Genomic DNA, 122723 nt, shown 5'->3' on the forward strand with positions numbered 1-122723 from the left:
ATTAAGCACAACTTTCACGACGAACCTCAATATGATTCACCACTATGCTTAGCGCGAAACTCTGGGTCAAACGGTGCGCCAGTTTTCTTACTTTTTTGTTCACCATATTCTAATCGTTTGTTTGACTCGAAATTTTGATAGACTAATCATACTGTAGAACCGATGTGTTTCACCGCAGGAATAAGCAATTGAATGAGTACTACACGTACAGAAAAACAATTTATGTTGTGGGAAGTCTCCTAAAGGCACCGGTTACTGGATAGCCGGAATGCCGGTGTCAGTTTCGGACACTCAAAGATTTTGGCCATTTCAGCGTTCAGATGGGACAACCAGCCTTGTATTGGTCGTAATACTATTGAGAAGACACATAAATTATTTAAGCTAGACCTGGATAACCGGTGGTACACACCCAATGAGGGCGCATGCTTTAAACACAAAACGTATAAACAAGATACAAAAAAAAACAGATAACGTCGGGTCCTTCAAGATGGTTCACCTCATGGAGAGGAATAGCACGAGTAAAAACAATCCACAATTCCTCAAAATGATCACATCGAAGACGATGAAAGGGTTGAGAAAGAATACGGTGAGTTGTTGTCTGTGAAGTCACTGTGTGGATATGAACGCCTCCAACCGCACTTGATGGCAGCCTTAATATCTTAAAAAAAATTCTGGATTGTCAGAGGCAATGGTTAAAAAGCTGAGAGGCAGGTAGAAGGACTTTTTGACACGCACACCTGAAGCCACGAATGTAATCCATCTTAAAGTGGCAGGGCGCATTCAAACCCTCAGCGCAACCGTCGAAAAAATCTTGAAGATTCTTAGAACAGTTGCAGATTGGAAGGAAGATGTATTCATCTACGTACCTAAGGGTATAGCATCTCGAGTTCCTGGATCTGGTGGTTTCCGTGGCGCATGATGCTGCAAGTGGCTTAGCTTGTATCTTCCAGGCTGTAAAAGTGCTGGTGAACGCCGAGTTCAAAGGATAGAGGGAAATTAAGAATTGAGTGAGTGGCAGTGAGGAGGAACAGATAGGTGCACATACCACTGGGGATGTGTAATTTCAGGTATTCAGCGTGTGGCTCCGCAGTACTTGGCATCGTGGGAGGTAAAGTTTGCATCTTCCATCCCATATAAATCGTGGAGGATGCGAACGATCGAGGAGAACAAGAACGACCGAGTGAAAAAAGTGCGAGTAGCTGTAGTATTTACAACCTAGAATTTCGGGATACGTCAGGTGGTTTCCGCAGTGTTGAGACACCGCAGGAGGCTTGATTAGCGTCGTCTTGTCCCAAATGACGGCAGAGGACGCAAGAGACAGAGCGGAATGAAAATCAAGGGAGGGACGAAGCAGATTAGGCGCAAGTCGTAGCAGCGGGTAGAGCCGTATAACGCGGTGCCTTGGAAACTTTGACAGCGTAGAAGGCCTTTGAGGCTCCTTTCTCACGGCTTTTTTGGGGGCCTATCAGGCCGTTACGTAGCTGTCAAACTCCTGCCTGAGGTGAGTTTCACCGATTCGAGGGCATGAGTGGAAAGATAGGACCGGATGCGCGACGTACGTCAAGGACTCGGAGTTTGCTCCGGTTTGGATTTATTTGGTCTGAGCGTATGCCGAGGACTGCCGACTGATGGGCAGCCTCCCGAGAGATCCGCGGTGGTCAAATACCTACAACTCTTACCGGCGTGAGCTCCCGATTGCGTGTTCTTCAGCTGCACAGAGATGTGTAGGAAAAATGGTTGATTTGTTAGAGCCGTACGGTGTTTATCAATGCCTGTTGTGTATTTTATGAATTATTCTTCAATGTTCAAAAGTGATGAGTCGGAGAGGCCTCGAATGGCGGATCGAGAGAAGTCATGCGTGCATCATCCGTGTCCTAAATTACCAAAAGAGACGGCGAAATTGATTACGACTCAATTGATACGATCATGCACGATGTGACTGTGTAGAATTAGCGACCTCTCGCTTCCCGCCCGAAATTAGTGAAGTAAGATTGTGAAAGCTTGAAAGTGACCATAATCGGATGGAAGTCGAGTAGCCCATAGCATAACCCACTCGTTCTCCGCATTGCTCTGAATAGTTGACGCTGTGTACAAGACCGGTCCAGCTGAGCCTGGTTCTTATGAAAACTTGAGGGAAATGAAACTTCCATGAACTGCCTTACCTTTAGGTAACCGGACCGTTATGCGCGTGGCATTGATTTAGTAGCGCTGTCCACGGGGATTTTTTTGAAGACGAAGGACAACGTCAAAGACAACGTTGCCCTTATTAGAACGCCGAAGAGAATAGGCGCCCCGAGCGCTCGCCGTTCAATACAGTATTATGTCCGTTAACGAGTAGGCTGCCTAGCAGAACAGTATAGGGCTATACCTTCGCTCCGCAAGAAGATATCACATGTCCTCACCACGAAAGATACCGTTTTCAGAGGTGCTTGGGGCGCCATCGTCCGTACCATTCATCCTCGCCACAGCTTCGCAAGGCTCCCACGTTGTCAACTTCAAACTCGGCTCCAGGGACTCATTGAGATTGAACAGTACCCATTCACATCGGACTGGCTCTTCTATTTGAAGAATTCCACGGAAATTAAAATTGCTGTATCCGAATACAAGGTAGGTGATCGTGTTCTGCGAAGTCTAAAACGAAATGATGGGCCTGCACTGCCTTAGACGAATCTGGAGAACATTCACACTGTCAATATCCAAGCCGTTTTTGAATTGCATTAACTTCGACATCGTAAATGCTGGGCTATTCCTTATGATATTCGGTTCTAAACAATCCCCGCGAGCCTTCCATAATCGGCTACCCTTAAAGATGGTTCTCTTATATATACGACAACCCACCCACTTCTTTTCCCCAAACGAGATGTCGGACGCAACTCATGCCAGAAGTGTAACAGGTGCTACGCTCATTGATTCGAGTCCTTTACAATCCCCTTCAGCCTCTACTTTCGTGGATGCCCCCAAGGCTACGACAGAAAGGATTGTCCCACCGGAACACCCATACCGGACTCTAGTGCTCTGTTTTGACGGTACTGGCGATCAGTAAGTCCTGTTTTGTTTCGCCTTGACGCAACTTTTCATTCATTCTGAACTATAGATTCGACGCGGATGTTCGTTTTCTGCACTACTCTCACTCAGTTTCTAAAGCCTGATATTCACCCCAGAACTCGAACATTGTCGAATTTTTCACTCTACTAAAGAAGGATGATCGGTCAAAGCAGATGGTTTACTACCAAGTATGTTCCCCTCCAGCTCATTGCGTCTGAGATGAAGCGCTGACGCCATGCACAGGCAGGGATTGGAACATACACAACGCCACAAGTCGCTACCCCTCTCATGGCAAAAATATCCAAGGTTATATTACCTTCTCAGATGACTTCGGAATCACAAGGCTAACGGATGCTACCCGTTTCTCAGGCACTCGACGAAGCTATTGCTTGGAACCTTGACGCCCATGTCATGGGTAAGTCATATCACACACCAACTGTTGTTCTAGCCTGACTTAATTGATTTCTCCTGCTCAGGTGGATACGAGTTCTTGATGCAGAATTGTATGTCACTATATTCCGCCCTTCCCGCTTTTCAGAGTCTTATTTTCTCATCCACCGCTTTACTTCCTTTCTCCCACGAACAGACACAGCAGGCGACAGGATTTGCATATTCGGTTTCTCGAGGGGGTCTTATACTGCTCGAAGGTGAGTAAATCTTCCCCTTTCAGAGAAATAAAAATCGAATATCAGTGCTAACATGCGCCGTACCTCAGTCTAGCGGGTATGATTCACAAAGTGAGTACTACTTTTTATTGTGACGGTCTTTATCTGAACTACGACTACCTCAGGTCGGAATCTTGCCCGCATGCAACCACCAACAAGTTCCATTTGCGTACAAGATGTACACTCGTGCCGACGAAATCGGTTGGGAGCAATCTAACGCTTTCAAAAAAGCTTTCTCTATCGATGCCGACATCGAGTTTATCGGCGTATGGTACGTTACTCACACTTATAAGGTTTAATCGCGACATTTAACCCCGCCTCACCGAATAGGGACACCGTTAACTCCGTGGGGCTCATCCCGAAGCGCCTTCCATTCACCACATCCAATACCAACGTCCGAACATTCCGTCATGCAGTTGCCCTCGACGAACGACGTGCCAAGTTCAAAGCAAACCTATGGAACCGTCCATCACAAAAGGAGGCTGAGCTGGGGCTGGACGGTAAACCCAAAGATCGCCGTCATCACTGCGATGAACCCAGTCTGATGAATATGATTGCTGATGCGGCGGGGAAACAGTCGGACCACTCGAAGCATGCACATACGTTAAGGGCCCTGGAGAGGAAGTATTCCAAGGATCGGAATTCTCCGACGGATATTGAAGAGGTAAGTAGAAATTTATATTTCTTATCCACTTTCTCATCATTTCCGATCCGATCTTTCCCTAGGTTTGGTTTGCGGGATGTCATTGTGGTACGTCTTCTGAATTCCGAAATATTTTACATCTCTCTCATCTCCCTAAACAGATGTTGGCGGTGGCTCCGTCTCAAATGACACCAAACCCAACCTCGCCCGTATCCCTCTCAGATGGATGATTCGTGAATGTTTCAGAACCAACACCGGTATCATGTTCCACGCTGACCTTCTCGAAGACGTCATGGGCGTGGATTCCTCAGCACTCTACCCGACTGTTCTTCCTCGTTCTCCCCCATTGAAAATCACCGCAGAGCATTATATCAGGCGACCTACCTCCAAAGCAACAGCTTCAGTCACTACTTCCTCCCAGGTTATCAAACGACCAACAGAGGAAGAACTCGAGTTAGCTGATGCACTTTCCCCAATTTACGACCAACTCTCTCTAAAATGGTTCTGGTGGATTCTCGAATTCTGGCCAGTTCGGATGCGATACCAACAGGGGGATGGATCATGGAAGTCGTTCTTGGGGTGGAATTTGGGGCGAGGGAGGATCATTCCAAAGCAAAAGACGAGAGGGGTTAAGGTTCATAGGAGTGTGAAGATGAGATTGGAGGCTCAGCATGAGGATGGGGGAAGGTATGTACCAAAGGCGAAGTTCGATGAGCAGTATGTTACATGGGTGGATTGATATTTACTGTACCTTTTTTCTTTGGCACTGTATCCTTATTACTTACGAACCTGCCTAAATAATCAGTGGCAATATCAAGATGTGCTGCAGGTCAAAAATACGAACCAATCCATACGTGAGTCGGGCACGGTGGAGTTCAAGGAGTGAAGATGGGTCATGTTTGTAAATTGTTGACCCCCCATGTATTCAGTTCCGGAATGACGTATTGACGATCTTCCTTCTCAGATGAGGTTGACAGCCTGGGAATAGCAAAGCCAGTAAAGTTGTCTGTTGGTGTATATCGACGACAAGCGAGGGGAAGGCATGGTGACGTGGCGGCGTGATGGAGGTAGTCGCAGTGGTCCCTGGACCTCTTTCCCAAAAAGAAATAATTTCAGCTGGGCCGTATTCGGCTCGCTGGGATCCATTTGCCTTCACATGAAAAGTGGATTGATCTAGAGAGCTCGAGTAGGTTACAGACGACAAGCTGGCTCGGGTTGGGCTCGAATATCCTGCAGTAGTGCGCCGAGATAACTGAATCCCACCGATATCTTACCAATATCCGACGCCGCTTTAAGCTTTACTTACCCTTCGTTCCTGATGGTACAAAGGTATATGATCCCTGGTTACGTTCATACCTTTTACGGCTACAGGCATGTTTTGTGGCTTGCGACAGGCTTGGTTCAGCCACTGGAGTCATCAACATGCCAGTTATATAGATATCAAATAATGTTCGGTGTACCATAGATCAGAGAAGGGGAAGCGTCTCAGTAAAAAAAGATGAGGGAGTTAATGGGAGATTGATGGGAGATTTCAACATTGTGCGTTTTCGAATTGCTTTATATGTGTGGCAGCCTTAAATCGATGACAATTCTTTCTATTGGTATTTCTAGTTTGCACCATGACAGCGGGTACGGCGAGCCAAAGATTCAAATTCACGTCCGCCGTTTATGTATATGAGCGCTTGAGCCTTGACTGCCACGAGAAAACTTTGTGGCAGAACAACGACAGGAAGAGCCAATATGGGGAGGTTTTGAGGCGGCCTCGTCAAGCGTCGTGGACTGAGGACGAGTGCCCGGACTCGGAGTCGGAAAGGTCTGCGGCAAACTCCGAATTTTTCTGTTCCTGACATCCATCCCGGGCGCCTATTTATGATGTGGTGTTATGTGCGCTGAATGACTTCCTGAATGATAACAAGTAGGGATGTTGATGTCTTTACCCCTACTGAGCTGCATCAACATTCCAGTGATCCCGTTGAGAAAGCTCAGAAGAACCTCAGGCGTAACCAAGCCTTTCGAAACACAAGCAGCACTTGGACTACTTCAAATCGCCGTCGGCGTTATCAGGAAACCGAATGTACGGTGACGAGACCCCTTAGGGACCTCTATAAAGAGGGGGGTGCAACCCACAAACCAAGGGCCAAGTCGACCCAAGGAGTCTATCCAAGGTCTTCGTGGATCGTCAGAAATCCCGTAAGAAGCAAACAGGAGGTATCCCTAAAACACAAGCGCGATCCATTGACTGTCAGCATCGGGCAATGGAACGCGCTTGTTTTTGCGCTGACGGGCAGATCATTACAGCCAGGCACAAAGTGCCGGTGATACGTACATAAAACGTGGAATAGCAACCTTGGTCCCCTACTTTCCTTTTCCCCTTACGCCCATCCATTTACTTTTAATTTGCCGCTCCTTCATTTGGAATTTCAAACTTCTCAGAGAAGGTGAGTTATTCTCGCTTCAAGCGAGTGATAGTGGGTCGTTATTCACAGACTTTTTGTACTACACAGTTTCAACACAATGTCACCGTCTTTAACCCCCACCAAACTACGATCCTTCCTCTTTGCCGCCCTCTCAACCCTCTCCACCATATCCGCTGTCGTAATACCAACAGCTCCAGATCCAGGTGCCGTTTTCAACGAAGGTTTACAATGTAGCACTTCGTGGGTTGGAGACAGAGGGAAAATAGAATGATATGACGATTGAGTTGATGACGGGTGATAACTTCAAGATGATACATTTATCTAGTGAGTGTCTATCTTGTTTTTTCACTCCATTCCTTCTTTTTCTACTACGGTTTCTTCCTTTCTCCCCCTCCTTACTGAATTCCCATTTTACTACAGCCGTTGGATCAGGTCTAGACGGTAACAAAGACGCCACCCTCGACTTCACTTGTCCAGAAGTATCCCCATACTCTGCGATCTACTTCCTTTAATACTCTTCTTCATCCTCTCCTGGAGTCTTCCAGTGGGCAACACGGTTCACTATCGCGGATTCGAACGGTAACTCTGTACCTCCACCTGAAACAACGCAACCGGATGGAGCAAATATTCCATGGGTGTTGGGTCGCTCGGTGGGGGTGGAGGGACTTCGGGTTCTTCTTCCTCAAATGGTGGTAGCACGGATACCTCCCTCATCGTCACCTCCAGTACAAGCACGCTTGGCAATGGCGCTTTGGATTCTACTTCCTCCACTAGCACATCCAACCCAGTAACCACCACACCTAGTACGGCTATTTGCTCACTCCACCACCCCTTCATCCGTCGTTGGTACGCCAATCACGAATGTCGTCGGTACTGGTACAGGTATGACTACCCTACGGAACATAAACACAGAAGCTACAACCGGTGTTGGCCGCGCTACTACTACGCTAGGTGTTTCCGGAACTGGATCAGCCGGCAGTGGAAATGGAAGCGGACTCGGAGCTAATAATACTAGTAATACTCAGAACTCGAACCGTGGAAGTTTATTACGGTTTGACTCTTACGAGTTCGCCGGAGTCAAAGGCTCCCTTCCGGTCTCTTTTGTGACTGTGTGCCTTTTTTCAGTACTTGGTGTGTTCTTATAGGAGAGTCATCATTTTTTATTATTCTTGGGTTGAGATTCGGCAATGGCTTTCGGACTGTTTATCTTAAGCAATGATATCCTTACTGATATTGATACCACTAGTGCATGGAGGTGTATCGTATTCTCAACCTACTAGTACACCTCATGCTTAATTGAAAAACACCAGGTTTTGATACAATTCAGAAATACCAAGGACAACATCTCCGAACTTGACGTTGGATATAATTTAAATATTAGGAGACCTCAGACGGTTCATGCACACTTCTATCGCGAATGAAACAGAAACTCGAAGCAATAGGTATCACATTCTTACTCTCCCCAGGGAACATCACCACTGGAGCTCCGAACAGCTTCTCTGACAACGGTATAATCTTTCAGACCCGACGCCAATTGCAAGCTGCAACAAGACTCTCAGACATCCGAAATCATCGACATCCTTCGTCCCATCTCCATCTCAAGAAGCCGAAGACCCGAAACCGTAGAAAGGGATCGTACTACCACTGGCAACTGCGCCGAAGCCGAACCACCATTTGGAGTATGCGACTCCGTCATCAACCCCAGCTTCCACACTTCCGAATCCGCCCGCTTCTCCACAAACCTAAACCCACACATCGTATCACGATGTTTCCTCAAAAACCCATCCACCGAATCCCAATATGGGAGATGCGATTCAGCACACGTGAAAGAAAATGTTTGGAATGAAGGGAGGAAGAGGGTATCGAGAACGGTGGATACCTGGTCCCGGAGGTGAGAAATGATGAGTGGGTCGCCTCGAACTGCTACATCAAGTGAAAGATGTCTCAGTTCTGGGTGATGGACGATAGGGGATTCGGGGGAAGTCCGAGAAGAAAAAGGTCCAATATCCAGCGCCACCCTCAACTCTTCAACATTTGGTAAATGACCCAACACCCGAAACACTTCTTCCGCCGAATACAAAGTATGCAAACTCACAGATCTAAGCTGCGACAGCGGCCCTAGATCTGCAAGAGGGGGGAATATCGTACTGTCAACATTCCGCAGATGGAATGAATAAAGCGACGTGGCATCCTTAAATAAAGAGATGAATGATACAATGTCCTCATTATCTCCAAAAACCGGCCCAATATTGACTTCCACCTTTCTCAAACACCGAAGCCCACCACCCCCACCCCCACCATAGGAGAGAGTAGGCAAAAGGCATTTCCACACCGTACGAACACAATCCGCTTTCACGCAAAGACTCTCCCACCTCCACGACTCCGAAATAATCTCTCTCAACGCCAGATCACACCCCGGAACAGATCGTGAAACCAGCGTCAACGATATCGACAGCGGACAGTGTTCTCCCGAACGCTTTAACCACGTTCGAATTCTATCCGAGTGGTTCTGGAGATGTCTAGGACGGAAGGAAATGGAGGGTGCGTAGTTGATGTGATTCCAGAATATGGGTGTGGAGAGGGTGATATTGCGCCAGTGGCTGCAGATTGAGGAGAGAAGCAGGATGTTTTGGATGTAATTTTCATCCTCCCGGGGATTGCCGAGGTAGTGAGAGAAAATGGATGACCAGAGTTCGGCTAGCTGTGGAAGGTGGCAAGTGGAGGTTGAGCAAAGGTTCTGTCGGGTAGTAAGCATAGGTAAAGTAGCTCGAGTGGGGTTCTGGTGGGGGGGAAACGCCAATACTGTTGGTTTTGGATATTACGGGTGGAAAGTGGGCGTTGGGAGTTAGGGTCACTGACCGACTATTTATGCTCGTTACCATGTCAGAAACTGCAGGATGAAGTTCGAGCCCGCAGTCACTCCGTTGGGACGCCTTAAATGGGATCATCAACGCCCAGAATGCCGCTCGGCGCTCATAACAACCGCCGATCTCGTTCCTTGCGTATTGAATATTGAATGAGCAAATCTGTTCTGTCTCAACGTCATCATATCAGTTTTTCCACTGTTAGAGTGGCTGGCGGGGGTTCTGATCAGTTGCGCTTTCTGGAACGTCGCCAGCGCCCATCCCGCGCATACAACATCCAGCTGTACCACCCTACGGAGTCGATCTATTCGGTGATGCAGTCCTTTTCCCCAAAAAAGGCGGAAGAAAGAAGCGTGATGGCCGCCTCTGTCTGGCTGTCTTGCCGTTGTTTGGCTCAACCAAACACGTTCCCTTTCCGTGCTTGTATCCCGTCGTTCGCCGTTGTCGGAAACGACGGCGAACCAGCGAATGCATCCCTTTTTATTCCACCATCACGGCTCCCAATTCAATAATAAATAGAGCGTCTGCCGATCTAGACTGCATCCGAGCGGCACGATAAAGATTTATCGGAATCCTCATCGGCATCGCAGATCCGAATAACATTTTCCGTACTACAATCATCGACATTTGACCGACATGTTACAGAACCAATTGGTGAAGTATCTGCGACATTATTGGACAATGCGTTCGGGAGCCGGGTAGCATTCAATTCCATTCAAAGTTCAAATTGATTGTACATGTCTCTGATTAACCCTCCTTTCAACCGAGCTCAACGGTCCCTTCCCAATTACCATCCAGTTAGAAGGCCGCCTGTGCTGCCGCGATCGCAGCGTTGGCTTCGTCGGAAAGATCTTGGACTTGTGACTTCAAATCGTCCTATAGATTGGACGTTAGAATGGCCAGAAGCCTTTGAGCAGAGACGGTAAAATACTTACCGGTGCCAGCCCTACGATCGCTTGCTCAAGAGCCGCGACGGAAGCGGCCAGATCCCTCAGATCTTCCTTCAGTTGCGTGACGGCATTTGGGAAGGCCCCGAATACTGCTTTCTTGGAGACAAAGTCCTGACAAACCTCCTTTAACGCTTCAACAACAGCACGGAAACCATCGACTAGGCCGGGGAAATCGGATGCAGGGATTGATCGGCAAACCTGGAGTTACGGATCAGTTGCCTATGAATGTGGAAAGGGGAGAATACTCCTGGACGTACGCTCAAGTCCCTGGTCGTAACATCAACATTATTCGTGACGCTGACTAGATCAGTATGGACTTTCTGTTTACGAGCAGATTTGCTATAAACAGACAGACATCCGAATGACAGTAGTAACATACGAGAACTTGTGCGAGCGTAGCCCCGGTATCAGGAAGGGCAAGGATATCGTGATCAACGATGGCCAAGCTCCTTCCAACCTGCACGAAGTCGGCTTTGATCGTATCGACTGAACATGTGGCCTGAGCACAGACAGAGGTAGCAAAGAAGTTGAGTAGAGTCAAAGCGAAAATAAAAAGACGAGCCATGAGTACTTGAGGAATGGATGTCTGACATTCCTCGATTTTGAAGGGACTCTTTTATGGTGAGTGTACTGAATATAGCAACTGGTTCATTATTCATGTCCTCGTGAGGTATAAGCACCTGCACCTGGCTATTAATAGAGGTAATAATATCAAAATAGGTCAACTCCAGGTTGGAGAAGACTGTAAAAACGAAGAATTAAATTAATACAATGCCCACGCCACTTTTTGTCCTCCCGCTAACGAATGGGTTAATTCCTCGGTTTTAGTTGGTCTTCTAGGCACGATAGAAAGTTCCCTCAAACATTAATTGAAGTCAGCAGCGTGTAAGAAGAGTTGGTTGCCGACCACAATCAGTTGATTAAAAGGTACAGTAAGCAGCAAGAAATACACTTCGAGTAATATATTTTAACTGTCAAGTCCGATTAGGTCCTTTAAACGACGTTGACATATATCGTATCGTAGGATGTAGAGGGGATAAGCGACGCCTAAACGTGTGCTCATTAGTCGGCATTTCCCAAATTTGAAAAGGGAATGACTCACCCCAACCAAATCAAACTGCGTCAAAGAGATCTGGGCCATACCCTTCGCCAAATCACCTGGGATGCTAACCGTGAAGTTCTGGTGGGGAGGAAGGCGAGGGTAGTCGAGCTTATATTGAGGATTGAAAGGCCCGCTATACAAGATTCTCCCGACTCCTCTCTCAGAGGGTGCACCACAGGGATAGGACGCACAGCTAGTGAGGCCGAGCACTATCGCGACTTCGACTGCGCTAGACAGGAAGTTCTGAAAAATTCTCAAGGTCAGTTGGGCAGATAGAAAAGAGTAAGTACTACACTCACGGGACGGTCAACTTCGATCAAGAGGTCCTTTCCCGCGATAACGTCAGTGCCGTTGGTAGGGAAACCAATGTTTGCTCTCTGGGCAGCTACAGCAGTAGCAACAGCAACAGCGATAAGAGTAGAGTTGAAGAATTTCATTTTGAAGGGACCGTAAAGAGAGTTGGGCGAGGGGATGGGAGGGAGGTTCTGTTTAGCGCACCCTTTTTTATACTTCCTTCCCGGCTGAAAAATAATTTTCCGTTGCGTAAATTTAGAATTTAAGTTACTTACTTGTGTACAGCATTCAGGGAACGGCCATTAACCTCCTTCATGAACAACGGCCATGAAGACCGCGAGTGCCTAGCCTCGGGCCGATGCCTACTCTACAATATGCCCGCTACCTCATCGAGAGAGGGGTGTTTTCTCCGTGTCGTGAATAAACTTGGAATTGAGTGGATCGCAGAGGTAAAGATTCATCATAGCCTCGAGGCGCTGGATCCACTCCTGAAAGGAGTTGCGGTCTCAACATGCCGTCCTTTCCTAGGCGCCATTAAAAGCCTCGTGTCGGGAATTCGGATGTCCGATCATACCGAAGTTATATCTGTCGCAATCGTAAAAGTGGAACTGGCGACGACAAGCGTATTCATATTGACTACGTGCACTCTGAAACGATAGCATAAGGGACTCCTTGCATGTACGAAGGTCACTGAGAGCCTTCGGGGAAACACCAGAGTTAAATAAAGGGACCAACTAAAGGAGAAGGCAACGCACTAATTGCTCAAGCTCAATTCTCGCGTACGCATTGTCAACCTCCAACTTCTTGCAAATATCACAAGCGGATTTGCCACGCGGCTGCCGAACAATCATCGAGGGAATAAGTAGTAAGTTCTGCTTCCTTAACTGACAGGGACAGTAGTAACCTTAGGCTGGCTCTCATGTGTTCCGAAATTCCGATTTCGTAAATATTCTCCGAGGGGTGAATGGATGACTAGCAAATACTAAGCATCAAGTTGAATCGCAGTTGAATGGTGGAAGAAAGATACGCACTAGAGCGCTATATGATTAGGACCGCTCTGATGTTGCTTTGATGTGGCGACACCATCATCCCTCGTCATCCGCGACGACCCCTTCGTTCATGGCCTACCTCTAAAGTTTAGCTTGGAAACATGGAGTTCCTATGACTTTCGAGGAAAAGGACGAACGCACAGGGGTTCGATGGTCATGGTTTTGTGGGAGTGAAAGGGTTAGGTAACGTGCTGATCATCTGACTTAGGCAGCGGCTGTGCCTTACGGCGTATTGTTTGTGCCGTGAGGGCGATACCAAACAAAGAGATGAAGCCGCTTAGATCTTTCTACTCCTACCCACATTACTCAACACAGCGGCGCAGACGACAAAAACGACGCTCAGAGCCTACCAGGACGTCTAGGAGACTTAGTAGGGTTGTTTGGCTCTAGGTTAGGCCTCCTTCATTCCCTATTTCACCCTAGTATTGACCGAAGATGGACCCTTTCAGATTCCTTTCAAACTCGGCAACGAAGACGACGGTTTAGGACAACCGACGGATTTTTCCAAAGCTGAGAGAAACCTTCACATATCTACGACAAGAACGGCAACGACAACGACGCAGCTACTCTCGTCTTTAGCGGGAGATCTCGAGTTCAATGCGGCTGGAATGACCGACGATGTTACCCATGGAAAAACCCAGCGAGACCTTCCACCATCACCTACCGTTCCTCTCAAGCGCAAATTGCTGCATGTAATGGAACCGTCAACAACGACGCCGGTCGCCTCCACATCTAACTCCACGTTACCCTCTATCTCGACTCCCACTCCGATCCCACCCACTACTCAAGCTGGCAACGACGAACCGATTCATTGTATCTGCGGGATCACCGTCGATACCGGATTCTCAATATGGTGTGATGGGTGTTCTAAATGGGTTCATGGCGAATGTATGGGGGTGGATTTGAAGGACAAGGAGAATCTTCCGGATAGGTGGTGGTGCTGGGAGTGCGACCCTCGTCCTATTGATAAGGAGCGTGCTCAGAGGATTCAAAGGGCAAAGTTGGCTGGGATAGAGTGGAATGAAGCAGAGTTCAATAGAGGAGCAGGAGCAGGAGGAAACAGCCAAAGCCATACAAATGGGAAGAGACGAAGTAGTCCAGGCGTCGAACGAAAACCTCGGAAGCCGATATCTACAGCCGCCGAGGGTGGGTTTGACGCCAAACGCAGACGGAGGATCTCCAGTGCTGTTACCGTTACAGCCTCACCAACTATATCCACGACCACAAACTCGTTCCCAGCTCATGCCCAGACAGCGCCAGAAGACGAGCAGGTTGACGTCGACGACGACGCATCCCAAAACACTTTTATTGACATTTCCACCGACATCATTCCGAACCATGAAACTCGCGACAACCTTCGTCGACATGCACACACTTGGCGTGGTGTCACGGCTATTAACGACGACTCGAACCCACACCCTTCAACTACTCCTAGGCACTTACACCCCTTTCCACCCACTCACCATCCGATTGCGCTCCATCGTTTTCCAAATTCTTCGCCATTCATACCACCTTCGTATACCGTCCATGCCAGTCAACCTATACCTTCATCACAGTTCATAACGACCTATCCTTCCCTCATCACACCTACCTCTCAATACCTGAAGGACCCTCTTAATGCCTATGCTCTCTTGGGAATGCCGAAGCCTTACGTGCATCTCATAGGGCCGCCTTTGGACCTAGCGTTAGACGCGAGGTGGTATGGGGGGAAAGGAAGATGGGTGAGGAATGGGTGTAAACCTAATGCAGTGATCCGGCCAATCATCTGTCGGAGGAAGGAAACCGAGAACGGGAAGCCGAAAGAGGGAGAGAAAGGGGAAGAGAAGGAGAAAGAGAAGGAAGGAGAGAATGGCGAAGCGGAAGGTGACGATGAGACCCTTTCGTTCGCGTTATTCGCCCTGAAGGACTTGAAAGCGAACGACGAGATTGTGTTGGGTGAGTTTATCCCGCTGGTTCGTTTCGATTTATCATCCTTATCCTGACCTGTTTTCGGCTTTCAGGATGGGAATGGGACGATGGCAATGTGGTGCATCAATTACCTGCATTGATTGGTAGTGACACGGTCAGGATTGGGGGGAAAGACACTGCCAACGGGTGCGTACAGAACACATGTTTTTGACTTGTCAGCTCTCCTTCTTTGCGTACTGTTATGGGCTCCTTTCCGCCGCTGTTTTCTCTCATTCACACCTGCGTTTCTGTCTTAGTGCTGACAGCTCCTTCAGACCTCGCAACGTCTCACACCTCAAAGTTCAATTGTCTAATATTCTCCATTCCCTACAATCCACCTTTACGACTTGCGCATGCGGTAACTCGTCCAGAACTTGCGTTCTGCGTCGGATGAAGGAATTTGTTGGTAGTCCAGGCGACGAGTTTTCCTCCACACGGCAAGCCCCTACCAACGTTCCTCGTACGCCAGCTGTACCTGGATCTCCACCACCTCCCACTCTCAGCTACGTTCCTCCGTTTCTACACCCATCACCTTCAACCCCATTTCCATACCCAATATTCCCTCCAATGCTCGGTATACCTACTCCTTCCAGTACGGCTATGGACGAAGACACTGAAGGGAGCGATGTAGGCCCGTCTAGACTACGCGAGCCTTTATTCATGGCTCCAACGTTGTCGTTACTTCCTCGTCTCCATGCTCCCGTTCAACCCCATTCACCTGTGCCCCAAGAAGACAAACAGATATGGGGTCCCAAGACTCGTCTCTCAGCACGTCAAAAACACCCTACGCTCAATCTAAACCTCGATTTGGGGCCGTTGATAGGTACGAAACGCGGGTTTCGTGCTCGTGAACGGGCACCTGGTTCTGGTGGATTAGCTGGGTGTGAGATGTGGCCTGGTGAAGATCCGTTGGAGGACTTTAGGAAAGCGAAGGAGAGTACGCCTCCTACAGAGGATGAGGCTGAAATGGGCAGTAGGCAAAAACGGGATTTGAGAGGGTTACGACTGGATACTTTGGATGGTGGTTATTGGGGAAGGAGCAAGGGGAAAGGAAAAGAGAGGGCTTTTGAAGAGGACATGGAGGTGGATGACGAGATGAACGGTATGGTTTTTTCTACCTTTCGTCGTCAACCTTCTCCTTTTCTTCTCGTTACTCTTCCTATTGTGCTTCGTCTTTCCCCGTATTCTCTCCATATCTTAATCCCTAGCACACCCTTGCCACTTCACTGTCACTTTCGCCTATGTATAACACTAACATACTTGAATGTTCTTACCTTCAGGAAATTTTCGCGTTCGAAGGCGAACTCGGTCACAACAGCAGCAGCATCAACGGCAGAAGGACATGGATACCGATATGGATACTTCGCTGTCACGTACGTGTTACATTCCTTCCGTCTGGCTTTCTTCCCGCTCATCCTTCCATTCCGCTAGGCCCTCCGCCAAAGCCCAAATCGCCATCACCATCACCACCACCCCCACTACTCGAGGATCAGATGCCCCCGAAAATGCGCAAAGCGAGGATTCAGAGGGAGGCGAGGGCTTTGGTTGAAGCTGAGACGGTAAAGGAAAGGACTGAAGGGTCTCTCGGTATCAGCGCTGGAGATGCTATGGCTGTCGACGAAGACAAGCGTCAGGGTGCGTTCCTTTTTGTTTTCTATATACGCTTTCTCGATAACTAAATCTCGCTTTCTGACAGGTGATCTCTCTGCCGACCAGGTTCGCGAACTTCCTACAAGAACACTGTCTCAAATGGAAATGCCTCCACCGCCTGTACCCATCAGAGAAGAACCAAATAACATCCTCTCGACGCCACCTACACCGCCACGTTCAGAGACAGAAACACATAAGTCAAGAACCGCTTCGCCTCCATCACCACCTCCGATACCTTCTGGTTCATCTCGTCGTGCGCCTTCCCCTTCACCAGCTACGACATTTGCGCAATTGTCTTTGGTATCACCTGCGCCTCGCAGCCCAATCCTTGTTGAACCTTTCACAATCTCAGCTTCGACTAGTGTAAAGGACGTTTCATCGGAAGACAAAGAATCTTCATCAGTCGAACCTCCTGCATCCCCGCAGTCACCTGAACCTACTAGGACCGTTTCCAGATCACCTGAGGAAGCCAAAGAGCAACCGCACTTGGTCCAGTCGCCGAAGCCCCTCGAGATCACTCACCATGGAGGCGAATCTTCAGGGGTAAGGGAGACGAGGGATGTGGAGATGGTTTCTGATCTGGAGTACTTGGATCCGTCACCAGCAACAATACCCTCGCACTCGCCACTACATGTATGGGAGCCGATGAGTCGAGTCCGACCTTCGTCTACGACGGAAACGCAACCAGAAGAGACAACGAAGGAGATAAAGCAAGAGATGGTGGATAAGGCTGAGATGGTGATGGACACAGCGGTGGTGGACCCAATAAGTCAAGGTTCTGGTTCTGGTTCTGGTGCTGAAGACGTTGAGATGAACGGTGTCGAGAATGAGTCCATTGCAAGTACACCGGCTTCACCACCTCCGTTATGCACTGGCTCTTCGCCTCTTTCTTCGCCTCCGCCAGAGTTAAACAACGATGAAGATGCCGATATGGATGTTGATCTGCCACCACCGGTATCCCAACCTCTGCAGTCATCTCGTCAATCTCCTTCACCTTCGACTACTGTTGGTCGTTTGTCAACGGAACCTCCTGTCGTTAGTGATGACGACGAGGATCCGCCAACACTGGTGCCAAAACAACCTTTCAAGTCGCCTCCTCATCAATCATCTTCACCTTCGATTACTACCAGTCGTCAATCAAGGGAACCTCTTGTCGTCGTGGACGATGACGATGATGAAAAGGATCCTATCACGCTCAATTCTTTGGAGGTTGCTCTGAATGGGCACAAGTTACCGTCCTCGACAACCCTCCGGCCACAGGGAAGCGCTACGCCAGTTTTATCCCCTCAAAGCTCGTCTTCAGTACTACCTGGTTCGCCGGACGCACCGATGAAGAAACAGAAGCTGTCACTGAAAGACTTCGCATTACGGAAGAAACGGATGAGAGAAGCTCAGGAGGCTGCCAAAGGTGATTCGCGTGGGGAGGGGAAAAGTCAGTTGAGTGTAGTCGAGGGTGAGATGCAGGAAAAGGTTTATGGCCAGATGGATGAAGTAACGAAACCAGAAGAGATCACGCCTGCCAAGATGGGTCTACGGTGGTTGCTACAACCATCACAGCCTGGCGGGATGGACCTTAATAGTCGTATGCCCTTAACATCTACCAACGCTAGTCCACAAGAGAATTCCAATGGCGCTAACAAGTTCTTAAATCCGACCGTTTCCGACATCGAACCTACGAAAGTCACTGCCTCATATGAACCGGCGGCAGTCTCCTCGTTAATGTCCTCAACGAATGTAGAGCAACCCAAGAAACCGAGGATCACTATCAAAGAAGCTCTTGCCACTATCAAGGCTTCTGCCGGTCCGCATACTCCATCTACGCCTACTCCCACGTCCTCTCTCCCCAATCCACCCCCAAACCTGATGCACAAACTCCCTCCCAAGCCGAACGTTGCACCACCCCTCAGTACTGGTTCCACCTCCGCTGGCGATGTCATTAAGAGCATCGCCCATCCTAGCATTCTTCCCGGTGTCAAAGCTCACCTACATTCGCCAATCGAACGACCTGTAACCCCCGAAACTCCACCTTGGGAGCGAAGTGAGGATGATTCCCGAGGTCGAGAACGTAATCTTGACCCGAACAATAACGACCGTTCTTTTTCGCGTCAACATACACCAAATCCTCATTGGGATGCCTGGTTGAAGAGGAAGCGGAAGGAAGAAGGGGAGAAAATGAGGAAGCAGAGGGAACTTGAGAGACAAAGGGAGGTTGATGATGAGATTGATAGGCAGAGGATCGACGACGACAATCGGTATTTGAGGCAGATGGAGAGAGTGCGGGAACGGGAACGTACTCGAGAACGGGAAAGAGAGAGAGACGACGGCTATGTGGACGATGGACAGGTTTTACACTACGACGATGATCAGGGGTATTCACGAAGTCGTAGTCGGGATTTGGTTGATCGTCGAAGAGATGACCATCGGAGGAGCAATGAGCGCGAACCGTTCCCGAGAAGACGTTCCTTATTCGACAATGCACAGGAAAGCACTGTTTCAAGCTCCAAGTCACCATCCCCTCTACCTACCCAGCGCTCCATCAGTCCTGCGAAGAAACCGAGCTCAACGGCGGTCTTCTTTTCTCCTCCTCCTCCACCTGATGAACTTAAGCCGTCTGCTCTAGCACATACACCAGTAGTTGCAGCACCTAACCTTTCCTCCAACCCTAAATGGTCACCTACGATGGTTTCTGCTGCAATGAGTTCGAACGGCGATACCTTTACTTCGCTCGCCGGTCATGCGCCTTCCAGTACTCCTGTTCCCTCTGCATTAATCTCTACCTCGATGTCTGCCTCCCCCGTACCTCAACCGACTGCCGTATTTGTCGCTGCTTCTCCGGCTCTCGCCATACCATCGTCAGCACCACGTCCTAAAAGTCCGCCCACTCAACCCAGATCGTTTGCCAATAGTGGGCGCGAGCCACCAAAAGCTCCTAGAGCACTCATAGCTGGCGGTGCTCTCAACCGTACAGGCGTGTTTCCCTCGACCGCAGTGGGACGAATACGTGAACGGGATCGAGAGAGGTATCACAACTCTGGGACAGATGGGAACTGGAATGAGGGCTGGAGGAGGGGTTAGTAATGTTCAGATGAGGATGTCCGTGCTCTTTTTTTGTCTTCATTTTTTTTCGGTTTCGATAATATCTGAATCACTTTTTTACTCTCTATATCTTGGTTTATGTCCTTTTTCCTCGATTTATTAGCCCTATCATTATTCGTTCCTGTGTTTCAAAGTGCTGTGCTCTGAACGTAGTTTATCCTTATTATTTTCTCTGCTGTACGATAAGGAAATTAGTCGTAGTGTATATATAAATGAATCATTCGGTACTAATCGGCCCAACTCCACTAGAAACACCTTTCAAAGTTCTACACTTGATACGAAAACTACTTTACAAACCTAAGTATTCGGGCGGGTCAAAAAGCTTATTGTGGAGCCCAAAGGTCTGCCGACAGGTTCTGTAAGTTGACATTTACTCTCACCCAGCTCTTACCTGCACGAATTATTTTCTTCGTTCTTCATTCAAGTTTACTCAAACGCCTCCTTCAGGCTTGTTGTCAAATCCCATGGACCACGCTTCTGTTGACCCACTGGTCATAGAAACTGTCAACTGTCCTCAATTGGTCCTCAATCCGTAACTTTCTTTCTTCCCTCCACACATGTGAGTTCTGCGGCTTCGGCACCCCCTTGCATCTCCGGTCTAGACTCTAGACTGGTTCCTCTACGTTTACTACTCGACTGGCCTGCCCTTCTCGCTCACCCACCCATTTTTTCAGAACCGCGCCGCAACTTGCGTCTCGAAAAGCTCGGCATCCAGCGGTCTAACCCCTCAGAGATTGCGGTTTCCACAGGCGAATTGTGTGCGACCTTGCGTAAACACGTCTCCTGTCCAAAAGCCAGTACTAAGGCCGTAAGGACCGAGTTACCCGAGTTATTACTTGTTAGGGAATCGAGAAGAAAGAAAGAACTCATTCGCCGTTTACTCGACTGGAAATCTTGCGCAGTCACAATTTGAAACGCCGTTCAAACACTCGGACATTATGAGCAAGCGCCATGCATATGAGTACCATCTCGATTGTATTGGAGTGGTAGTTATTTTGTGACTCCTACTTTCATTCAGTCAAGGCAAGTAACGTCATATTTCTTTTAACAAACGTCGATAGTACAAAACTACAAAGGTGGGGGGGGGGCATAGTTGGAACGATTTCAGGGTGAAGTGCATTGTTCGCAATTCAACATTTTTTCTTCGTGCATTCAAAAATTCATTTGTCGTTTTCTTGTTGAAAGCCCTCCAGAAACATGTTAGGCAGACCTCCATCCAGTCTTTCCCAGATCAGGACGGAACACCTCCCCATGATTCGTCCAACCATCCCATTTCACCGGCCCTTTCGGTTCCCCATCCCTATCCCTGCCCCCTCCGACCCTAGCAACGTAAGCCGAAGCTACCGTTATCACCGGCGTAACATATGGTTCAAGCGCCTCCGGACTGTCCCAGCCAATCTGGTGCCCAGAGCCTTTCGCATGCCCCACAGGAATCTTATGCCGATCCAAAATCGTCGCGGATAGACGACTTTTAAGTTCATCAATGAGAGCTTCGGGAGCAGCGGGTTCGACGTCTTGGCCGAGGGCCTCCACTAGGTCCTGAACGATGTTGTTAGGTACAGGGAGAATACCGTGGATAGTCGATCCCAATTGACGTTTCGCTTTGCAGGCTGCACAGTTGGAATCGGGTTGACGGGCGAAGACACTAATGGTGCCAACGTGTTCCTTGTGCTGAAAGAAAAGGATCATAAATTAGGGCCGGGGATGACAACAGGTTGTGACTCACATCGTTTCTATCCGTATAGCCGACTTCAATCGAGTAGGGACCATTAAACGCGGATTCGGGCGTTTGAACGCCAATTACGATCCGTACGGTATCCCGTAGTTGAACACCAGTGTCAGAGTCACTATCTTGAACGGCAGGCTTGACGAACGAAGCCAATTTAGGCGGCAACATGGTGAAAGATTTATCTAAATAGTTCGTGGTGAGTTTGTGGTGGAAGTCGGGTAGAATGGACGTATTTATCATCTCACCAACACCATAGTAGTCCTGAAGAAGTTTACGATATTTTTCACGATCGGAAGCCGTAGCAGGCTTGGAAACGTCAACTTCGCCAGCAACAACAGGGTAGGTGTAGTCTTTCCACGCCGGCAGATGAGATTTAAATTTACAACAATATCATAATCAATCCGTGAAGCTCGCAGGGAAGAGTTGGAACTTACATTTGGGTACTTTACTGTCGACAAAGTATCTGACATCATCAGAGGTCCAATATCCTTCGTCTTTACGTCGGAAAGGTGCAAGTTCGGTTTGTCCCAAGAGTTCAGAGTTCTAGAAGCGGAGGTTTAGCGGGTGGCATCGAGCTGAAGAGGCTACATACATAAACCAGCGCATAAGTCCCCTGGCTTTGTGTAAATGGGTACACGGCTCCATTGTCCTCCCATTTTCCGATCTGCATGAGAACATAGCCTCAAACAACGGCCTTTTTCTGACAGCGAGAAAGGAGATGTACGTAGCATTCTTTTGGATATACATATTCCCAGAGCGCGTAGAGTCGATCGACGTTGCAATGATGGATATAGAATCTGAATAACAAGCAAAATGTGAAACGAGGACGCGCGTAGTGTAAGGATAGCTTACATAGGATCGAACCCAGCCTTGAAGCAAGGAGAAGAGTCAAACGTTAAAAAAGGAAGTTGATACAAGAACCCACATAGTCCGGATACGACATGTGGCCATTTCCACCGAAAATGTCGTGGATTGAATCGTGAACTCCTTCGAGGGAGTCTTAAGTTCGTTATAATCAGCAAACGAGTGGCACCACAAAACGGGAAGAGGGCATACCAGCGGTGTAGTAGTGCAACCGATTTGTGGACTGAACGGTGTGGTTCGAAAATTCATCATAGCTAGAGAACCAATCAGCGGTCGTTGGATTAAACAGAACATTACTAAACGTACATGCGAGAGGCGGTCGTTGGAGGAGTTGTAGTCGGCGGCAAAGTAAAGAGCGAAGATACACGGTCTCTAAGACTCTGCGCGTTCTTTTTCAAAGCCCTTGAATGTCCGAGTCAGATTCAGTTATTTTTGAAGATTCTAATCGCAACCGCAACTTACGCGTTCAACGCAGGGATATCGCTGTCTGGAGGATTGGGGTCACTCTTAGCGTAGCGAAAGGTCCGCTTCCATTTTGCGAAGTAGGCAGTCACCTATTAGGAAAATTCCGAATTGAGCTGCTATGCAAACGGTAAAAATCCGAGGGCTATGCAGAACTTACTTTGCTCTCAGGCTGAAATCAATTATCAGTCGATTACTAAGAGAATAGAGGAAGAAAAAGCGCCCAGCTTACATCCGTAATATCTTGAAATCCATCGGGTATAGACTTGAACGGAAAGTAACTCAACGGATTTGAGCAAGTTGCCGTCACAGTTGTGCCTTTCAAGACCAGAGAAACCCGATCGTCGGTTAGTACAACTGGCAATCCGTCCTTGGCATTTTTGGCCCAATCCCACCAGCTAGGGTCCTTTCGTCTGAGAAAGATAGCTTTCTTTGAGACAACAGACGTACGGAAATCGCAACTCATTTGCGGCTTGAGTCCATATACCCTGTGGAAAGACTTTGCTGTCTTCAAGGATTTTGGCAAGGGCTTCCGCAATTAGTCCTATGGATTGCTAAGTGGGAAATGGCTAGTTAGGGAGGGACCTGCAATGGTATTAGGGAGCACAGCTACGAACTTCGATGGCCAAAACGTAGGGACGATGCCTATAGGCAAATTTCGAGTTAGAGGGAAAATCTTGGAAAGATGATATAATACGGCTCACCAACTCGGAAAGAGGACACTTCCGTGGTTACAATACTATAAGGCAAGGAACGCTGAGCTTGTGACAGTGCAAGAGGGAAGGTGACTCACCCCACCGAAACGCGAGGGCATCGGCCCTATATCTTTCGGATCGGTCTTGTCATAGTCCGCTTTCTTAACATGATCTGGATCGCCCGACCAAGCCTAAAAAGAAGGAAAAGATGAAGTCAAAGTATTAGAAACATTCGACATGCAGATGAACTGGCCCGACCTGGTACGGAAGACCATGGATACCTGCAACTGTGGAAAAAATCAAAGCAGCAGATTCGGGTGGTTTGCTGAGGACCTCATAGTAGGCCTTGAAGATAGCTTCGAATTCCGAGGCACTCCCCTGTCCAGGTTGAGCTTCGGGTTCACGTTCTTGGATGATAAGGTAGCTCATGATGAATAGAGCAAATTGGAAGGGTTTGTTGACTTGAAGGTCATCGATAGACAGACGAGGATGGGTTCCCGTGCCTTCGCGGCCGACGATAGGAACAGGGAAGTCAGGCATCGTGGAGAGTGCGACGAAAGGATGCTGAGGTATAGATTGGGCTCGACGGTATACTTATAAGCTCTACTCGAAGTACACGTGGCGAACAGTCCTGTTCGTATTTTTTCCGGAGCTTGAAAACGCCGTAAACAAAATGTGTTGAGGTACAGATCGAGAAGTACACTGTTTGTATTTTCCGGAGGTTGGGAATCCCCTAGCTTGAGCTTGACGAACCATCTGATAAAAGCGTCAATGATCAAGCACAAACCTAACTCCGGTAAACCGTATTAGATCGAAGCAGCACTCAATCAGGGCGTCCTGTGGGGCTTAAGATTTTGTGATATTGTTAGAAGGGCCCCAAAGAAAACAAGGTCAAGTAGAGAAAGCATAAATGTTCCCACTTGCAGAACACCGTCGGAGAAAAGAACGACATCTTGAATGTGGCTGAGCTACCATTGGATTGGAATTAGAATTAGATCAGAGTATAGCAGGGTTAATAAGTAGGAGTCTTTCAGAGCTTTTGAAGAAGACAAGCTCCTAGCTGAAGCTGATTGACGATTGACAAAGGGTAACGCCGACCTCAAGAACGGTTAGTCTTTTTTAAGTCCGATTGAAGTCCGCTGGTTGGGCAACCAGCGGTCCGATGGGCCGGACCTACCCGGTTGCGGGTTACTGATTTAACCATGCCGAAATCTTCAACCCGTTACTTGCCCATACTCTCATCCACTCTGAATCCATCCCCTTCCGAAAAGGCCATTCGTTCATATCGATAACAATTGGGGTGCCCACGAGACTCGTAGTGGCTCCCTTGAACGTCATTGTCCATTCCCTGATCGACTCAAAGCTGCTCGCGCACAATCAATCGCTCAATCACCATCTTAATTGCTTAGAAGACTTCAGCCACAAAAGTGACCCCATTAATCTTAAGTTTTGATCCACCCATGGAAAGCCCAAATGTTGAAGCTGATTGTACTTTGTCGCCCCCTCCAATCTGTAAGAGGTGTCGAAGCGCGTACGGCCACACGAGCTGAAGACATCTGTTAGACTACATGGCGAAAGTAAAGACGATGTCCGGTGAATAGAGGAAGGAGTGATGTCAGTACGCTTGCCAAGCGATGTCCGGGTCTTTCCGACGGAAAGTCCATTGTTCTGCTATTCAAATACCGATAGCCTTTGCATAGTAATCCCTGACTCAATTACAGAAGTAGGAAAAGGTTATTTAACCTGTGAAAGATATGGCACTTTATGTTACGGGCGGGGAAGAAATAGTGGGGCCTTCTATATAGGGGCGATGAGACTCTTACTTCAAGTAGACTACGACTCGCGAGCGATATTCTCCCTGCTTCCAGCTGACTTTCCGGTGATATTTACATGCTGCTGCTACACTACTAGGTTCTCAAGGTGCAACACAAACACTTAAAGTTCAGAGATAACATTAACGCTGGATAGTGCAACCCGCTTTCAATTGTCCGTTCAAACTGCTGATCGGACATTGGTATTATAGGTACCGTTGCGCCTATTCACTGGTAGCGATTACTAAATAGAATTCGGAAGTAATGACAGTTGAAATTCAAAATTGGGAATGAAAGAAGAATTATGGGCTCCGGAGAATTGTAAGTGTCAATCCACTTGTTGGGAAACTAATTCAATTCTTTAGATTGATAGCATGTGCTCACTTACTACTCGGGTAGTAGGCCTTTTCTCCTCCGTCAATGTAGCCAAAAATGGCCTACATTACGTTCGATGGTGAGCTTTATAGCTAGGAAGAAGAATCAATTTCACCAGACCAACGAACCGGCTTGTCCGCTGACCTGTGTTTGATTTTGGAACCGATTAGGGGATTTAAACTTCTGCGTTCCATTGAGGTGAAAGCAGGATTTCTCCACATGAACAGAAAGTCAAATCGACACATTGACAATAGAGTCAGTGTCAGTAGCTAAGCAAAAGGATAGTTTTAGATTGGTCATGGGCACTGAGAAAGATTCAGTATGGTGCAAGTCAGAAGGGGCCCCCTAATTAACGCCAACAAAGCGAGTTTCCTATCGAGATGAGGCCACGGGTCCCCTTGAATTCTTTCACAACAGGTATCGATTTTTTAAAGTTGGATGTAGACGCGTTCCGTGACTCTGGGGTAAGATTCAAATCAAACCTCCAGTTGAGTCAAGTACAGATCTTGCTTGTGCGCCCTCTGTGTGGTAGGATAACGACGCGGGACTGAGACCTATATTCATTCAAGGCGCATGCTGGTGCTCAAGTAATCCGAAGAGAGGCTTCAATTTACATATTCCCAACTTCGATTGTGTTTTCTCCGTGTGTAAAACAGCGCAGGATCTCAAGCTTCAACCTCGGTGTGTTTGTTCAAATCGCTGATGAGCGGGTACTTGCTGAAGTTGTGATCTCTTCTCTAAGCGGACCCGTGTACGTCTCATCCCAACAGGTCTTAGTAACCGGCGCGGGTCGATGTCGTTCCCATCAGACTTTCCATGGTTTATTCGCAGTACCCTCCAACGCGACAGACTTTCGTTAGCGTTATCACAAGAAGAAAGTTTTGGAATGGCAAAAGACAGAACCCTACGATAATTCCGTTACAGGGAATCGAACCCTGGGCTATCGCGACATCGGGTACTCGGTGACAACTGAGAGGCGATAATGTTAGCCACTACACCATAACGGAAGATGACAAAAGTTAACTACCCACCTACATAACACAAATTTCGCAACCTCAATCAATTTCGAAGGCAGGAGTGAGTAAAGTGGACTGTGGAGATGGGAAGAGTCCTGGGGGCTCAACGTTCAGCGTTCAAGTCGAGTTGCAAGACCTCGTTACGCAACACACGATATGTAGGATTATGCAGAAGGTTCCATAAAAGATATATGAATGGCTACCTCCTTTACCTGTTACGGTGAAACCGGTAGCTAAGTAAGAACGCGAAAAATGGATTCAAACTGCCGACGAAATTAGATTTGGTCTCCGGATACCCATGCGTGTTACTCTAATTCGCTCCAATAGCCGTACCGGCATCAAGGGACCCATTTTGTGTCTACAAAGCCAAGAAGCGGCGGTCTGCTGAGAATGACTATTGTAATCAGTTGGATTGTATACTTGAGAGGGAGATCGAGCGTGGGTTTATGACTTGGGCGGTATACTCATCGAGGTGGAGTCGAGAGCAGCCGTAGAGGTCCTGTACATAAATGATTTTCTATAAAGCTGGCCTCTCACCTGGACGAGCTTACCTGTGCCTATTCGTTTCGACCATGACATCACGTAATGCCGACAGCTGAGGGAGGCATTTCCAAAACAAACCAAAACCCGATTTTTATCCTTGACGCCCACAGTTGTCTATATCCACTACCTCCTTTACCATTTTGTGCAAGGAAAGCTCAAACAACCTGTTTTCTTAATGGTAAGTTTACCAGTGCCTAACCTGCTTATCTGACATGACAGATAAAGAGGAAATAGCTGGCTGGACATTCATAATACATAAAAATAGCTTTGATGAGACTAACATTAACATTCATTTTCTTTGTGGAATAGAGTGTGAATCTGAAAACTTACGGTAGCACAGAGGATGTTACGTTGACTCTGGGAGATGGAAAGAGGCTGAGAGAATGATGCTGCATCGTGACTCATTCCTTTGCCTTGATATTAACCCCCTTGCTGAATAAACTAAGCTTTATGAGACGGAAATGCGCCTGTGATTCAAATCGAAATCCATGGGTGCTCGGTACTGGTGGTGGGAGTTGGTTGATATTATACCTTGACTTTGAGTGAAAGTTTTGTCTAATCTGGGGAGGTTAGAATAGTGAGAGTGGTAGGGTGGATGGCTAGCTGTAACAGGCCCTTGTCGATTGTCGAAAGCAACTCCTATAGCTGCAGACTTCAGCAGACTTCGGCAGACACCATGCATTCCTGCATATTATATAATTTGAAGGATGCAGTATGCTAATATTTCTTGTATGCTTGATATGTATGCTAAAATATACATGCCCCTCATTTGAGGTACTGCTTATGAATGGTCATAAAGTCCCCCAATTCTTCCTGCCATGCTTTGATCTTCTCCTTCCCTTCCTTCAACAGGTCATCAAACTTGGACCAATACTTGAATTGGTTTTGCTTTTACGCCATCAACAACTCCTTCACACTGTCCCACACCAGAGTCCAAGTTCAGGTGAGCGAAGACCTCTTTAATCACCTTTCCATAAGTTACCATGAGATCTACAGCATCTTCGGTCAGCACATATGATTTGGCATGGGCAGATTTTGTCAATGAGATGCATGGATGGAGAGTGTCAGGGGGGTGAACCGCCTATGCATATGCTGGGCCTCGAGCCCTGACGCTGAGGATAGCATATGCCTAAAACAACCCAACACCCATGTAGGGCGTACTCTGAGGGGTACCCGGTACTCCGACCTACTATGAGATTGTACTCCAGACTAATGCTGGCGGACCATCCTACAGGCCTATCGGCAATAGAGGATGACAAGAGCTGGTGACCAAGGAGAATGAATAATAATGATGTCCAGTATCGTGAATATCTGTGAATCGTGTGGTGAGCCTTATATGACGAACCGTACTCCTATAATGAGGGTGGTCCTTCGGCAATGAGAGTGTCCTACAATGAGGACCGTACCCTCACAAGTCGGTACTCCAATGACAACGAGAACATACAATAGACGGTACCCCATGTACACCAGTGTAGTGTACCACATACCTGTAACCTAATCCATGTGTACCCCATCCTGTACTCTATCACCGGAAGAGGGACTCTAGGACGAGTCCGGACTGCGATTAGACGGCAAGTCCCCTAATAAAGGTGACCTGGGCGATGTCGAGTGACAGAGTGAATGGGGTAGAGGCAAGGGATAAAGAATGAGGGACAAAGAAGATCAAATTCTAGGGAAATACTACCACTAAGTACTCCTTATATACCTATCTAGTAGAAAGGGTTGTATTCCTATACCGATGACCCCTTCTCTAAGCTTAGGAGTACTCTCCTATGAATCGACCTCTTTCATATGAAATCTCCCTTGATCGTATGCCGAGTTCAACTGCAGTTGACTGTATAGAAGGAAAAAGTCGGCGGCAGATACTACTCCTGGTTCAGTTCATGACAGAGAGTGAATGGTGGCATCGTGAATGAAGAGCCGTATTCCTCCAAAACAAATGCCTCCCCTCCCTCCAATACCCCTAACCAGTACTCCAGATTGTGGACAGTGCAGTCATTTCGCTCCTTCCAACACTTGGTCAAGTTATCAACTGTTGGGGGCCAGGTGAACCAGAGTTCCTTCCTGTGGAGGTGGAGTATGACGTTCATGGCTGAAAAAGGATCTTCATATGGATATGTGATATGACCTTTTGGGTCCAGGTTGTACTTGACTCCCTTCTGAGAATGAAGCTTGGTCCTTCAAATTGTTCCCCCCAGTCCAACTGTAACTGACCTAATCCTGCTGGCATATGGTAAATATTGAGGGTTGCCAGTGGGGGGCCTTCATCCTCCCAGGATATTTGCATCATGACATCCTGTAGCATATAGTCCTGGTCGTTGTATCCCTTCACGGAGTTTATTATTCTGATTTCAGATCCTCACTGTGGTTGATCCAGTCAAGGATATCACCAGTGATGAGGCTGAGCCTGAACACTATTGCGGTTGTGAATGGCTTTAGGACAGTAACATTTTGAGTGGTGGGTCCACCAACAGTGAGGTTGAGGAACTTGAGCGGTGTTTCTGGTTGGGAAAGGGCTGGTTGGTTATATGAATTAGAACAGGTGAGGTGGCGAGGGAGGGCACCCACCTGATGGTTGTTCAGTGATGTCAAGAAGGGTGGGATCTTATAAATAAAGAAAGTTACAAAAGGTTTTTCAAAGATAAATGAAAGAGATATTCACCAACGGTCTCGTTTGGTGCCTGTGAACCTTCTCTATGGGTTTCAGGGGTGCTTTCGTTACTAGAAGATGAAATTCAGCATTAGAATCAGCACAGTGGTCGCCAATTTAAACAAGAAAAATTCACACCTGTCAATCCTGGGTCGCTTTCTCTTTCCATGCTTCTTCTCAAAAATGAAGGCTCCTTTCTTTCTCCAATGTAATGCTTCATGGTTGAGGATATGGCTGCCCAGTCCTGTTATTGGACAGTATATTAGCTCGCCTTCATTGTACTCCATCCATTTTTGCTCTGCCGGAGCTCCATTGTATACCAAATTTTTCCTTTGTCTGTGTTTTTGAATACGTCCCCCACCCCTCTATCCATGTCAATATCTACATCTTGAGCAGGTTTGCGGGCCAGGTAACGGTACTCCACTCTGGTGATGTAACACCAGAGGCACTGACTGTGGAACATAGGCCTGATGTTCCACTGTGGAACATTGCCGTGGAACACAATTAGGCATAAAGGTCCACAAAGAACCTTGAGCGCTTGTGGGACTTAGTGTCAGGAGTTGATCCTTGAGTGAGGCGAGCTGACAATCAAAGGGAAAAAGAATGACTCCCAGGTAGAATTGACCAGACAAGAGTGAAGTTCTACAGTACACTTGGAGTACTTATATAATACACTACTTAAGGAGTAAGGGGTCAAGGAGGTAGGAGCCTCCCTATCTATGATGGTCTATGGCGATCACGAGTAGAACAGAGTGGTCGACGGTCGATGGTGAGGAGCCAAAGGGATAGAAGGGATGGCAATTGCAGAGATCAAGATGATCAAGTGTGAAAACAGAAGGGGTTGCAATAACATGTGAAGCACTATGGAGGAGTACGATGAGTACGATGAGTTCGTGCCACTTAGCAAGACTTAGCAGGACTTGTAATTTTGAAACGAACGATACACTCTAGAACCACTCAACAAGGTGAGGTTTTAAGGCTTACGCAGCGAGCGGGGACAAACTAACACAATACTAAAGGAAGATTGATAAGCAAAATGTATACTACAGAACTTACAACTAAGTAGAACTTATTAGAACTACTCTGGGCAGTGCTAGGTTGCAAAGACTAAAGACTAGAATATAGAGTATATTCAGGGACTTAGGAAAAATGCTAGAAGCTTGCAAAGGGCTGGCAATTGCTAATGAAGCAAGAAAATATGCTTGAGGCACACAGGAAAAAGCAGAGATAGCTGAGTAGAGCAGACTACAATTGCTGGGAGAGAGAGAGAAGTACAACAAGGTACAAAAGGATACAAAATAATAAGGCTATCGAGTTGAGACAACTTGAGCTGCCTTTTATACAAACTAAAGGGTTCTATAGAATATTTTATGTATTGTATTAATATAGTAGGTAAAACAGCTGACTAGGCACATGACACAAGGTTATGTGCTAACGAATATTTCTGTGGAAGCTTTGGGACCCATTATAGTATGCTATATTAACTAGTTAGTGGGTTTTTCTAAATGGAAGTGCCGAAATGACGAAAACAGGTCATGTGTCATGGTCATGGGGTATTATCCATGGAGTAGATAGTCGTACTAGGACAATTTGAGTGTAATTTAGAATATTCAAAAGAAAATTTATGGCAGGTGACCTTTTTGGGATGAGGTGGGACTGTGTAGCAACACGGACACGTGAGCGTGACAGAGGAGATAATTGACACGCGTCAAACGATTCGTGACAAATTTACGGAAAAAAAAAAAAAAAAAACAGCCAGTTAACTACCTAGCAGTATCCTGGGACAAAATTCTGGAAATGGTGCCGAAATCCCAGTACCTAATATGTGTGAAACATGTGCCCTTGAGGATTTAATATTTAAAGGATTTCACATCTAAAATAATTATTTACAAATAAAGTCCTTTGTGCCCATGTTCCCAAGCACGTTTTTGGCATGTTCCCTGGTAATGTTCCACAGTGGAACATTGGGCCTATATTCACCTTTTCATAATCAAGCATACAGCTGGAGTTTATGTTTGAGAATTAAATAGTGTGCTATAATATAAAAACTTACTGTGAAGAGGTTGAGAGTCAGGCATGGTGGCGGTACAAGTTGAAGGATAAGATGGGGAAAAGTGCTGGGGCATGGGGATTTTGCAGACCAGATTGAAAGACAAGGTGAATTAAAGAACATAAGGCCAGGTAAAGAACATGTAAGACCAGGTAAAGAGCATGTAAGACCAGGGAAAGAACAGGTAAGACCAGGGAAAGAACAGGTAAATAAGAGAAAGACCAGGTGAGACAAGGAAAAACTGGGAGAAAACAACTGGGAATTTACATGCAGTTAAGGACTGGAGGTCAGTGTAAGTGTGTGTAGATAAAATTGTGGGAAAACTGGACCACATTGCACTGCCACTAATCCTTCATCCTTTCATACATCGATTGCTAGAGCATTGAGTTTGCTGGGCATTACCTCAAGTTCAGTGACAAGTCAGTGAAGGTAAGTGACGAGGCAGTGAAGATAGGTTGACAGGGGCAGTGAAGGCAGGTGGCAGAGACAAATGATGGCCATGAGGCAACAGTGCACTATCAGCGGTGACTATGAAGCCACTGCCCATCAATCGACTGTCTGGATGGAGTTGAGTCAAGTAGAAGATGAGTACATAGTGAGAACAACCAAGTATAGTTGGAGAACAGGTAAGCATGGAGTAAGAACAGGTGAGAATTACCAAGAATTGTTTGAGAACAGGTAAGTACAGTGTAAGAACAGTTTGAGAATAGGTAAGAATACAGTTAGAACAGGTAAGAATACAGTAAGAGCATGTAATAACAGTGTAAGACCAGTGAAAGACCAGTTTGAGAACAGGTGAGAACAGTGTAAGAACAGTTTAAGTCCAGGTAAGAACAGTTCAAGACCAGGTGAGAACAGGTAAATATAACATAAGAACAGTTTAAAACCAGGTGAGAACAGGTATCTATCTGACCTCAATATTCCATAGAGATAAATAAATAATACCAGGACTGTGAGTAATTTTTATGCCTCTGTATTCAATGAATTAAAACAGCTAAATAAATATTGAATCAGGGGGATTTTAAGAGAAAAATATAGATATAGAGGCCAGTATACCCACCAGTTTTTGGACCTTAGATGTGGTAGCTGCATTGTGTAGCTGGCCATCAAGGAAGGTAACATCAGTGGTGTACCGGTGACATTGTGGATATGCCTGAGCTGGTCATCATTGCCAGACTGTTGCCACCTAGCAGCAGATATTCCGCTGGCGCTTACCTGACAATAGCTGGCAAAGTACCAGTAATAGTATCGATTTTCACTGGGCATCAGTACTTGGTGGCACTGCCAGACACAGCCACCAATGCAGGTGACAACATTGAAAGTACAGACAACACAGCCACTAACATGATGTGAGACCAGATTAAAGCACAAGTAAGTACAGAGTAGGTGAGGAATATCAGTACTTTTCTGACCTCAAAATCTGGTCTTTAAAATCTCGTGGCCCAAAGCGCTGCAGTTTTCCATAATATTCCGCAACTTTGTTCTGCCAGCTGCCAAGGTTATTACGAGAATATTCACACAATCAAGTTGTATACCCTAAGGTGCGCGTCAACAGACCAGGATTTATATAGGACTCACCAGGGTTCTCCATACTGCCTATATGTATTAAGGTTGGCTGGAAATAGGATACATGTATTGCCAGTATGTGTCCTATAGTGATGTGCGGGCTCGGGCTTGGCCTGAAGCCCAGGCTTGGGCTCGGCTTGAGAGGGCTTGGGCCTGTAAATTCTCAAGCCCGAGCCCTGAGCCCCAGTAAAAATTGACAATATTATGGGCCATTACCAGCTATTGTCAGCTATTTGGGTAAGTATAAGTGAGCGGCAAGCAATAATATCCGCCAATAGCTAGCAATGGTCTGGCAATAGCAAAAATGGGCTTTGGTACCCTAACTACTTGAGTACATTTTGCTACAACATCACTATTTTGGCAATTCTCAAATTAAATAAACTGCTTGGTTTATCCCTTCTCTTGCTGTCCCTTGACGTTGCTCCCAAGAAGGTAAAATTCTTGATTTGGTTGCATTTTCGATGTGGGAGTGCCATGCTAATCAAGAGTTTTCAGTTTTCAGTTTTCAGTTTTCATTACGGCATCGCTCACATACATCTTGACATGTTTGTAGTGACATACGTACAGCACTACCCATTTTTGCTATTGCCAGACAATTGCCACCTATTGGCAGATATTTCACTTACGCTTACCCGATAATAGCTGGCAAAGTACCAGTAATAGTGTCAATTTTCACTGGGCCTGAGCCCAAGCTCCGGGCACTAAGCCCACGGCTTGGGCCTGGGCCCAGGCTTACTGTACAAAATTTTAAAAGAAGTATGGCTGTAAAAATATCAAATTTTTAGTACATTCTATGAACCCAGAGCCACCTTCCTTTGTGTCTGTTGAACTTAGTGCCAGAATTTGGCAAAGAAAGCCGTTTGGAAGTAATCGGCAACAGTGGGGGCCAGCAGCCGGCATATATTTACGGCAAATTTACGGTCATGTGAATTATTTATATTAAATTCAGAGCCGGCCATTAATACTTCGGTGTAATGGACCATTTTGGTAACCTGCCAGTCCCGAAAAAGATGTACATTGATTACATATTAGAAGCCCGGGCTCAGGCCCAAGGCTTGGGGCTTTCCAAACTGCAAGCCCGAGCCTTGAGCCCTTCAAAGCCTTATCCCGGGCTCGGCTCGGGCCGGCCTAGGGCCTGAGCCCGAGCCCGCACAACACTAGTGTCCTATAAGCCTCCAAGGCGAAAACATCCCCTTATATAGCTGCATAGCGCAACGAATTCGACACAGTTGTTTGGTGTAGTGGTTTGTTGTGTCGCAAGGTAACGATAGTGAGTTCGAGTCCTGAGGCAGACTTTCCTAGTAATCATTTTTTTCTCAATTTGACATAATACCGCCGTATGTATAAAGTATACCTATTTCTCATCTGATATGTCTCCCGTTTGAAGTATAATCCTCCCTAAACTCACAATTTGGTTTATGTTTTCCAAGAAGGATAATTTGGCTTATCATCGCAACCCCGACGGCAGGCCGCCCGCCCACCTGGCCAACATGCATCTTCCTGGTCGACCGGTGGTGTTTCGGTAGTACTCGGGTAGATATCCATTACGCCTGTTTAGTTAGCAGGTTCCCCACCTGCGCCTGCACCTGCACCCACTATATCTTCTACTGATACTCTGGCATCTGTCCATCCCTCATAGCCTTTCGTCTTTACCCACTACCCAATCCAGCTCGTCCTTGTGGCAAATAGGATCCTGAATAAGGTTTCTGAAGTAAATGGATAGGAATCCTCTGTCGATCCAAACCAAGGTGATTCAGGAATACAGTATCGGTCCGCTGTTGGCCTATTTTTCTCACCTCTTCCCACTTCCACATTCTATAACGAACGTTCTCCGGCCCCACCGCGCCCAGATTCAAACTTGTACGATGTTGTCATTTTGGCGTCGAGTTTCCATGTGCATCGCCATCAGTTCTTTCTCATTTCATACCTGATTTCACCTGATTTTGTGCGGGCTGCGAAATATTTATTTAATTCGTTATTCCGCTGTTTATCTCTGGGTGAGTACAGTACTATGGCCGTAGGATAGAACAGACTGAGAATAGCCACGTTTGGGTTAGTTACTTGCCAGTGGTAAAATCGTGTACATGCTTAACGCGAAAATGCGCCAGTCTCATCGGTGGCTTCTGAGAGGGCGAGAGTATCGAAGTTGCAACCAACTGTTAATGCGTAGGTCGTGCAAATGCCCTCATGCTGTTCGTCCCGTCCAGGTCGCAATGAGTACTTCGTGACCTGATGACTGTTTCTGTGTGCAGAACTTCGGCCAACTGTGTTTATTTCGAGGATTGATACCAATCGTTAGTTACGGAGTTCATACCTAGTACCGTCAGAGTTAAAACAACGTTGTTACCTCGAATACGGGTGTGATGGGTTTGTGACCTTGAATTACATATTCATTTTCGTCGAAAAATCACATATATAACATTGCTTCATTATACTTACGTCGGAAGAAAATTTCCTACAAGCACCCACAACCGTTGGTTGGATGTGGCAGTGTTGCGCAACCGTCGGTCATTCGCCGTCAGGATGTAGCCGGGCTCCCTTTTCATCCCTGACGTCCTCATGCTCTTCATTCCTATCAGAATACCTGCAAGTGACAAACCATCCCATGATTCACCATCATCCCTCTCTCCCTGTTTTCTCCGCTTTCGTTCACCCTTCAATTTCTACTTCCGGACGTAAAATTTGAATTAACCCTGTCCGGCCTCCGCACCATCAGATAATGGATTGCACATCGTCTCATCGGTCGGAGACTACATGTGTCATTTCGTTCTTGACCCTATCTGAATGGACCAGCTGCATGAACTGACGTTCCGGAAGTTCAGATCAAGGTATGCTGGACTCAGCAGGCCAGTCACGGGCCAAGCGTTGTCCGAAAACATACCCCCGCCACCGTCCGTGGTTGAAGGAACTGAAAGCGTTGACAAGCTCAAGAGTGGTCCACGTTGCTTGGCGGCTGCTCAAGCGCTCAGGCCTTGGCATTTCTGCTCAGTGCTGCTGGCGAGACCATTCCAAATGGGGCCTTTGACTAGGAAGAAAAGCTAGCGCAGTTGTACACATGTTTCTACCATACGGGTGTTTCGGAATCATCGCCAGGTGCTACAGAGTTAGTAATTTTCTATTTATTTGATTTTGGTGAGCCGAATATACACCCATTCTTTCTCGACAATGCGAGATCTCTGGGTAACCAGATGCAAATCGGGTGTACCTTGTGGTGGGTCCTGGGCCTTACCCCTGAGCCGGTTGCTTGGCGATCGGTTCGTATGCCGGTACCTGCTGGTACTGGACACGTGTGAATGACATCGATGGTTTTATTTTTACCTACAATATAAAAAACCACTATAAAATGCGAACCCATCATATCGTTCTTCCCTCAACCTCCCAATGTTGCTCAAAACCTACATCGCACTTTTTGTTACTTTATTTGTTGCATCATCGGTCGCTCTCCCGGTGAGTAGCCCCCCACATTCAAAGGTTTCTCACATACTAACTTCGATCCTCACCTTCTAGACTCCCGACGTCGATCTTGCCAAACGATCGGACGTTGAGGACAAGCGTCAGATTACCGGTTCCAGGGACTGGCGTAGAGAAGACAAGAGGCAAATTACCGGTTCCAGGGACTGGCGTCGAGAGGAAGACAAGAGACAAATCACCGGTTCCAGGGACTGGCGCAGAGAGGAAGACAAGAGGCAAATCACCGGTTCTAGGGACTGGCGTCGAGAGGAAGACAAGAGACAAATCACCGGTTCCAGGGACTGGCGCAGAGAGGAAGACAAGAGGCAAATCACCGGTTCCAGGGACTGGCGCCGAGAAAACGAGGAGTAATTTCTTTCTTTTGTGCGATTACCGGTCAGTAGATGTTTCATGCGTCGTTCGACTTTCTAGGAAACTTAACTTAACCCTCTGTAGTTGATGGCATCGTTCCCTCGAACGGTACACGGGATGTACCACCTCTGCTGCTGCCAGACTGGGACTGGTCTAGCAACATAACTCTTTGTTCGTCTATTCGGTCCTAAACAGGCCTTTTGTTTGAATACCTTTCCTTTGATTGTTGTGTTACCATTGCGCTCTTCATTGTGTCTTAACAGACACCTTCGTCATATAATCTTCTGATAGTATTTCGTTAGTTGACAGTGTTTCGTTAGTCTTTTCGTAATATTCGGGTAATCGTGTACCTAACCAAACGTTCATCATATTCAAGTGATGTATGTAACTCTGAATTTGACTCGAGGTGAAGCGATCTGATTTGCCCGGAAGCGTCGCAAATATCAATATCATGATGATCATCAGACAATGTTCCAAGTTCCCGATGTGGATTATGGATGCTCCCGCCGCCTCACAAAACAGCGAATTCTGCGGTTGAGGAAGTGTTCTCCGTTGTACAGTCAAGATGAAGCTTCATGTGCAATTTGGGTCACTGGGTGCGAGGTGGGGTGTGAGTGTGGGTTTGGTAATGGAGTGGATTCGGCCAATTCTCACAACCTTCCCTACAATGCTGATCGGACATATCATTCTAATCGATGACGACCACTTCTGATACGTACTTGGCCATGGACCCACACAGACTAAAAAACCCCACCGCCACATGTCGGAAATTTTGATCCGGGTGAGGGCGTGATTTATCACCCGGGGGTGAGCGTGGGAGGCCCACTCGCTGTAGCCTGTGTTATTTCATTAGAATATACCAGATTTGTACCAGATTATAGTTGTCGAATTTAAACTACTATTACATGAAGTCAGTTGCAAACTAAGTACTAAATGGGTAATGACGTGCAAAGTCCTGTAAGCGTTCTGTAAGGCCAGTGCCACTTGAGTGCCACCGAGTTTTGAACTCGACTACAGTCGACCGGCTCAACGAGCATGATATTACTCGATTCTTTTACTCACGACAACACAACGAAGGTCAGTCCAACCAGTGTTGCTGAGGACACTGTCGGCCAGTGTCCGACACCAGGTGTAGCCGACAGGTCAGTGGCGGACACATTTTGTAGTTTTGACCTTCACACGCCCACGATCATGGGGCACCAGGACATCACGGCAACGAACAGATTTGATAATTGATTATCGTTATCTACGAACGACGTCGGGTAGGCGGATCAAGACCGGCCCACTGTTTTTCCTGTGTCCGCTACAGGGACAACAAATGTGTCCGCCACTGATTTGTCGGCCACGCTGTCCACGGGACACACATTTTGTCCATGGACATTGTGTCCGAGCAACACTGAGTCCAACACATGGACCCTAATTACTGGAATCTCACATATTTCTTTCCCTTTTCTTCAGGCTAGCCGCGAACCTCTGAATGATCCGAGTGATCGGGTTCTGCACTTTCGGCCCGATAACTCCCTTCAATCCCCCGGACTGTAATATCTTACATGACCAAAATCGGCAAGCCGAATTACAATTTACACATTACACAACGCACAACACACATGTTTGGCAACCCAAACACCAAGCTTCTGGCAGCTACCATCATAGCTCCAAGTCGCATGCTCATGCTATTTGTCGTCAATAACGCAAAAAGAATTCCCAGCTCGTGCTCTTCTAACCCCTTCCAAGTGGTCTCTTTCCACGCCATCGACTGCGTTCTCGCGACATCACAAATTGGGTGCACACGCACGCGCAAGACTCCGAGTCTCAGTATCAGCATCATTCTCGGCTTCCTATGATCCAGTCAAAATTCCACCGAACTTTGAAACATTCGTAACTAACGGAGGATTCCATCAGCCATTCAATATCGTTTCAAGCTGGATAGGCATTGACTGTGAACTTGAATTTACTCTACAGCGTTAGCTAAGCGGGGGAAAGTTCACTGGAGCACGCAGGACTACTTAAGGATTTGGAAATGATCCCGGTGAGGTCTTTGTTTTTCTTTGCGGTTCTCGTCATAAATATGGTCTAGGCAGCGCATAGCTCTATAAAACGGTACAATAACTTTCGAAGCCGCACCCGCAACTCGTCTCGCTTTCTTCACCGGACTCCAAGATAACTGCCCTCGAACTTGGACAATTCCATCGCCTCTTTTTGTGTACTCTCCATCCTAACTTCACCTTCGATCTTCTCCACGAGCTTAAGAATGCCGCCCTTTGTTAAACCATCGAGCTCCGTAGTCTCTTCCCCATTCCACTCCTCTGTAACTATGGAAGGTCGGGGTGTTAGGCGTTGCTATTTCTTCGGATTCATTTGACACGCCTTATACTCAGCGATTCGAGTAAGGGTGTTCAAAGTGTCAATGTACAGATCAGCCGAACGACCAATCCAGTGGGTTTTCCTTGACTTCCGGTCGGAACTCGAAGCGCCACCGGAAAAGGGGGGAAGGTCCCTAGTACCCTTGAGAGGGGTTCTTTCGTCTCCGTTGCACGACGTATCCCTGGTTTTGTGGGTTGGGATATCGAGTCTTCCAACCTGCTACCGCTGTGAAGATAACCCTCAGGCGAATGTACGAAACGCAGATCTCCGTACCAGTGTAAACCATCCAAATCGTGCCATTCGAATCCTATACAGCTGAACGTGGTATGAAGGGTTTCGTTGAACTGGAGAGGTGGGAGGGCAAAGGGAGGTTAACAAATGGTGGATAGATAATATAGTACAAAACACAGTACGTCTGCTACTTATCGATGGCATAACACCCTGAGATCTTGTAAGAAGAGCTTACTTTGTTCCTTCCCTGACAGTTGTTCGCGTTTAGCAAAGTCCAGGTGCGAGTTCTTCGATTAAATATCGGTAGTGGGTTGGTATACAGAAGTGAAAAAAAATATCTTAAGTAGCACGCACGACGCCCGATCCCAAATCTTGATAACCTTTTTGTCGGCACTCAAAATCATACCGTCCCCTGCCATCTTACTTCCGCCTTCAATCCAAGTTAAACTCGTGACGGGTAGCCCATATCCTTGATCCTTCTCCGCAAACGGTTTCGTGGCACGGATATCGTATAAGAGTGTATGTCCCGTTGATGTACCAATAGCGTATGTGCGGTTCAAAGGCTCGTTATCTCGGTTGTTCAAGCTGAGGCGCCCATCAGATCTGAGTAGATACGGTGGGCTTGAGCGAGTTGGAGGTCTTAGTGGGCGTGGTAGAAAACACCCGGACTTGCTTGGAAGTGAGCGGCGACCGTCAACATTGTTTTGTTCTGTTTCACCCGCAACGCCCCTGACGACCCTAATCAGGTCAGCAAAATTCTTGACAGATTTGAAGAGTACCATCCTGTCAGAAGACCGACGTTTGACAGTTGAAATTTTGAAAGGCGCCGTACAACTCAGCGCTCAGGGCGGGCGACCTGTGCAGGAGGCCTTATAAGTCCCCTGCCTTCCTCATTCGACCCTTCCAGCTTGACCCCTTCCCTTTTCCCCCGTTTCTGTCTGTTCGGTCTCCGTTCCTCTTTCATCCCTTTCTTAGACTTAAGAACACGAGCGAACATGGTGTCGCCAATAATCTCCATCGCAAGGATGGCCGTGCTAGGTACGTTGAAGGCTCACATAATACCCAACGATGTTCACGACTCCAACTAGGCATCGCGACCCTATTCAGTTTCGTCACCATTGCTCTCGCTGGGCATATGCGCAGTGTTACTGGGGAATTCATCGTATATGACTTTCAGAACTTGTCCATCGCCGTTGCTGTCCTCACCATCATTTCGGTTCCCGTGTTGTATGTCGCTTCCATTCTGCGTCTTTTCCCCGTCATTAACTAGTTCCTGGTTTCAGTTTCGTTATCGGATTCCTGAGGAAAGGTTCTTGGTTCACGATGAACGTCGTCGAAGTCCCCGTGTTGGGTTTCCTAAGCATCCTCTGGTTGGCCAACGCAATTCTTTACAGTGAATGGGACAGTGTTTTCTATGCAAGCCTCCAGTGCTCCTCCAGCGGGCTTAGCGGTACGTTCTTTGAAAACTTGTTTTACCCATCCATGACTTGCTAAATCTACCCGTTCCCTCACTTCTGCCATCCTAGCCGCCGACCAAACGTTCTGCGGAGAATTCAGAGCTGTTGAAGCCCTCTCGTTTATCACTTGGATCGCTCTCTTCGGATACGCCGCTGCAACTATCGTCTTCTGCCTCATCGGAAAGTCTCGAGGGAATAACGTTTGGTTGGTCGACATCAGCGCCGTAGATTACTTCACCTACAACAAAAATCCTGGTGGTTCGTTCACTGGTCAACCTCAGTATACCGGGAACTCGGTACCTACGCATACTACCGGACAGACTATGGGTACGCAGTATACGGGTCAGCAGCCCCAGATGGGTTACGTGCAGCCGGTCGGACAACCCCAGTTCCAGCAAGCCCCGGCTCAGGGACAAATGTATCCTCCTCAGCACAGTTCGAGCCCTCCGGTTCATGCTCAGGTTTAGTTGTTGGAGTTCTTTTACAAGATTTACGCTGTTTTTTGTCGTTGTCGAATTTATTCTCTTCATCTGCTCTTGGGATTTGTGTATTGTCCTTGCTCGCGTTGACCTATTATTTATGTATATATTCTATGCTCAAACGGAGATCAATAAAAGCCTCGAATACCTTCCATTTCTTGTCCGAAACATGTCGTTCTTACTCCCAATACATCTTTCACCGAGACATCTGACAGGTACATGAATATATTCATCTCCACCCTCGTTTTTGCGTTTTCGATGATTGATTCCCGTGTCAAGGACCATACAGAGCCTGAGGATGAAGTATCTTTTATGATCCGAGCCTGGACTGAACGGTGGATGACAGGTAGGCACTAACCTAAACTGGCGACATCCGAGAACCTGTCATTCTTCCGACAGGCGATATTGGCTGATTCTAGGCTCCAAGTCGGTAGCGGCTAATATCCCTCGTCTAGTAATACATTCTCACGCGAGCCGTGTACAACACGCCCCGCAGACGCGTCTTTTTTTTTTCTTCAGTCCAACCACAATGATCTGGGGAACTGATAACAAAAGGTACCCGTTAGCCTACTTTACTTCCTAAGTCTTATCTGGTCGAACTTAAATATCATATTCCTCCACAGACCCCCCGAAGTTCAGCGGTCTATCATTTCTCACCTTTCACCACTCGATATCGTGAACTACGGAACTCTCAACAAGGAAACCCACGCTATCGTCAACGACTTCCAACGTGCCGCATTCAAAGTGGAAAACGTTTTACGGCCATTCTTTTCTGTAGATGAAATACGAAGGTTCCGTCAAGTTCAATATGCGTACAAGTTTTTGATCTCGGGGTCGACAGCTTTATCCTTTTTCACGCGGGAAGTCTACGACAACGCGGACCTAGACGTTTACATCACTCCCAAATCTCTCATGGTCCTGATCTTACTCTTAGAGTCTATGGGTTACGCCTTTTGCCCGATCATAAATCCTTCCAGAACTCAAGCGGGCCAAGTAGAGAATGCTGTAGAGGAGTTGCTCGTTAGGATACGTGAAGGGACTCAACGTGAACGACAGGTAATCGGTCGTGGTACAGAGGACTGGTCGCTCGAATATTCCTTCGCGAAAGAACTTGTCGACGTTTTCAACTTTGAGAGGAATGGGAGAAGGATCCAGGTCATAGCAGCGCTTTCTCCGCTAGCCGTAGTCTTGACATTTCATTCCAGTGCGCTTTCGGTTTCTTCCTTCGTTTCTAGTTCTGATATACCGCCAATACCTTCTTATAGCCGTCGTCATGAACATCATAAGCCACTCCCACGCCATCTCTTTCTACCCTCGACTCACATTCCACGACCGAATCGCCGTCCGTAATTTCTTGAGCAGAGAATGTCCAGAAGATACTATCACGAAATATCAAACACGAGGATACACATTCCATTACCAAGTCGACGCAGCGACCGCATTCGCAGGCCGGTACTCTTCGTTGGAGACCCACGTCGTGCGTCGTCCTGCTGACGTCTACTGTTGGACTGTCCCACTTGGGCCCATTCCAGGCGTGAAGGGGTTGGATTTTAAACCGGAACTGCTTCTTCAGGAGTCGTGGCAGATCAAGTATGACACAAACAGACACTTCGTACTCGTTGTCGACTTCGATGTCATACTGAACCGCTTTGAGGATCCGAGAACCACAGGATATTGTTTCGCTGACAGGGTGGTTCGACATATTCCAGATTGGTGGGTAGATGATGAGGATTTGAACATAGATAGGTACGTGGATCGGATCCTCCCGGTGGTATTCCATAAATGTGTTTTTATCTGATTTTATTCCGCGCTCCCAGCTGGCCCAGGAACTTACTTCGTCAACTTACTTTTGCCAACTCGAGAGCCGAAGAAGATGAGATGTCAACAGAAGACTTCGTTACCATCGAATTCAAGAAGGCAATGGCTACCATCAGCGCTCCGCGGGAGAAGTTCCCGTACATCAGTCATGTGCAACAAATCCCCTGGCTTCTCAGATGGCTTAACGAAAGAATCGTCCTTCGAGACTCCGTGAAGGTCAGGAATCGTCTTTTTCTATACGCCGTTATTAAACGTTTCTTCTCTTGATAGGTTACCTTTCACTTCGAACAAAGCGGGGAGAACGGAGATGTATACCTCAAAATCAAGCTAACAGTTCCAGACGACACGGCCTTCATGTCCCGATTTTGTACAGCCATTTCTGTGAAGCCTCAAGTCCGGAAATGCCTGAAAGCGATGGCTAGTGGCCGGATATCCGTAGAGTTTCGGACTGATGGGTTTTCACTTTTTTATCCGGGTCTAGAACATGTTGGTGAACTTTCCTCTGGAAGACGGTCAATTCGTACCGTAGACGCAGAGCTATCTGCTATGTTGTACACGATAATGCAGTAAACCAGGCAATTTCCCAAGGTTATACTTCAATTCTCGTCGTGAGTAGATAAAGTGGTTGTGCAAGGGTAATATCACATTCGAAACACGCTTTCTGTTCGTTCCCGTCGCTTTATTGCTCAACTTGCGACTACACAATCTTAGTTAGCCAGTCGGGAGATAAGATAAATGTCGTTCTCCAGAAGGATCCGGTGAGCCGGGTACCGGCATTTGCCTGCGTGCCTGGGGAAACTGTACCGGGCCGAAGTGCGGAAGCCGTTCAATCACTCGGAAGCCCTCTGGAGAGCCTAAAGACAAGGAAAAAGGGAAAGAAAAATGTGAGTTGATTCAACTAGAGAATCAATGAATACGTGGCATCTATGAACTTATATACTGAATAACTAAGGAGTCCGTAAACCATATCTAGGAGGTTCAAGAACTAAAAGGAGGAAGTCAGAGGAGAATCGGGGGAACTGGGGTGCGGCGTGACCCTGTTCGTGACAATCAGGTGGACAGATGTCCACGAAAAAAATGTGCAGGAAGCCCTGGGACGAACCAAGAGTTGTAAAAAACGAACGGAGTGGTGCTCGTACTGATCCCGACCTCAAAACCGTGGATTTTATTTTTTTCTTTTGCAGACATCGTCTCGGCTGTTACTCGTAAGCGAAGATACTACGGTTTCTAACAGTAGTACGTTGGCAGTACTGGCTTGTATTTTCTGTACGATTCAATATTCTTTCTTCCTACTTAATTAAATGTCAGATGTTTTTTCCCGGGCAGAAGTGGACTACATGTCGTTCTTTACGAACGAAGATGTTGTGGAAAACTTGGTATGAAAGAATACAGCCCTAAAGCACGGCTCTTGCAATAAATCGAGAGAAACCGGCGAGAACTCGCCGAGTTATCCTGTCCGGAATAACCTTCACCTCGAAAAACGAGTATTTTGGTTAATTATTACTACAACGTGAGTAAAAAGAATGTTATATGCAGGCCTTATCGTACTAGTACGAGACGGACTTGGAACTGCGCTCCCCGACGCGGGGGGCTGCACCGAATGTGTGCTTGTGGAATTGCGTCGGAACTACCTCCAGTGGTGATGAGACCATGTCTACATTTGTCGGACGAAACAAGCGGATGTCATATTTTGCAGTACACGAAACATATAGCTAGGGGACTGTTCTTCAAACGATAGATTTTTGCACACTGAACTTGTTACCTTTATAATTAGTTACGGTTACCATAATATTCCCGCGGTCATCGGAGGGGCCGAGCCGACGCGTGGCGCTTTGGTTCGCTTCTTGCTTTCATCTCTCGACTAGACTCGACGCCTTCAACTTTGGAGAAAACTGAAGGTTATTTTTCGGTCATCCATGGCTACGTTGATAAATTTAAACTGCCCGCGCCCTTGAACCAAAAACAGCCATGAACGGTATCTATGCGTTCGTCTGTGTTTTTTTCTCAGATGAAAATTTTAACGCACCCAGTTTTCGATTCGTTAATAACTTACGACCCAGAGGACTCTATCTATGCACAAGCGCTACCTAAGCCAAGAAGCAGGTTTCGACTCAAAAGCAATCCACTGTGCCATCTCTGGTTTGAGCGAGAAACGCCAAACTCATGGGTACAACCGTGGGCCAGATGTGCCTTCCTCAGGACTCCAAGTCACGAAGTTTATGTGGACTGAGTTGTCAGAGTCGACGCAGGCGACGTGGTAGCGGGGAACATTCGGAGCTCGGTACAATTCCTTCTATGCTCTCTGTTCTTGTCGTCATCTTCCATACGAATAATATAACAGGGCTGAATGCAACGCTCTCGAACAATCCTCGCATACACAAGCTACTGGAATCATCATCCAATTGCTGTTCCACCTCAATTCACCGTCTTTGTCTTCAGATCCGACATCAACGGTTCGTCCCTTTCGCTCAATGGAATGTTGTTCCGAATCAGGCTGTTCTTTCCATTTGCTTTTCACCTTAGGAACGAAAGAGGCGCACATGAGGGACATGGTTCTAAATCTGTAACCGACCACGACAAGAACTCCAATTGATGCACGGTACGTGTTACGTTCCTCTTACGTTCTTACTGACACCGAACACAAGCATCACCTTATTAGTGCAAAGGATACACACCCAAAAGATCTACCTTAGCATTTGAAGGCCCAAATCACCCGTATCCCGGGTACACCAAAGCTTTCAAAGCATTCAAAGACAATGGCTTCAATAAATCATACATCACGAATCACGATCATCGCGAACTCGCACTGGATCCCGTATCTTGGTTAATACCGGGAAGGATATTACCGTGCCTAGATCATTCGTCGGCAGAGACATGCTGATTGAAAATGACCTCATCGAGCCCTCATCTGCCTACTTGAGGTGGGCGACTGAGCCGCAAAAGAACCACGTTCACTGACGTTTAGTGATACAAGAAACCGGGCTTAATGACGGATATGTCAGTATGTCTATTTTCCGCTGATTGATCATCTTTGTTGTAATATCTGCACTTGCCGTGACCAAGCACCTTTTTAGTCCAGCGCTGGACACGTATCAACGTTCGGGAATCGAAAACATACCAGTCATTCAGTCCATCCCACTAACAGGTGGCGGTCCGTCAACGTATTGCCTTCGGCGGTTCGCCTATAATCATTCAAGGGCTAACAATCTTCCCTTTTTTCTGTACGACTTCCATCAGCACATCCACAACTCGGGTACAACTTTAGCTGTCCTTCGAGTAATGTTCTAATACGAACCAAGCAAGAGGCAATAGTCAACACAGCTACTACAGCTTTCTTCACGCCACATACGGTTATTTCTGTCCGTGTAGACAGCAGATGTTGGTGGGCGCCATCGGGCGGGGAAGTCAAAGCTACGGTACCGTAAGTAACTTCGGATTTAAGAAGGTTAGCCTCGGTCCGAATTAGGCACAATGGATTGTGCCTGTGTTAGGCTTCCTGTTGTTCCTTTTTTGTTTTTTTGTTTTCTTCCGGCTAATTACGTCTTCGTGTCTAAATTTGCAGCTAACGGGGCGCTGGAAACTTTCATGAGGGCGTCGCTTGGAATCAAGTAGACCGTCTACTATTGGGAGTGCATGAAGCGCAAGTTCGAATACCTCTCTCCGTTTTTAAGTTGACCCTTGCCATATCACAGCTCCTAAGCCAGCCCCTGGGACTTTACGTCGTCCCGCTGATAATGGAGTTTAACAGTTGTTGTTCTTCTTCCCGCCTTGAGCGGTGAAATATCCCGGTTCCTGTAGGAGCGGCGAGAACTCCTCCTCTTTCAACGTCACTCTTTGAGTACGTGTCATTTTCTTCATGGTAAACATAAGGAATAACACCTTTATGCATCAAGGAATTTGACTCGCCCGGCTCCATCACTAATTGCCGTAGCAGATGAGTGAGAATTCGATCCTCTTTACGGTACCAACTTACTTCGTCAGGCACAACAATTACCGTTCTCGACTGCTGTTTTCCGTAAACCCGCGTAAGCCTATAGAAATACTAGAATTCTAATTCATTTCGAATCATTTTGACTTCGCCTCCGGAGCTTGAACACAGCCGGGAGAACCGTATAAAAGCCGCAGCTCGCTCACCCCAGAACCACCACCACCACCCAATACACAATCAGGAAAAAATGGCATTCGCAGCTCGCTTTGTGACCTTCTTCCTCGCCTTCTCCAACCTTGTCTCTCTTTCCCTCGCAGCACCAGCACCCGCCGTAGTGTGTTCACTCGACCAGATTGCTGCAGACGTTCAACAAATCTCAACTCAAACTCTCGCCCTCGATAACCACGTTCTTGCTTTTCCGGATTCCGGAGGACTAGCCTCTGATGCCATGGTATGTATGCTTATGCTAATTCGTTCAAAAATAGAAGGGGTTAACGTTACTTTCTGGCTTGGTTTCAGCTCGTTCACACCGACTTACAAGGCGTGATCAGCGCGATTGACACAACCGCCGCTGATATGGAGGTACGTATATGTATATATATACACTACACACCCACCCTCACCATCAATCTTCTCTTCAGCCTTGCCCTGCTCCATTCAACGACGACCTTTTCCAAAACCTCCTCTCATCCGTCCAAACGATCATTAGTCAGGAAAGCCAAGCGATGAACGACCTCGTCGCTAAGAAACCTGCGTTCGACGCAGTTGGAGGTGTATCCCCCATTTTCAAGCAGGACCTCGATAACCTTCGAGCTTCGTCTGTGGTTTTGGAGAATGTGTGGCTTGCGAGAGCGCCTGTAAGGATTCTTGTTTTTTTACGGGTTTTTGAAAGGGCTTCCTTCTGAATGTTTTGAATTTTACCCCTTAGGCTGATCTTGTGGGCCAAGCACAAACTCTCGCGGATGAGATTAATAATGTTCTTGCTTCTGCTCAAGCTGCGTATGCTTGATAGATGGGCCTATGTATTTCTTAGATGGGGATGTAGAGGACCGTCGATCGAGGTTCAACTTGCTCTAGAGGAATAGTTCTGTCTTTTTCTCTGAATTTTTATTTTACCTTCTTGTATATACGGTTCCATGAAGATAGCGAATAACATTCACGTTTCTTAATCTCAGAATTCCTGGATACAGCCGCCTTACGGACCGGATACCGGCCCGACCGGTGTTCTACATGTGTGACAAGATTTTAGTCACGACCGTGCCTTGAAAGTAAACCACCATCCTGCTCTGGACTCGACACGCCGCACGCTCGCATGTTCTCTCTTTCTCGGTTCGCAAACTCGACCCCGGATTCTGTTGCAAGTATTGTCGCCACAAAACTCAAGAAGCCTAGTAAGTCGAGTCGTCCTGTAAAACCTGATCCAGACCGCTTATGCTTTTCGCTTTTGACCCAGTACTTCACTAGATAGGGCTTGCTCCGGATTTTTACATCCATAGGCGAAGGTTATGAGGGTTCCGATGTGTTTTTATCCCTGTTCAAGCGGGGAATCTCTGCGTTTTGTCTCATGTACATCTCGTTCTGCTCAGTTCAAAAACGTACAGACTTGGCACGTACAAGACATTGTGACTTCAAAAGTCTGTATCGCGTTCGCGTTTTGGGTTCTTTTACTGTCTGTACTTACTTACGCCATCGTGGTTAGGATCAACACGGAGCTCTATCTTGGTGGAATAAGAATAAGGAATCGTAGGATGAGTAGTTATATCTTGGTGCGTTCTTCCACCCCTGTACTACGTTATCCTCCTCTCAATTTAGTTCATTCTAGCACATTCTCTTTCCGGTCTTTGGGATCCAGCTCGATGAAGGACAATATTCCAACCTCGAATAGATATACTATTATCAAAAAACAACACGCGCTCATTGAACTGTATAACAAGTGTGATCCTCGCAATGAATTCATGAAGTCACAGTACATGTGGTATATCTATATCTTCCATGCCGCCAATCAAATCCTAGATCTCTTCCCCCGGGGCCTCCAGCGTGTCGTCATTCAAGACCGAGAACCCTTCAATAGATATCGGCAGAAGTCGGTAGAAGCATCAGGGTATAAAATCCATAAAGCTTATTTCATCGTCGTCATCGTTGTCATCAATGACCTTCCTGAAGAACCATCATCTGCGTCGGATTTCGGTTACTTCACCTGCGTGTCTATTCGAGTTTTCGGTGGCGTTTATGAGATTTGTCATTCCGTAAACAAGGAGTTTGATGGAACTTACATTTCAATACCGAGGTGGCGATATTTCCTGGTCAATCTGTCAGATCGTCTTGATCTCGACCCAGAGGCAACGAGGATCGCTGAAAGAGAAAGACGAGGATAAGCAACCGAATTGAGGTATCGTTAAGAAATCTAAAGCGTACCATCCTCCGGAGCCTCTGTAGGATGGTAAAAGTCGCGCCTCTGTTGAACAGTGGGAGCTAGAAAAAAGAAACACGTGTGGTCAGGACTTTGTTCGGACTCCAAGGCCGACGGAGGGAAGCGCACCAAAGTTATCCACAAGGAGTTTCCTGTCGAATGCTTTGTTGAATACAGCACGACTGTGTTCGTTGGTCATCGTTTGTTAAAGTAGGTAGGTAAGAAGAGTGAAGTTTCTGAAGAGCTCGAGAGGACGGAGAAGGTCTCTTTTATACGTTTTGGCGTTATCAATGAGATCGAGGGTCACAGAGGTGCGGTCCGAAGGGAAGGTTAGGGAAAAGGGCATTTTTAAGGACTGTCACTGGACAGGTAAGGGAGGAAAAAAGTGCCAACTGGGAACGGAATTGACGGAAAATCGCAAATGATTGTCGGTTATGCGCGTGCGAGCTTGGTTAGATGCTCAGAAGTTGAGAAATGAGTGATTTGCGCCCACCTCGCCCTCGTACGAGCGGGTGTTTCGCGATCTAGACGGGCAGGTCGTGTACCACAACGAGGTCGGTCATTTGAGGGTATTGAAGAAGGGTTCGAAATGTTCACAGGGCACGAGTTCCGTTCGTACGAGTACGAGAGTGACTTGAAGGGAAACCATGTGTTCGCTTTAGCTGTTTGATACGCTTCATTCACTTGAATTATCCGAGACCCGGGCTCGGTGTAACCCTGGGTCCGGAACTGGAAGCTCGTCATGGACAGGTAAAACGGTAAATCCACCATAGTCACAGTACTGTTCCGAAGGGGAATAGTACTCGTGTCGAAATCTGAGGCCTTGAGGTGCCAGGGAAAGCTGGATGGCGAATAGCAAGTACGCAACCTCCGTTTGTTGCAAGTTGTTTGTTGCCGCGACCGAGCCAAGACCGAGCCGACCGAGCATCGGCGCCAAATAAGTGCAATCACGATTCACACGTTTTCCTCTGACGCCCACCATTGGCACTTCCGAGTCGTTCTAAGAGCGAGCGAACGATGATCGTATGACTTGTAACCATCTGATGGGCTAATTCTTACAGTCTGGAGTCGGAGTACCTCTCTTCTATCGCGCGTCGCTGTTATGTTCATCACTAACATGTCTAGTGAACGTATGACTGACGGTAAACTTTCAAGATTATAAACCCTCGCTGAACTAGTCGGAAATTTCACCTACAGCAAGCTCGGACCTATCGCCTACGCTGCGACTCGGTCATTCTTGTCCAGACAATAATATGGAGGAGAAGGAATTTCAAGACCCATATTCCCTCCACCTTACCTTGCTTCCGTCATTCACCGACCTGCGTCGGGCTATCAACTGTAAAGCGGCAAGGAATTACGAAAACCAGGAGATGGGCTGTCTCAGGATTTGAAGATGGTCTCTAAAGTGCGATCTTGTTTTTATCTTATCAAATTCGTGTTTCTCATTCATAAAATACATGATTCATGATGCATAATGTCCAAGGGTCTATGTAGGGCATAATCTCGATAAAATGTTACCATAAGTTCGCTCAATCACATCAGCAACTCGTCTGAATTTCCTTACTGGAACCCAAAATAACTCTCCTCGAACTTGACCGATAACTCCATCGCCTCTTTTTTCGCACTCTCATATTCCTCCATCCTAGCCTCACGTTCGATCTTTTTCACGAGCTCAAGAATGTCATCCTCTGTTAGACCTTCGATGTCCGTAGTCTCTTCCTCGTTCCACCTCTCTCCAACTACGGAAGGTCGAGGTTTAGGCGTTGCTATTTCTCCGTATTCATCCGACGAAGAGGGGTTGATATTTACCCACCGGCCTTCTCCGTCATCTTTGTCTTCAACATAACTGGGAAACGGGATTCGATTCTCAGTGACTCGACTGACAGCGTGCAAAGTGTCAATGTGCAGATCTGAAGCCGAACGACCCATCCGGTGGGGTTTCTTTGACTTCCGATTGGAACTTGAAGCGCTGCCGGAAGAATGGGCAAGGTCCCTAGGGCCCTTGAGATGGTTTCTTTCGTCTCGGTTGTACGACTTTATCCCGGTTTTGATTTCCGGTCGAGATATCGAGTCTCCCAACTTGCTACCGCTGTGAATATGTCCCTCAGGTCCACGTGCGAACCCTGGATCCCGGTGCCAGTGTAACCCATCCAAATCGTGCCATTCGAATCCTATACAACTAAACGTGTTATGAAGGGTTTCATTAAGCTGTAGATATGAGAGAGGAAAGGGAGGTTAGCAATAGTATGACGAGATACAGTATGTCCGCAACTTACCGATGGCGTAGCGGCCTGAGAGCCCTTTCGGACCTCGAGATCTTGTAAGAAGCCCTTTGTTTGTTCCTTTCCTGATAGTTTTGCGTGTTCAGAAGAGTAGATAGACATGATCGATACAGTAGTGGGATCTCGAAATTCAGAGGTTGAGGTACGAGTTCCGGGCGATGGCTTAGGTGTTAAATACCCATGGTGGGTTGTGGCTCCATGTACAACTCATGTGGCATGGAGAATGTGTATGGGGTGAGGAAGATGTGGCCGTCGTCTGGGTGGTGGTGGTTCAAGCTGAGATGACCACCGGATCTAGGCACGATGGTCGGAGCAAAGGTCCAAGCGGGCCCGTTCCGGTTACGTTGAGCGAAAAAAAAAGAAAAGAAAAGAAAAGAAATAAAGCTGGATAAAACACTCGGACTTTGCGAATTGACTTGAAATTTTTTCTTCCGTGAGCGGCGCGCCTCTGCCTTACCAAAATATCATTCCAGGTGGCGACAATAAAGTCAAAACACGTTTGGCAAGGGATTTACATTCAGAACAAAATTCACGGTGCATAGGTGTATTTTATATAGTACATTCTTTACTTACGGTTCAACATCACTTCGTCATATGCTCAATTTTCCAACTCGAGCCTCCAGCCAGTCTTCTCCGGGTCCAGATCAGGATGGAACACCTCCCCATGATTCTTCCAACCAAACCATCTCACTGGCCCCTCATACCTATCTTTGCCACCTCCATCCCTATCAACATGAGCTGAAGCCACTGTTATAACTGGTGTAAGATGTGGTTCAAGCACATGAGAACCGTCCTCATCCTCCACAAACCCTTGTCCAGAGCCAGGCTTGGCATGAGCCACTGGTTTCTTATGCTGATCCAAAATTGTTGCAGATAGACGACCTTTAAGTGTATCAATGAGAATTTCTGGAGCAGCACCTTCAGTGTCTTCTGTTTCAATGGCAGCTACCAAGTCCTGAATGATGTTGTCAGGTACAGGGAGGAGACCATGGATGGTTGACCCTAGTTGAAGTTTCACTTTACAGGCTGCACAGTTGGAATCAGGTTGATGGGTAAAGACACTAATGGTGCCAACATGTTCCTCTTCCTGAAAGATAAGATTGCAAGTTAGAGTCAGGAATAACAATAAGCAATAACTTACCTTGTCGGTATGTGTATAACTGACCTCAATTGAGTAGGGACCATTAAATGCAAACTCAGATGTTTGAACACCTATCACAATCTGAGCAGGTGTATTGGTTTGAGTTTCCAAGTTCTGTTGAGGGAGAGGCTGCAGGAATGAAGCAAACTTGGGTGGCAAAGTAGTGTAAGATTTTTCTAAACAGTTTGTGATGAATTTGTGGAAAGGAATAAGAAGGAGGCCCAATCAGCTCACCAATACCATAGTAACACTGAAGGATTTTTCGATATTTTTCACGCTCTGCAGCAGTAGGAAGCTTGGAAATGTCAATTTCACCCTCAACAACAGGGTAGGTATAGTCTGTCCATGTCAGGAAATCAAGTTAGAGTTTTGAGTTTTTGACAAATTGACAGCATAAGATATCTGTGAGACTGACAAGAAGATTGGCAACCTACATTTGGGAATTTTCTTGTCAAAAGAATAGAAATATCTGACATCATCTGTGGTCCAGTATTCTCCATCCTCACGTCTAAAAGGGGCAAGTTCAGTTTGTCCCAAGAGCTCAGAATTCTAAAAATAGAGGCTTAGCTGTGGGCATTGAGATGAAGATGGAAATCATGGGCTACATACATAAACTAGTGCATAAGTCCCTTGGCCTTGTGTAAATGAATACACACGTCCTTTTGTCTCCCATGGTCCAATCTGAATGATATCATAGCATCAATAGACGAGGTCATTTTTTGAAGGGTGAAAAACAATAACATATGTAAATTTTTTCGGGATATACATATTCCCACAGTGCATAGAGCCGATCAACATTGCAATGATGGATATAGAATCTGAAAGCAACAAGGAAATTCTTGGAAAGAGAATGTGCAACCATGTGATGAAGACTTACATAGGATCAAATCCAGCCTTGAAGGGAGGAAAAGAGTCAACTGCTTCATATGGAGGAGTTTATACAGACAGGCAACAAACCCACATAATCTGGATGCCCCATGTGGCCATTTCCTCCCAAGATGTCATGTACCGTATCGTGAACTCCTTCGAGGGATTCTTAGTATCATCAATGTCAGAAAATGAGTGGCAGGTCAAAAAAGGCAACAGGGCATACCACCGGTGTAATGGTGCAACTCATTTGTGGACTGCACGGTATGATTTGAGAATTCATCATAGCTGGAAATCGAATCGGCAGTGTTTCTTCCCGCAGAGTGTGAAAAACCTACATCCGAGAGGCATCTGTTGGAGTATCTGTATTGGGATCCAAACTAAACATTGAAGCTACACGGCTTGTAAGACACTTCGCGTTCTTTATCAATTCCCTTGAATGTCCGAATCAGATCAGATTATAATCGAAGATTTTAATTTTCAACGACTGCTTACTTATTCAATGCTTCGGTATTGCTCTCGTTAGCATTCGGGCTACTCGGAGCGTGGCGAAGAGTTCGCATCCATTTTGAGAAGTAGGCAGTCACCTGTCGGACAAACTAAATGAAAGCTTGAGAGTTGCGTAGATCTAGAACGTACTCCGGCCTTGGGCTAAAAATCGATTTTTTTACGTGAGGTGATTACTAAACAGATAGTAGGAAGAAGAGCAAAAGCCCAACTTACATCCGTGATATCTCGAAATCCATCGGGTATAGATTTGAACAGATAGTAACTCAACGGATTGGAGCAAGTCACAGTTGCTGCTGCAGTTTTGTCATCCAATTGTAAAACCAAAGGAACCCGGTCGTCGGTCAGTACATGTGGCAAGCCTTTCTTGGCATCTTTGGCCCAGTCCCACCAGCTAGGTTTTATCAAGGTTTTATTTTGTCAAAAACAATATTTTTCTTGGAAAAAACGAACGTACGGGAATCGCAAACGATCGGCGGCTTGAGCCCACGTATGTGGCGGAAAGACTCTACTGTCTTCGAGAATTTTAGCAAGGGCTTCCGCGACTAGTCCTATCGCTTGCTAAGGTGGATAGTAGTAGTTAGACCTAAACGGCTCAGAGAACACAGATACAAACTTCGATGGCCAAAACGTAGGGACGATGCCTATAGGTAAGTTCCAAGTTAGAGGAAAGAGGAAAGGAATTGGGAAGATAATATAACACAGCTCACCAGCTTGGAAAGAGGACGCTTCCATGGTTACAATACTATAGGATAAGATACGCTGAGCTTGTGACAGTGCAAGAGGGATCATGACTCACCCCACCAAAACGCGAGGGCTTCGGTCCAGTATCTTTCGGATCGTTCTTGTCATAGCCCACTTTCTTCTCATGAGTGGGATCGCCCGACCAAGCCTAAAAAAGGGGACACAAGGTGAAGACAACGTGTTAGAGATATTCGACATGCAGAGGGAATAGCCGGACCTGATGCGGAAGACCATGAATACCTGCCACGAGACTCATACTCCTCCTGTTGATTCTTTTCCGGTTAAAACCAAAACTCCACTAAATGACAGCCCTTTCGTAACGAATGAAGGCATACATCAATCGTTCAATTCGTCCCTTTAATCGCTTAGAAGGCTTTAGGCATGATTTATGAATTTACAAAATTATCACAGGTCTTCCGACGGAAAGCTCCAACAAAAATGTAGGCGGGTTCTGGTGCTACAGAACATGTGCAAGTGGATACTTCTGGATACTCCGCACTTCGAGACTTGATAGCGAGGGTGAATGTTCCTCCAAATCTAAGTTTATATTGAATTCCAAGACTTCTCTTAAACTGAGTGTTTTTATTTCAACGGAGTCTATGCGCTGAAAGGGAGACTATTTGGAGCCTCATTTTTATTATCCAAAAGCAGTCCCTTCCCAGGTTGGAGGCTCTCACGTTCACGTTTCCGAACGTGGAATTTGAGTCGACCGGACATAAAACACAGGCTCCTTCCCATCTGCCAAACAAAGAGCCAATCACAACCCGTCCTATTAGCACCTCAGGCTGGAGTTTGACAGCCACGTAAAGGCCTGTCAGGCCCCCAAAAAAGCCGTGAGAAAGGGGCCTCAGAGGCCTTCTACGCCGCTCAAGTTTACAAGCACCGTGCGTACACGGTTCTACTCCCTCCTACTAACTTACATCTGTTCCTACCCGCCGCACCTCAATCTTGTAGATCCCTCTATTCCTCACATCGGACGGTCATGCCATGAGCCAGAAAACCTGACTCGAGCTTCTTGTAATGTCCAGATGGGTATTCTGAAAATCGCCAGAGCGCCCGTTCTACCAAAATTCCTGGCACTATTAGTCCGGCCTTAAATAGGTGTGTGTGGGTCACTTCTCATTATTTCCATGATCTGAGTGTTTCCGCTTTGAAGCCTTCAACGTGAAGCCGCATCAAGTTTTGAATTGACGACGTGGCATGAAATTACTTTTCGCTTTGGACAGTAAAAATGGGGACAGTAATAGGACTTGTTAGGTGCGTGTGCTGGAATGTCTTTCGCTTATCTGCCTATAACCTCACTCTTTTACTAGAATTATTAGCTTGCGTATGGGGATTATGGTTATATGGAATATATACGGCCGGCCCTCTCTGCGTCCTCTACGTCCTAGACGTAGTACAAGTATACAATGGCTCCAACCACTTCCTCTCAAAACAGACTATTCAAACTCGAGAATGTGTTTGCCGTACGCCCCAAGAAGGACTTTCACCTGAATAACGCGCTATTCATCAGCGAATCACATTACTGTCCTCTTCTACCATTTCTCCTCCTGTCACCTCTCAACAGTTCCTCATATTCCCTCTCCCATCACACTACCCAATGTCTTCAATTATAGCCTCACTCGTTTACTTGAGCAAGGCGATGCCACCTATCGTACGCAACACTCAAGCTTTTTCTGGTGTGTATATAATTTATGCCCTATCGTGACCATTACAGCTCATCTTGCTTCTCTCCCTCCTTGATTGTTGAACATTTCAAGGACCTGCAGACTCCACTAAGGAGTACTTTGCGTTATTCAAAGTTGACGTTCAGCGGTAGCAGCAAAACGTTTGGGCCATGAAGTTGTTAGGCTTCGCCGGGAACGGTAATGGTTTAGTCATGGTATGATATAGTATGTGGCCTTGATTTGATCGAACGCTAGTCTCCCATGTTATATGTATCTACTGAACACAAAGCAAAGTAACTGAAGGCGACGTGGCGGCAAAAAATGTCAGTGAGGGACGTCTGAACTTGTTACCGGTACACCGGCTATTGATTAACCGGAAGTCTGAGGAGATTTCCGAAACATAAATTTCTTTCCTGTTGGCGAAATATTCATGCCCTCCCTTATACCTGAAGTGATGTTTGTCAATAGCATATTATAAGAAGCCCACTAACTTTTGGGGATGAACAGGCGCTCACAATACAGAAAACGAAAAGGTAAGAAAATTGGGCATGTGATTTGACCCATATCTTCGCATTAGTGGAGAGCGCAAACCATAGTCGCCTTCATCTTAAGAGTTGTGCTGAACATTCCTCTGTAGATCTTAAACAAACTTCGAGGAATATTGATTTGGCACGTTTACTTGATATTTGACGGCCAATGGAAAAGTCTGGAGTGCACGTCCAACAGCTTAGTAGTTATGTCGGAATACTCGTGGTGCACCGGTTTCTTACTTTTTCGTGAGCTATTATCTGAGTGTCCAGTTGTCCTCAAAAATTGATAGATTAATTATACTATAATACCAATGAATTTCAGCCCAGGAAGAAGTGATTGAGTGAGTGTTATATTATACATTAACGATTTTTGTTGCGGCAAGTCTCCTAAAAGTGCCGGTTACTGAATAGCTGGCATGCCGGCGCCAGTGACAACCAGTTTGGTTCTTTTCTTTTCTCCTTTCATTATTTCAATTGGACTGCTGTAGCCATAGTCTGAACCACGTTGCGGGAGTATATATATTCTTGAAATGTAAAGTACATACAATATCGGATATCATACTACCTACCAACCATTCTTCGATAGCGCCCTCACACTCGTCTGGTAAAGCATCCTTGCCAATGGCGGGAACTGATTTGAGCATATACCATGAATCCTAGTGCACTTAATTGTACGCACTGGCGAGTCCTCAGGATGCACGGCCCGATGGTGGAGATTCTGGGTTGACCAAGGTGTAGATGCTGCCTCAAACCTAGTGTAGGCTGTGGCAGGGGCGGGCTTTACTCACGTTCTAAGTAGCTCTATTCTGAATAGAGATATTGATTAGAATGTAACGGAGTGGAAGGTCAATCCTGGTGGACACACCTGTTGACCGTCATTGATGATGGGGATATTGAAAGTAGGGCTGCACGCCGTAACTGTATAGACGGTCTCGCCAGTTACGGTTATACAGTGCCATATCTGTATCCAATTGTCGAAACCTACAATACAAGGCGGGTTTGAGATAGTTCATATAAATCAGGTTAAATTATTAAAAAAAACTGGTAAGGTCGGGAGGCAGAATTAGGAAAATTATTTCGGTGTTCGCACCTGTAACACCACCCAGACCGTGTCAACCTAAAACACGACACCCTATGATCCTGAATGTAATTTGGCCTTCAGATATCAAGTAAAATGAATTTCCTGAAGTTTATAGATGTCAGATAACGACAGGGACAAGATGTATACCTACCTACCACACAGTAGCACCTCACTAGGCGGTTTCCTGGCACCAAGGTTCCGAGAGAGTTGAGCTGTACACTGTGGCCTAGACTGCTGGCTAATGCGAGGGATAGAGGGAGTAGAAATTCAGGGCGTGGCGGGGAGGAATAGGTGAGTCGTAGAAGAGGATGTGAAGTAGTTCGACGAGTCTAAGCACCATATCATTTGGTATTGTCATAGCTTAGCGATACTAAAAAATCCTAGATATTATAGAGAACAAGGTCAAATAATGAAGGGAAGAAGAGGTATGTGCACATACTACCAGCAGGCCGAACAACCTCAAATTCCGAGATTTGGTGTATGGTTTCCACAATTTCCAGGCGCCGTTGAAGGTGGAATTTGTGTATTCTGACCCATATTGGTAGTAGAAGATGCGAGGGATAGAGGGGAACAGGAGAAAAAGCAGCAGCGAAGCAGGATACGTGCGAGTCATAGGAGCAGGTAGACAACACGTAGAGTCGTAACATGCGGCGCCTTGGAAACTTTGGCGGCGTAGAAGGCCTCTAAGGCCCCTTTCTCACGGCGTTTTTGGGGGCTTGACAGGCCTTTATGTGGCTGTCAAACTCCAGCCTGAGGTGCCTACAGTGGCAGTGTTTTAAAAATCCGATCAATCACATGATTGAAAAATGTAGTGTAGCTTAGGAAGTATCCATTGTCTTTGTAGACTTTCAGTGAGAGAAATGTAGGAAATCATTAGTAGATGGTGTGGGTTTAAAAACTTTGAAGAAAAAATCTTATCAACAGTAAAAAATCTCGAATATGCGTTGAGACGCGATACCACGTGACATTGTGACAACTTTTGTTCGACTTTCATCAACGTGTATCTCAACGAAAAGTGAGTCTATCGTTCTGTTTCTTTACACAATTATTTCTTATAATGTATAGATTCTCTGTGCATGGTCAAACTCACTCCAACAAAGCGGGCTTGTGTTGTTCGAATGCGAGACAATGAAGGCCTCAAGTTTCCAGACATTGCTCGTGAATTTGGGGTTACTGTCGAAGCTGCACGTCGAAATTACAAGGAAGTGAAGAGAACAGGCAACCCTTACCACCAACCCCGAAAACGAGCCAAAAAACCAGCTTTCTCAGCTCGAGATCGGCGTGCCGCTGTCAAAATGATCAATTCTGGGCGTGGGCGTGATGGTGCTGATGTCCAACGTGCTTTGTTTCCAGACAGAAGCCCAAGGAGAGTGAGGGAAATGCTTGTGGAGGAAGGGCTGCCGGGGCGGGTTCGGAGATCCAAGCCATTGCTGAGGGAAATCCACAAGAAAAAGCGAAGAATTTGGGCAGAGGATATGGCAGAACTGGATGCAGATGACTGGAGGGATGTCATCTTTACAGATGAGTCCAAATTCAACCTATTTGGGTCAGATGGGAAGGTTTACTGTCGTCGTCGTCCACATGAAGAGTTTGAAGAAAGAAATGTTAAGAAAACAGTCAAACACGGAGGAGGGAATTTGATGGTCTGGGGATGCATCACAGAGCATGGTGTTGGCCGCCTTCATCATGTCAAGGGTAGAATGGATGCTGCTCAATATGTCGAAATCCTTGAAGAATCATATCTAGGCACCCTTCGAGATTACAAACTCGAGCCGACAGACGTTGTTTTCCAGCAAGACGGGGACCCAAAACACACATCTGCACGTGCAGGTGTTTGGTTCAACAAACACGATGTCAAGATCTTACGGTGGGCTCCTTCCTCTCCTGACATGAACATCATTGAGCATGTATGGGACTATCTTGACAAGAAACTACGCAAACGGGACCCTCTACCAACCAATCTTGAGCAGTTATGGCAGGCATTGCAGGAGGAATGGGCAGGCATTGATGTTGGCTACATCAGCAACCTGTACGACTCTCTCCCGAGGCGTGTGCAGGCCCTGAGGGAGGCAAAGGGTGGCTACACCCGTTATTAGTATCATTTTGTGGTACGTGTTCTTTGTTTCATCAGAATCAACGACGCAGCTAAAAAAATTTAACATTGTTACATAAGCATTTTTGCGGTCTAACACGACGTAATGGTTTTTTGGACCACATGTTTTTTGTAACCTCCCCTTGTTTTGCATACGTCCTCTGGATACTTCTAGCTACATTTTTGCAACTTACACTTTGTAATGAAGCTCAGTGGTTTACGAGATATAAGAGTTATAGCATTGTGGGAAAACCTCGGATTTTTAAAACGCCGCCACTGTATTAGCCATGCAACGAGGTTGTTGTGGGATTAGTCATGCTGTGATTGGCTCTTCGTTTGGCGCCGTGGGAGCCTGCGTAAAATACTTTTATTCCAGGCAGATATCAACGTCAATAACAGAGCGTCGGCGGGCGGAGCTACTGAAAGGTTTCCATCCACAAGTCTTTCCTACGTTAGCTCAGATCAGGTGCTACATAAGTACCGGTTTTTGAATTGTGAATGCTAACGGTAAGCCTTTTCAAAAGTTCAGAAATAAAAACCGTCCTGTCTTCATAACCGTAGGTCACCCAAAAGATCTTGATGAGGAGATGTACTCATGACACTTGCCGCAAACTGCCCGTGTAGCTCCTCCTCCATCAATGTAACCACAAAGGGCCTATAATACTCGAAAAACCCAAGCACATGGTGAGCTTTGGAGCTTACAAACGTGTCTACTTTCTTAGACCGCCGAATCCACTGCTCGTATTGATTTTTGGAACAGATCGCACAAGTTACCTGTCCGAAAGTGACATTGACAGATTGACTAAGTGATTGGAATTTTGGAGAACTTTGGAGTATCCTTACTGCGTCGCTTCGGGTTCTACTGATTAAGGATCAGAACGGTGGAAGTCGTGTTTCACTGCGACAGTCGTTGAAGAAGATCTCAAAATACCCCATTCATGGGACGAAAAAAGTGAGTTTCCGAATCAGCGTGTGAGTATTGGCCGAGAGAGATGACGTCCCACCATTCCTCGGACTCTCGTCGTGCCCCAAAACAACTTCAACGACGCGAAGGTTGCCTAGTATTTCACAACAGTAGTTTCAGTGATTATTGACTTGGATATAAACATCTTACTCTGGGAAAAGATTGAGATTCAAATCAAAGCATCACTAGTCACTGTCCACCCGACTATCATGAGGAAGACGATAACAACGGCGTGGCTGAGAAGGGCTGGGTGAGAGTACGTGGACAGCAAATGGTCGCTTTCCGCACCTCTGACTCCGTCACCCCCATCGTCGATATCAAGAAAAAAGTCAACGTAGAATTGGATATTTGTTCACGGATGGTATGGCGGTAATCAAAATACTCAAAGAACTTAGAACCGCTTTTATCCTACACGGTCGTCTCGAGTACTCCCCAACTTTGATTTTGTTTTCTCCGATGCTAAAGGGCCTACTGAACTTATAAAACCACGCAGTAAAGCTCACAGACCCGTTAAGTTTTATTTTAATTTCCGTGTATTCGTTCGAATTGTTGATCTTGGCTCGTTGGGACCATCGCGTACTTACTGCTTAGTGCTCGTGTACCCAACGTGTACCTCTCCACATAGTTTATTTCCTGGATTCAAATGTGTAATACTTGCCGGCATTGTGCGGTTGCTACACTAAGACACAGGGTTTTTGTTTTCCGCCCGCCGGGACTGTATTATGAGTTCGAGATCACACTGGCTGCGTTGAGGAGAAAGGACGGTGGTTTGGAGTGACATCCAAAACTGTAGCGCAATTCTGGACTTAGGGCGTTTGTGGCCGATTGAAATATGTTGTACACGTTCTGAGATGTCGTTCCTTTAATATACCCTCACGGCTCGGTACCCATCTAGTTGCTATACGGTTAGGAGGAGAACAGCGTTTTGGGACAAGACAAAAGCTTGCGGCTCGGCTCGGCTCGGCTGAAGCCTGAGGGCCGCGATCGAGGCGACCCGAATTCAAAAGGGTACGGAGAAACTTCCTGTCGAGCGCAGTCGAAGTCGCGATAGTACTCGGCCTCAATAGCTGTGCGTCCTATCCCTGTGGTGCACCCTCTGAGGAGTCGGGAGAATCTTGTATAGCGGGCCGTTCTCCCCACCAAAACTTCACGGTTAGCATCCCTGGTGATTTGGCGAAGGGTACGGCCCAGATTTCTTTGACGTAGTTTGATTTGGTTGGGATGAGTCATTCCCTCTTCAGATTTGGGAAATACCGACTAACGAGCACACGTTCAAGTTTAGGCGTCGCTTATCCCCACTACGATGCGATATATGTCAACGTCGTTTAAGAAACCTAACCGGACTTGATAAGTAGTTATGTAAAACGGACGCGTATGTTCCTACTACCATTCAACGAATATCTGTCTGTTTATACCAAATCTGCTCGTAAACAGAAAGTCCATACTGATTTAGTCAGCGTCACAAACAATGTCGATGTTACGACCACGGACTTGAGCGTACGTCCCGCAGCATCTCCCCTTAAGCTTTCCACATTCATAGGCAACTGATCCGTAACTCCAGGTTTGCCGATCAATCCCTGCATCCGATTTCCCCGGCCTAGTCGATGGTTTCCGTGCTGTTGTTGAAGCGTTAAAGGAGGTTTGTCAGGACTTTGTCTCCAAGAAAGCAGTATTCGGGGCCTTCCCGAATGCCGTCACGCAACTGAAGGAAGATCTGAGGGATCTGGCCGCTTCCCTCGTGGCTCTTGAGCAAGCGATCGTAGGGCTGGCACCGGTAAGTATTTTCCCGTCTCTGGTCAAAGGCTTCTGGCCATTCTAATGTCCAATCTATAGGACAATTTGAAGTCACAAGTCCAAGATCTTTCCGACGAAGCCAACGCTGCGATCGCTGCAGCACAGGCGGCATTCTAACTGGATGGTAATAAGAAGGGACTGAGCTCGATTGAAAGGAGGTGAATCAGAGACATGTACAATCAATTTGAACTTTGGATGGAATCGAATAACGCGTTGTCCAATAATAATACTTCACCAATTGGATCTGTAACATGATATGTACTTGATACGGAAAATGCTATTCGGATACGCAATGCCGATGACAATTCCGGAAAAACTTTATCGTGCCGCTCAGATGCCGTGTAAATCGGCAGACGTTCTATTTAAACATGCGTAGAGCCGTAATGGTGGAATTGATGGAGACTACAATAAAGACTTGGGGTTATAATGATCTACGACACCCTTCGTTAGGATATTCTATACCAAGTCTGCGACGCTTAGAACATAACGCCTGCAGGCGGCACCGGTACCGGTCTCTCACGTCCAAATTGACCCCGATACTTCCTCAAATCTTGAGGCATCCATCGACAATCGAATTCCTTGATGTTGTGGATAAACACGTTTGTCATACATGTCTTTCGGGGTCTTGTTCAAATTGGAAGGTGGTCTGGGTGCCTTAAAAGGGCGAGTGAGGGAAGTATCGTGAGGGTATACGTTTCACGAATGAGATCCGAATCAGACCTCGGGAAGTTTCCAGATTCCTCGTGGGCGACTAGCGTTCCCAAGTCCCTCCGCACTTCCTCTGCAGTAAAACGGTGTGAGGAGGTCCTGTGAAAGGGTAGGAAACTTTGGGTGTGCTTCTGGAAAGGCAGAGAACATTAAATAACGAATTTCGATCTGCATCTTGTCGTCATAGTGCAACGGCTTCGAGAGAGTCAAGTTGAACTGTCCAGCAATGGCGGTCTGGGTTCCGGAGCGTGGACAATAGAGCAGACTTTTCAGTATCAAAAGCTGCGATGGCCTCGAGTATATTTATTGACGGCTGAACGGTGGTTGATGCGGCTTTCAGTGTTGGAACACCGCAACGAGATGTTGTCGATGAAGGTTGCTTGAGGGTAGAAGGAGATGGCTGGATCGTGAGTGATATTGTTATTCGCGACAGCTTTGACCAGCGGGGAAGAGGTGAGTCGATGGATGGAAACAAGTCGAGTCACTGGAATGAAATTGCGAAATAACACTCAGTGGGCGGCCGTCACACGCACTGGAAAGGATCCCTATCCTTCTCCCTTTCTTCCAAAAGACCATAACACAGGCAATTGCACTCCACACGCCTCCCTCGAATGGATTCCTTGTCAACACTTCCTCCCTCACCTGTCTCAGCCCCTGACCCTTTTGCCAACATCATATTGTTGAAGGCCTTTTCAACCGTGCAAGGGTCTTGTTCTGCGAGGCCGATAAGCGTACCCATATTCTGAATGAAATCGACAACTTCTCTCGCGAATGAGCTTGCACGTAGATCGTCAGAATCACTTCGACGGTATGTTTCTTGCGTGAAGAATGATATAGTCGAATATGCTGTACGGTTGACCCTCGGATAGCTGTTTAGATCCTTGACAGTGGTGCGTAGTGGTTCAATCGCTTTTATACAAAATTCACTTACAAAATCTCCAGGGGAAATAAGAATCGGATGGAGTCTACTCTGTAAGGTAGACAAAGGCAAAGAAGAGGAATAGCAAAACACGCTTCATTGACATTGTGGCCACGTGGTAGTTATGGAACAAAGGAGCCGCCCGGTACCGAGCTTCCGCTTATGCCATTGGTATCTTTTATCTTCTATATTTACTTCCCTCGTCAACGTCGATGTACTTTCTCTCATGGACGTGCCATCATTAGCTTTTCACCTTTGCTTCCCTCGACTTTCACTCGGTATGGGGATTATGATTATCTCCTTCGAAGGCCAAATTCTGACGTTAAATGTGGTGTACTACATCGTTAACGTTAATCATTCCATGCACGACGTACTTCGAGGTTCAATGTCGTGGCTGCTTCAACTATAGAATCTAGATCAACCTGAGGTATGTTGTTAGCCTTTTCTCGTTTTTCCTTGTGCGCAAGAATGACACCAAGAACCTTCTCGACGGCATCCTTTCTACTGCGTTGTTTTTTCGCTTCCTTTGTCTCCCCATTTTTTTCTTCAGGGTTATCTCACGTAGCCTTTGTTGATGCTTTCCGTGTAGATTCCTCGTCTCTCCAGGTTGTGGGAAGGCTGGCTCGAGTCCTTCGAAAGAGACATTAATTGGGTTCGTGGGGTTTACAGTGCGTTGTTTGTCCATACTTCGAGTGACGATGTACTGGTCCTTCAAGCTTCATCGACCTCTCCGATTGAATCCCATCTTCACAGGATACTTTATTGGGCCAGAAGACTCGCCACCTCTCTGTCCCACTGGGGCTCGCGATTGAACCAAGGTCACGTGAATCCAGTTTAAGCAAGATTAAATACTCTATCATCGTGATTGTTGGACGAATCAGTCAAGAATTGAAGCGGATTCAAAGATCAGTCGAGGAAGAGATCCGACAAGTTCGTGTATATCAAATCCTACACTACTAATGAAGCTGTTCGAGCATACCATATCCAGAGTCCAATCCGTCGTTCCCTAACATCGGTGATTTGGAGTGGATTACCCCGAGTCTTAAACCAGTCCAATGTTGGAGTATTGTTTCTATTTTTTCTTATTCCGCATTCATCACGTCCTCTAATCTACTTATAGCTTTCGATTATTAGTATGTCATCCCGAGTATTTCGATGCTACCCCAATCCACGTCAATTCCCGGTTGTGAAGCTAGAAATGCGTTCGTTCAGCGCGGGTTTTGATATTAAAACCGGTTCGTACATCTGATTCATGCCACTTTACGCCCGGCTTATCGAAGGAATTAGTAACAACCGATAGATACGAGCCAATCGACTCAAGCGTCGCTTTTGTTGAACGGTTCTTGGTTGGTTCCCAGAATGAGCTAATAAACACCGATTTCGACATAAATTTGGCGGATCGTCTTGTACCTGTTGTTCATAAGTAAGACTCAACCCAACTGTACATTGTATTCCTTGTCGAAAGCTCTGAATCGTGATTATAGACCCATACCAATTTGCTGTTTGGTTGATGTTTGTGGGCATAAAGATTACACACAGGTTTCTCGGTATCCGAAGTCAACCCGCACCCATTCGGTCAACGCGGTGTGACGTTCTGGTCTTGATGCGCGGAGATCAATAACAAGGGCGCCCTTAGTACTAATTTCCTTCGGGTATAGGCAGTTGAGACAACTGTATAAGTAGGGCGTCCCTGCTCAAATGTCAGTGAGACCCAGATGAACACCTTGATCACTCTTGATGAACAAAAGGACTATCTTGTCTCCTCCGCTGTCGATATTGCGGTGAGTAGTCATAAAATCTCACCTTTTATTTGGTTAGTTTGATGCCTCAGTCCAGATTCCGGTTTTTCTCTATGGTCAATTTTCTCGTTCTACTGCATAGTACATGTTCGCTTCACAACTCCCTCAGGCGTGTACAGTGTCCTGTATGGCACATGTATCATAATCCTCAGAAGGAACGGAACTCCCAATGGTTTTCGATATGTCATTGCAATGACGCTTCTGTTCATTCTTGCCACCGCTTCGGTCTTCGTCAACTCTGTACTAGTTGTTCTCGATGCCTTCTACATGTATGAGTTCATCGGGACAGGAAAGACTCCTCCACTTCCTATTTTCGAACTCACGTATGTCCCTTTACCTTCAGTGGTCAAGCGTTTCACTGATGTGTGGTGCAGACGTGGCTCCCTTTCGCTCTACATAACTTCCAAGTACGTTTCCCGGGATTTTTATTGGGAAAAGCTATTTTCACTGTGCTTCAGCGTCGTGGCGGATGTTATTTTAGTAGGTTCTTTAGGTCCTTCCTCCTGGTCTTAATGAGATTCCTGTTCTCAGGTATCACGTTGTTATCTTATCTGGAACCAAAGTCTCTTGGTGGTAATATTCCCAACGTTGCTTTGTCTAGCAAGTAACGGTGAGCCCGTTTCCTATTCAATTGTGGTCAAGTCCTTTGCTGCTAACCAAGTGAACAGCGGTTGGTATGGTATACATATGGTCCCATATGACTGATTTTACTGCAATCTTTTTGGGAGATAATAGTATGTCCTTATTTTGCTTTTCTCCCCCGCATGAATTCTGATGGATGGCTCAGGTTCATTAATCAAGTTCGCCTTACCATTCATTCTTCTCGACCTTTGCAGTAACCTCTTACTCACTCTCTTAATTGGTAGGCAGCATCCTTGGCAAAATATCGAAGACTGATAGCTCTATCATCACAGCCGGTAAAATCTTCCTCGTGGTCCGAGAAACCAGGAATATCACGGGCATCCATGGACCGAACACGTATAGTTCTCTCATCGCTATCATGTACGTCACCAATGTCAAGGGCGGGTTATGGATTTTGAACCCATCCGTTCGCAGCGTTGAGTCCGGAGTCTTGTACCCCGTCGCTCTTATCATCCTCCTCTTTTTTCATCGGAACTCCGTCATTTTCTCGTTGGTCCAGATAGTCGTGAGCTGCTGATTATAAAATATTGCATTACTCTTTCTCATTCCCGATTCATTCTTACAGGGAATCGCCCCTACCCTTATCATAGTACGAGTCGGACTAGGGACTGCGCTCCCCGACGTGAAAGGCTGCATCGAAACCGTGCATGTCGCATCGAGGGTCCGGAAAGTGCTTGATGCTACCTCGAGTGGCGATGAGATCATGGTCGAGATTTGTCGAACGAAAGAAGCAAATGATACTCCCTGTTAGTTGCTCACCACCTAAGGGACTGTTCTTCATATGTTGGACTTAGATCCATATGTCAATACAAGGCACTGAAATTCTCGCTCCAGCCGCAACTCATTGAACGATAGATTTTTGGGTGGTCACGCTGAACTTGGTGCCACTACGTATATAAGTACTTCCACAAACGAATCGACGAAAGCCTGGGAAAAGCGCACCATAACGGTGTTACCACGGCCGCACCGCTACCTCTCACCTTCATCCTTTGACCCTCATGTCCGCAATAAACTCCACCATCACCGCACAGCGTTTTCCCTCCCTACGGTCCCCTCCACCAAGAGGGCGACCTCTTCGGAAAGGACTCGCCCTTCAAAAGTCACAGAGGAACCGCCTCTCACGTAGGCTCGGTACTTCTTCCCGAAGACGATATTGTCCTGACCCTTTGCCAGACCATCCGCTACAATCAAACTAATAGAAGACAAGTGGAAGGAAAGAAAAAACAGCGACCCAGACCATAGCTTCAGCTTCCGCCTGCGAGCAGAGGACCTATCAATATTCCTCGACGTCTTCGATGAGAAACTTGCTGGGAGGCCAAGGTAGTAGGTACGTAAGCTCACCACCACGAGGTCATTGAAATCACATTGACCGTGGGCTGTCAGGCTACAATATACCTCATCGCCTCCAACAGTGGACGTACAGATCAATATGGTTGGAACGTGGCACGAACACGCGGCGTGCGCAGCGTGGTTTTTGCTGCGTGCATGCTTTAATCGCAGAATCAGCGGTGTGGTTGAGGTAGCGGATAGCCAAACGTCGGCCGACCTCCATGGGAAAATTGAAAGATGGTTCGAAAATCATCCTCTGGTAAGCAATATTCACCTCATTCTTCAAATTTAAATTTGGCCCTAACCTGTTGAACAGGTTTTAACAGCCATCTCCCTCAACCTCGACGAGATGACGAGAATCATGTTGTGGAAGCTGGACCCAATATCCGAAACAGCAAGGGTCCGCTTTTGCATTGACTTCTCGCCAGAGGACAAGGATTGGGAAATTGTCAGCCAGGCATGGTCACTTGATTTCTTCATTGACATCTGCAGGGAGGAAACATCAAAATGGATTAGTAGGCTAGAAAAGACAGGGGGAACAGCCAGGTTGGTGGGTAATGAGTTGCCACTACCTTTCTTTGAAGAGGATGGTATGGACTTGAGTACCATGTTTCCCCTCAACAAATAGAAATTTGTCTTCCTTGTTGAGAGGAAACATAGTGCTCATGTCGATGCCATTCTCTTCAAAGAAAGATAATGGCAGTTTTTCACCCACCAACTTGGCTGTTCCCCCTGTCTTTTCTAGCCTACTAATCTGTTTTGATGTTTTGTCCCTGTGAATGTTGATGAAGAAATCAACCATCCATAGTGACCCAGGCCTGGCTGACAGTTTCCCCATCCTCGTCATCTGGTGAGAAGTCAATGCAAAAGCAGACCCTTGCTGTTTCAGATTTCGGGTCCAGTTTCCACAACATGAATCTCACAATTCTTGTCACGTTGTCAAAGGCACAGAGGCTTTGATCTCATCATGCCCATCCTTCATCGATGTCGGAAACCCTAGGCAAGGGCAGATTTTCTTGTATTTTTGTTCTTTTTGTATTTTTAATATAGTGGTACTCTCTTTGTAGAGTAGAATCTGTATTTCTTTCTGTACCATTGAATCAAGAGTTCTGGTACTCCACAATCAATACCCTGCTGTGTGATTCTTGTAAGGCACTGAGGAGATGCATTCTTGTAGTGGTACTCCTAGCTTCAAAACCGTACTCTGGATGATTCTGCAGTAAACCAAATACCAGGTAATCTTCTTTCTTCTTCCAAACTTGCGGGCAGTCTGTCATTTCATGCATTTTATTTAAATACAAGATGTCGTGACATCTGTCTCAAAGTCAAAAATTGAGTTTGAGATCTCAAAATCTCAATCTCAATTCCAGTATCTGAGTCTCCATAGTAGTTGAGGTGAGGCATACAGTAGTCCATAAAATAATGTTATAACTTATTCTCAAAATATCAACACATCTCAATATATTTAATCTCAATTGTTCAAATCTCAAAAACTCAACTCAGGCTCAAATTTGAACAAGTTGAATTTACAATTTTGAGAAGTATATCAGTTTAAATATCTAGAGAGAAGAGATGGGACAGGTATATCTATGTATGTATGTATGTATGTACAGTATATAACTTACCAATCTGAAGGGTTAGAACTGTTGTTATTTCCTTAGGAAGGGACAAAGAGTAGTGTTAGCAATTGTGATTGTGTTGCATTATGTGCACGCACACACTATATCATGGACTTAAAATTTTTACTTCCATGCATGTGCATGTAACGCAATCACAATTGCTAACACTACTCTTTGTCCCTTCCTAAGGAAATAACAACAGTTCTAACCCTTCAGATTGGTAAGTTATATACTGTACATACATACATACATACATAGATATACCTGTCCCATCTCTTCTCTCTAGATATTTAAACTGATATACTTCTCAAAATTGTAAATTCAACTTGTTCAAATTTGAGCCTGAGTTGAGTTTTTGAGATTTGAACAATTGAGATTAAATATATTGAGATGTGTTGATATTTTGAGAATAAGTTATAACATTATTTTATGGACTACTGTATGCCTCACCTCAACTACTATGGAGACTCAGATACTGGAATTGAGATTGAGATTTTGAGATCTCAAACTCAATTTTTGACTTTGAGACAGACGTCACGACAACAAGGTACATGGGACTAGGTGGAACTTGGTTCTATGAAAGATGTCGATGAACCTTTGAACATTTGAACCATAAGCCTTCTGTACCTCCTACGATGAACGGACGGCAGCTAAGAACACGAAAAATTCTGAAGCCATTCTGAAGCCCGATTGACCGCCTGACGTTTCATGCATTCTGCTTAAGCCACAGACATTGTGACGTCTCTCTCAAGTCAGAAATTGTCATTCATTTGTCCATTTCTCAATCTCAATTCCAATCTCCGACTCTCGATGATACTGTAGGTGAGGCAAAGCATGGTTGAAGCATGGCCATTAAGTAAAGTAAGTTTCATACTTATTCTTAATTCAATTTTTTCTTCACACTCAAGTGCCCTCTGAGACCATCAAGGAATCTAAGTAATTGGTGTTGAAACCCACCCCCCAAATTGAGCATGTGCCATGACATGATATTAACTGCGTCCTCGACTTGTCCTCGACAGCCAGCTAGACAGGACAGCTGTCACTTGTAAGCTAGGAAAATTGGTGAGGCTATTTGTTCAATATTCTAAAATGTACTGACAAATTTCCTGTGATTCAATCTTTGTCTAGCCTTGTCAATCGAAGTTTTTTTGCTTATGAAGGCTAAATACAGGTCAATTAAGTTACAACGACAGTTACAGTAGCAACAAATTATGTTATTTTATATGATACCTCACGACGAGATTTTTTCTGCTTTCCAAGTGGTGCAAGTATTTGAAATGTGCGGTCATCAAAAGAAAGTCCAGATGAGGAGTCTGATCTCGAAGAATTGAGTTCCACTGATTGGAGAAACGGAAGGTTCACGATAAGATGAGAAATCAATGGGGATTGGTATAGGAATTGATTTGGTTGTAGTGTCCTCACTTGTTCTGAATGCTAGTGCTATGTTATCAATAGTTTTGAGGACGGTGCTAGAATCACCACTGAGTTTGAGAAACCTCTTACCAGCCTGTATGAATGAATCTTGTGCCTGGTACATCTCCATCAGAGCTGTTGCCTGTCGGCTGCTATGACCAGCTTCGGCTCTAATGGGTAATGGGCTGATGACCTTGGGTGAGCAAGAAGGATTGACATGGAGACTTGATGTGAATGATGACGCAAGAACTAAATCTGCGAGTTCCGACTGATTATCCGAAGATCGGGAAGGGCCTGCAGGTGTTGAAAACAGATCACGGAAAAATGATGTGTTTGAATCGAAGAGGTGCGTTTCAGATATGTGAGAGGGTAGAGGAGAAGATGGTAGATCTTGAAAAGAGAAAGAAGAGTCAAGAAAGCGAGTTTCGGACACATGTGAAGGTGAGGGTGGTGAGGGCAGAGGCGGCGGTGTCTCCTGACACAAAATGATTGACCCAGGTACGTTGTCGGTGGCCTCGGAGAAGATGATTGCTTGATTTTCTGACTCCCTTTCATGGAGCCCTGTGTGCATTCAGAATTTAGGGAAATTACGGATGACTCTTGAATGACATACCACTTAGAATTGAAGTTTCCACCTCCAGCTTTTGTAACTCTGCTTTGTTGACTTCATGTGAGCTATCATACACAATGTCAGGCTCCTTCTCTAGTCCAACCATTTTCAGCTTCTCGTCCGTTGCCTCGCCTTCTATTTCCAGTTCCTCACATGTGAATTCTGGTGTTAGGATTTTGGATGGGTTCGCAAAGACTGCTGCTGGTTGAGGGATAGACTCATGAGAAGTGGCAGAGGATGCGGATACTGCAGAACGAATATTTCTGCAGTATTCGTGTTGGGTGTCCTTTTGCTGAAAGGACTGGAAAAGATGAGGAATAACGGATGTGATGAAAACATACACCCATACATCAACCTGCGGTGACCGTAACCGTCCACCACGTGTGTAGGGGGCAATGTACTGGCCTTTGATGCGCCCATTAAATCCTTCGAGAGAATTGTTTGTTAGCGGAATCTGTTCAGGTGGGATGTTGAGACGATGTGAGGCTTCGGAAATGCCAGCAGGAGACCATGAGAGCCAATAGTCTTCACTTTTGAGGTGATACTGTAGGAGGTAGTTGAGAAATAGCAGCCCGCCTTTGGCCTGTTTCTTCGCAAGTGAAGAGCGGCGCTTTCCAAGAGATACAAAATGCTGGTGCTCGAATTCAAAAGCTTGCTTTGCTTCATTGTAAGTTTTGATGACTCGGATTACACCACCAATTGTTGAACAGATAGCTGACATATGTGCTACTTTATATAATCACCATCTGTCTCCACATATGTTCACGATATGTAGAGTCACATGACAATGCCATAAATACTCAGCACAAATGTTTCCAATGGTCCTCCTGCCCTACTCCTGCATACATTGACCTTTGGTAGGTAAAATATGCCATTTGGACCCATTTCCATCATGGGAGGAGCAAGGGACACCAGAATTTCCTTTGCTGGACTGTGTTATGGCATTATTACAGCATAGTCAACATATGTTCACGATATATTGAGTTTATGGGATATATATAAAGTAGCACATATCTATACGACATGGGCCGGTTTTGGTGGTGTAATTGATGAAGAAGCTTGGTGAGGCGGCAACGAACATCTTGACGATCTTGACCAACAGGAACACAACGAAGAAACCGGTTGAGTGCATTCTTCCAAGACTGCCACACATGGAAAATACATAGTAGCAGAAAGATTGCTGGCCAGTGATGTGAGAGGGCATTCCTTTCCCTTGGGTCTTGGTCTGTTGTCGCAACTGAGATATTGATCTCCTCATCAGCATTGTTCCTGCCAAGCCCTTTTTTCCACACTCCCAGAAGTTTTGTTAGAATACTTGTGTCATAATCTGCATGTTTAGCCTTGGCATCTTTTCGAGCAGAAAACAAGAGTACCCTGACCGGAACACCGTGATGGCCAGGGCCTAGAGCCATCAAAATAGTGAGAAGAAGCCCAGATGAGCAGAAACCGAAGGTAAGGTCCATCAAGATGTGGTTGTTATGTGCGTAATCCCAGGCTGCTTGTTTCATTCCAGGTGTTACGAGAACAAGCTCCAGACGTGAGTTCTTGTCATTTGCTAGCTTTGGTTGATAATGAAGGCATGATTCTGCAATCAAAGGAGATGGGGGGAAGGGGTTCACGAGACGAAACCACGATTCCAGAATCTCTTCAGGGGCACAGCATTGTCGTATACCGAAGGAGCGGTTGACAGTGCGGTAGATGGAGGTTGTGTCGTAGGTTTCAAGGAAATACCGTGTGTACGGGACCCTAAGTCATTGCCAAAGTGTTCTTTCCTGTACTTTTCTACTTCTGACCGTAGGAAATAGAGACTTGAAGCGCCACGGAGTATAAGATCAAGTGCAAACAAGCGGATAGTGGGATGAAGAGGAATCGGTGGGTTTCTTTCGACCTCGGCAAGAAGTTGGCAGTCAGAGGAATGAGTGAGAACCCCGAAGATTCGGTTGATGGCAATAAATGTTGATTCTGTACATTCAGTGAGTTTGACAGGGTAGGGTAAGTCAGATTCAGAATACACACTGTTGTTCTTCTCATGTGTAGTTATAACCTTTATCCAGCAGGGACATCCGACATTTTGCCAAGGAATATTTCGTTTTCCGGTCTTTGATGCATGTCGGCCTTGAGTGTGATCCACACCTGCAAGACACTGAAAGATTCGTTCATGTCGCTCGTATTTATCTGTCCCCAGGTGTTAATTAGATCCATCTTTTTGGGAGACTCAGATAACCATACCCCCAGAGAGCTTGCGGGTTCTCAGATCTTCACAGGCCAACTTCAAAGTAACGTCGTGTTCATTGTTTGGTGGAATATACAGGTTTAATTCTGCATATAGTCCCAGAGCTTCCTCTGTGTTCATCTAGTTATAAAACTTTTCAAAAAATTCAATTTATTGGTCTACCTTGATCCCTCAGAGTATACTCAAACTCATGATGCTCAAACTTGGTTTCCATTTCCTTCAAGAGGATGTTCTTTGCTCCGTCGCTGAGCCGAAGTTTATCCGGTACTGTTTTGTTCAACATCCGGATCTTCTCGGGTTTCATGGTGTGAGGCCTTGGGACATTTGTAAGTAAGTTGATATGGGCCATAAGCTTGAATTCTGCCATGGTGCCAGTTTGAATTTTATGATGAAAGCAAGATAAAGGTGGAACGCGCTCAGGCGCGACACGACGATTCAAATATTCACGTGCTGAAGTTCTGACATGTGCACAAAGTACTTCGTCCGCTGGATTTAGGCCGATCGCTCCATAACGGGAAGGTGAAATACAATTCATGGAGTTCAGTATGTACCAAAATTTAAAATAAAACCAATGCATTTGAGTGTGACATTCTAGGTGACATAGTGTGACAAAAATCGGGGGGTGAGTTTAAATTCCTAAGTAATTACATTTCGATTTTTTTTTTGGTCCTTGCGGCTCGGCTCGGCTGAAAGCCGCGATCGAGACGACCCGGAACTAAAAACGGCAATGACGATGCACATGTTTGGCAACTTCAACAACACGCCTCTGGCAGCGACAGTCATAACTCCAAGTCAACTCCAAGTCGCATGCTGTTTGTCGTCAATAATGCAAAATTCCCAGCTCGTACTCTTCTACTCCCTTTCAAGAGAGCTCTTTCCACGCAACCAACATTCTTGCCAAAATACAAATTCAGTGCACACGCTCGCGAGACTCAGACTCTCACCAGCCTATATCAACGTCATCCGCGGTTCCTTTCCAGTCAAAATCTCATCGTCCCAATGTCTGCAAACTCCCTCATTGACGCTTTCAAAGCCAACAAGACGACCTTTGGAACATTCGTAACCAACGGAGGATTCTATCACGCTCGAACAGTCGTTCAATCCAGCCCAGATCTTGCTTGGATAGTTATTGACTGTGAACATGGATTGACGGCGTTGACCCCTGGAGTAGCTGATCAAGTTGCCGCTATCCAAGCTGAAGGCGTACCTGCTTTGGTCAGGGTACCGGCGACGGGAGTAAGTTCGGGTACGAGTTGGCAGATAAAGTATTGTTTGGATGCTGGTGCGAAAGGTGTGTGCTCTTTATTTTTCAAGTTCCTCTCGTTCTTTTCTCAATAACTCAATAGGTGTCATCGTACCAATGGTTCGTCTTTCGCTCAGAAGCTCTCGTCACGAGAAGAATAACGATATCTAAATCAGGTTTCAACTCCAGAGAAGGCCGCAGAAGCTGCGTCAGACTGTCGTTTCCCTCCAGTCGGCAGGAGAGGTTTTGGGAGCGCGTACGGCCACACGAGCTGGAACATGTCGGTTCAAGACTATTTGGCCAAAGCCAACGACAACGTACTGTGCATAGTGCAAATAGAGACGAAGGAAGGCATCGAGAACCTCGAGAAGATCGCAGCTGTGGATGGCGTTGGTACGTGTGGTTGCCCGTCGGCATCAGGCTTGTGATTGTCTCCAACGGAAATGCTAACGAACGTGTTAGATGTTCTATTACTCGGTCCTGCGGATCTCTCGATGGCACATGGATACCCTATTCCGAACCCTGATCCTCATCCAGAGGTAGAGAAGCTCATTCAACGTGTGAAAGACGCTGCACATGTTGCTGGGAAGAAATGGTGGGTCTTCTTTACTGTTACTGGGAACCGTACTGACGTCGGTATAGTTTCATGTACGTCAATACTGGGGAACAAGCTGCTCAAAGGGCGAAGGAAGGATTCGACATGGTGCGTTACTTCCGTCTGGACCCAAAGACTCCAAACTGATTGTTCTACAGATAAGTTTGTCAAACGATGCCGCCATGCTCCAGCTAGGTCTCCAAAGCCAACTCGCTGACGCTATTCGTCTATCCCGATGACCGAAATACTGGCGGGAAAAAGAAGTATTATCGCGTGTAGTACTCTATTGTGCGCAATAGGCATTTCACACATCAATTACATAGCCAAATGCAGATGACACGACCATCTTCGATTCCATTATCTAAGCGAAAACAACAACTTCATCTCGAACCATCAACCCTCAAATATGGAAACCCACGCTCTCCTTCGTTCGTTCAAAGCAAACACGCCAGCTTTTGGATTATGGCTTACAAATGGCGGGTTCTTTCATGCTCGTGCGCTCGCTCAAGCCAGTCCTCGGATTTCCTGGATCATGATCGATTGCGAGCACGGTCTCGTTGGGCTTAACCCCGGAGCAGCAGAACTGATTGCTGCTGTTCATGGTGTGAGGGATGGACCGAGTGCGTTGGTTAGGATAGCAGCTACAGGCATGAGTACTGGAGTGAACTGGCAGATCAAGTATGCTTTGGATGCGGGTGCGCGAGGGGTTTTGATACCGATGGTGAATTCGGATAATGTCTGGCGTTCACAAAACTGATTCTTGGTTCAGGTTAATACCGTGGAACAAGCGAAGAGTATAGCTGAGGATACTAAATACCCTCCTCTTGGGAGAAGAGGATACGGTGGAGCTTATACTCATGGGAACTGGGGTGTCAGCAGACCTGAATACTTCAAGAATGCCAATGAGAACGTGATGGTGATCGTACAGATAGAAACTGTCGAAGCGGTGCAGAATATAAGAGAAATCGCGGCGATTGATGGGATAGGTGATTGCGAAAGAAACTGTTTTCAAAGCTCGACCGTTTTTGACTTTTGAACTGATAGACGGGGTGTTTGTTGGACCTTCCGATTTGTCTATCACACTGGGCTTTCCACCGCCATCTCCAGATCCTCATCCAGATGTTGAGAAGGTTATACAGCACATCTTAGACGTTGCGCACGGAGCCGGGAAAAAGTGGTGAGTGGCCTCGAAAACTCTCGTTATTACCCATTCGACGATCGAGTAACAAACCAACTTTTTTTATGTGTTTATTAGTGCCATTTATTGTAGTAATGGACAGCAGGCAGCTCATCGAGCCACTCAAGGGTTCGACATGGTCCGTCTTATACACATTACAATTTTTAATTCGATTTCATGCTCACACAACGGCAGATTAACGTCATTAGTGATATCGGAGCCCTGTCTCAAGGCATTGTGGCAAATGTAGCGGCCGCCGAAGCTTCTAAATCTTAAGCCCTAGTTAACCCACACCTAGCTCGAGTGAGGATGACGAAGCCACTTGGAACGCTGGAATAGACCTGTTTACCTGCGACTTGCTATTAATGAAGATAAATGCACATGTCAATATGTCCGAAACCCGTTCGGCGACTACGCTTTTCTGATATTCAACGGCTTAAATAAGGATACTTGCAAAGTTCAAACTACGTATTGATGGGCAAAGTTTGGGTTCACCACAGAAGCCCCAGGTACGTTTCGGTAAACCCTTGACGAAGACTGAGTACTGAACCCTTGCTACGACGTCACTAACATTTAGGAGTAGGCGGCTACGGCTGTAGCGAACGCGGACGCAATGTTAGATTTGATCTCGTTGGCCTTGTCGGCGAGGTCAGCCTGTAAGAAGATCCGGGAGCGTGAGTTCACAAAGCCAACGATATTACGTTCTACTAACGTACCGGAGATTTGGCAATGAGAGCATCAGCGAACGCTCCAGTGTTGGTGCTGAGGACCTGAAGGTCTTGGAGAACAAGACCCGTGATACCAGGGAGTGGGAGGGCTAAGAGGAAAAAAATGTTTCATGTTTTCAGTTTGTGTTATTGGGGGGCTTTTGTAGCGGAAGCAGTGAGACTTACCCTGGAAAGCAGGCTTCTTCGCTACGATGACTTTGAGGGCATCCAGGATGGTTGGTTCAAATTTCTCAACAGAAGCAAGGATGGCTTGGCCATCGGCTTCGCTAAAGGCGGCAGTAGCCTGAGTGTCACTTGCGCCGCTCTTGAGCGAGGTGCCGAGATTCCCGGCTGAGGAGTGGATTGCCTGTTTGGGTGCGTAAGTTCATTCACTGAAGAACCCGTAAAATGACTTGTCTGCGCTCACCAGAGCAGTTCCAAGGTTTCCACCTGTGTCCGGGAACGCAGTGATTTTATCGTCTAGGTCGGTGACCTGGTTGGAGATTTTAGCGACGGCAGCCTCGACACTAGCCACATCACGCTTGCGTGGTATAGCGAGGGCAGATGCGGCAGAGAGAAGAACGACGAAATGGGTGAAGACGAGCATTTTGCTGTTTGGGAACGGGAATAGAAGTACGATGATTCTCAAGGCTTATCAACGGTCCTTTTATAATGGTAAGAAATGTTCCGTAACGTGACTATTGGACTTTTTTGCCCGATTATTGAACCTTTCAGAGAATTCAATGTCGAGTTTCACAAGGGAAATCGACTGAAGTATCAAGACGTAGTGGGGCAACCGGTATCTCAGAGACCTGTCTAAGTGCGGGAATACGTGTCCGGGTAGTACATCAGATTAGGTTGGAAGGAAATACTTCCTTCACAGGTACTTAGCCTCGGACGCAAAGACCTCCATCCCCAATCCATGACATGCGAAATGCTCAGCTGAGGTAATGGAGAATTTCGATACACATCACTTTTTAACCTTCGACCGCACCTCGAGAGAACGGGCGAGGGCAGGTAAACGTGGACTCGATCCTCTCCGATAGTCAAAGGAGTCTATGATGATTATTCCTTCCTTCCTTGTTGGGCCGTAGAGAAGTCTTGAAATTGATATTATAATTTTAGATCAAGATTCTCCCTCTCTATCAAGTCCGGAAATTCCAACGAGCTTCTGACGGGTGACTGGATTACGAGTGATGTACTACCTACCATTGTCGCTATTGAGACAACCTTTTGGAATAAGGTCGCGTAGGAAATGTCAGCTTGAACCAATAGACCCTGACTCACAGTGATGTCGCCCCATTCGTTTAAAGGCTCAACTTTTGAATAGATCGTTATTCATGTAACATGCCCGTTCGATTATACACCATTTTTCAAGTCAGTGTTTCAACTCAGATTTGGTCTCGCTTCGTAGTTTCAATATGTAAGCATATGGCAACGCGAACGCTCACAGCTAATGGGTGTTTGAAATGTCTATATTCGGTACTTCAAGCTTCAAGCTCCAAGCTTCACGAGCTACACTCCTGTCATCCAGAAGAACACGCAACAATGATTGAAACAGTTCCCAGTCACCCCACGCATTCACGATCATATCAAGGTACTAAGAAGAAAGGGTACAAGGTTAGTATGGTATGGATGGGTCATCGAGGCACAGTCCCTAGGAAATGGTAACGAGGGTATACCTTTCTTTGTGAGGGCGTGAGGGTGCCGGAATACGGGTCTGGTACAGGTTTCCCCAGCCAGTCATCCGACAGAAATCCACTACACTAGAGTTCAATGATATCCGAACCTTGGCTAGATCCGGAAATTGCTCACCAGCGTATCATAAGTCAACAACCTGACGTCATGTTTCTCACAAACATCAATAAGTGAAAACTTCGAGTTCCGAAGATAGTCAATAGATACCCACATCATGAGGGAAGAACGAAAGCTCATCTGAACTTGATTCGACACGATCACCCCCGGTCCCAGCTGAGTACAGATCTCATCCATTCTGATCGTATCGAAATTGCAGAGACCGAGAGATGAGATAACGCCTTCGATCTGGAAATCGTGCAACATTTCTAGAGCTTCCAGATAGCCTTTGCTAGTATAGTCCTGCCAATGAAACTAGGGGAGATGCGGATAGCAATCGTGAGAGTATCGGTCAATCAAGTTAGAGCCATACCTGCACAAGGTCTAAGCGGTCCGTCTGGATACGTTCCAATCGTTCTGAAACCGCAGCCTTGACCGTCTCACGATTAACGGTGATATCCGTGAAAACACACCACCATTGACACGCAGAGATTCCGATCTTTGGCTGTTGCGAAACTGACCCTGCTCAGTGCCAATCAATTGTCAACCAAAGTCCGAACATGGATCCTGAATCCTTGACGTACAAAGATAATCTCAAACTTCCACAATGATCAGCGTGTGGAGGACGGTTAGTCACCTACACACACAGCTTTGTGAATCCATACTTACCCTAGCGTAAATAAAGTAAATGATCGAATCAATCAGATAGACGTGAGCGATAGAAAAAGCCCGTCCTTGCCATATACAACTAAGTAACCATCAGGTTTTCGGGAATTAGGGAATCATCTCACCAAATGCTGTGTAACCCATGTCGACATGACGTTTCATTGCTCTCGAATCTTGGAAACGGGCGCTGCCCCAAGCATTGCCAGAAAGTTGCCAAAGGCCAGTCCAGATATGAGGCACAACGAACGGTCCGAGGGGAACGGTTTCCATTATTTGCAGTTGAAGAAAGTCGGCGCAACGTATGAGATTCCGTAGAAGAGATGTGAGGAACATACGCGACGCCTGTAGCTTATAGCCTTCGGAGAGCTCCACAATGATCCGAGGCAGCCAAGTGCTTTCAGTCCTGATCATCTTGTGGCTGGACAGTGGTGAGTACAACGAGGCAATTGAGGTGAGATGAGGGGTCTCAGTGGAGTACATATCTTCCTGTTCAATATAAAACATGGGATGTGTGAGACAGGACAGCAATCTGGTACCGCTTTTCTGGACAAAAGAGCAAAAATCTAGCATCAGTAACCAAACAGTAATGTCACTGAGAGAAAAAACTAGGCTATGAGCAGTTTCCGTCCAATCGCGCCAATACGAACGTCCCTCTACCATACGGCCATTTATTTTCGCTTGATCATTGTTTCAATCCCCCAAATCGAGATTTGCTCGCGTATAAAATAGATCTTCACCGACTTACCGAGTTGTCAGGCAGCCCTACTGTTCACAATGCCCGCTCCAGATGTCTCGATTCCCACAAATGTCACCCACTCTGTTGTGGGACACGTGTAAGTAACAAAAAGGTTTTCACGCCATCTTCCACATTTACCCCTTCCGATCTCTCCTTGTAGGAACCTCATGGTCGACACATTTCTCGCGAACGTCGATTCTGACGAGTAAGTCCCCCTGTTTGCCGTCAATCGCTCTGTATTCATTTCTTCAGCTTGAGACCGCTTGTACGCAGGCTTCTTTCTTCAGGGCTACCAGACATTGCAAAGACATTCAACGAAATCGCTCGCGGATATTACTCCTCTAAAGGCGAAGAGTATAAGCCCAATTACAAGTCATTATTCAGAAGGGGAGAGGAGGGGGCTGTAGTGCCTACCGAGGATTTCAATGAGGGGCTCATCCATGGGCGATCTCTGTACGGTATTGGTATGGGACTTGCAGCGCTGGAGGTCCTCGCTTTCATCGTCTCGGCAACCGTGGGAATACGGTGGAGGGAAGGCGACAAGTTGTATGGTGCCCTCGTCGTCCTGGACAGCGATATTACTCAAGCAATTCAGGTAAAAAACGATAGTTGTGGAAATCAAAGGCGAAAACTGATCGTTCCTTCCCGAAACACTTAGAGCTGTAAAGAGGAGAAAGAAGCCGGGAGAATCGTTGATCAAACTCGGATGCGAAAAGTTGTGGAGAACTTACGATCTGTTTTGAAAGAAAGCTCCGAAGAGGTACGATCTTGGGATGGAGTGTTTCCGTTTGACAAGGCCACTTCATCCGTGCAATATTGGAAGGTGTAAATAGATAGCTATCCCTAAGCAGCCGAGAGCCCGAATTGAATCTATTTGAATAGATTTGTGAGTCAACGGCTTCATACGCTCGCGGTGGTAGGGGATACCAACCAGCTTTGGTCTGCACGCGTGGCTATGATCAATTTTCATCAGTAACTTAACGGGAGAAGCAAGACCTACCTTGACGCCCATGATCATTCTTGATGGAGGAGCATGAATGATAGATATACGAAAACCATGAAGACTTCCCTTTTAAGGTCAATTCGCGAGACTCTGGCGCACTGGCCCTAGATGATGGTCTCCAGTCGTTTGAGGCTATTACATCAAACTCTCAGACTTCGTGGTACAGCCACTGTGTACCGTAGTGGTAGATTCGCGCCTTAGTAGCAGAGAAGAAGCAAAAAATTGCCATCTCCATCGACAAAAGGCACCCGTGAGGGACTTGAGCTCACCTGAAGCGAATTAGCCGCTCTCGAAGGCATTGTTGAACAAAATCCTCTATGCGGAAATCGGATGAAAAAGTCGTACTTGTGACTGTAAGATGATCCCAGGACGGGCGCCGTTGGAGTTTAGTGATCGTGGATGATGGTAGGATAAGAAAGAGATGTACGGATTTTCACTGGACAGCCCGTGCTCCCTGCACAGCCTTACTACATACGTGGGAGATTTTGATTGACTGTCGGTCCGGTCGGCTCCGTAAACGGGTACATGTGTCTTACAAGCTGAAATTTGACCTGAATGATCAAACTCGCGATCGTATACTAATCCCCATCACGTCTTAATACCCCGCTGAGGATGATACTAGATAGATTTGGTCCAATCATGGTTGCAAGCTTGAAGTACAGGAGATCAAGCAAGATTGACTTATCGCGGAAACGCGGAAACTCAAAGGTGTAAAGTATCATGTGTGTATCAGATACTCTGGACTTTTACAACGAAAATTAAACCTTACTACGAGGACATTTACATTTACGAGTAGGCAGCTATGGCTGTGGTGAATGCAGACGAAAGATCAGATTTGATTTTGTTTGCCTTATCGACCAGGTCGGCCTGTAAGATCGAGGCGTGTAAGTTCACTAGACTAATAATATTACAGTCTACTAACGTACCGGGGATTTAGCGATAAGAGCATCAGCGAGTGCTCCAGCGTCGGTACTAAGGGTCTTCAGGTCTTGGAGGACCACAGCTGTGATACCAGGGAGCGGGAGGGCTAAGGGGGAAAACATGTCCGTGTTTTCGTTGTTGGTTATCGGAGGCTTTTGCCGCGGAACTCCTGGGACTTACCCTGGAAAGCAGGTTTCTTTGCGACGATAACTTTGAGTGCATCCAAAATGGCTGGTTTGAATTTCTCAACAGAAGCAAGGATGGCTTGGCTATCAGCTTCGCTAGGGGTGGGAGTAGCCTGAGTGTCGCTTGCGCCTTTCTTGAGCGAGGTGTCGAGAGTTCCGGCTGCTTGGTGGATGTCCTATAGGTTGCGTAAGCGCATTGAAGACTGTAGACTGACGATACACACCAGAGCACCTTTGAGGCTTCCACCCCTGTCCGGGAACGCTGTGAGTTTAGCGTCCAAGTTGGTGACCTGGGTGGAGATGTTGTCGATGTCGGCTTTGACAGTAGGCACATCACGCTTAAGAGGGGTGGCGAGGGCAGATGCGGCAGAGAGAAGGAAGACGAAGGGGATAAAGAGGCGGACCATTATTGCTGCTCGGGGGCGGTTATTGAAGTATTGAAGTTGTCAAAGGCCCTTTTATAAGGGTAAGAAATTTGTCAACCTCAGTTATTTATTTTTTGCCGAATTATTGATACTTGAAAAATTTAATGTTAACTGAGAGCTGTCACATACCTGTACGGTAACGCACCCCATCTGATGTTCTCATTCGATTGAAAGGTCGGGACTGCCTTCGCTTCGGATGCAAGGATCTCCATCCCAATCCTTGACAGGAGGAATACATCAGTATGCACCGTACCCTTGCCTGAGATTACCAATGACCTCAACATGCACCACTGTCTAGCCTCAACCGAACCTCGGGAGAAGGGGTGAGAGCAACTATCATCTGCCAGGTAAATTTGAACCTCAGTCGTCCATTACCACTGAGGGATTTAAGGTACTTCGTTCGTTCGTTGTTGGATCGTCACAGAGAAGGCCTGACTTAACATAATTTTAGATTCAGATCCTGACATTTCATGCATTTTGTTTAAACCGAAGACATCGCGACGTCTCTCTCAAATCAAAGTTTAAACTTTTTTTGAGCGACCTCTTAAGAACCCACTGCAAAAAAAAATATTGTTATTAGCTTTGAAGCCTGTAGATTGTAGTAGTGTCTTATGTCTCAATCTCAATCATGCTCTCAAAATTTCAACTCAATCTCAATCTCAATCTCAAAATTCAACTCAAATCTCAATCTCCAAAAATTCAACTCAAATTTCAATATCTCTAAAACTCAATTCAATCTCAACTTGACATGAAAGATTGAGAATATGAAGGTGGTTAGATATTTAAAGTTCAAATAATTGAGAGTAAGTAGTATAGTCTATACTAGAGTCAATGGTTATTATAGAGAGCAAAGGTAAGGTTATTAGTATTGCTTGTATTTAAGCAAGGGTGAGATGAAGGTAATGTTAGCTGTTTTGATTGTGTTACACCTGCGCGCACGCCATATCACGGACTTATAAAAATTCTCCCACACCAAGTACTTAGCAAATTTTTACAAGTCCGTGATATGGCGTGCGCGCAGGTGTAACACAATCAAAACAGCTAACATTACCTTCATCTCACCCTTGCTTAAATACAAGCAATACTAATAACCTTACCTTTGCTCTCTATAATAACCATTGACTCTAGTATAGACTATACTACTTACTCTCAATTATTTGAACTTTAAATATCTAACCACCTTCATATTCTCAATCTTTCATGTCAAGTTGAGATTGAATTGAGTTTTAGAGATATTGAAATTTGAGTTGAATTTTTGGAGATTGAGATTTGAGTTGAATTTTGAGATTGAGATTGAGATTGAGTTGAAATTTTGAGAGCATGATTGAGATTGAGACATAAGACACTACTACAATCTACAGGCTTCAAAGCTAATAACAATATTTTTTTTTGCAGTGGGTTCTTAAGAGGTCGCTCAAAAAAAGTTTAAACTTTGATTTGAGAGAGACGTCGCGACGTCTTCGGTTTAAACAAAATGCATGAATTTACTGTCAGATCAACATTTTCCCTCTCCATGATCGAGCCTTGAAGCGGATCCACATTCTCCCGGACGACTTGATCTCATGAAACAAGTACGTTTTCATTTCGGTTTCTCCTTGTAAAGACCCTTGTGGTTTATCATTCCATTCAAGCTTTTGATGCAACCTTTCCTCACTATCATGGAACCTGTCTCTATCAGATGGTGTACTTCGACTTCTCCAAATAAGTCTAAGTACAACTATTGGTCGGCATCCATCTCAACGCCTTCAACACAAAGTCCTTACATCCTTATCACCTTATGATAAATTTTAAAAAAAACACAGGGGTCTTTCCGTCGATTCGGCACCCCTCCCACGTGTTCAATCCACATCATACTCCGATGTCTTCAATGCATCACATCCGAGTTCTTCGCCACCTGTTCAATCATACTCCGACGTCTTCCACTGCACGTTTGTCGTTCCATTTGCTGAGATCGTGACAACAACGTGACAAAGTATTCTTTCGCTTATGTTTTTCAATGGAAATACATAATCTAAACTACGACCAATGTGCAGGAGAACAATCCATGAACTTCTCTCTTACCATTCCATTTCACCCATCCACGCATGGGCCGTGCGCAATATTAATCTCCGCGCCCGATAGACTCATCAGTGACAACTGAAACATTTATACACCCACACGAAGCTAGGTTCAATCATCTCGAACGCCCGTCCTTAAGCTTCCTGCTTGTCCTATAATCTCCGACCTCGAACTTATAATTCGGTCTCCCAGAAACCCGCGGTAAACGTGCATTCTTGGTGCATTCTATTCTGTCCTTGGTGACGCCTCTCTCAAGAAGTTGTCATGGGAACTTCAATCTAGTAAGTCGTGTCACTGTCGACTCACTCACTCTCAACCTGACTCGACTGGCATTTAGCCCGAACTGGTCATTAAGAACTTTATAGATCTATCGACAACATTCTCTCCTATTCTACCAGCATCTTTTAATGTGTATTTGTTTGTCATCTAAATAGTATAACAACGTACAGTAACGAAATGTGATTCCCGACCAATTCTACTTTACTTTTACCCCTTACATTCGTGTGAATCGTAAGTAGAATCGTGCCACTCTTGGGGCGAAAGCTCAGCGTGTGTTGATTCGACTTCTTGGATTATCGAGGCGAAAGCTCGTGAATCAAAGAAGAGGTTAAATATATTAAAGATAATTGAGTAAACTACGAATACTTGGTGTTCCGAACGAACGGTACTTTACAGAAGTTCGTCTGGTGAGACGAGTACTTAAGTACTTATTTTTTTCACAGAGATAGTACGCAATTAAAAAGTCTTTCACTAGGCTTCATTCAGCCGGATTCTTATCGTAACTTGTTCAACGAGCGCTAGCTTGAAGGTAGCGTAAACTAACAACGCTGGGAGGCCGCAGGACCTGGTCACGAGGACGTAAGTCGGACGAAGAAAAATTCTAGTGCAGATCATCGTCACACTCTATCTATACACCCGCAAAGTTAATTCTTCGAAAAATAACGGTGAAATTAGATGAGACTCGGTCATCCATCAAAAAATTTACATAAAAGACGGGAGGCTGCGATATCAGCGCGCACTGCACGCAGATGTACACCCATTTCTTTCGTGGGTAAATTGACAACCCTTTGCCCAGGTTATTTCCCGACCATGACGACGATAGAAAGCTTACCTGCAGAAAACATCGCGCAAATCTTCAAAGCAGCTTCCCAGCTGGAGTTTAGACAAGATAATCTTAGCCTCCCCCTCACTTTCCTTCAATGTTCCAAGGTTTCTCGACGATGGTATTACATTGCCCTACAGAACCCTGATCTTTTCACCAACATCGTCATTCCGTTCACAGCTCTCCGAGAACAAAAATATAGCATTTCGAAATGGACCAAATTTTGGCTTGAACAGTCGAAAACCTGTACAGTGACTGTTACCGTGCGCTTTGATCTCACTACCGCTCAAGCAAGGGACCTCACGATTTTCCGCGCACTGTTACGCGGTCATATTATTCCTCACGCTTCTCGCCTTCGAGCATTCCGCTTTGTTTGCCTTCAGAGAGGTATTTCAGTTTCGACGCAACACTTCTTCGATACTCCTTTTATCTTGCCTGTCGAAGCTCCGAATCTAGAGGAATTAGTGATCCGTACAGGCGGGGGTGGCATTTTACCTCTCTTCGTCGAACCACCCGGAACCAAACCTCTCTTCATGTCGAGCCACAAATTGCGTAGACTGGTGATTCATGGTACAGCGGAGATCATGTTTGCATCCTTGACTGGACTGACAGAGTTCGATGCCAGTCTGGTTGCGATATCGGACACATCGTTCCGTAAGCTGGTCCTGGGTTGCCCGAAGCTCGAGATTCTAGCGCTTCGTGCTCTCTCTCTTGCAAAACCCACACCCGAAGGTGATTCGGCACCCATCTCGATGGACTTCCTTCGGTCCCTCACACTTGATTTTATTGCTTCCAACGTCGTCAACATTTTCACACACATTCTTGCTCCCAACCTCGAATACCTAGAAGTTTCAGCGGGCGGGCGTGCAATCAGACTTGTCAATGCCCTTCCTGTCGCATCTTCACTTACGAAGCTTCGGAAACTGAAACTCGTTGGGGTGACTAGCCGTCAATCCGCCGACACGGGAGTTGTGGACGATTCTCAATGGTTCAGGGACTTGCCCTCGGACTCGATAGAAGAAATCCATCTTGCACATACATCGGGCGAACTCTTGGGCATTGAGTTCCCGAAAGTCCCGAGTGCACGACTCTCTTGATCCGCGACCACCACCATCACTGACTTTCCCACGGAATTTTTCGTTGGAAAGGAAGCTCTCCGGTAGTTGGTAGCGAGGCTTTAAGTAGAGTATTACACCTTTTTACACTAAAAACAACCATCCATCCAACTCTCGAACCTCAACAAAAACATCCTCGTCGTTCCATGTCGAGCCAAACTAAATCCAAACAGAACCAAGCTCAAAGCATTCTGAAATCGAAACAAGGAACACTGACAGTAGGAGAACGCTCCCCACCGACATCCAGCCAAAGCGGTCCATCCACAAGAGCCAGCGCAGTCCGGTTTTTCAACAACGCCCTAGAAAACGCGCAAAACTCCGACGAAGGCAACACTGCGAAAAACATCGACGCCTTATGGAAGAAAGGCCTCATCAGCAACAAAACTCCGCACTTCACGGACCTAGTAGCAGGATTGGAGGCATTAGCAGACAGAACGAAAGGGCTAGTAGCAGGAGAAGGAGCTCGGTACCTACTACTGCTGACCGAACTCCTCAAGAAGACGAAAGACGACGAATTTACAACTGACATAGCATCAAAGGTGACGCTTCAACTCTCCCCTACTCTTGAACACCTCAACCCCGTTTCAGACTTCGACACCCGCATAGAAGAGGTAAAAGGTCTCATCGATGGCTCCTTCGAACGGGTCTCCCAAGTATGTGAACACCTCTGGAACAAAATCGACGAACGACTATCAATGCAAGACACCCGACCCAACACAGACTTACCCCCGAACGCTCCGCGCACGTACGCCCAGGTCGCCTCGACAAACCCCCCTCCAATCACGCCACATATAGATGAAGCCCGTATGCGTGCACAAGAAGAAATTCGTCGCCGACAAATCAAATTCTCCACATCTGACAACCCTCGCAGTGAACTCATGAAAGCTCTACCCTCCAAAGACCTGGTGTCGACCCTCAATCAAGCCCTTGTCGACATAGGCGCGCCTAACAGCGTCAAGTTCGTTGCGGCATCATGGACCACAGACTCCAAGAAACTCCTCACTGAATTGAACACATCAGCGGCAGCCGAATGGATGAGAGACATCAAGAACGACACCGCATTACACACCAACCTCGACGGCGCCATCTCACTCAATCAACGACTCCACCCAGTACTTATCAAGAGAGCCCCAATCCAGTTCGACGTCTCCAGCCAGGAAGACAGGCGACAATTTGAAGAGGACAACGAGCTGCCGAATGGGGCTCTGGTCCGTGCCAGGTGGTGCAAGAACCCCGCACGTCGCCACAACAGACAGCAACTCGCCTTCCTTCTACTATACATGAACGATGCAAAACCAGCGAACAAAATCATGACACATGGAGCCAGGTTTGCATGGAACCACGTCAGATGCACCGGTGAGAAACCCCAAAAGGAAGTTCTACGTTGCTACCACTGTCAATTACTAGGACACATCACAAATGACTGCCTTCGGAAGAAAACGGGAAGCAACGACCCCGTCTGCGCACAGTGTGGAGGACCCCACGTCGTATCTGTCTGCGACAGCAGCCACGTCAAATGTGTAAACTGCAACTCCTCCGAGCATTCAAGTCGTGACCGCAGCTGCCCGGAATTCATTCGACGGTGCACGCTCCTCAACGCCAAAAACCCCACAAATCTGCTCCCTTACTACCCGACGGAAGAAGAATGGACCTGGCATGCACTTCCGGAAAACGCGCCCAAAGGAACTCACAGCTCAGCGAATGACAACAACCCTCCGACTCAGCTAGGCAGACAGCTGACTCTCGACGAGACGCTCGCCCTTCACAACAACCCTGATGATGACGATGACAATTGAAGCGCAACCAGAAACCACCCAACTGCGTGTCTTACAGATGAACTTGCATAAATCAAAAACTGTGGCTTACGACCTAATCAACGAACAACACACCACCTCCGCCATCTCCTCTTCATTCGACATCCTCTGCATCCAGGAACCCTGGCAAGACTTCTACGGTAACGTAAAAGTAGGGAACCGTTGGCGCATTCTGTACCCCACCTCCCGGCCGTCTCTACCAGCAACCACAGCAATCCGGTCAGTCATTATGATCAACAAGAACATCGATTCGGGCACCTGGGAGCAAGTCGACATTCTGGACACCAACGATGTCACCGCCATACTGTTTCAAGGCAGCTACGGTACACTAGTAATAGTCAACGTGTACAACGACGGCGATAACGACAATGCCCTAAACGCCACCAAATCTCATCTATGCAAGATACTCCAAAGCCGAAACCTCAGCCTAACCTCGACCCTCATGGTTTGGTTAGGTGACTTCAACCGCCACCACCCACTCTGGGAAGACCCAACAAACGATCATTTACTAATGAAAAGCCACATCGAAAAAGCTGAACCCCTTATCCAACTTCTTGTCGACTTCGACATGAACCTCACGCTACCAACGGGGGTGACAACATTCCAATCTGCCTCGACAGGCAACTGGACAAGACCTGACAATGTATTCCATTCGGAAAACCTTTCGGACTCAATCATCGACTGCCGGATTCGACCAGAGCTGCGATCCCCCAGAGCCGACCACCTGCCTATAGAGACAGTATTAAGCCTAGGGATAAGGAGGGTACATGAAACCCATCGCCGGAACTTCCAAACAGTAGACTGGGACGAATTTAACGACGAGCTAAGTGCCAACATTGCAGAACTCGGCATAATGCTGGATATTACTGACCAATCTGACCTTGACTCAGCAGTCAATGCCATAACGTGCGCCATTCAATGTGCGATAGCTAGCAAGGTCCCCCTTATCAAACCCACCCCTGCATGGCGACGCTGGTGGAACCGTGACCTCAGTCAAATGAAGAGACATGCAAACCGGCTAAACAATCTCTCCTACAAATTTCGAACTGTCACTGACCATGCCATCCACAGGGAGGTCAAAGAACACAAACGTAAGTATAGCAAAGCTATTCTAGAGGCCAAAACACGACACTGGGAAGATTATCTGGAAGGCGTCTCTGGCTCCTCTATCTATACAGCAGGAAGGTTTGCAACCGAGACCTCCGATAACATCGACACCACCACAATACCACCTCTCCAATACTCAACTGACGGAGGGACACAAACAGCCACAACTAATGACGAGAAGGCAAAGGTCCTCAATGCCAAATTCTTCCCACCAAAACCCGACAACTCAGCTCCTCCCCCTCGCCAAGAAACGCCTACAAACCCCCTCACCAATCCGTCAAAACTCAGCCGCTCCACACTGGCTCGAACGCTCAAAAGTCTAGAACCCTACAAAGCCCCTGGACCTGATGGAATCCCAAACATCGTCCTCCAAAAAAGCGCAGCCAACATTATACCAATCCTCCTCCCCATTTACAGATCCATACTGAAGCATGGCATCTACCCGAAAGCCTGGCATCTCTTCACGACAGTGGTAATCCGAAAACCCGGGCGGGACACCTACCGAGTTGCGTCCTCATATCGGCCAATCGCACTACTCTGCACCATGGCGAAAGTCCTATCTGCCATCGTGACCGAGGACATAGTCCACCTCACCGAGAAACATCAACTTCTGCCTGTCAAACAATTTGGAGGAAGACCAGGTAGAGCGACTACTGACCTCCTTCATCTTCTCGTTGACAGAATTCATCACGCCTGGAGAAACAACAGAGTCGTCTCCATCCTCTCCCTAGACATTGACAATGCCTTCCCCAATGCAGTAACCGACCGGCTGTTATACAACATGCGCAAGAGGAGGATCCCAAATGTCTACTTGAACTTTGTCAAGGCTCTACTTGAGGATAGGGAGACTGTTCTTCGATTCGGCGATTACACCTCCCCAAGATTCCCGGTAGACAACGGTATCGGGCAAGGATGCCCTTTTTCAATGATCGGCTATCTCTTTTACAATGCTGACTTCTTTGATATCCCAATAGAAGGCAACAAAGACTCCATCTCCCTCGGCTTCGTCGACGACAAGACAGTAGTGGCCATTGGCCCGAACCTAACCGAAACAACCAACTCGCTGAAGACGTTCATGGAAGCTACTCCTGGCGGCTTCTCCTGGGCATCTGATCACAACTCCACATTCTCTATACCAAAGCTAGGCGTCCTCCACTGCTCCCGGAGAAAAGTCAAAGACCCCAATAACCCCAAGAAGCTAATCCCAGAACCCAGACCGACACTCAGGCTGCGAGGAACCCTCGTAAAGACAGAAAAGTCCCTAAAGCTCGTTGGGGTTTGGCTCGACGAGGAACTGCGCTGGCACCATCAGCGATCTTATGCGATCGGAAAAGCGACCACACTAGTAATGGCTTACCAACGACTTGCTCGGCTAGCAAAGGGCCTCCCCATGTTCGCCCTTCGACGGTTATACCTGACCGTCGTGATCCCCAAGATGACATACGGTTTGAGCATCTGGTACACTCCACCCCACATTGTAGATGACCAGAAAAGAAGGAGCGGCTCAGTCGCCGCACTGACACAATTTGAAAGGGTACAACGCATTGCTCTGCTAAGTATCACGGGTTCTCTACGCTCTGCACCCACTGACATGATGGAGGTTCAAGCGAAAATTCTACCAATGGACCTCTACTTACAAAAGCGCTGCCATAATGAACTCACACGCATCTATTCCCTCCCCACATCACACCCTCTCCATATTATTGCAAGGCGGCGATTCAAAACCCGGTACATCCACCGCCTCCCCTCGCCACTACAGCTCCTTCCCACCATCCTCTGTCCGGTCCCCCCAGACGAGACAGAAATTATTGACTTACCTCAACGCTCGCCCCACTACCATCCCCACTTCACCTGCTCCATAAGCGACAGCAAGGAGGAAGCCCTGGCTGAACACAACCGTGCCAATGACAGATTTGCGGTATACACAGACGGCTCCAGTCACGACGGCTCTGTCGGAGCTGCTGCTGTACTCTATGAAAGGGGAAGAGGACTGGTCCGGTCGCTCCGCTACCTTCTCGGCTCAGACACCCACTTCTCAGCCTACGATGCCGAAGCAGCAGGGGTAATATTAGGTCTCCATCTGGCAAAACAAGCCTACGACAACTCACAGCATGTAACAATCAACCTGGACAGAAAATCCGTTATCCAAGCTCTCTCCAAGCGAACAGTCTCCTCAAGCCAATACCTTATTGATACTATACACAAAATGGCGTCTCATCCTCGGTGCCCCCAACTGGTCTTTCGTTGGGTTCCAGGACACAAAGGCATCATAGGTAACGAAAAGGCGGATGAAAAGGCCAAAAGCGCAGCCGAGGGAAACTGCAGTAGCCAGGGGAAGATCCCAAAGATGCTACGAGGCCAACTACCATGCAGCCTATCCATGGCACGAAGGACGTTCAACCAACAGATCAAAGACAAATGGGAAGCACGCTTCAAAAAGTCGCCTCGCTACCGAAGGATGTTCCCCCCACGCTCACCCGCCAAATTCAGCCACGTGAACACCACCCTCGTTGGCCTACCCCGACCGTGGTGTAGCCTTATTGTACAGCCTCAATCCGGCCACATCGGGCTAAACGCTCACCTCCACCGAATTCAAAGATCCCCTACCCCGAACTGCGATAACTGCACCACGACAGGAAATCCCACTCCAGAGACTGTTGCTCACTTCCTATTTGACTGCCCTACATATCGAAAAGAGCGTCACCTAATGAAACAGAAACTTGGACGGGGAGCTGACTCCCTGTCCGATCTTCTACTTGGAAGAAAAGACAACTTGAAAGAACTAATCAAGTATGTAAGCCGCACAGGGCGGCTCAAAACGACATTTGGTGAGCTTTGCCTAAATTTATGAACAAGTGATAACTGCGAATTTGACAGATATGCCATGCTAAAAAGCGAACACAGAAGATCTCCCAACAGGACGTACGACCCCTACCACCTCTCCCTATCCCCTCTATCTCAAACCGCACCATTCAGCGGTCGTCCGCAATTGCAGACGGATGAATGCACAAGTAGCCCGAGACATGTATGTAGACGTCCTACGACTAGCTGCCAATAGCCGTCAAAAACAAGGCTTGGACGCCTTGGACCACTGGGGGATTCACATCCGTCTTTGGGGCTTTCGGTGAGGCCCTACAGTAGCCACGTAGATAGACCCTTGTACCCCACCTGCCGATGTGCATCTTAGGCCCTAACGACCTCCCGCACAATAAAATGATTCCAAAAAAAAAAAAAAAAAAAAAAGTCCCGAGTGGAAAGCATCAGACAGGAGACGACCTGACACTTCAGAATCTTCATAGCCCCCATCCTCCAGCTCATAATGTACGGTGCAGGGACCTACATCAACTCGGAAATTCTCGAAACTACGATCTGGTCCCACTGCTCGATTCGTACTCTTCCTCTCCGCCTTCGTTCTACACAAATCTGAAGTCTGTCACCATCGAGAGCTTTGTCGGGGAGGACATGGTTTGGCTTTGTCGGCTTCTGACCGTCAGACCGAACATACAAACGGTGTATTTATCAACGTCTGTGTTGACTGCATTACGTGCGAGTACCTTGCTTTTGCAAGATGGTGACTCTGGAGGTTGGCTTATTGGGGTTCGAAGACCTGGATATTCAAAATTTAGATTGGACTACGAGAAAACGAAAGGAATGAACTTAATGGAGTGGGTGAAAAAACGGGTTGATTTGAAGATCTTTGAACAGATTGATGATCCTGTTGTGTACTGAGTGGCCGCGTACGCTTAAACGCACATGTCCCTACTATACCTTCCATAGCGAACATAGCGAAGTGGAAATATATGACTCCTGGTAATCACGTACGACGATTCTTGCAATCATTCTTTTGTATTTACTTGAACCGATCCTGACGCTTGAATATTTGAATGATCGCAGAGAAACGGCTTCAATTGTGTTCATGGACTCACTGTCTCGAGCGACTTCCCGCAGTGATGCCGTTCGGACCGTTCGGACCTGATCACGGGGATAGCGGAAACCAACCCGCTGGGAGCACGTAATTAATACTACAAGTCGGCTAATGCGACACAAAATGAAAGGCTGGCGTAGCGAATGCCAATGAAGCAAGCTTACAAAACTGTTTTCAAAGAAAGAAAAAGAGGTAAAATATATATTGCATTAAGAGGGAATCGAACCCCCGGCGGGTCGAGCAACTGTGGCATGGAACATGATATGGCAACGACCCAGGTTACCACTACCCCATTAATGCTTACTAGACGACTGCTCAATATCTGCTATGTCGTGATTGCAACTTCCCGTAAGCAGAGTGGAAGAAAATTCTGTATGAATACAGTAATGCAACTTACCAACTTACTTGTCGACTGAATATAATATCATGTTCGAGAATTCACCATATGTAACTGGCGATGAGAAAAGAAAAGAACCGAATCGGCTTTCATCACGAATTGTCGATTCTACAGAAGAAGTATACCACGACACTCGTTCCAGTTCAACTAATGGTACACAAAGTACATTGGAAAACGATGGTTGACTAAGTATCAAAGTTAGAGGCGTCCGTCTTCTGTGAGGGTATCCAAGAAACGACCAAACGGGTATATATATACGAGGGAGTGACAGCAGTTGGAGAGCAATCCAAGAACAAAGAGGCTAAAAATTGCAGTGATAATTTACGACAGTCTCGAAGTGTCAATGATGCATAACCCGGAGATGAAAGGAGAACTGAAAGAACGTAACCGGAGGATCATTGAAGAGAGAAAGAAATAAGAACAAGAAACCCCGTGGTAAGGGTACAGACGATTCGTGAGGGTAGAGTTACAGTGATGAAGGACCAGACAGTGTGAAACGCCGCAGTCTAGTATCGGGGCCAGGAAACCTTGCCACAGATGGAGAGTACAACACCTGTGGCCGGAGATACACCTCCGTTGCAGGATATTTTTGTTCTGACGCCGCTGTCGACTGAATAGACCGAGTGCCCGTGTAATTCGGTAGTTGCCCTTGCAGTTCTCCTGGGCAATTGTATAGGTCTTGCTCGGGCTCTGGATCTGAGGGCCTACCATTTACATTGACGCGAACAATGAGCAGTGTCGGGGCGATTCCCTATTCCAGAATGAACTTAGAGTTCAGCTGGTTTGCAGGTCAAAAGTTTTACTTACCCCGACTTGGCACAACACGGATCCGATATCGTAGCGTGTTTCCCCGATATTCCCCAAGATAAACACGACTAGCCCGATTAAATATATTAACCCTGTTTCGAGCCTTGCGGTTCATAGATCAACGATGGCATTCCCGAGTATAAATGATCCCAAACTCACAATATAGCGACAAGAGTATTGAGTTTCGTAGTAAAACATTCATCCGGTGGGTTCTTCCCCCATACCCCTTGTAGCTGGCGAGTCTTCCGCGATACCCACCATATTCTACCAGCTGCAAGGGCACATAATAAGTTAGGCGGGATCAGATGTAACGGATATCAGGCACGCACCAAGAACACTCGTAAGCGTGAAATTCGTGAACGCGTTCAATGCCAAAAAGATGTTGGACACATATTGGGGCGCGCTGGGCACCAAGGACGTCTCTTTACCTATAGTTCCAAGAAACTCGGCTTCTGTCCATAGTGAAAACGAAAGTGCGCAGACTAAACAGATTCGACGTGAGTCCGACTACCGCTATGTCTGAACATTGAATCGATTATTCACCATCAATGATGATGCAGAAAGCAATAACAAGCCCGGCTACGAGTCGTTTCCCTCGATACCCGAAAATCACAAAGCAGCGGAACACCTGTCACCGTTTCCCGTAAGCTTACGAGTGCATGGTACGTTTAATTGAAGAAGTGCACCAAGATACTATCGACGGTTAATCTAACTCGAGCGTTGAGAATCAAAATGCCTGATCGGTCAAAGGACTTACCCCATGAATAAAAGAATAACGTATCGGCACATCCTAAAAAGGCGATGAGATGTCAGATCAAGCGACCAAATGATGAGAGAAAAAAAACACCGTATTTAACGTACTGTATGACGATTTGGATTCTAGAAAATCTTTCGGGAGAGGTGTAATACGCCACGGCAACGTGAAGAATGTCAAATGATAAGCCCAGGGGTACAGCGATGGACGCCAGAATGAACAATGTGATGAGTGATATTTGGTGGAATCTCCGTGAAGAAGATTGTGGTCGCTTTTGGAGAAGAATAAGCGATGCACGAAATAGTGGGAGGTATAGGCCATATAGCAAGAAATGAAACTAGAGGAACCATCAGGAGTGTTGAGGTTGTTCTTATTACAATGAAACCGTACTCACGGCTGTTATCAATAGAGGACTTAACACCGTTCCCCTAAATACCTCCAGCTCTGCGTTGTGCGAATCGTCGAGTTGTAATGTAGGTGACATTCGGTGAGGGATAAGGGTAAAATGTGCAGTTGTCTTTCAGAGTGGTTGCTGCATCCCCTTTTTAAATGGTACTTGAAATCAATCAGATGTCCCAGAAGCTAGTGCTGATGTTGTTGGGAAAGGTATGTATCTGTCAGACAGCGTTCAAGTCGAGCTCAAGCTGTTGTCCCTGTAAGGCTGAACGCCTGCCAAACACTCAATCTCCTGGTACTACACCTTGCGTTATTCCGTTTCAGTACAACCTGCAACTGGTTCAACAAGACAGTGCATGATCAGCGAACTCGTTTGAGGACGGGGACGACTAACCATTCCCATGTGGAAGCTTCGTTCTCGACGGGATATAGCTGTGCCCATCACGAGAGCGGATCCACGATATGATCATTTTTCAGCATGCCGGCATACTTATTCAGTGTTCCCGAAGCCTACCGGCCAGAAGTTGGGTTCAGACTCCGATTGACATTTCGAATTTGTGTCAAGCCGTGTTTCGGAGGTTGCCGTCCGGAAAGTTTAATCCATGAGAGAAATTGGCGGTGAGAGGTTTGATTGATTCATATTGCAGGGAATATAGGATTCGGAGCCGTTGAACATTCTGGTCGTCTGTAAGAAAGAAAATGTCAATTGATAACACTAAAGAACGAGCGCACACTTACTTGATTCGACCGGATAAGGATAAGAGCTTTCTAGCAGTCAGCATCATCCTCCGTTAGAAAAAAAAACAGTTCACTCTTACTATACACTTCACAATCATCTGCCAATAAAGATGTATCTTCTGTATTAGACCGGTAAATGATTTCCAAAATCGAGATATATCACAATCATGAAGTTCGAACGAGCAAGACGCGATTTGGCATACAACGAAATACAACTCACGAGGATTTTTCGTTTGTACTCTAGATCAAGATAGCTTTCAATATGTCCAATTGAGAGTTCCCTCGGGTTTGCTATATCGAGAAATCCGAAAAAAAAAAACGATGAGAGACATCACATCGTGGAACGCGTTTTCTTGCCATTAAAGCATTTCTTCTGTAACCCGGATCGCAATATGGTTCAGAGTTGAGTTCTCTATTCAGTCATCCACGTCAGAGACGTGACGTTGTGGTCGGAGGTCGAAGACAAGTTGAGCCTGAGGGACGGGTCAAGTCAAGGCTGAGAGCATGAAAGAGAAGAAGGATCGGAGAAATCCGCCGAACTAATGTTGGCACGTGCACTTTCCGGCTAAGGTGCTTATCTCTCGTGCTAAAAAATACAGGACGAACTAGCCTCACGAGTGCCCACCTCCGGGAAACTCTTGGGTCTCGAGAGTACCGTATGTAGGGAAAGACATGAGGGAGAGAGGAGAAGCGAGTCAACGTACACTACGAGAATACACTTGAATTTATATATCATAACTAGAAGAACTTGAGTGTAGCGCTTTCGGAGCGATAGACCATCGAAGGGAATCATAGGATGGGAAGGGTTGGAAAGGAATTATGAAAACAGTCACAGCGAAGCCCCGTTCAGGGATCAGTCGAGAAACGTGAACGGGATGGTAATTCTAAGCCTTCAAGCTTGGTATCGGAAGGACTGTCAGGAAGTCCTGTTGGGCCACCGAGAGAGTGGTTTACCCGGGGGATTATCTCTGACAATGACCGTACGGACCGGCTGAAAATTGAAGATCGTCCATGCCTAGAGTCACTCTGGGATTCTTCGGCCTCTGAGGGCCTACCCTTTGCGTTGACACGAACAATAATAAGTGTCGGGATTATTCCCTGCGTAGCATGCAAATGTTGAGCGCTTGAGCGACAACTGTTATTTCGTTCGGGAAAAATAACCAGACTTACCCCAATTTGAATCATTACGGATCCAGTATCGAAGTGACCTCCGGCAATATTCCCAATGATGAATATGGCGAGTCCAATTATATATAAGAGACCTGATTCCAGCCTTTCGCCCATATCAACGATAACACTTTCCGAGAAAGGAAACGTTCGAACTCACAAGATAGCTACCACGGTATTCAGTCTCTCACTCAAGTCGTTCGCAGGATCTTTCTCCCAAGCCTGCCTCAAGTTTCGATTCCTGCGTGCCATCCACCATATTCTACCGGCTATCCATAAGCAAATCGTTAATTGGGGTGAGGTCAGAGTAAATATCTTTGAAATGCGTAATAACTAATACGCACCAAGTGTGCTTGTGAGCGAAAGATTCACCAACGCATTGAGTCCCAAAAACACGTTAGAAACGTATTGTTGGATGCTGAATCCCAAAAACGACTCTTCTCCTATTTTTCCGAGAAAGGCGGCTTCCGTCCATATTGAAAAAGATAGAGCGCAGGCTATGTAGAGACATCGATCCCCGGTATGTCCGAATTTCGACAAGATGTACTTACTATCAATGATGATACAGAGACCGATAACAAGTGCAGCTACAGATCGTTTCCTTCGAAACCCGAAAACGACGATACAGCGGAAGACCTGTTGTTCCCGGGTCAGCGTATATGAGTGTTGGATACGGTTAGGCGACGTACCAAAATAGTGTCGATGGTAAACCTTAACACGACCCGTTTCAGACTCTAAGTGAAAGCGCCCTGAATCCAGAAGAGGAACTTACCCCATAATTAACATAATGATGTATCGGCATATCCTATCCCCCGTGGATGTCAAATAACCCGATGAACAAGAACAAAAAAAGCTCACGTACTGTAGAATAATCAGAGTCCTGTACAGCATCTCCGTAGAGGTATAATACGCGACGGCTACATGAAGAATCTCATATGCAATGCCGAGTGGTACAGCCACAGATGAGAAAATGAATAATGTTATAAGCGATATTTGATGGAACCATCGTGACCGGGACGGGGGTTGATTTTTGAGGAGAACAAGCGCATTGCGAAAGAGAGGAACGTAGAGGCCGTACAAGAAAAAATGGAACTTGAGGGACGAAAGATCAATGGCGAAGTTATGCGGTTCGAGTAGAAGAAGCTTACAGCCGTTACGAGAAATGGACTTAGAACCGTTACTCTGAATATTTTGTATTCGGCACTCTGCAGAACGTTGAGTTGTGGAGTAGGCGGCATTCGGGAAAGGAAGAGATGTAGGGTTGTTCATGTTCTGTATGTTGCTGCGTCTTTTAAGAAGGTACTGAATATCAACCAATCACTTCGGGAGCTATGAGCTGCAGCTGACGATGATAAGATTTTATTACAGAGTTTTAAGCACAACTCACCACTATCTACCCATACCCACTCTTCCATCTGTGATCTAATGGCACAGCATCATTGATCAAATGGACTTCACGGTATTGCTAGCGTAAAATAACACGGACCAGTTGGTTATCGAGTCGATCACGACCTCCTCTTGGTAATCAGTAGTCTGTAGCATTGAAGGTAAGCACAAACATTTCAAGTCGAGTCACTGCCCACACTGCCAACGACACCCACAGTTGTGGATTACTTCCTTGCCAAGAAAGTTCTGCGTTCGGTTCCTATCATTCAGATGTAATCAGTAACTTGAAGTCAAGACGAATGATTCCTGTTTGGACCTGAGAACACAAGGCCATGGCGGTAGAGCGAACTTACAAGGACGTTCGCTGCCCACGGTGCCATCCATAAATGCATAATTGACAGATCTCGGTTTCTTTATCCTTTCAACTTTTAGGTTCCTATCTTTCAATGACAAGATGGGAGACGCTGTTGATCGATGAGATGAGTTGGTTTTTCCCAACCTCTGAGGAGTCACATGGGACTAGCTCGGTACCGAACACACCACGGTCACATGTTATCGACGTGGTAGAAACGCTGCTCAGAGTCTCAGACTCAATAATAAAACGATCTGGATCCTAAAATGTGCTCTAGCGTATCCCGTTTGAGAAACCACTACCAGACCATAACGAGCTTTCCTCACCAATTTATACAACGTACTCCTCGTCAGCTCGAACAGTCACCATAACTCCCGCCCTATCCAGCTCTTTCAACGGCTCATACACCTCCCTGTCCAATTTCCGACCATAAACAACAAGGGTTACAGTTTTCAACCCCTCCATCTCAGGCCAAAGCTCCAAGACCGTCGGAGACCATCGAGAAATGACCATCCCTACAAATTCAGCGTCGGCATCAAAATGTGAATGGACTCGAAGTTCGAAGGACTTGAGTTTCGGTAGGAACGAAATGTGTTCCTCGGATCCTCGAAGTACAGCCTCAGTCTTTTGGTAGCATCAGCAAAAACTGTAAAACATCATAACTAGTTACCAGCGGAATGTACCTTATATCCAGTTAGAATGAGTTCCAGCAAAATTGTAACTGTGTATATAATATGTCATTACTGTACCCTGGGATCATAACCCTTCATAACCATAAGAGGACCTTATAACCCAAATATAACCATGGTCAGAATTTGGCATAACAGGGTTATAACCCTACCTTGGGATCATAACCCTTCATAACTATAAGAGGACCAGAAGCTGTGAGGCACAGCTTATAGATAAGATAAGATAGAAACAAATAGAGCATGAGGTACAGCTACTCATGAATGTAACACAATCATAACAGTTAGCATCAGGGTGAATTTCACCCTTAAAGAAGTTGTAAGTAAAAGTCCCCTCTTATTATGGTGGTGGGCATACGGCCCTTATCTATGACTTCGCTTAATCTGAATCTATCCCATGATCTAACCGAAAACGCATGCCAGAAATGAGACGGGCTTGCGAGCTTTATTACACTTTGTACCTTCCCTCGATAGTCTTCGGCATGGTGTAGATAAACTAATATAAACATTATCCTCAAAGTTACAGAGAGATCTTTACAAGAAAATATCAATTCACCAGGGCCAGAAAGGTGGTTGAGGCTTAATGACCACAGTTTTTCGAGATTGAGGAATCCGGCCCTGTAACTATCTTGTGATGGTCATGAAGAAAGATGCCTGAAATTTTGACAAGGGAGTGAGAGTACAGTGGAGAGGAATAATCCGTTGACGGTGGAAGAAAGACACAGATTTTGGGCGCGGGTTTTGCCCGGTTATCATTAATTTACCGGATTAAGCGAAGTCATAGATAAGGGCCGTATGCCCACCACCACTTATTATAAACAAATCATAAAATATAGTTATTTGTTACATAGATATAGTTATATACATAGTTGACTTATGAAAGCAAACTTGAGATGTGTGCACATATATATATACTTGTAACAATAGCAATAAAGTTGCAATCTATGAAATAGATACAATATATACTTCTAATAATAATAATAAAATTGCAATATATACTTCTAAGAAAGAATAATAATAATAATAATAGAGCTGCAATATGTGAAATAGATACAAAAGCATATAGTAATTTCTTTTTTAATAGCCTGGCTCAGGCTACTGGGCATAATCCACAGTACCTGCTGTATGACTGAAAACTTGGAATAACCTTCACAACTCATCATAACCCTTGTAACTTGCTATCACATGCATAACAAGATGTTACATCAGTCACTTGATGTCAACATCAAAACTAGTGTTGCTGGATTTTGGTATTTGTAATGTCTCACACATGGTAGTAGAACTCTATTATATTCTCCCGTCACTGTATTTGTTACTACGAGTGTTATGGGTCATAATTTTGGTATAATGTGGATATATTTCACTACAGTTTTTGCTGATGAACCGATCGTACAAGTGGGACTTTGAGATTCTTTGATTTTGTCTCACTGTCTGCACATAGCTCGTGAAAGGTAAACTCTTGGAGTGTGGGTGAGTCGGAGGAGTCGGATGACGTCCATATCCTGTAGTGGCATTCTGAGTAAGGATGGCTTCATAAGACTACACTTTGACCAGATAAGGCACAAAGTCACAGCATAATGTGGCCAGTGATGATAGAATGCTGGTTGGTTGCCTGAGCTATCGCCTTCCTGCTGTTCACAAATGATTTCTCCGTGAATGCTGAGGGTGTCAAGTGTAGAAAAAGTGAGGTAGTTGAAAATAACTGCTAAAAATGCAAATATCCCTTGTCTGTCATGGAAATGGAGAGAAAGAGACATTGTCTCAGAAGGATCTGGCCAGGGTATGTGGGTGCTTTCGAGGGTTTGTAATAGCTACCATTGCTGTCAATAGCTTCACCATGGTAAGACAATGAATGAAGTTCGCAGGTTTGGATGGCGCGGAATTCCTCCAACATGTTCGTTGAGGGGTCATATTGAAGTGTAAGATTGACAATATTGTAAAGTGGTGCATATCTTCATAGAGAATCCCGTAGATGTCCAGTACATTTGAACTCCAACGTGCGAACGTTGTAGCCTTTGTGTATCAACGTGAATGCCCATGTGTCTGGCCATGCCTCACTGGGCAACTTCCCCAGTAAATTCATGCATTTTGTTTAAACCGAAGATGTTGCGACGTCTCTCTCAAATCAAAGTTTAAATTTTTTTTTGAGTGACCTCTTGAGAACCCACTGCAAAAAAACATTTTTATTAGCTTTGAAGCCTGTAGGTTGTAGTGTCTTATGCCTCATCTCAATCATGCTCTCAAAAATTCAACTCAATCTCAATCTCAAAATTCAACTCAAATCTCAATCTCTAAAAATTCAACTCAAACCTCAATGTCTCTAAAACTCAACTCAAACTCAACTTGACAGGAAAGATTGAGAATATGAAGGGGGTTAGACATTTAAAGTTCAAATAATTGAGAGTAAGTAGATAAGTCTATACTAGAGTCAATGATTATTATAGAGAACAAAGGTAAAGTTATTAGTGTTGCCTGTATTTAAGCAAGGGTGAGAATGAAGGGTAATGTTAGCTGTTTTGATTGTGTTACACCTGTGTGCATGCCATATCGCGTACTTACCAAGTACTTAGCAACTCCTTAAGGAAAAACCCTCCCAGACCTCAATTCCCTTGGCCTCATGGTCTGTTTAGACCCTCCAAATGAACTCGTCAATGCCCCGTTGACTCATCCTTTCCACCATTATACACAATAACCAGTCATTTAATTCAAACTGGCATTTTATCGGACAAATTTCGTATCTATTAGCACCAATGAATACCCCTTTTTACGAAAGACCAATCAACACCTTTGGACAACATTCATTCCTTCTGCTATCTATTTCTAGAAGAATCTTGAAGGTAATTCTGTCCTAGAACATGGAAAAATGACTCATCTTCATTTCTTACTTACAAATTATGTAGATTACTAAGCACATACCCATAAATCTGACTCGTTATTCTACAAATAACTACATACATATAGTACTATAAAAACCCTCAGTTTTCTACAAAAACCCAGCCTAGTTATTTTACAACCCTCTGTAGCTTTAAAACCTACTCACCATCCTCTGTAGTATTTAAACTGTGAATACTATTCATTGTTTTATCACTACAAGTACGTTAACCAACACACTGCTAGTTTATAGTAGTCCACAACTCAACCATACTTAAAGCTCAGTCTATATTCTAGTACTTAGTACTTAAGAACAATAGTAACTAACCTGCATACATCCTACTTCTGATCATCCTATAAGACCTGTTATTCTTAAGATCTTGTTGGCTTGATCCCTTCAGGATAAAGTTACTGAGTCCTAACAGTTGGGTTGTTATAGGCATATGCTATCCTCAGTGTCAGGGCTTGAGGCCTGGCATGTCACAAACTTGCCATACTCTGAGTACTCCTCCATAGTACTTCATGTGCTATCACGACTCCTCCCGTCCTCACGCTTGATCGTTTCAATCTTTGTGATCATCCTCCCTTTGATCCCTTTGGCTCCTCACCGTCGAGTACTCTGTCCGACTTGCGATCACCGTAGACCATCATAGATAGGGAGGCCCCTGCCCCCTCAACTCCTTACCCCTTAAGTAGTGTAGTATATAAGTACTCCAAGTGTACAGTAGAACTTCACAATCCTACCTAGGAGTCATTCCTTTTTCCCCTTCAATTGTCAGCTCGCCTCACCCAAGGATCGACTCCTGACATGGCATATGCATAGACAGTCACCCTCCTGACAATATCCAACACATGGGCACATGCCTATAGATCCACACGGGGATACTCGCAGGGTTTTTTGATGTCCCATACCTGTCCTGCCAGTGGGGACAGGTTGCCTGTGAAGTATCTGGCATAATGAAGGGAAAGAAAGTTAACCAAAGCGGCGGCATTCCTTTCTTATCATGAGGCCGAAATGCCTTGAGCTTTGGCTGTGAGATAGTGTTATAACAGTTCGGTCCCGAACTGCTTGTGATCCAAACCGAAGCCAAAATTGCCAAACAGCTTGGGTCTTTCAGTTTTCTCCAAGGCTGAATGGTTTCTCATTTAAAAAAAAAGCTGTATTATTATCTACCTGTACAAATATAGAGGCCTGTAAGTCCCGGTATCGAACTCTTCCTCAGAACCAACACTCTGTCAGCTTGCTTCGGAGAATTTGGTGGCCGATATGTGCTGGAAGCACTCGTATATTGTCTGGCTGAACTAGAATCCAACGTCGTCTATTGTGGTCTGAGCTATATACGAGGGAGCTGTAGGTTGGGCTGAGGGCAAGCGTTAGCTTGACCAGGAACGCAGGAAGATCACGCTGCTGGGTGGGCGGGATTTTCCGACGATTATTTACTCTCTCGCAATAGTAGTCGTTTCTTTACTTGTTAATATGTTGTTGGCTGTGGAATTTCAAGACAAGAAATAATTTGATTGACTAGTTGTGAATCAACTGGGATGTAAACTATGTGGGTATTGGTAGTTTCTGTGCATTCAAGAAGAGGACAAGACGTAAAGTTTAGTGTCATGTGAGGTGGGTCGGTGGGTGTAAAAACGAGTGAAAAAGGTTCGAACGCTGAGCGAGCGTCGAACGTGGAGAACTGTGACAAGGCAGGAGCAAGGAGCTTAGTCACCACTCTCGCTCTGTTGGAACCTCGATGCCGACTCATGCTTCGACGGCATCTGCAGTACATCCAACGTCGTCTATTGTGGTCTGAGCTATATACGAGGGAGCTGTAGGTTGGGCTGAGGGCAAGCGTTAGCTTGACCAGGAACGCAGGAAGATCACGCTGCTTACCCATGCTGAGGAAAGACCCGCAGTGTGATCGCTGCATGCCCAACTTGAGTGACGAAGCTACAATCCTGAGGTGTCCATGTGCCTTGTTACTACCTTTTCAAAGGCCCTCAGATATGCTTCATAGGCTAGAGATTTCCATCTTCCTGCTAACCTGATGATTTCTGGGTTCTTCCCTAGTGACAAATAGTAAGATGCTCCACCTATTCTGAAGGAGTGGCCGAAGGAAGTTCCCCAACCCCACGCCGATGTAATTGCATTGATGCGATCGATTGCAGCCTTCTTTACCATGGGCCTGATGCAACCTTTAGTGTCTCGCCATGAGAAAAGTGGGTCCTTCGCCTTTGCTGGCACAACAACTGCTAAGTTCTTGAGAGCTGCCAGTGGGCAAAGATCCTTGTGTTCCGATATGTGGACCTTTTGGATCTCACCAAGCTTGGCTGTTTTGGCTGATGGTAGTAGGAGGGTCACATATGGATTGCCTAGATCATCTTGTCCGAAGATGACATCTTCCCTTTTGAGGTGAACGTTTGGGTTGAAGTCTGCTCTGGATTTCACCGATACTTCTCCGAACCTCATCATTCCCCAGAAAGCACATGTCGCCATTGCCCAAATGCAAGCGTCAAAGGGATCGCACAGATTCAAGGTTGTCTTGAGTGCGGTGAGCATAGATGGGGTGAACGGGGGCCTTGGCGGTCGCTTGCGTGATCCCTGCAAGCGCTCCAGACCCCTTAGATGCCAGTTGATCCTGTCGTGATCTTCCTTTGTCAGTGGAGCATTCCATCCTTGGGCGATATGCCATGCTCGGACTGCTGACAGGTATTTCTGTACCACGTCAGTGGAGACTGGTTCAAACTGTACTCCTTCTGATAGATTCTCGTCGACAGATTCAGGTAGTGTCGCTGCCCAAAGTGCAAAGGAGAGTAAGATGGGGAATTTGGCTGGGAGTCTGTTGTTCTCGGGCACTGAGAAGATGTCGCAGAATATATGGTATTTCCGGAGGCCAGAGCCGTAACCCGCTGTATCTTTCAGAGAGGCTTCCGAAGAACGTTCTGCAATGAACTGCAGCAGAGGATGATCAAGAACCCTTGCTGGGGGGGTGTTGGTACCTATCCACCTAAAGATTCGTTCATTTGCGCGACATTTAGGCCGCAGAGGTGATTCTTTCATTTCAAGTAGCCCTCTACCATTTACTCCCAGAGGAACATTGGGTGGGGATTGATATGGGCTAAACGTCATCAAAACCAAGGTACGAGCATCTGTGAAAGATGGGTTGGTAGCGTCAGCGAGGTGTTCTGAGAGGCTGAGTGGAAACTGCGCTGAAATGATGCTATGTCTCCACGAGATAATGAGTCGCTGATGTTGGTGGAGCCCGGAACGTGGATTGCCTTGATGGAAATTTGGTTCTGCGCCTGAAGCAAGTATACGTGCCTGAGTGTCTGGTTCACTTCTCTGTTCTTGGCGCGTCCCTTGTGTACAACCCGAACTACACCTTCGTTGTCTGAACGGACAAGAATTCTGTCTCCTGCTGTGAAGTCTATATGCCCTCCAGTGCGCAGTTGGAGGAGTAGGCGCAATCCAAGTTCCACTGCGACTGCTTCTGCCCATCCAATATCGTATTGGTGACCAGGGCCGACTTTGACATCTTGAGCCCACTTCCAGACTGCGAAGAAAGGACCGATCGCTATCCCGATGCCGAATGAAGTGCTGGCGTCCCCCCACCACTGCATGTCTATTGGCTCCCTTGGCTTCAATGGCATGATAGGGTTTGACACCCGCAACAGGTATTGTATCCAGGACAAATCCTTCTGGACAGCTGGAGTTGGTCGAAGGTGTGATCTTGCTGATTGGAACATTCTGGCGAAGTAGGATATTGATGGTAGGAAAGGCCTTATCAATTGGTAGATGCATGAGACGTGTACCAGCTTCCCATGGAGACTCGCTGCCTCCTTCGCTGTGAATTTGGCGTTCTCCTTCTGCCAATCCTCTAACAGTTTCATCGCCGCTTTGAGTTTCTCTTCTGGAAGTGACACTGATTTCGTGTCCAGGTCCCAGTCGAAGCCAATATACCTCTGTATCACTGCCAGCCTTCTGAGTTTTGTCAGACTCCATGGTACTCCAAGACACGAGGTCAGCGAGATGAAGTACTCCTCTGTCCATGTGTCTCCTGGAAACCATATAACAAGAAAATCGTCCACCCATTTCAATAAAGCCTGAAACCCGTATGACCTGTAGATGGCAACCAGCATGTCTGCTACTGAGCCAAATACGCCTGCACTTGAGGTCAAGCCAAACATTACTGCACGGTCTACCCAGACCTTGCCCTCCCATAGGATGCACAAGGCCCACTGCTGGTCTGGACGAATAGGGGTGAGGCGGTAGGCTGCCGATATGTCGAACGTTGCCGCTTGACAGCCTGGGGGTAGGGAGAGGATCAGGTCTACTGTTTTGTCGAAAGTCCCCCATGCAGTTGGGAAGTCCTCGGAGCGAATGTTGGCATTGATGGAGTGCATGTTTGGATCCTTCCTTGGGTATGACATGTCCTGCACGAGGCGGAACTTGTTTGTATGTGGTTTTGGCACTAGTCCTAATGGAGATGTTCGGAATGGCCCAATTAATGATTCTAGCTCTGCTGGGGTATATGGGCGGGAGTATCGTCCCGCTGCCTCCTCTTCTGCGATGTATGTTGATATAAATTTTGGGTCTAGTTTTGAAGATGCGTGGTTCTTGAAAAGTGTATGTGCAATTTGGCTTGTCTCGTATCCCTACGTCGAAGCCGTGTCGGATACCATGTACAACGTGAGACCAGTCGTCAAGAAGATTTTGTTGTTTCAATGTATGTTCAATGAGATCTGTGTCAAGTGGTGTGATGATCTTGCATGGGTGATCATCCGAGGTGTTTGCAGGAGGCTGCACCATGTCCTGACTCGCCACAGATGCTGCAGTCATGTAATCCGTAGCAGCTGGATTCGAAATGGCATGACGAGCTTCTGGCATTCCGAAAGCAAAAGAGCTTACCAGAAGGTGCCGCCAAGGCTAGATGTTTGCCACGTTTTACTACAACTGCACAGGAGACTCCGGCTTTGGTGGTTGTCTCACTGCAGGAGTCGATCAGGTGACCAGAACCACCACATCTGTAGCAGGATACAGTCTTTCGCTTTGATGGGATGGGAGAGGGGTCTCGTGCGTATGATTTACGCTTCTGTGGAGAGGATGTACCACTCGAGAAAGAGCGGGAGCTTCCACCTTGGAGGGCGTTCACAGATGCCTGGAGATTCTCGAGCCTACTCGATGATAATGATGCTGATGCTGATGCAATAAGAGTTAAAGATGCAAGATCGAGAGGGGCGACATCATGCCTTGAATTTGCACAGGCTAATTCTCGTTGGCGTATATCATACTGATATGCTACTGCCATGCCATGACTGTTGTAGATGCTCTCTACGCTCTCAAAGTGAGTCTCCATCTTGTCCGCTCTCACATTCCCGTGGTGTTCCCGGATTAACTTGACGTACGCCTTGCTAGCGCCTACCCACTTATTGAAGGGCAGAGATCTTTCACCCTTTCGGTCTAGGGGCTTTGCCTTCCAGGTTCCGTCTTTGAACGTGATCTCCTCCTCCTCTGGGGCAAACTGTTCAGCTTGTGCTGCAATTACTGACAAGGCGATGTATTTGTTTGACTTGACTGCCTCGCTCACTCGATCAGAGACCGCTGTGACATGCACGACAGCGTTAGCAACTATGACTCAGTGCAATCTGGAGTTGGCGGCAAAGGGTCTGTACTTAGCTGGGAACATGGTCATCGAAATCATTCCCCAGCAGTCGCACCTGTGGAGGGGTTGAACCGCCTTCAAATGTAATCGACGCCCATGTTCCGCTCGCTCTAGGGACGTGGCATCCGCAGAAACGCCTTTACCGTGGCCTTTGGCCTATTTCTGTGGCTCTCAGGCCTTGAACGTGGCTTATAGCCGTTTCTGTGGCCAATGGCCTACGTGGCGCTACGCCTTCTGGTTGTAGCGCCGGAATGTACGTGGCCCTCATCGCCGGGAAATATGGGGAGGGGGGAGTTGGACAGAATTACTCACGAAAATTCAGTGGGTCCTCCTTAAAACCTTCTTCGGGATCTGGGAGCGGTTTGTTTTTCGAGAGTTCAGCTGTAGCTCGAGCCAGCTCTCTTGCACGCTCGATATCCTCCGTGCTAGCTACCATCGGTTGCCTGCTCACTGCTTCGAGTACTGCTAGACGTTGCAGCACCGAGTCCATTTCCGCCTGTGTGTACGTTCGAGGGGGGACAGTGGGTGGCTCCCTTGGGTTTTGATTAGGAAGTGGAGCCGTCGTTCCTGTACTGTGTTGAGTAGTAGTTTGACTTCGGTTCGGCGGCGTTGGGAGTGTTGAAGGGCCGCTTTGACTTTGGTTTGAATTTCCTCCTGACGAGGCTCCTTCCATCGCGATACCTTGGATTAATGCTAGTGCATTTCCTCTCGAGGGTTGTGCAGTGTTCGTGTTGGATCGGTGGGAGCCCAGAGGTTCATTCTGGTGAGTCATTGGAACGTGTACCCGGTGGACTTGACTGCCTCAAGTCGAAAGGAATGTAAAAACGAGTGAAAAAGGTTCGAACGCTGAGCGAGCGTCGAACGTGGAGAACTGTGACAAGGCAGGAGCAAGGAGCTTAGTCACCACTCTCGCTCTGTTGGAACCTCGATGCCGACTCATGCTTCGACGGCATCTGCAGTACAGAGGCACATAAATCTGCCCTTGTTGATCCGGAATTTTGGAAAGGGTTTCGAAGTCATTTTTTTAATATCAACTGTCCCTCGGAGCTCTATCTTGCTGAGAATCTTACAAAAGAGGTGGGTGGTGCCAATATCTGGTTGAAATGTGAAGACTTGTAGGTACACTTTGTGTAAATCCTCAAGAGATATTTTCTTACCTTTTGGCAGAAATCATATAAAATCAACAATGCCATTGGTCAGGTGTGTGATACAAGATTCAGTAGTAAGCTTTACTGACTTGACTTCAGATCCTTGGAGCATAGTGAAAACTCGTATCATTGCTGAGACCAGGGCTAGCCAGCATGGTGCTGTGATGGCTACTGTCTGTGCTAAGTTTGGATTGGAATGTGTCAATATACACGGTATAAGTATACAAGTCATACCTACTGATAACATATGGGGAAGAATTCACACACTCCACAACAATGAGGTCTTAATGCTCTCTCTCCAGATGCTATTCACCTGAGGCACTATTTGTTGTTCTATTACATGTAGGGGTATGCTTCAGTATACATTTTCTCTTTGGTACACTTCCCATCGCAACTGACAGTCATGTGATTCCTTGGGTAGGTGGAGGAGAGTAGCTCTCCTTCCTCGTCACCTCAGACTCGGCACTGCCAGCAGCCCCCCTCTGGCCCACATACCTTAATGTTTGTGGAAGGGGCCAAAGTGTGTGCTGGCGCTGGCTGCCTTGGTCATCAAACTTGCATCAAATGATGATATAATGGGTTAGAGGGGAGGAATGGTTGCCCATTTGTACGAGTCATTGGAGGAAGTCAGTTCCACTTAGATTGTATCGGGTGGCTGTAAGTAAGTGTTGCGCAGGCAGTGAATATTTGAATTTCGGGCGCTATGTACACAGAAAGCGGAGTTCTCGGAAATGGCTACAGCAATACGGCAAGTTCACAATCAAACTCGGGGCTGACAGTCTGTGGGATTGCAAGGCAACAACGGTGCCACAGCCTTTGTTCAACAAAATGGCTCGCATTTCAGATCTCAGGTTGGGGTGGCTCAAAGCATTCCCCACTTCCACATTAAGCCAAATACTTAATTACAAAACTTTACATACTTTAGCACCAAAAACTCTTACAATAGAGGATGAAACCTTTGTTCCTGTCACATCAAAGTGATGGGGGTCCATTCCAGTTGACAGGTACTGGACAGCTTCCTGATGACATCAAAATGTCCCCAGTGTTAAGAATGACTGGGAGTTGCAATTGATAAGGAGTCATCTTTGGAAGTGCTCTGGAAACCATAGAGACTAAGTGATATTGGTATGCTGTCAGGAGGGTGAACCACCTATGCATATGCCGGGCCTCGAGCCCTGACGCTGAGGATAGCATACACCTACAACAAACCAACACCCACATAGGGCATACTCTGAGGGGTACCAACCCCCAGTACTTTGACCTACTACAAGATTGTAATCCAGACTAATGCCGGCGAACCATCCCACCGGCCTATTGGCAATATAGGATGACAAGAGCTGGCGATCAAGGAGAATGAATAATGATGATGTCTGATATCATGAATATCCGTTAATAACACTTGGAACGCTCTACAAATGGGACTGGAAAACACACCTCAAGCACGAAGTGCGCAAACCAACCACACCAAAAGAGTGTTCTTAGAGTATGGGGTGGAGGTCGGTATTCTAAGGCTTTAGTTTGCACTAAGAGGCACTAAGAAAGAGAGAATATAGGGATATTTGGTCTTTAAGGTTCAATCAAGGGTTTATTACTTCTTATCAAATGACAAGACAAAACACTAGTTCAATATTTCAACAATAAGGATTCAACAAAGCTTTTCTCAAGACTTCACGAAGTTCAAGTTCAAGTTCAAGTTCAAATGTTGATCAAGTCCAAATCCAAGTTCAATTTCAACAATAATCCTAATAAATCCAAATTGCAAAAGGTCCAAATCAATCCTATTCCAAACACAGAACACCAAACTTCGATGAAGTGAGGGGCAAAGGTAAAATTCTTGAGCTAGTCCTAGTAGGTGAACTGCATCTCTGCTCATAGGCTGCTGGAGGGAAATTTCCTGCTACCCTCCCTCCTTATATACACTTTTCAAAATAAAAATAATAAAAGTCCGAGATATGTAGTAAACTTGAGAATAATAATAAATCCCTTTCAGTCGAACAGAAACTCGCCTAATCAGGTATAATGCCAGAGATTGTGCCAGAAACCATGAATAAAAATAATAAGCCAAGAGTCCCCTGTCTGTATCCATGTTACGATGACAGAGCCTAGATTTCCCGAGGTCTCTGAGTTGCCCACATATCCTTGGAAACATGTCTCCTATGTCACCATCATCCTGTTGTCCTCTAAATAAGGAAAAGATCCAGTTGCCGCCCATGACATATTTCCTGTGTTCCTGTCTCCAGTAACAATTGTCATGTCAATCTCATGAGGTCTAGACTTCCTTTATTTCGGAACATTTGTAATCCTTTCCTTTTCCTATGACTTCATGGGAGCCAGATATTTCTATCCTAAATCCGCATGTATGTCCTTTGTCCGATATATCCTTCGTTAATTCCTTTAATCCAAGTTGTCCAACAATACTTCATGAAGTCAAAGTAAAGTGTTCAATAAATTCCCTATGTTCACCCCAAGCATTCCGCAAGTAAGACAAGGCCTTCTATTCAAAATACGAAGGTTTTTAAGAGGCTGCTTCTTGAAGTTTCTACTGTTTTGGAAACCTCGCGAAGTCTCTCATCTTTCCGATTCCGTACTTTTCGTACTGCTAAAGTCTCACGTAGAGGCTTGTGCTTTGACTAGTAGTTCAGGCTCACCCTAGTCCTACCTTATTTTATAACTCAAATGTTAATAAAATGATTAAAATATGCTTATTAAGGCTAAATCCGATTTTCAGCACAATACCGTGAACCATATAATGAACTGCACTCCTATAGCGAGAGTGAACCCCCAACGATGAGAGTGTCCTGCGACAAGGACCCTGCTCCTAAGAGTCGGTCCTCCAACGACAACGAGAGCATATGACAGACAGTACCCAACGTATGCCAATGTAGTGTACCACACACCTAATCCATGCACACTCTATCCTGTACTCCAACATAAAAGAAGAGACTCTAGGACGAGTCCGGACTCATGACTGAACAGTAAATACCCCAATAAAGGCGACCTAGACAACGGTAGAGCGATAGAACAAATAGAGCAGAGGCGACGGATAGGATAACAACTGAGGATGATAGGACAAAGGAGATCAAATTCTAGGGAGCTACCTACTACTAAGTACTCCTTATATACCTATGGGTTGTACTCCTATACCAATGACCCCTTCTCCTAAGATTAGGAGTACTCTCCTATGAATCAACCCTTTCACATGACATTCCCTTTGATTGTGCGTTGAGTCCAATCGTAGTTGACTCCATAGGCGGAAAAGTCAAAGGTAGGGTACTACCCCTGGTTCAGTTCATGACATATGCCCACAGATCTGTTGTTGCAGTACTTCTGAAGATAGAGCATAAGGAATGAGATACAGTTGTAGTAGCTTCTGCAGTAAAGCCTAGGGGAAGGCAAAATGCATCTGGCTTATTAGCCAATGTGTTGTAAATGCAGTCCAGTAAGCCCTTGCACACTCCATATATTTCTTATAACCACCCCTGACAGATGCTACTGTATTTCCTGTGAGACTAGTACATGAACTGTTGTCCATGGTCTGTTGCATACATTTTGTTCAGTGTTCTCAATGTTACAATGTTGCCTGTCTTTTAATAATAATAATAAAAGTGTCAGTTTGGAATAGACAAAATAAACAAAAACAGATATCATATCACTCTCTCATCTCTCAAGATCTCATCTTTCATGTTCTCCATTCAAATTGACACTCGCAGTGGAAAAGGATAAGGCACATCAGTAAAATGGCTCGATCACCTTCATCTTCAGCTGTCCATCATAAGTGAATCACAGAAGGAACTGACCATGGATGGTCAAGGCAGGATATTGTGCAATATGCCTTTTCTGTCCTCGATCATCACTTGTTTAGTTGCACTTATTGCTCTCATCGACATCTGTCACTCCATCGCAACCAGAGGACTCGGGACTGCACAAGTTGAATAGAGGTATATTCCAGGTGTAGTGGTGGTGTCTTTGTCACGGTAGTCGTCGCCTCTGTTTCCCTTATCTCAAAACGAAGGAACAAGAAATTCAAACATAATCCTGGTGAGAGGCTACAAATTTTTAAAACTTATTTCAAATACATGGTCTACTATACAGATCTGAGGACAAAGACACCTTCATGTTCCCACATACTATACATGGATATCAGGAAACGAAAGATGCACTGGATGCTCGGACACCCGATGGTACCCATTGATTCAATCAGGAACAAATCAGGAAGAGCCGTTTTACAGGTATCAGCTGGAAGAATCGCGACCTTTGGAGGCAGGAATGACATGTGACACCTCCTGATAATTTCATCTGTACTGACCACTGGCTGCATCTCACCCAGTCAACGTTCACATTTCTTCACACTGGCCGTGCGGCCCAATGTTACAAGTGAAAAAGGCCGCCAATCGAAATCCAAATTGATTGAGCCTAATTTACCATCCGTGCTCTCAAATCTCGACGCTCAATCGTTCCATCATGTTCATCACTCACAGTTAGTGTTCATCACGATATTTGACATTTCTCTACAGAAACCAAACAGCAACGGGCACTCGGCACAGCGAGCCAAAATTTGAACTTAATTGAGTGAAAATATTTTAGTAGACAGGGTAAGATACACATTAGCCATCGGCAGATTTCCTCTTTTTAAATCTCCTCCACACAGTAAACAGAGTTTCTCTGCATCTTCTGGACCTTAGCAAGACTTCATTAATTTCGCTTACCTAGGTTCGGACCGCTGAACAATGCTCCTCACAGCTTCTTTTTTATCCTTTGTGATGTGGGTGAATAATTTGGAAGATACTCTCCTAGTGTTGACTCATGGATCGAATCTGGCAGACCGATACAACATGTCTGGGCTTTGAACATAACATTTCTCTCCCCTCCAACGGCCGCTCAAGACAATACCTTTCTTTGGACGGGAGAGGATGATGATCCATCAATAATCTGGTTGAGGAAGCAGAAGCTTGGTGATACAATTGGAGCTACTTCATGGTCTGACGATACCGTACAGTTGGATTTGTCAGATTTGGCCGGAAGCGCTCAGATCCATTTCAACGGAGCGGGGTGTGTTTCATAACTCATCTATCTCTGTATTGGTACTGAATCCCCGATCTCCCCATGGTTCAGGGTGTTCAAGATTGGGGCTTTCAACACGGGTGACCCAAATACTGAAGGAATGGCACCTATCTGGATTGAACAGTTCACCGTATCCGTGAATTCTACTTCTACTGGCGCTATCAGTGGGGCTTCGTCGTCAGTAACTCACATGAGTCATTCATTTTTCCATTTTCTGACACGATTTACATCCAACAGGACACCACCTGTATCATCCTCCTCTTCAGTTGGCAGCCCACCAACTCTAATGCCATCGAATGGCAGAAATAGAGTCGAACAACCCCTCATAATTGGTCTAACTGTTGGATTCGGAACCCTCGCCACTATCGGGGCTACCATTTTGTACTTCCATTACAGACGCCGAAGGAAGACCGATACCATGCCTCCGAGTCTGACACCCTTTTCTGATACAACGGTTTATAACATAACACACACGGATATAAAGGAACAACAGAGGCAGGGGATTGGACAGAGAGAACTTGAGCATCAGTCATGGGTGGATGAACAAGCGCATCAGACGTCTCCTGCCAACAATCAAGCTGATCATACCGGATTCAATCGACTCGGAGACGACCCCTTCCAAGAATTCTCCGACGCCCTTCGCCTAGATATCATGGAACAAAAGATGCAGATGCTTGGCCAAAGGGAACGCCTTGAACGTGAGTTAGCGGCGTACGAGCAAGCGTCCCAAGCGTCGAACTCAGGAACTGGGACCGTTCCTGACGGTATCAATGGATCAAATCATGAAGATGAGATTGTACAAGTCTCTCGTCGTCAGCTGGAACTGTTAACACAACGAATAGCGGCTTTGGAGGCAGCAATGGCACCTCCCGATTACAGCTCCCGTACCAGCCGATGAGTTACAGCATTGTAACTCTCCACATTATTTATAATGACTCATATGTACTCGATTTTTTAGGTTTCATTCGCAAATCCATATTGTCCAATAAATTCAACTATTTTATTCAGTGTTGCGAGGTTGTCATTTAATTCCACCTTGTCTCAGAATTGAGTAGACTTTCCGAGTTCGGCCATATCGGGATTCGGTAAGTTGCGACGCCGTCGGTTCGGGTCAAGGCAGACAAATAAATGAAAATAGCTGCAAACAGCTTAATCCTCATCTCCGCCTCGTTCAATTCTCTAATGCAATCCATCCGAGTTTTATTTCGCTACGTTTCACTGTCAGCTCGATGGCCCTGGACCTCAATCGTAACAGACACTCGCAGAAAAGGATAAGGCAGAGAATGGCGAGTTTGGAGGCAGGGATGGCGCCGCCGGATTATGGCAGCTCACAGTTATAATAACGGACATCATCGTGTATATTCCGGCTTCGAGTATACTACTGTTCGCCTATCTCTATCCATAATCACCGGGCTTTCAATAACCTCATTCAAGCGCGTTGCTATGGGAATTCCGAATCATTCCTTCTTCCGAGGGTGGGCCTTGTTCAATCTTCACATATCACGAGCTTTAGAGATTTCAATGGTGCATCAAGCCACGCTCAATTACTTCACGTACCTTCAATGCTATTGATACCATCCTCCTCTCTAGTTGGCAGCCCATCAACTTCAATGCCATACGAGAAAAATGGAGTTAAATAACGATCCAAAAACGTTGCCGTCATAACTTGCCTAACTGTCGGATTCGGAACCCTCGTCATTATCGGGGCTATCATCTTGTACTTCCGCTACAGATGCCGAAGGAAGACCGATGCGACGCCTAGTGTTACGCCCTTTTCTGATACAACGGTTTATAGCGTAACACGCACGGATGTAAAGGACGACAGAAGGAGATGATTGGACAGAGAGAACACCTTGAACGCCAGTCACGGGTCTATGAACGAGCCCCTCAAACGTCTCCCGCCAGCGATCAGACTGATGATACCGGAATATCGGATCAACTGAGACGCCGGATTACAGCTCCCGGTTAGAATAAGGGATAGCATTGTGTATTTTTCGTTCGGGAGTGTGTCTATTGTTATTCATAATACTCTGGAGTACCATGAATGACTCACCAGTCTTTGCGAGGTTTGAGCGAGGCCTGGTCAAGTCACCGCAGATGAGTCACACTTCTTCCGTTAATCATCCGTCTCGGTTGATTATTTTTCTCAAAAATCGAGTTATAACTCCACCACCGTTCATCCGTAGTGCCCTGGGTGACCTAGAATCCCACGCGTTCGCAATAGGAATTCCAAATCCATTCCTTCTTCCGAGAGCGCAAAGTCGGCCTCTTCAATCTCAGCATCATCAGGTCTCGAGATTTGGTGATTGGTGAGCATCAAGGGGCTCAGGCTACGCTCAAGCTTCAAGCTGGCGAGATGCGATTCTCGATGCCGTTCGGCAAATTCAGCCGCTTTGGTACCTGAGCGTCCAGGATGTGAATATCACTTCCGAAATCATTTTTGAAACATAGAAGCCGTGGCATATCAATATCTCCATCTCCATCTCATCTCTTGATAGATGATGCTTTGAGATGATCGGTGGGGTTTCTATAACAATCAAAGAGAGGTTGAGGAACGATTTCCTCTCCACCTCCTTTCCTTCTCCACGTTTTCAAAGCCTCGCCCACATGAGATTCCACTACGGTCGTGTTGCGTAAGTGGCTCGGTATCTGCCTGAATTTTTTGGAGAGCAAAATCCTGATGATTATGTCGAACCAGCTTGACATTTCTTCTTGTCGGTCCTTTCTCGAGGGCGTTCAGCATTACTGGCCTTACACCAACCGTAACACTGGGACAGGTTGAACAACTCACATGGTTCAGAGACGCAAATAATGATCCAACGGTCTTTCAACTCGCAAAGGGGTCAGGGCTCCGATGGAATACGATCGGCCCAGCGGTATCAGTTCAGAACCAAAAAACTCAGGGTACCGTACCAGTGACCTTTGACGATGCTCTAAGGTGCGGGTAGTTCGATATCAATAAGTCACACACCATACTGAACGATCTCCTAAAGCCAAGTTAGTATCGCTGCGTACGATCCTTCGTCGTCGTCGTTCCAACTGTAAGAAGCTCAATGAACGGCGAATGCTGGTCAGCGACTGAATGTCATCCTCAGGTTATTTAACGACCCCAATCCAATAACCATTTTGGTGACACAACCACTGGCCCAAACCCCTCCATCAACCGACCCACAAACCACTGCGCCAGGTATCACGATGGTCGCTACGTCCACAACGTGAGTTCAGTTTTGGTCTCTGATGGTTAGTTCCTGATCCTCGGCGAGCAGAAGTGTACCCCCACCCTCAAAGCCGGTTCATCCGATACCCACAGGCCTCTCCCCTGAATCCACAGGCAGTTCCTCTCCTATAACCACAAGCGGTGGTGCACTAGCTCCAATGTCGGCAGTTTCCATGGGTGCTATTACATCCCAAGGTTCATCAATGACGCCATCGGGCGATAACAATACTTTCCCGACCACTACTATCGATTCAGTGGCAACTGGAGGAAATAAAAATCCAATTTCTCCCTCCGCCGGGTCCGCCCCTTCGGACGCACTCCAGTCACACTCACATCCAAACGTCGGTGTTGTTGCTGGGGGCGTGGTGGGTGGCGTGCTTACCATGCTTGTGATCGCCACATTTGTGATTTACATCTTGAAGCGAAGGAAGAAAAAGATGAATTATACTCTCGGTAAGTTATACTAAGCGACTAATTTGAATTTCCGAACAATTTTACACGATGCATCCAGATCAAACCCCCTATTTGGATACTTCCGGTTCCGATGCGTCTGACATGGATATTAGGGAACGGAAGATGCAGTTGCTCGGACAAAGGGAACACCTTGAACGTGAATTGGAGGCGTACGAACAAGCATCCCAAAACCTGAGCTCAGGAACTGGTGCCGTTCCCGATGGTATCAATGGATCAAATCAGGATGATATCGCGCAAGTATTACGTCGTATGGAAGTTTTAACACAGAGGATAGCAACTTTGGAAGAAGGAATGGCACCACCTGATTACAGCTCTGGCACCGCTTGAGTACAACTGCATAAGAAACACAAGGCCCGGAGAATTAGAACTTTTGTAATTCCATATGATACCCCGATACCCGAATACGGTCCTCAGTCGAGTCCATGGGCAATTTGGACTCATTCCTTTAGCGTCAGCAAAGCTTCCCGAGAAGGCCGAGTATTAGTACCAACTTGAAGTTTGAACGTTGAACGTTTGAACTCCAGGGATCGCTCCGTTCTCGGACTCGAGGGTCACAACTTACAAGTTCTTCAGTAGGCTTGCCGTCACCAACTTTATTTGTTTGATTCCCATATCCAATGAGGTCTACGACTTGGGTTTTTTGGTAAGCATATCAACCGACCAACGACCAACTGGAGACCGTGGATGTGAGGTAGAGTGAAAATGAAGCCATCGTGATGATCACGCTGAATTTGAATTCTCGGTAGTCCATCAAAAATTTCGGAGGTCCCGCAGAGACTGTGCTAAACAGGGAAAAGCTCATAGCAGTGGCCGAAAGTCTCCGCTCACTTTTCATCCTACGCCAACGGACAGATACTGGGAGGATACTCTGACCTCCGGTCGGAGCTTTCCGGCCGCATCCTGAGCCGGGCTTGTACCGGTCACCACGTGTACCCCAAGCGACGCGTCAGCGTGTTTTTCCTCCTCTTTTCCTCCTCTCACCACCTTACTTCAGTTTCTGAATTATACTTGGGACACAAAGTCAGTCGGTGGTAAGCAAGAAATTATTTTGTTTGCTATTGATTAAACTATCAGGTTTAAGAAGGACCGGCCGACTCGTCACTCAGTGTCAGTTCTGACGCCAACGTTCAACATGGAACTAGTGCTCCTGGCGGATCGGATTCGGATCGGATACGGATGTATCCGACCGGATTGAGTAGTTACCACCTGCCATCCGGCATCCGACGGATGGCAGATCATCCGGCGGATGGAAAGCCGATATGCCCGTCTGCCGTAGATACCCGCCGAAAACAGTGAAAAGACTTAATAAAATAAACAAAGCCAGTTGTACATACCTGAACTTCAATAATTTGTCTGTTTTAGAGAGATTACCAATGAATTTAAAGGATATGTCCCCCTGGATACCATGTGGGACAACGACTAAAAATGGTCAGTCACCAATAACCGGCATTGTGACTGCCGTCCTTTGTTTTTGGACTGTCAAGGTATCTGAAATATGTCACGCAATCAGTAATATTATTGTTTTCTAGTATAATAACTCGGAAAATGTCCATTTAAGGGTGGAATTCTTTGGCTTACCATCCGACGGATAACCAACGGATTGTCAGATATTATCCGGCGGATAACAGATAGCAAAATTGCCCATCCGCAATCCGTATCCAAGGTGGCAACCTGTCGGATTGGATGGCAATCCGATCCGACAGGAGCCCTACATGGAACATCAGCCCATTCCGAAGGATACAGGCCTATCCCTATCCATGATCACTGGGTTTTTAACAGCCTCCAGAATCATTAGCAGGTTGCTGTGAGATCTAAGTTAACCTGGATCAAGGTACCCAAACCAAATCACGTTTCATCCATCTCATCGATAGTGATTTTTGATTTCTCCGATCCGTGCGATGCAGTGTGTAATATTTAGTTGATGTTGTGGGATGTTTGCTCGCTTTGAGCAGTGCTGTTATGGTCCTTGAACTTGTAAGTGGTAGATTCTAAATCATCTATTATATCTCAGGTGGAAATCAATTCCAAGATAGGCACCTAGTGTCATCGAAACCTAGAAGCTGTGACAGATCATCGTTATTGAGCCCAAATTCTCCACCTTTGTGTTCTCGA

The 122723-nt window shown here is 46.3% G+C and overlaps 30 protein-coding genes and 2 non-coding genes across 33 annotated transcripts; 16 read left to right on the top strand and 16 right to left on the bottom strand.

Moving 5' to 3' along the window:
* Positions 1 to 2860: 2860 nt before the first annotated feature.
* Positions 2861 to 5156, top strand: E1B28_012970 (uncharacterized protein; the record flags this gene model as incomplete). Its single annotated transcript, XM_043158120.1, has 12 exons — positions 2861 to 3039; positions 3095 to 3107; positions 3162 to 3233; positions 3289 to 3351; positions 3415 to 3460; positions 3522 to 3548; positions 3632 to 3692; positions 3761 to 3782; positions 3836 to 3981; positions 4041 to 4374; positions 4437 to 4461; positions 4515 to 5156. The coding sequence occupies 12 exons, from the start codon at positions 2861 to 2863 to the stop codon at positions 5090 to 5092; spliced, it is 1566 nt and encodes a 521-aa protein (XP_043003463.1). The 3' UTR covers positions 5093 to 5156.
* A 3169-nt stretch (positions 5157 to 8325) lies between these two features.
* E1B28_012971 (uncharacterized protein) lies at positions 8326 to 9673 on the bottom strand (the record flags this gene model as incomplete). The annotated part of the gene is made up of 1 exon (XM_043158121.1): positions 8326 to 9673. Exon 1 carries the CDS (start codon positions 9523 to 9525, stop codon positions 8326 to 8328), a length of 1200 nt encoding a protein of 399 aa, XP_043003464.1. The 5' UTR covers positions 9526 to 9673.
* A 759-nt stretch (positions 9674 to 10432) lies between these two features.
* On the bottom strand, positions 10433 to 11149 carry E1B28_012972 (uncharacterized protein; the record flags this gene model as incomplete). Its single annotated transcript, XM_043158122.1, has 4 exons — positions 10433 to 10510; positions 10570 to 10782; positions 10842 to 10904; positions 10964 to 11149. The coding sequence occupies 4 exons, from the start codon at positions 11147 to 11149 to the stop codon at positions 10433 to 10435; spliced, it is 540 nt and encodes a 179-aa protein (XP_043003465.1).
* Positions 11150 to 11577: 428 nt separating this feature from the next.
* Positions 11578 to 12123, bottom strand: E1B28_012973 (uncharacterized protein; the record flags this gene model as incomplete). The annotated part of the gene is made up of 3 exons (XM_043158123.1): positions 11578 to 11631; positions 11687 to 11929; positions 11986 to 12123. The coding sequence occupies 3 exons, from the start codon at positions 12121 to 12123 to the stop codon at positions 11578 to 11580; spliced, it is 435 nt and encodes a 144-aa protein (XP_043003466.1).
* A 1178-nt stretch (positions 12124 to 13301) lies between these two features.
* On the top strand, positions 13302 to 20036 carry E1B28_012974 (uncharacterized protein). The gene is made up of 7 exons (XM_043158124.1): positions 13302 to 13419; positions 13479 to 14964; positions 15030 to 15123; positions 15252 to 16078; positions 16257 to 16349; positions 16408 to 16611; positions 16673 to 20036. Exons 2-7 carry the CDS (start codon positions 13638 to 13640, stop codon positions 19699 to 19701), a joined length of 5574 nt encoding a protein of 1857 aa, XP_043003467.1. The 5' UTR covers positions 13302 to 13419; positions 13479 to 13637; the 3' UTR covers positions 19702 to 20036.
* Positions 20037 to 20922: 886 nt separating this feature from the next.
* Positions 20923 to 24012, bottom strand: E1B28_012975 (uncharacterized protein; the record flags this gene model as incomplete). Its single annotated transcript, XM_043158125.1, has 18 exons — positions 20923 to 21393; positions 21449 to 21633; positions 21697 to 21801; positions 21886 to 21994; positions 22044 to 22115; positions 22176 to 22248; positions 22304 to 22320; positions 22377 to 22450; positions 22508 to 22569; positions 22622 to 22717; positions 22778 to 22869; positions 22938 to 22949; positions 23010 to 23175; positions 23228 to 23331; positions 23395 to 23422; positions 23482 to 23516; positions 23571 to 23663; positions 23731 to 24012. The coding sequence occupies 18 exons, from the start codon at positions 24010 to 24012 to the stop codon at positions 20923 to 20925; spliced, it is 2076 nt and encodes a 691-aa protein (XP_043003468.1).
* A 2559-nt stretch (positions 24013 to 26571) lies between these two features.
* Positions 26572 to 26665, bottom strand: E1B28_012976. The gene has a single exon. It is a non-coding gene; the product is annotated as a tRNA-Glu (tRNA).
* A 2417-nt stretch (positions 26666 to 29082) lies between these two features.
* On the bottom strand, positions 29083 to 29307 carry E1B28_012977 (uncharacterized protein; the record flags this gene model as incomplete). Its single annotated transcript, XM_043158126.1, has 1 exon — positions 29083 to 29307. The coding sequence occupies one exon, from the start codon at positions 29305 to 29307 to the stop codon at positions 29083 to 29085; it is 225 nt and encodes a 74-aa protein (XP_043003469.1).
* Positions 29308 to 29557: 250 nt separating this feature from the next.
* On the bottom strand, positions 29558 to 30154 carry E1B28_012978 (uncharacterized protein; the record flags this gene model as incomplete). Its single annotated transcript, XM_043158127.1, has 4 exons — positions 29558 to 29733; positions 29786 to 29821; positions 29880 to 29938; positions 30006 to 30154. The coding sequence occupies 4 exons, from the start codon at positions 30152 to 30154 to the stop codon at positions 29558 to 29560; spliced, it is 420 nt and encodes a 139-aa protein (XP_043003470.1).
* A 6698-nt stretch (positions 30155 to 36852) lies between these two features.
* Positions 36853 to 37712, top strand: E1B28_012979 (uncharacterized protein). The gene is made up of 3 exons (XM_043158128.1): positions 36853 to 36930; positions 36991 to 37329; positions 37390 to 37712. Exons 1-2 carry the CDS (start codon positions 36865 to 36867, stop codon positions 37303 to 37305), a joined length of 381 nt encoding a protein of 126 aa, XP_043003471.1. The 5' UTR covers positions 36853 to 36864; the 3' UTR covers positions 37306 to 37329; positions 37390 to 37712.
* Positions 37713 to 40627: 2915 nt separating this feature from the next.
* E1B28_012980 (uncharacterized protein) lies at positions 40628 to 42017 on the top strand. The gene is made up of 4 exons (XM_043158129.1): positions 40628 to 40938; positions 40989 to 41127; positions 41184 to 41350; positions 41427 to 42017. The coding sequence occupies exons 1-4, from the start codon at positions 40896 to 40898 to the stop codon at positions 41822 to 41824; spliced, it is 747 nt and encodes a 248-aa protein (XP_043003472.1). The 5' UTR covers positions 40628 to 40895; the 3' UTR covers positions 41825 to 42017.
* Positions 42018 to 42360: 343 nt separating this feature from the next.
* Positions 42361 to 44313, top strand: E1B28_012981 (uncharacterized protein). The gene is made up of 5 exons (XM_043158130.1): positions 42361 to 42391; positions 42460 to 43040; positions 43102 to 43582; positions 43654 to 43870; positions 43925 to 44313. Exons 1-5 carry the CDS (start codon positions 42366 to 42368, stop codon positions 44222 to 44224), a joined length of 1605 nt encoding a protein of 534 aa, XP_043003473.1. The 5' UTR covers positions 42361 to 42365; the 3' UTR covers positions 44225 to 44313.
* A 3475-nt stretch (positions 44314 to 47788) lies between these two features.
* Positions 47789 to 48743, top strand: E1B28_012982 (uncharacterized protein). The gene is made up of 4 exons (XM_043158131.1): positions 47789 to 48033; positions 48102 to 48164; positions 48224 to 48439; positions 48511 to 48743. Exons 1-4 carry the CDS (start codon positions 47830 to 47832, stop codon positions 48589 to 48591), a joined length of 564 nt encoding a protein of 187 aa, XP_043003474.1. The 5' UTR covers positions 47789 to 47829; the 3' UTR covers positions 48592 to 48743.
* A 1108-nt stretch (positions 48744 to 49851) lies between these two features.
* On the bottom strand, positions 49852 to 50191 carry E1B28_012983 (uncharacterized protein; the record flags this gene model as incomplete). Its single annotated transcript, XM_043158132.1, has 3 exons — positions 49852 to 49934; positions 49998 to 50054; positions 50122 to 50191. The coding sequence occupies 3 exons, from the start codon at positions 50189 to 50191 to the stop codon at positions 49852 to 49854; spliced, it is 210 nt and encodes a 69-aa protein (XP_043003475.1).
* Positions 50192 to 51552: 1361 nt separating this feature from the next.
* E1B28_012984 (uncharacterized protein) lies at positions 51553 to 52376 on the bottom strand (the record flags this gene model as incomplete). The annotated part of the gene is made up of 2 exons (XM_043158133.1): positions 51553 to 52200; positions 52269 to 52376. The coding sequence occupies 2 exons, from the start codon at positions 52374 to 52376 to the stop codon at positions 51553 to 51555; spliced, it is 756 nt and encodes a 251-aa protein (XP_043003476.1).
* A 496-nt stretch (positions 52377 to 52872) lies between these two features.
* Positions 52873 to 55789, bottom strand: E1B28_012985 (uncharacterized protein; the record flags this gene model as incomplete). The annotated part of the gene is made up of 18 exons (XM_043158134.1): positions 52873 to 53361; positions 53416 to 53591; positions 53650 to 53754; positions 53850 to 53964; positions 54025 to 54096; positions 54157 to 54233; positions 54293 to 54309; positions 54377 to 54450; positions 54509 to 54539; positions 54621 to 54716; positions 54778 to 54869; positions 54922 to 54933; positions 55006 to 55183; positions 55247 to 55350; positions 55406 to 55433; positions 55500 to 55534; positions 55589 to 55681; positions 55751 to 55789. 18 exons carry the CDS (start codon positions 55787 to 55789, stop codon positions 52873 to 52875), a joined length of 1833 nt encoding a protein of 610 aa, XP_043003477.1.
* A 7452-nt stretch (positions 55790 to 63241) lies between these two features.
* On the top strand, positions 63242 to 63778 carry E1B28_012986 (uncharacterized protein; the record flags this gene model as incomplete). Its single annotated transcript, XM_043158135.1, has 3 exons — positions 63242 to 63364; positions 63429 to 63641; positions 63701 to 63778. The coding sequence occupies 3 exons, from the start codon at positions 63242 to 63244 to the stop codon at positions 63776 to 63778; spliced, it is 414 nt and encodes a 137-aa protein (XP_043003478.1).
* Positions 63779 to 64034: 256 nt separating this feature from the next.
* Positions 64035 to 65374, bottom strand: E1B28_012987 (uncharacterized protein). 2 transcript variants are annotated; one of them, XM_043158137.1, is made up of 3 exons: positions 65301 to 65374; positions 64903 to 65249; positions 64035 to 64853 (listed from the first exon to the last, which is right to left on the bottom strand). In XM_043158137.1, exons 2-3 carry the CDS (start codon positions 65106 to 65108, stop codon positions 64790 to 64792), a joined length of 270 nt encoding a protein of 89 aa, XP_043003480.1. In that variant the 5' UTR covers positions 65109 to 65249; positions 65301 to 65374; the 3' UTR covers positions 64035 to 64789. The 2 variants fall into 2 exon arrangements, with proteins under 2 accessions (XP_043003480.1, XP_043003479.1); XM_043158136.1 differs by having other exon boundaries at positions 64035 to 65249.
* A 129-nt stretch (positions 65375 to 65503) lies between these two features.
* E1B28_012988 (uncharacterized protein) lies at positions 65504 to 68480 on the top strand (the record flags this gene model as incomplete). The annotated part of the gene is made up of 16 exons (XM_043158138.1): positions 65504 to 65715; positions 65878 to 65988; positions 66042 to 66218; positions 66277 to 66345; positions 66409 to 66523; positions 66576 to 66711; positions 66773 to 67069; positions 67125 to 67143; positions 67197 to 67410; positions 67462 to 67494; positions 67546 to 67567; positions 67619 to 67697; positions 67756 to 67821; positions 67875 to 67949; positions 68002 to 68234; positions 68295 to 68480. The coding sequence occupies exons 7-16, from the start codon at positions 67004 to 67006 to the stop codon at positions 68478 to 68480; spliced, it is 993 nt and encodes a 330-aa protein (XP_043003481.1). The 5' UTR covers positions 65504 to 65715; positions 65878 to 65988; positions 66042 to 66218; positions 66277 to 66345; positions 66409 to 66523; positions 66576 to 66711; positions 66773 to 67003.
* A 544-nt stretch (positions 68481 to 69024) lies between these two features.
* On the top strand, positions 69025 to 69686 carry E1B28_012989 (uncharacterized protein; the record flags this gene model as incomplete). The annotated part of the gene is made up of 3 exons (XM_043158139.1): positions 69025 to 69056; positions 69113 to 69317; positions 69375 to 69686. The coding sequence occupies 3 exons, from the start codon at positions 69025 to 69027 to the stop codon at positions 69684 to 69686; spliced, it is 549 nt and encodes a 182-aa protein (XP_043003482.1).
* Positions 69687 to 75740: 6054 nt separating this feature from the next.
* On the top strand, positions 75741 to 76604 carry E1B28_012990 (uncharacterized protein; the record flags this gene model as incomplete). Its single annotated transcript, XM_043158140.1, has 3 exons — positions 75741 to 76224; positions 76280 to 76296; positions 76353 to 76604. 3 exons carry the CDS (start codon positions 75741 to 75743, stop codon positions 76602 to 76604), a joined length of 753 nt encoding a protein of 250 aa, XP_043003483.1.
* Positions 76605 to 76619: 15 nt separating this feature from the next.
* E1B28_012991 (uncharacterized protein) lies at positions 76620 to 77010 on the top strand (the record flags this gene model as incomplete). Its single annotated transcript, XM_043158141.1, has 3 exons — positions 76620 to 76771; positions 76819 to 76879; positions 76930 to 77010. 3 exons carry the CDS (start codon positions 76620 to 76622, stop codon positions 77008 to 77010), a joined length of 294 nt encoding a protein of 97 aa, XP_043003484.1.
* A 167-nt stretch (positions 77011 to 77177) lies between these two features.
* On the top strand, positions 77178 to 78224 carry E1B28_012992 (uncharacterized protein; the record flags this gene model as incomplete). Its single annotated transcript, XM_043158142.1, has 5 exons — positions 77178 to 77492; positions 77541 to 77757; positions 77816 to 77948; positions 78027 to 78087; positions 78144 to 78224. 5 exons carry the CDS (start codon positions 77178 to 77180, stop codon positions 78222 to 78224), a joined length of 807 nt encoding a protein of 268 aa, XP_043003485.1.
* A 297-nt stretch (positions 78225 to 78521) lies between these two features.
* Positions 78522 to 79262, bottom strand: E1B28_012993 (uncharacterized protein; the record flags this gene model as incomplete). The annotated part of the gene is made up of 4 exons (XM_043158143.1): positions 78522 to 78602; positions 78665 to 78765; positions 78842 to 79022; positions 79083 to 79262. The coding sequence occupies 4 exons, from the start codon at positions 79260 to 79262 to the stop codon at positions 78522 to 78524; spliced, it is 543 nt and encodes a 180-aa protein (XP_043003486.1).
* Positions 79263 to 81889: 2627 nt separating this feature from the next.
* E1B28_012994 (uncharacterized protein) lies at positions 81890 to 82680 on the top strand (the record flags this gene model as incomplete). The annotated part of the gene is made up of 4 exons (XM_043158144.1): positions 81890 to 81948; positions 82012 to 82056; positions 82125 to 82446; positions 82510 to 82680. The coding sequence occupies 4 exons, from the start codon at positions 81890 to 81892 to the stop codon at positions 82678 to 82680; spliced, it is 597 nt and encodes a 198-aa protein (XP_043003487.1).
* Positions 82681 to 83640: 960 nt separating this feature from the next.
* On the bottom strand, positions 83641 to 84367 carry E1B28_012995 (uncharacterized protein; the record flags this gene model as incomplete). Its single annotated transcript, XM_043158145.1, has 4 exons — positions 83641 to 83721; positions 83781 to 83881; positions 83956 to 84136; positions 84185 to 84367. 4 exons carry the CDS (start codon positions 84365 to 84367, stop codon positions 83641 to 83643), a joined length of 546 nt encoding a protein of 181 aa, XP_043003488.1.
* A 3165-nt stretch (positions 84368 to 87532) lies between these two features.
* Positions 87533 to 88642, top strand: E1B28_012996 (uncharacterized protein; the record flags this gene model as incomplete). The annotated part of the gene is made up of 1 exon (XM_043158146.1): positions 87533 to 88642. The coding sequence occupies one exon, from the start codon at positions 87533 to 87535 to the stop codon at positions 88640 to 88642; it is 1110 nt and encodes a 369-aa protein (XP_043003489.1).
* Positions 88643 to 95711: 7069 nt separating this feature from the next.
* E1B28_012997 lies at positions 95712 to 95806 on the bottom strand. The gene has a single exon. It is a non-coding gene; the product is annotated as a tRNA-Gly (tRNA).
* A 245-nt stretch (positions 95807 to 96051) lies between these two features.
* E1B28_012998 (uncharacterized protein) lies at positions 96052 to 98056 on the bottom strand. Its single transcript, XM_043158147.1, has 9 exons — positions 97859 to 98056; positions 97572 to 97801; positions 97468 to 97500; positions 97397 to 97418; positions 97254 to 97338; positions 97040 to 97192; positions 96870 to 96981; positions 96711 to 96813; positions 96052 to 96654 (listed from the first exon to the last, which is right to left on the bottom strand). Exons 1-9 carry the CDS (start codon positions 97946 to 97948, stop codon positions 96370 to 96372), a joined length of 1113 nt encoding a protein of 370 aa, XP_043003490.1. The 5' UTR covers positions 97949 to 98056; the 3' UTR covers positions 96052 to 96369.
* A 1163-nt stretch (positions 98057 to 99219) lies between these two features.
* Positions 99220 to 101646, bottom strand: E1B28_012999 (uncharacterized protein). The gene is made up of 13 exons (XM_043158148.1): positions 101505 to 101646; positions 101349 to 101410; positions 101252 to 101298; positions 101153 to 101187; positions 100914 to 101101; positions 100628 to 100857; positions 100538 to 100570; positions 100455 to 100476; positions 100317 to 100401; positions 100110 to 100262; positions 99926 to 100034; positions 99769 to 99871; positions 99220 to 99696 (listed from the first exon to the last, which is right to left on the bottom strand). Exons 5-13 carry the CDS (start codon positions 101001 to 101003, stop codon positions 99445 to 99447), a joined length of 1077 nt encoding a protein of 358 aa, XP_043003491.1. The 5' UTR covers positions 101004 to 101101; positions 101153 to 101187; positions 101252 to 101298; positions 101349 to 101410; positions 101505 to 101646; the 3' UTR covers positions 99220 to 99444.
* Positions 101647 to 116586: 14940 nt separating this feature from the next.
* E1B28_013000 (uncharacterized protein) lies at positions 116587 to 117818 on the top strand (the record flags this gene model as incomplete). The annotated part of the gene is made up of 4 exons (XM_043158149.1): positions 116587 to 116621; positions 116681 to 116908; positions 116972 to 117097; positions 117158 to 117818. The coding sequence occupies 4 exons, from the start codon at positions 116587 to 116589 to the stop codon at positions 117816 to 117818; spliced, it is 1050 nt and encodes a 349-aa protein (XP_043003492.1).
* A 1613-nt stretch (positions 117819 to 119431) lies between these two features.
* On the top strand, positions 119432 to 120938 carry E1B28_013001 (uncharacterized protein; the record flags this gene model as incomplete). The annotated part of the gene is made up of 6 exons (XM_043158150.1): positions 119432 to 119553; positions 119619 to 119858; positions 119914 to 119961; positions 120016 to 120135; positions 120187 to 120590; positions 120649 to 120938. 6 exons carry the CDS (start codon positions 119432 to 119434, stop codon positions 120936 to 120938), a joined length of 1224 nt encoding a protein of 407 aa, XP_043003493.1.
* Positions 120939 to 122723: the final 1785 nt, after the last annotated feature.

The sequence above is a fragment of the Marasmius oreades genome, chromosome 9, assembly GCF_018924745.1.
Source record: "Marasmius oreades isolate 03SP1 chromosome 9, whole genome shotgun sequence".
Lineage (NCBI taxonomy): Eukaryota > Fungi > Basidiomycota > Agaricomycetes > Agaricales > Marasmiaceae > Marasmius > Marasmius oreades.

What these genes read in the sequence shown, in the direction of transcription:
- E1B28_012998 (XM_043158147.1), bottom strand. Translation starts at nt 97,948, where the DNA reads ATGTCACCTACATTACAACTCGACGATTCGCACAACGCAGAGCTGGAG. An exon ending in GTCCTCTATTGATAACAGCC is followed by an intron (nt 97,802 to 97,858) that starts GTGAGTACGGTT and finishes TGGTTCCTCTAG; the next exon opens with TTTCATTTCTTGCTATATGG. An exon ending in CCGTGTTGTGCCAAGTCGGG is followed by an intron (nt 96,655 to 96,710) that starts GTAAGTAAAACT and finishes ATTCTGGAATAG; the next exon opens with GGAATCGCCCCGACACTGCT.
- E1B28_012974 (XM_043158124.1), top strand. Translation starts at nt 13,638, where the DNA reads ATGACCGACGATGTTACCCATGGAAAAACCCAGCGAGACCTTCCACCA. An exon ending in GAACGACGAGATTGTGTTGG is followed by an intron (nt 14,965 to 15,029) that starts GTGAGTTTATCC and finishes TTCGGCTTTCAG; the next exon opens with GATGGGAATGGGACGATGGC. An exon ending in GGTGGATGACGAGATGAACG is followed by an intron (nt 16,079 to 16,256) that starts GTATGGTTTTTT and finishes TCTTACCTTCAG; the next exon opens with GAAATTTTCGCGTTCGAAGG.
- E1B28_012987 (XM_043158137.1), bottom strand. Translation starts at nt 65,108, where the DNA reads ATGGGTACGCTTATCGGCCTCGCAGAACAAGACCCTTGCACGGTTGAA. An exon ending in AAGGATAGGGATCCTTTCCA is followed by an intron (nt 64,854 to 64,902) that starts GTGCGTGTGACG and finishes ATTTCATTCCAG; the next exon opens with TGACTCGACTTGTTTCCATC.
- E1B28_012982 (XM_043158131.1), top strand. Translation starts at nt 47,830, where the DNA reads ATGGCATTCGCAGCTCGCTTTGTGACCTTCTTCCTCGCCTTCTCCAAC. An exon ending in GACTAGCCTCTGATGCCATG is followed by an intron (nt 48,034 to 48,101) that starts GTATGTATGCTT and finishes GCTTGGTTTCAG; the next exon opens with CTCGTTCACACCGACTTACA. An exon ending in CAACCGCCGCTGATATGGAG is followed by an intron (nt 48,165 to 48,223) that starts GTACGTATATGT and finishes TCTTCTCTTCAG; the next exon opens with CCTTGCCCTGCTCCATTCAA.
- E1B28_012980 (XM_043158129.1), top strand. Translation starts at nt 40,896, where the DNA reads ATGGTGTCGCCAATAATCTCCATCGCAAGGATGGCCGTGCTAG. An exon ending in CGCAAGGATGGCCGTGCTAG is followed by an intron (nt 40,939 to 40,988) that starts GTACGTTGAAGG and finishes GACTCCAACTAG; the next exon opens with GCATCGCGACCCTATTCAGT. An exon ending in CTCCTCCAGCGGGCTTAGCG is followed by an intron (nt 41,351 to 41,426) that starts GTACGTTCTTTG and finishes CTGCCATCCTAG; the next exon opens with CCGCCGACCAAACGTTCTGC.
- E1B28_012999 (XM_043158148.1), bottom strand. Translation starts at nt 101,003, where the DNA reads ATGCCGCCTACTCCACAACTCAACGTTCTGCAGAGTGCCGAATACAAA. An exon ending in TCTCTGTATCATCATTGATA is followed by an intron (nt 100,263 to 100,316) that starts GTAAGTACATCT and finishes GTCTCTACATAG; the next exon opens with CCTGCGCTCTATCTTTTTCA. An exon ending in CCGTAATGATTCAAATTGGG is followed by an intron (nt 99,697 to 99,768) that starts GTAAGTCTGGTT and finishes CATGCTACGCAG; the next exon opens with GGAATAATCCCGACACTTAT.
- E1B28_012981 (XM_043158130.1), top strand. Translation starts at nt 42,366, where the DNA reads ATGATCTGGGGAACTGATAACAAAAG. An exon ending in TGGGGAACTGATAACAAAAG is followed by an intron (nt 42,392 to 42,459) that starts GTACCCGTTAGC and finishes ATTCCTCCACAG; the next exon opens with ACCCCCCGAAGTTCAGCGGT. An exon ending in AGTCTTGACATTTCATTCCA is followed by an intron (nt 43,041 to 43,101) that starts GTGCGCTTTCGG and finishes ACCTTCTTATAG; the next exon opens with CCGTCGTCATGAACATCATA.
- E1B28_012979 (XM_043158128.1), top strand. Translation starts at nt 36,865, where the DNA reads ATGTTGCTCAAAACCTACATCGCACTTTTTGTTACTTTATTTGTTGCA. An exon ending in CATCATCGGTCGCTCTCCCG is followed by an intron (nt 36,931 to 36,990) that starts GTGAGTAGCCCC and finishes CTCACCTTCTAG; the next exon opens with ACTCCCGACGTCGATCTTGC.